The following is a 121,896-nucleotide window of genomic DNA, read 5'->3' as shown; positions in this document are numbered from 1 at the left end:
CAGGATAAATGCAGAATGGACGCCCCAAGTATAAAGCCACATCATTTTCACTCATTATATTTCTTTGATATTCAATCTTGGCATGACGTCTTGGAGAAAATTATCAACTGAATCAAACTATTTGGGACTACGTAGATCTGCTCAGGACCTTGAGGTGCTGGTTAAAAGAGAAACTGAGATTAATAAAATTGAAGGGGAGATTACTGGCAAAGTTCCTCCTTGAGAAAAATCTTCATAATTCACTGAATGTCTTTAATATAAAAAGAAGTCAAATGATTAAAACAATATTACTGCCATTTAAAAAAAAAAAAAAAAAAAAAAAGTCAAAAATCTTTAAAGATGACTGCAAGTAGCCAGAATGAGATGACAGTAAAGCAGTACGTGAGATCTGAAGATGTGTTAAAGAGATATTTGGTAGCTATTAGGAAGAATTAAAATTTTTTTTGCATCCATAATTTCATGCAAAATACTATTTACAATTCTGGTTGCTTAAGTAAGAGAAGGGCGAGGGCTTGGGCATAGCATGGGACTGCAAGCAGTTAGTGGAGTAGATATACATAACAGTAGACTAGAAAAAGATTACCGTTTGTCCAGTAGAAAGAGAGCTAAGAGGAAATACAGTACCTTAACAGAGATGGGATTGAAAAGAGCCACTTACGTGGTAGAAAGTATTTGGAAGAGGATAAATGGATATTAATTGGTTTTATGGAAGCAGGAATTAGAGGAAACTCCTAACCACTGGATAGGCTAATGAACAGCTTCACAATGATAGTGATAGAGGTAAAATCCTAAACCCTAAATCTCCTCATCAATAAGGATCTTGGTGTATTCGTGACAAGAGATGTACAAGGTAGTATCACTGATAACAGGGCACTTTCCTCACAAAATCTTGCTTTCTTGCTTCTTGTCCTCCAGTAACAATCACACATGTCTTGCTTCACATTCTGCTACAGTAATTGGGAACTCAAGAATCACTGTCTTGGATCAGACCTTCAGTTCACTTCTTTTAATAATATGATTTTGTGAAGAGCAAGCCAAAGCTTCAGTGAAAGTGCAAAACTACTGAATAGAGCATTTGTTCTAGTACACCACAAGGGGATTTTCTTCCTACTCATCACATCTTTATAAAATAGCACTCTTCTGGATTCTGCAGAAATCTTTACCTCAAGATAATCTGAAGAAACTGACTGCAATGCACAAATTTTTGTGGACTACTGTTGTTAAAGACAACACAAAAGGCACATTCACTTTCCACTTAATAGAGATCTTGTCTTTCTTTGTAGAACTTCAATTAATTCTACTCCTTCTATGCTACTTTTGTCTGGAAGGTTTTTCATGCTGCTAATACAGACAGTAGCTTCACCTTTCCTGGAATGTCCCGTTGCTATTGCATAGTTTTTGAAATTATGTGGCCAAACATGAAGAGGAAGAAACTGCTATTCAGTCCATTAGAAAACAAAACAGAACAACAATAACAACAAAAAACAGAAGTATTTTCTTATTTTATTAATTCTCATTTGACATTGTTTTTTGAAAGGTATGAAAGTTATAGCTGAAAGAGATATTAAATCCTAACATTAGAATGATGAAAAATGAAGAGCAATATGCGTAAAATCTGAGCTGAATTTCTATGCACCACTCCTACTGGGCACCACGTCTGAAGGTAACATTACTCTAGAAAATCTGTGACGTGACTCTTTTGTGTTGTTTGTTTTTTTGTTTTGTTTAGTTTTTGTTTATGTTTAAAATAGATGTATTGCATATTATAGGACAGTTATTTCATCTCTTATGCATCAAAGCTGTTCTGCTTTTACATTATGTACATGCATAATCAAAGCTGATTCTCCTGAATATTGATTGAGACTTATACACTTTTAATGAATTATTTTGCTCCATTTGAAATATAATTACACACATCAAAGTCCAAATTTAAATCATTTTCAAGGAAAAATGCAAGAAATGGATTAGAATGGATAATCCAAGAAGTCTTTTCCAATCTTAATGACTCTATAATTCTATGATTCTAAAGGATTGCATGCCCTCAGTCTGAAATAGTAGTTTCATAGTGTGTGTAGGTGATGGAAATGAGAGCCAAGGAGTAAGTCTTTGTTGTTCAAAATGCTTCTATTCAGGGCCACTAGATGTCAGGCTGAACAAACAATTAAAACTGTGATTTGGAGTGAATCTCATCCTCTTTTAATGGTCTATTTGTAAAGCTTTTTCTGTATAAAGAGACATGCTATTATGAAGGTTGTAATTAACGTAGGGACAGGACATCTTCTGGACTAAAACACTCTGCTGGAAGGGTGTGAAACTTCATCAAATTATTACAGCTTTCAAATGCAAAATTTTCACTATATGAGAGCTAGCAAATTCTGTGTTGCTTCTTGTTCCAACCAATTCTATTACATGAGGATAAATGGCCAGAGGCAAATGACTGAGACAAATTCAGGAAGGCCCCTTGCTGAACATGCCTTCCATACCAACTTATAACTCAATTCCAGAAGGCAGTAGACAAGGGTGAAGCAGTGTGATAAAAAATGATAAAAATTAAATGGACAGTGCTGCCATCCTTTAGGGTTAGCTATAAATCATAGTCATAGAATCACAGAATGGCTTGGGCTGGAAGGGACCTTAAAACCCACGCAGTTCCAACCCCCTGCCTTGGGCAGGTTTGCCACCCATTAGATCAGACTGCACAGGAAACATCTGATTTTTTTTTCTGTGATCTCAGCTGAACGAATGTTTAGTGCTAATCAGGCTAATGGCTCTGTGATGAGCTTGTAACTGTTTGCAGCCCCAAGCTGTTAAGGGAAAGAAATCACAGGTCTATCATTGCATCATGCTTGGCACAGTTGTGTAAATGGAATTGTTAGAATAGAGATGTCACATCACATTTGAAGCTTTCATAATACTTGTAATATATGTGTCTATCACAAATTCTCCCAAATGAAAATATTAGAGAGGTTCAGAATTAACTTACTTTTGACTTGCCATATGACATATGACCTTTAACACAGTTTTTGTCAGAACTTCTTTTCAGCACAAAAGAAACGTAAAATGCCTCTCAAGAGAGAGAAAAAATAGCAACTTCACAGTATGTCATTTCTGAATTTCATTCTGCTGAGTTTTCTAAGTAACTTACTTTTAATAAAATGCCTTCACAGATGTGCCAGCTCCCCTACTAGGGCACTGTCAGAGCTCCAGAAGGCCAGCAATGCTGTACTTCCCTTTGCAAACACTGTGTCAGCTCCTTCACAAGGTTGTGTTTATCCATGTGCTGAGTGGATTTATCATCTTATAATGGAAGGAAGTGAGAACTGCTGCTCTGTATCTGTACCTTTTCTTTTGCAATGCTCTATCTCTTGTGTTCAGGGATCTGTGCTTGTTTCTGAGGAGGCCTTTACTTACCAGGCTGAAGTAGTGGCTATGTAAAGCCATGGCAAGTCTGGGCAATCACCAACAGCATGAATTTTAACTCATGCAAGTGCACCTGGTAAAGGGCAACTGTGGGTATACATACAGGAGATGAGACATTGGAGACCAACTCTGAGCGCTGAACTCTGCTCTCTGTGACAGCGACAGGGCCTGAGGAAATGGTATGGAGCTGTGCCAGAGGAGGAGGCGCAAGGCTGAGGGAAAGGCTGTGCCCAAGAGGGCAGTGGGCATGGAACAGGCTGCCCAGGGCAGCAGGCATGGCCCCAAGCTGCTGGAGCTCAAGGGACTTCTTCAATGCTCTCACACGCAGAGTTAGAATTTTGCGTGGCGCTGTGTGGATCTGGGAGTTGGACTCAGTAATCCTTGTGGGTCTCTTCCAACTTGTGATATTCTATGACTCTGTGAATGAAAGGAAAGAAGGAACAAGCAAAGCTTGATTCTATTGTTTGTTGTTAGGGCTGTCATAGAGACACTGTTCCAGGCTGGCAGTAAAGTCAAGTCCTGCCTGTGCCTATGGTGGTAAAGTTCTGCCTGCCACATGTGGTATCAGAGAATCATGGAATCATAGAATGGCCTGTGTTAAAAAGGACCACAGTGACCATCGAGTTTCAACCCCCCTGCTATGTGCAGGGTCACCAACCACCAGACCAGGCTGCCCAGAGCCACATGCAGCCTGGCCTTGAATGCCTCCAGGGATGGGGCATCCACAGCCTCCTTGGGCAACCTCTTCCAGTGCCTCACCACCCTCTGTGTGAAAAAATTCCATCGAAGCCGTCACTCCATCATAGAAGGCCACCAAATTGGTGAGGCACAATCTGCCCTTGGTGAAGCCATGCTGACTATCTCAAATCACCTCTTTATCTCGTATGTGCCTTAACATGGCTTCTAGGAGGATCTGCTCCTTGATCTTCCCAGGCACAGAGGTGAAGCTCACCAGCATGTAGTTCCCCAAGTCTCCCTTTCTCCCTTTCTTAAAAATGAGAGTAACGTTTCCCTTTTTCCAGTCACCAGGGACTTCACCCGACCTGGTCTTGCATTTATTTTCACAATCCCGTAAATCTTATCCATGTTTTTAGCAGATCATGCACTTTCTGATGTTGGTGGAGCTGTGAAAATTCTTGTGCAGTTTCATGAAGGCATTCACTGAAAGGTCAGTATTTGCTATAGTAGGTTTTGAAGGATGTTATTTCAGTATCATTCAGTATTACAGACCTCATCAGTTGAAGCATTTTGACACTAACAAAAAATATTATTGGAGGCTCTTTTTGTCACAGGTGAAACTGGCCTGGCAAGATCATGGAGCAGATCATCCTGAAGGCCCTAATAAGGCACATGGAAAATAAAGATGAAGTGATTGATGGTAAACAACATGGCTTCAGCAAGGGCAAGTAATGTCTAATAAAATTGATGGCCTTTTATGAAGGAGTTGCAGTGTCAGTGGAAAAGGGAAGAGCAATTAATGTCATCTACCTGAACTTCTGCAAAGCATTTGACATTGTTCTGCATGACAAGAGTTGCAGTCAGTGACCCAATGGCCAAGTTGAGACTGGTGATGAATGGCTTTCCTCAGGGATCGGTGCCGGGACTGGTGCTATTTAATATCTTTGTATCTTTGGACAGTGGGACTGAGTGCAATCTCAGCAGGTTTGCAGATGACACCAAGCTGAGTGGTGCAGCTGAGAGGAAAGGGATGCTATCCAGAGGGACCTGGATAGGCTTGAGAGATGGGCCCATGCCAACCTCATGAAATTCAACAAGGCTGAGTACAAGGTCCTGCAACTGGGTCATGGCAATCCCAAGCATAGATACAGGTTGGGTGGATAAAGGCTTTAAAGCAGCCCTGACGAGAAGGATTTGAGGGTGTCAGCTGATGAAAGACTCACCATGTGCTGGCAGTGTGCCCTCAAAGCCCAGAAGCTCAAGCATGTCCTGGATTGCATCAAGAGAGGCATTACCAGCAGGTCAAGGGAGATGATTCTTCCTCTCTACACTGCTCTTGTGAGACCCCACCTGGAATACTGCATCCAGTTCTGGGGCCTCCAGCACAAGAAGGTTATGGAGTGGTTGGATGGGGTCCAGAGAAGTGCCACAAAGCTGATCATAGGATTGGAACACATCCCCTGTGAGGGCAGGCTGAGAGCTGGGGCTTCTCAGCCCGGGGGAGAGAAGGCTCCAGTGGAGACATTAACAGCCTTCCAGTTCCTGAAAGGGGCCTACAGAAGAGCCAGGGAGGGATGTTTTGTAAGGGGAAGTAGTGACAGGATGAGGGGAAATTGCTTTAAATTGGAAGAGGGTAGATTTAGATTAGATATTAGAAAGAAATCTTTGTTGTGAGAGTGGTGAGACACTGGAACAGGTAGCCCAATGAAGTTGTGAATGCTCCCTTCCTGGAGGCATTCAAGGCCAGTCTGTATGAGGCTGTGAGCAAACTGGTCTAGTTAGAGATGTCCCTGCCTATATCAGTGAGTTGGAACTAGCTGATCTTAAGGGTACTTTCCAACATGATTTTATGATTATGTCACAGTGGAATTGTATTTGTAGACTGCTATGAGGGATGAAAAGTTATTTTAAGATAGTGTTATCAATCTTCTTATTCTTACTCTATGAGAGTGCAATACAACATGTAGTACTACTAGAGTTGGCAACACTGCAGTTTTGAGAAGGAAAAGCTCAGGCCCTGGCCAGATGCCACACAGACTCTTTTTTTTTTTTTTTTTTTCCTTTTGTGCCAGCAGAGAGCAACCCTGTGGCTGAAAGATCTCACCTGAATTCTGACATTGTTCATGGGGCAGACCATCAGCCACAGAGCTGGAAGAGCATTGAAGACAACGCTTGACCTATAGTGGGGCTCTATCAGTTTAGAGAGCTGAGTTGAGGAGCTGGCATGGGCCAGGAAAAAAGGAACTCAATTTTTTTTAATGTTTCTTCATCCGGATCATCAGCTGTGGTCAAAAAGCAACCTGGATGAAACCTTTTCAGAGTTTCTTGTGGAAAGGCTATCATTTGGTAAAGTCCTTTCAAAATGCAGTATATTTACTGTCTGTATGCGTCAACAGGGACAAGTTTCCAAGTACAGTTTCCAAGTGTAGAAATCTAGCATTCCACAAAGGAGAACTGGAAATTTGGGTGGGGAGGAACTTGATGAGGTTCCACAAGAGCAAGTATAGAGTCCTACTCCTGAGAGATATAACTTCACATGCAGATTATGGGCTGACCTGCTGGAAACAAACTCTGTGGAGAAGGACCTCGGTGACCCAGTGACTGGCCATAAGATAGCAATATGCCCTTTGGCCAAGGAGGACAATGATATTCTGGGGTGCATTAAAAAGAATGCAGCCAGCATGTCAAGGGAGGGGATCTTCTCCCTCTACTCTGCCCTGGTGAGGTCACATCTGGAGTACCATGTCCAGTTCTATGCTCTCAAGTTCAAGACGGGGAACTTCTGGAGAGAGTCCAACAGAGAGCCACAAAGATGATGAGGGGCCTGGAGCATCTTCCTTCTAAGGAAACACTGAGGGACTCATGGCTGCTCAGCCCTGAGAAGAGAAGGCTGATGGGGGATCCTTATAAACGCTTCTAAATATGTGAAGTGTGGGAGTCAAGTGGAGAGGGCCAGGCTCTTTTTAGGTGTACAGCAGTACAGCAGTAGGACAAGGTGCAGAGGGAACAAACTGGAACAGGGGAAGTTAAATAATAACACAAGAAAGAACTTCTTTATTTTGAAGGTAACGGATCACTGGAATTGGCTGCCCACAGTGATTGTGAAGTCTGCTTCTCTGGAGATATTCAAGACCCGACCTTGAAGTTTTCCTGTGCAATCTACTCCAAGGAATTTGCTTTAGCAGAGAGTTGAACTAGATGATCTCAAAAGGTCCCTCCTCGCCTCCACAATTCTGTGATTATGTTATTCTCACAGTGCATTGGAAGATACCAGATCACCAAGATCACCAAGACAGTGGAAGAGAGATCAGCAATTGTGCTAAACTCCATCCTGTTAGCAACCAGAGTTACTAAATAATAAGCCTATACACCAGCCCTGTCCCAATAATTAAAAGAGTGTTTCAGGCACAGCATCAGACATTTACTCTAAGAAAATTTATCTTGCCAGCGATGCTCAGACAAAGCACAGACAAATGAGCAAAAACACACGTAAAAGAATCCATTAACAAGAATTAAGTTGTTCACAGTTAACCTCTTAATGGCTGTGCTGAACGAACAAGATGAATGAATCTATTATTCATGTGAATAAACTGGATTACAGTAACATTCTGCAGCTGGAGTCTGCTTGTGAAGTTTTGTGCTGAATTGTTCACTAGTTGGTTTCACTTTTTAATTGGAGAGAAAACTTTTCTTGTAAAAAACATTTGCCACATGATGGCAGCACAATCCAATGGGACTATGGCTGTCACTGCTGGGAAACATTTTGCAGTTTGTAGGTGGCTGATTGTTACAGAGCCACAGAACAGCTAAAAATGAAGTGTTGGCAGCATCTGAATAGCTCTTTTGCATGTGGATGCTAAGTGGCACACTGGGTTAGTATCGTAGTCCTTTTCTCCCAGAGACTCAGCCTTACATCCTGGCTTAGCCTGCAAGTGGAAGCAAGCTGGGTGGTCCCATCCCAGCCTCCTTTTGTGTGTATCACAAAACCACCCTACAGCTTGGCATGGCCAGGCACTGCTGCCTGGTGGAGGAGTGGGATTCAAATAGGTGTGAGGCCAAGGGGCAAGGAGAAGCAGCAACTCTGTGAGGGGCGATTTTTTGTGGAACCTGCTAAGACCCAATGACTGTCACCATCTGGCATCAATGCTGATTTTATTCTGAGTATATTTGCACTGTAGTTTACTCTCTGTGCGTGAAATATGAGTAAAATCTTTATTCTATTCTTCTTCCTACTGCAGTTAGTGGGAGTTTTCCCAGTTGGAGGAGTAATCAAGACCAAAGAATTTGGCCTGTCTTTGTGCACAATTACAGTGACCAAATTGATTTAAGTTTTGTTTGAGGCAAAGATTGCATGAGTTCCCAAATGCACCTCAAATATCTACAGCACGGAAGCATTCAAAGGTCCAGGTCAGTAAGGGCAGATCTTCTGAGTCTGGAAGGTGCACAAGGCATTACTCAGCTTTGTATTGGCTTCACTGTATGGGCTCTCCACAATCTTTATCACGGAATCATAAAATCATACAATTTTTTGAGTTAAGTCACTCTCTGGGTGACCTGTTTCAGTGCCTCACCACTCTAATTGCAAAAAGTTTCTTATATCTAATCTATGTCTCCTCTCCGTTAGTTTGAAACCATTTCCCTTTGTTTTATCACCACAGGCCCTGCCAGACAGTCTGTCCCCTTCTTTCTTACAGCCCCCCTTTAGATACTGACAAGCTCCTCTCTTGTCTTCCCACAGCCTTCTCTCCTACAGACTGAGCAACCCCAGCTCTATCAGGCCATCCTCAAAGGAGAGATGTTCCATCCTTTGGATCACTCTTTGTGGCCCTCCTCTGATAGTACCTTGTTTTCTGTCAACAATGAAGAAAAAATTCTGAGCAATAAGGAAAAGCAGAAAAATATACAATGTGTGGGGAAAGAAAGTTGTAAAGAGCAAAGAAAAAGTGTTCATTTAAAAATATGTTGCTGAAAAATGCAGCGCTGAGGTGCTTATGAAGCTGTGCCAGCTTTTGTGAATACAACTGGCTTTAAAGTGAGGAGAGGTAGAAAAGTTGAGCTATTTCTTTTTGACATTTGCCTTGAAAAATTGTTCAGTGTTTTATTTGAGAAAGGCAATTCACTTAAAAGCTGATTCATTTCATTTTAAATAAACTAAAATCAATCCAGAAATGAGATTAAAATGAGATGTTTCAAGAAGAGGAGAATGAAACATTTAGCTATACCTGAAACAGACTGCTCTGTAATAAAAAATTAGCAATAAAAAATTGTTTCATGATGCCACGGAAAAATTTTATTCTCCCATGTTTTTCAGTTCTCTCACTGAAGTGAAAAATCAATTATTTGTGCAGCCCTAGTTGTGTAATGAGGCATGCTAATGAAAAACTTTGGTTGGAGATGAAAATGTTCCTGTTCTAAAATTTTGGCATTTTAGATACCTCTGTGTATGTGGGAGCCAGAAGGGAGGAAAAAAGGACAGGAAAAGGACAGAAAAGTCTCACCATGCAGAATGTTATCTTCCAGCTAATGTTCTCTTTACTGTCAGAGAGAATTTTGCTGCCGAGAGATGATGTTGCAACTCTGGATTTTCAGATTGGTGTGGAGGTGTAGACATCTCTCCCCATCTTTCTATTGCTCCACACTTCCAGTGTAAGCCAATCTCTTAATAAAAAAAATGACAGAAAACCAGACAGGGAGTGATCTGTCAGCTCACCTCAATTTTTTATCCTGTTCTGGGAAACAGCTGATCATGCTAGAAGCAAGTTGATGACACTGTGTTGATTACAACAAGAACAGCTAGCACATTTGATCATGTCAGAAGCAAGTTATACTCTTCTGGATCATTTTTATTCTTTATTAAACCAAATACATGTTATATTATTGCTTGAAAACAGTGCCCTCAATTTCTCATCAATTGTGCTTGCGTTGGAACACAAATGTCCCTAGTGCAAACTAGTCCTTCAGAAAGGAAGGCAGAAGCACTCGCTTGTGCCAGTAGTTCATTTTCCACATGCATGATCCCTTTGCTTTGTATGGGCCACACACTGTTACAGAGACATAAATTGTTGTCTAAGAATGGCATGCCTGTTTTGTACCTCAGCTTCCAAATGAAACCACCACTGAAAAATTATAGAACACCAGAGATCTTTATTCTGTATGGAGCCATAGAACTTTGAGGTCACTGTGCCAGTAACACCTCCAAGTAATGCACTAACTCTCTTTTCTTTAGCTCTTCATGCTGTGATAGTAATTATAGAAACACAAAGATACCAAATTGAATTGAATCAAAGAATGAACGTGTAGGCAACATAAAAAAATGGGAAAAACTATGCTTATGCATTTGGTAATACCATTACTTTTTTGTTTGTTTGCTTGCTTTTTAAAGCTGATTGCATTTATGTATCGTTTTTGCTCAAAACACTGCAGATGAATCAGTGAAGGTCATTGTCCAGTTTTGTTGCCATGTTCAGGAAGGCAAGACTTCTCACTGCTGTCTCCATCTGCTCCAATTAAGACAGATTTCCAAATGCAAGTGATTCAGCTCGCATACCTTCCCACTCCTTCTGACAAGATATTCACTTCCATTAGATAGTATCTCTGCTAGCTGAAGTTGTTGCCAAATGAACCCTGACACCATAACAAACTACTTCTGTGAGAAAAACAGTGGATTGTCTAGGATGGCCATAACATTACAGTGCTGTAATACCCCAGTCAAAGGACTTCTATTGCTTCCCATGGCACAGTGACCTTACTGCGTTTGGACCATGTATTACACATTCAAAATGAACTGGCAGCTTTTCAGTTACGGAATCAATTAAAATATAAATGCTTACCTTTTTAAGATTTTGCAGAGATGTATTTATGTACCTAAATGTGAATGAACTTCATTCAGTTGGACGTTTTTTTCTTATAATTTTAATGTTCCTTTCTGCCTTCACTTCCTTGCCTTCTTTTGTCAGTGGTGTTTCACTTATCTATTTTCTTTGATCTTGGAACTCTAAGCAGATATTTGAAGTGAGGAACCCCTGCTGTATAAAGAGCCTGGAATTCCCGAAGTCCCATATTATGAGTTTGTTTGCTTTGAGTTTGCGTAGAACTTCGGTTAGAGAGCCTTTGAAAGAAATCCCCCCAAAAAGCAGTAATGTAAAACTATTTTTATTGAAAATACATCTACAAAGTAATGTTTATGAATCCACTCTGTGTGCATACCAATGCAGAACCAATGAGGACTGAGCAAGGGAATCTTTCTGTAATACCTGATTTCCATAAGAAACAAAGTTAGTATAAAAAGGATAGCATGTCTTGTGAAACAACTCATTTTTCTCAATAGATATCATAGAAAGACAGCCATTTGCATTATGTCTTTGCAATGTATTTCCAAACAGAATCTTAACAAAAATTAAATTGTTATGCTGTACATTCTACAGTTAAAATTTATGCACACATTTTGAATACAGTATCTATATAAAAATATCTCTAATTACACGTATCAGAAAATGTCTATCTGTCCTAGATTTGCATTTTGTTAGCAAAAACATAAAAGTCACACTTGATTTCTTTCAGTGAGAGATTAATTTAAGAGCTTTGTAGGTTTGACCACTCAATGCTCTGAGTTAAACCCTGCTCACTTCAATCACTGAAGAGTTCCTGCTCCTATCGTCTGGACTAAACAACTGGAGAAGATGGGCAGGAGTTTTCAGTCCTAAACAAAACAGTCTTGCCTTGTTGCTCTAACATGGGAAAAAATTTACCTTCAGTCAGGATGTTGACATTTTCATTACAGTGAAATACACTGCATTTATTTTCTCCTAAAGACAAAAGCAGCATACTGCATATGTTTTGTGTTACACTTGGGGAATTGCAAGGGAATTACAAGGGAATCCTTCATTCGTATAGTCAGATTTTATTTTGTTGGGCAAGGAAGAAAGAAAAAAAATAAACATTTAAATAAAAACAATCACTCAATATTATTCTGCCTTCTGATTGGCATTTCTTAATTCCCCTAACTGTAGCTGTGTTATAAAACTTTCCAGTTTAACCTCTACGATGATACAAGTTAAAAGGAGAGCATATATAATTATTATTTCTAAGAAGGGGCTTCACTGGGGAATAATGCTGGAATGAACAAAAAAAGCAACAGGATTACAAGTGCATTGTCTCTCTTTTTTCATTCTTTCCCCACTGATTCCCTGAAAGAAGCCCACAATATTGCGCTTTAAAATCCTTTCTAATCATTTTTTATATATTTATTATAATATTTACTATTTTGTATTTTAGATTAGATTTATATATTTTTCCTAGTAAAAAGTCAAAAAGCACCCATAAGTTTTACTTTCTAGAGGGTTTTTTTTTGTTTTTGGGATGCTGCTCATAAATGCATAAGGATTTTGGAATTTCGCATTGAAATAGGGAGCCTTCTTCTCCAGGTGGAAAAACATAAGTCTGGCTAACAGCTTTATTACTTATCAGTGGAGGACCAAGGGTTTCGGAGCTCTACAATCAGAAGATCTCTTGTTAGCCCTAAGGATTCAGATTTAGAATCCAGTCCTGTTAGGATCTGAACAACTCACCCTTCTGCACTCTCTGCAGAGGGCTGGCACTGCCTCCTATTTATATTATTGCTTATTAAGTAGATTAATTGGTGCACCTAAAGCATATTTTTTTATATCCCCAAAAGTAGAAGATGCATTTCCAGTCCCAGAGTCAGTACAGCCTAGGGCCTTGCCCCTACAAACATTTACAGACATTGATTGTTCAGCTGTGTTGTGGAGTTGAAATTAAAGGTCAAATCCGTGCGGAGGTACATATATATACATACACAAATGTCTGCAAATCCATGGGAACTGACTAGGCTGAGTTTTTGTCAAGATCAGCTGAGAATAGCATAAAAAATAGTGTCTAGATAAAATCACTTTCTCAGAAGTATTTCAGCTTAGCTGACAAAGTGCTGATTGTGGGAATTGTTTCTGTATCTATACACCTCCTTTTTTATTCTTTCAATTAATGTCCTTTTGTTGTCTAGTAATTGAAAAAGGCTGTAATGCTAGAAAAAAAAGAACATCAAGTGAAAAAAATCATCCAGCTGGATGCAGTTATCAAGGTGGAAGCATTGATTTTGTGCTTACAGATGTTAAATTTTTCCAACAGGTATTTAAAGAATAAAAACATTTTCAAGCTTTGTTATCTGTTGTTACTTTCCAGTTCATTAAAAATATCACATTTAAGGACTGAGTAACATATATACTTTTTTTTCCTTTTAATTTAATTGTTGATACCTCTTTTTTTATCCTCACTTAGCACATGTCTAGCAGGACCAGTGTTGTTGTCTGTTAATTGTTTTTATTTTTATGTGGGAAGCCACTCGATCACTGCTACTTTGGAATATATTTCCATTAATTCTTTTCAGTGCTAGCATAAAGGGAAAAGACAAGGGATAAGTGAATGTCGTGAATTCAAGATACAGAAGGCTGGGAAAAGTGTGTGTTTTCCGCACTTGTAGTGTTAGGCTCATGCCTTCTTTACCCTACATCTTGGTTTCACTGTCTAAAGGTTTCTCACTCTCATTTTCTTGCGAGATCAGCTGGTATGGTTTCTTCATTTCATTCTCCTCTATCACAGAATTTCCCATCTCAGCATCCCTGTTCTTCAGCTCATGCCGTGACAAGTGTTCAACAATCCCTGCTCCAATGGAGTCTCCCAAGACATTGGTGGTGGTACGGAGACGATCCCTAAGGAGAAATATTAAATTAACTTTGAGTTTATCACTGGTATGATATAGTACGCAGACAAGATATTAAAATTGCCATTACTTATCTACTACACGATTCAGCAGTTTTATGTAAATAATGTATATTTGTCGAATTCATTAATGTTATTATTCCTTCTAGAAAGTTGCAATGTACTGGGATTTGGAGAAATTAAGTCTGTTAATACTGTTGGCAACTCCACACTAAAAAACAGTTTGTGATGTGGAGAACAAAGGGAGCATATGGCAAGTGTTTATCAGAAGCATTTTTATACTTGTTTGAGTTTATACCCTCTGAACGTATAAGCCAATGAGAATCTGCCTTATTTTCATTTCCCTCCTGACCAGAGTTTCCTCCAACTTCTTGCAAGGATCACTTGGTTGATCCTTGAGTTGAAGGGTAAAAGCCGCTGGAAACTAGGTCAGAGAAATTGATTGGAAGAAACATGCCTGTGATTTACTTCTTGGATCTAGGAGATTTCCCTGCATACCTATGGATGTGGCTGTACTGTCTTCTGCAGACAAAGGAACAGAACAACTGATGATGTTTTTTGCTGATATTACAGGTTGCTGGATAAGAAGTAAACAACTTTTCAATTCTGTGTCTATGTGGAAGACATTAACCTTTCCTGGATTAAATAACCAGACAGGCTACAATATTCTAAATCTGATTGATGGAAAGAATTTCATTAACAGCCTCCAAAATAAATAAATAAGTAAATAAATAAGTTGAAACACTAAAGAAATTATTTTCTAGTTGCGTTACAGTGTATATGAAAATTTTCTTAGTATTCTAAGGATCCAGGTTTATAAATCATCCTTTTGCACACAAGAAGAATCATCACTAGGCTAAACCATCTGCTTTAAATACATATACTAATTGCAAGAAATTGTGGTTCAAGACTTCTGCAGCAAAAGCACACTGCAGACTGCAGTATTGTCAAATTGTGCCTGCTACTGCTACCTCCAAATATGGTCTAAGTTCTTAATTCAGCCATAGAAATACTTACAAGAACCAGTCCACTGCAATGATAAGAGTGATATCATCCGTAGGCAAACCTACTGATGTAAGCACAATGACCATGGTGACCAGTCCGGCTTGAGGAATGCCTGCAGCTCCAATACTGGCAGCTGTAGCTGTGATGCTGTGCAAAGAGACAGCAAGAACAATTAATTCACTTCCATAGTAAACACTTTAGCAGCTGATAAACATTAAAAACAAATACGAAGCAGAAAGTCATTTGGTCTTTAGTAAAGAAAACTGTGAACGAGACCCTAATCTGAACACTGCACAGGTGGAGGGGTATGTGGATTTTAGTCCAAAATGTATACACTGAACTTTTATCCTGAACTCTGATAACGTGATTTTGTGACATGGTAAATCCCCTCCTTTGTGCTTACGGCCTGTCAAAAACATTATAGGCACATGCCATAACTCACTGAACAAACCAATTCCAACACCCCAAACGTGTTAAGGTTGTGGAAGTAATTTTGTTCTGGCAGATCTGATACAAAAAGTTTAATTCTCTGTCCATCTCACTATAACCTTATGCTAGATGAATTACCAACTCCTGCACCATTTTGAATTCAGTCAACATGAAACAGAAAACTGGCAAACCCCCTGAATCATACACTCTAGTAGCTTGACATAAATATGCTTGTTCACATTCAGTTTAGCAAGAATTTTGTTTTGCCAGATGATTTGTCAGGGAGCAGCTCTAGTATGAATGAATATTGAATTTCTGCCCTGGAGTGTGAAGGCAGTTTTACCTGTGTTTATCCTGTGTTTCCAGGTCACCATTATCTGAATGTACAGTGTTGCTGAGTAATAAGTACTTGTTTGTCTGCCCACATTTTCCCACTTTCCCTTTGCTGACATTTATCAATAATGCACATGTATCCATCACTTTTTTCTCTTAAGCCATTTTAGTCACATAATAAAATTAATGCCAATCAATAATCAAGTGCTACTTACGCTTTTTTTTTTTTTTTGCTGTTATATTTCAAACATAAAGGCTTGTTGCTTTAAAACATGCTCATTTTCTTCACCTCTATGAGCTGATTTAACAAAATGTACTGCTTCTCCTTACACAGATTGCTCTACTTGAGACCAAGACTAGGAAAATAGCACCCTGCCATCCGTAGCACTGTACCATGCCGCTGTGCTGCTCTTATGCTACAGCTTGGTGCGTGCACTCTAAACTATCTGGTGCAAATCCCGACATCTGTGTGTATACTTCAAGAAAATTTTAATGACAAAAGAAATTTAAAACTTCTTGTTGACCCTACTAAGTACAGTGATACGTATGTCATGCAGCAGTTTTTCAAATGTTTACCTAATGAAGAGTATGTGCTGGGGCCTCTTCTGTGCAGAAGGTGTAAATAATTACAGTTATTTAGCTACTTTAGTAGTTCTTGTTTTTAGCTCTAGATGTTTTTGTTTAATCCCTTATTTAATGGCATAGAGTCATCACAAAGATGCTTTGATTAGATGTAGGTAATAATGATGTCTGTACCTGATTGTGATAATCTGCCCAAAGTTCAGATCAAAGTTGTTAACCTGTGCAATGAAAATTGCAGCCAAAGCCTCATATAAGGCAGTGCCATCCATATTAATTGTAGCACCAACTGGCAGTACAAATCTTGTAACTCGTTTGTCCACTCCATTTATTTCTTCTAGACACTTAAATGTAACAGGCAGTGTTGCAGAACTGAAACAAAAAGAAGATAATGCATGATATGAGTTTTACACAGTGGAATGTACCCTGTCATTCACTGCGATGACTTGAAAGATTTTTCTAATTGTCTTAAATTTTTGTGATCTACCAGAATATTATATATATATATCTGCCAAGGCATATATAATACTGTAGGTTCTCCTGATCCTCTGGGACTAGTTGGCTATTCTGTAAGAGTGGACTTGGCTTCTGTTCTTAAAGATACATCTCTCCAATCTCTCCATCTGATCACATTGTAGAGATTTTTCAGCAACCCATGTTGCTGTGTGTCAGTGACCTTTTCATTGCTAACTACTTCACAGACTTGGAAAACTTGATAAATACTGATAAAATAAAAATACTGATAAAGTGTAAAGAAGGGCAGTAAAGATTGTGCTAGAAAATCCCTTTGGTGACAACGTACAATTGAATTTTGAATAGTTTTTAAATCTACTTGCATTATGCTGTCTTAATCCAGCAACTGTTTAGGTTCTTACTAAGAATCTTCAGCAGCTAAAAGTTGGAAAAATACACTTTTAACGCTATTACTCTTACACACCAAATTTAAGTTTTGATAAAATTAGATTTTTTGTGCAATTGCCACCATTTATTTTCTCTTGGACTATGTTGTACTATTTTCCTTTTAAAATTGTTGATAAAATTCCCTTTTAGACATTCCATAGACATTCCACACATTGCAAGGACTGACACCAAGATGTCAATCAAGGAAGAGTCAGTTTCAACAGTAGTTGTCTTTCTTTAACTGAAAATATGATGACATAGTCTTTTCTAAGTCCTCAAGAGCCTCAAGAGCAATACAAAATTTACTCAGATTCTTTTCTAATAGTCCTAATAGCTTATCATCTGGATATGGTATAGGAAATACATGTTTGATTTCAACAACATTTTCTTTCATCACAGATGAAGAGAGATATTTGTTCACATTAAGTCCCTTTGACATGGAACAACAGGGGCCTTTCTGTTGCAGATCCAGGATCTTTAGAATAGGAAATCACCTGCCAAGACTCTTGAGCTCTCTCATAATTGCCTCTGAGTCTTTGTGCTTGCTTCTTTGTTTTGATACACGTAAGATTTCTTTTGCCAGCTTCGTCCTTTACCAACAGTTACAAACTACCTATACAACTCCAAGACATAGGCTAACCAATGTCACAAGGGGTTCAGCCATACAGTCTGCATCACCAAACACATCAATTTCATGTCTGTTCAGGAGTTCTTAATAAAAATAAGAGCCTGAGTCAAAATAATGATAATAATAATCTCTCAGAGGGAAGTCAACCAGTTGCATTAGGCAAAAGTGTTTCTTAAACCAATAATATTAAAAAACACATATTTGACCTTAAAATATTGTTTTCTACCTGGAAGATGTTCCCAAAGCTGTGACTAGTGCCTGGATTAGGCCTCCAATAAATACCCAGGGATTCTTACGAGTGATTAGGAAGTACAGAAGAGGTAGGACTATGACAGCATGGATAAGCAAACCGATTATTACTGTTACAGTATACATGGCAAGCTGACCACCAATTACACCCATATCTTCCATCTCAACAATTTTTCCAGCAATCAAAAAAAGGATTCCAAGTGGAGCATACCTGCAAATAAGAAATCAAATTAGTATAGTAATGAACAATATAAAACATTCCCCTGTTCATATCTTTTACATGTTTGTGTACGTGCATGAAGGTAGGATATTACTAATGGGACGATTGTAGTTCAGAAGCAGTTCTAGAGTTTGTTTGACTATTGAGAATTCAACTTGGATGAAGCACAGTGTGAAAATTTTTGATAGGCTCTGCTAGATTCAGAATCTGATAAGATGAATGTGAGAGGAGTATAGTATGCCTTTCAGACATAAAGCCTTGAAGAATAACTTAAAAATGCATGTAAATCACTTAAGAAAACTGGATTGGCCAGACATGTGGACTGACACCGCATGTAAAGGAAGAATCATTAGAAGAACAGTTTCAGCTCAAAATTTTCCAGCATTAGGCTTTCATATGTAAGGAGATGAGCTTCCTTTGTAATTCAATTATTATTTAAAAGCTGGTTTAGCAAATTCTGTTAAAATTCTGCCTGCTAGAATGAAGTCTTATTCAACACAGTTGGAGATTATGCCAAGTGCCCATCTCTGTTCTCTCTCCACTGTTGTTTCTTATGTCACAGAGGAAGAACTCACTCTTCCAGTGATTTCAAGATGCTTCTGTCCATTCCTAGTGGAGCACTCCATAAATACTTTAGCATGAAGCTGTCTGTATGGCAGAGGTCATGGCACTGTGGGGTAGCAACATGAGTGGTCTTATATATTTCTTCCTATCAGTAAGCGCAGCTACAAATAAAGGAGTTAGCACTCAGCATGAAACTCTACAGATCTACAGAAACACAGTTCTATTGTTACAGCAGAATTTTTGGAGAGCCCTATTTCCATTTCCATAAATGCACATTTGTCTTATTACACTTGGTCATCAGTGAGCATAATTATCTAGAACATCTTAATTGTACTTTGAAACATAAAATCCATGTTGAAGTCTACCAGAAGTAACATTTTCTATCCTTTGCTTTGTTATCTCAAGTGTGCTTATAAATAATGAGAAAAGATTTTTGATTTGCACAGAAGTTTTCTGGATGTTTTAGGAGAATTTTACAATATACTCATTTTTAGTTTTGCAGATAGTACTACAAAAGTATGTGTAGGTTTTGAGGTTTTGGGGATTGTGAAGAAGGTAACAAGATATTTCAGCTTTTTATTTTTTTCAAAATCAACCTTCTACATGACAGAAAATAAGACTTCATTTTTGAAAAGGATTTCTACATGTTTGAGGGAAAATGTATAGGTTTTATTTATCTATTGAACATAGGAAATGAAGTAGCAAAAAATATGTATATCTTTGTGCAGCTGCAATGCAAGGACATACTACATAATTGCAGAGCTGCTTGTTTTGGAAACTAATTGATAGCAAGGTCTTGCTGTGTAGAAATAAGATTATAGGAGAGGTTTGCCAGTTTCCTCTAGTGAAGTCTGAGTAGATGATAAGGAAATTTTGATAGCATGTTATTTTGACTTCTCACATTATGAAGACATAGAATGAGTACTAAGCTTGGTGTATTGTGCCAAAGATCCTGATTCTTCTCAGGGTAAAAAGCCAAACACATTGTAAGACTAAATATACAGAACTACAACTTAGGAGCTCATTTAGCAGAAAGGTACAATTCAGTTAAGTTCTTATTGTACTACTTCCTGCCAAACAGACTATCCACCATAGCGAAAGAATAAAGTTAGCAACTTAATACATAATTTATCAGAGGCACTTACCACATGATTAGAGCTACCAGTCTCATGATAGCCTCATTAAGGCTATCAAAGAAGTCTTTTAAGGCCTGACCTTGCTCCTTCATGCTTCCAATCACCAGGCCAAAGCTTATTGAGAAAACCACCAAGCCAAGGGCATTCACTCCATTTACAGAACCTGGAACAGGAACCATTTCCTCTTTCATTTGTGTGAGGGTTTCCATTGCTGCTGATACATTACTTATTATGGAAGCCACTGTGGATGTGTCATTGGATGGGATATCTACTTTAAACATTCTCTTTTCATAGTTAGTTTTGAACTGGTAAAACGAGAAGAACAGAAAAATGGAAATCATGTGAATTGTCCAAACAAAGGTAAAAATCGCATATCATTACATTATTAATTTCCATTGTAGAACACATAAATTTTTGTGTAATGCTTGTTGCTAAGGTAAGCTGCGATGAAAACAGGCTTTCCTGAAAGCAACATGAAAACATATTGACCTCAAGAGCTAAATCTTTCCCCTTTGGATTTAAGGACTTGTTCTCTCAGAATTTGAAATTGAAGACACATTTGTCATGCTTGTGAATTTATTATAAATCTACTGATATTTAATTAGCCTTTTAATAAATAATTATTATTCCCAAAAACATATTTCCAACTGTTTTTGAATTAGAAAAAAATAGACTGAAATTAATCTAAATGTAGCATACCTACCCTTCTCAATTCTTTAGTCTGAAATTAGAAATTTGCTATGAAAGAAGCCATTAGTTTTCTCTACTATGCAATAAAAAGGTACCACTTTTGTTTATATAGAAGTTTCTAGTTTAAATAATTCCTCTAGTGAATGGGAAAATCATTTTAAAAATCTCAGTGCTCTACTAAACCTCTACTTTGACAACCAGTCTTCCACCACCTACTACTTTTCCAAAAAGAAATGTGTATGTACCCTAAATATTTGTTTCAGCACTCAAATAAAACCCTCAGTGCTATCCTTATTAAACTCTTTTGAGCACAAGAAATACTAAATAACACTCCTAAAATGTTTCTAGTTTATCTTGGGATGCTAAATATCACATTAAAGCAATGGGATACAGGTGTCAAGACTATTCAGTATCTTTGAATTTTTATTCCTTTGGATGTGATTCCTTTTTCTTTCTTTCTTTCTTTCTTTTTTTTTTTTTTTTTATAGGTTATGGAGGTTAATCAAGTTAATCAGGTCAAGAAACTGAATTCCACAAGTGGAGCAACATTGAAACTGGGACTATTGTCCAAAGTTGTACATGAAATATTTCTAGTTGCTTTTTTTTTTTTTTTTTTTTTTTTTAAGGTTTAATGGGGGTGTAAAGGCTTCATCATACATATATTTTTATTTCTCTTAGTTATTGTATATAATAAAACAAAACCAACTAGGTAGACGTTTCTTATTTTGGACGTCTGAAGGGTCTAATTATGCTGGACTTACAGACATGCAGTTTAGACAAACATAAAAAAGTAATCTCTTAATGAGAACTGAAGTTAAAGACTAATTTCCTACTGAATTTCCTTTCATTTCTTGCTCTACCTAGGTACACAATTACTGACTTTTCCTTGATTCTCCTAAATCATCCCCGGGTTCTTCTCTTATTCTTGCCTATTCAAGTAAGTCAAAAGCAATACATAGTAGGGCTGCTAGACAGTATTAGATGTGTGCTGTCTGCTGCCTGTTGCAACAGGTTATTTACTAATCCATAAACTACTTTTATTTCAATGGTAACACAGGCTTGTTTATGTAAGACATCCACTCCAGTGTCAATTACATTGGAGATACTGGGTTCCAAAGTCATTAGGGGGAACTGATAAAGAGTTGGGCAATGGAGGAGAAAGCACAATCACATGAAGTTTCTAACCTCTTTGGAAAGGCAGTTAGAAATCATCTTAGGTTACAGTAATTTTTTCTTTTTCTTTTTTCTTTTTCTTTTTCTTTTTCTTTTTCTTTTTCTTTTTCTTTTTCTTTTTCTTTTTCTTTTTCTTTTTCTTTTTCTTTTTCTTTTTCTTTTTCTTTTTCTTTTTCTTTTTCTTTTTCTTTTTCTTTTTCTTTTTCTTTTCCTTTTCCTTTTCCTTTTCCTTTTCCTTTTCCTTCTCTCTCTCTCTCTCTCTCTCTCTCTCTTTTTTTTTTTTCTTTTTTTTTTCTTCCTTCTTTTTGCTGCTTCTGGAATTCTGTCCAAATGGGAAGGTGCCATTGTACTGGTGTTTTTTAGGGGCTATTATACAGATTTTAGAACTTCTCTCAGCAAGGTTTTCCCTTTTCTACTACTACTATGTACTGTGTACTACTGGTACACATAGCTATTGATCTTTTCTGTTGACTCACACTGTTAGTAAAAATGAAGTATTCAAACATGTTGGCTTTACCCTAGGGAGATCAGTCTTTCTAGAATTCTTCCCAGGCTGGAGAGCAGTGGAAAAACAGTTTTTTTAGAGTTGAATTCAAAACGGGAATTTGAGCACACAACTCAGAGAGCAACCTTTATTTGCTCTAAAACAGTCACTTGCATTTGCCATTCATTATTCATTAGTGATAAATGAGGTTATGGATAACTTCACTGATGTGTCTGTTTTACTATGCACAAAGCTGTCTATCAAAAAATCGTGAGAAACTTCCTGGTGAATCAAAGGAAATTAGGGAAAAATAAATACAGTAACTGCAAAGGAAAAAGTATAGGTTGAAGTTTATTCTTCTTAGTACTTTTTCCAGATGATGCTGAAAGCAAAACAGAATATTGTTTAACCAGCATTGAAAAAAAAATAAAATAAAAGGAATAAAAATCTCGATGTGGAATGGTGAAAAAGCCAACAGTTTGTAGAAAGCAACTACTACTACAAGTCTACTACTTGTAGAAAGGATAAAAAAAAATCTCAAAAATGATAGAAAATATCAAAGATTGTGAATTAGATAAGGTAATAGCTGAGACTATCATTGCTTTGCAAAGAGACTATTGATAGAGATCATTTTGTGAGTTTTTATGAAAGTTTTGTTTTCAGGCAGATCCTTACTGTACTGTATACTTACTGCTGGGAATAAGGTTTGTCAGCTGTTTTTGAAAATCTAAATAAAAGCACGTACCTCAAATTGACATTTTAATATAATGCTACACTTCTGTGAATTCTCATTCTTTTGTATTATTCATTACTGGAAGAAAGGATGAAGAACTGCTCCTATAAAACCTACAGATAGGCTTAGGATTTTCAGGAGAGATGGCTGTGTTTTACTAGGAATCTGCACACCTACACTGATACTCTGTGATAGGCTAAACAACATCACTGTGGTTCTGTCATTTTGAAGAGTCTTTTATACATTGTCACCAGGCAAAAAGAATTTTAATCAGATTTTAGATTCAGAATAGTCATATATTTTTTTCCTTAGTTCATGTGCAGAAAGCAAACAGGTAGCAAGGAAAATGCTATCTGATACACAATAATGCTAATACCCTTCTTCTAACAACTTTATATGCAAGAAAATTCTATAATGTAGTTTCTGGAATTAGTTGCAAGATGCTATAAATCTTTTAAATTATTTTAAATTAAGCTATCTCATTATAAAATAGGCAATAGATTTAATTACTCATTGTAATATAATAAATTGCATAAATGAATGTTTGCACTTTAACTATTTTTTTTTCACTAGTGGTACAAGATACTCATAGCCATCTCATTTGGATTCACTGCATGACTTTAAGAAGCAGCAGTATATTCCATGGAAGTAGCACATGCTACCATTTAGCATGTGAAAAATGTAATTGCATGGGTAAATGCTCTGAAAACTCATGGTTTACTATTAGTACTCCTACTGCGGTGTTAAAGATCTACGATACTGGCCATGAACAGCAAAATGGCATTTATTACAAGTGAACTCTAGCTTATATACCCTATGTGCTTCGTCTGTGCCCCTAAAGCATGTGTCATACATCCATCACAGAGCAGGGGAAGTCCTAGTGTCACATCCCGACATCGCCTCGTTAACGCCTACTCCTGGCACGTCACATCCCGATCTCGACGCCAGATGCCTAATACAGTATCTGCAACATCCGACAATTAGTGTTATCTGTTCTAGGTCAATGTGGTGATGTAGTTATTAGTGAGTGATGATTTTGAAACAAACAGGTTTGCTAGCCCTTAAATGCAAGGCTAAATAGAGATAAATGAGCATAATACAGAAATACCCTGTCTTCCTGATTGTTTTTTTCCTGTCCTTTTGGACATTTGTGAAACTATTTGAGATTTTCTACAGAAGAGTTGATGACACAGGTTAAAATGCATCTCAAACAGCCAATACTATCATGAGGAATAGACAGTATGTATTAGTAGTCTTGTCTTAAAGTGTAATTAACACTTCCAGTCCCCTTGATAAGAATGAGTTCTGGGAAGAACATTAATTAAAAACAGCTCAGATGAAATGTAGTTATCAGATACACCTTTCCAGATCTTTAAGCTTCAGCTGGCATCAAATTCCACCTATTCACAATGACCTCCTCCCCCAGATTATTAGACTGATTCTGTTTCTCCTGATGTCCCAAGTTCACTCTTTGTTTCTTTTGTCTTTTGATATATCCTCAGAGCGCAACACAAAGAGTAGTCAGATAGAAAGCACTTTCTGCCCATCAAGCAGGCTTCTTACAAGTAATAGATAGCAACTTTAAATTTAGCATGGTAACAGAAATGAAAAGCTGTAGCCAGAGATGAAAGATGAATCTTAAGGTTTCTTTGCATATCCTCAAATTGGGAGTGAATACTGAACTATAGAGAATATTTTGAACAAAAGTATCTGATTTTAGACAAGCATGGAATATTTCCACCAGTCTTTTCAGATTCTTGTTGCTGAAAAAAGACGCAATGCCTCACATAGGAAAAGTAGCATCATATGTTGTATGGAAATAGCCAGCATAGGTTTTAATATTCTACTGTCTCCAATGATCCCTGCCTGCCACTGATTTACTTGGAGTGGGCACTGATAGAGACAGGGTGCAAACAGATCTTTCATGAGCAGAAAGGGGTTAACTTGTGAAGAATGAAATAAACCCAAAGCCTGACATTTTCCAAGTTATTATTCTTAATGAGGCATGCTAGGAAAAGATGTGCCCATAGGCCTTCCTGGTGTGTAGTGCTGAACTGCATCAGCTAGGCCTGAAATGGATCTTGTGATTTCCAGCTGAACAATCTGAACAAGGATTTCCTTTGCTATTCTTCCTGTTTCCTGGAATGAACATTTTCAGAAGAAAGAGGAGGAAGTGCAGGAGGAGGAGAAACAAGAGGAGCTAGTTTTGTTTGCTTCACAGATTTGCTGGGAAAATACAGTAAAAGGAAGTCAAAGGACAAGCAGACCGTATAGAGATTACATCTTTGGTGCATCAGTAGAACTGGTTTGGAATGTACTTGCTATTGATACAGTATATAGTGTCCAAAACTTGCTGTGAGTCTTAACAATCATTAGAGGTTGTATATGGTGGTAATAGTGAGAAAGAAGGAAAATCCTTCCACTGCATTTCAGTGCAGATCTCTGTCAGGAAAGAAACATGTTGGAGAATGCTATAAGACACAATGTGTGCACCTGATGCATCAAAATATCTGGTTTAAATGTGGGGTGTATATGCCAGTAACATCTGCTGATGGAAGTCAGAAAAAACTTCTATTAAACATTTCCTATTTATTGAACTGTAACTGGGAAAATCCCTTAAACTGTGAAGCATGTGAGAAATACAACATACATAATAGAATCTACAGGACATCTTTAATTAACAACTTAGATTTAGGACTGCTTTTCACTGAGTTGAATTTCCTGTTGTGGTAGGAATCTTCATTAAAAATAGATGAGCTATTTTATTCCCATTAACTGAAGATTTTTTCAAGACTTCACCATGATAAACCTTCTAATTAAAAAACCTTATACTAACTCCCAGTTTATATTCAGTCATAGTAATTTCCATGTCAACTTTTGCAAGGGTAAATTTACTCATTATTATGCTTATACTTTCTCTAGGTGTACACTGTGCTGAACCATACCACCTTCTTAGGTATTTGTTAATTAACTCAAAACAAAGTATTTCAATTTTTATGCAATTTGTAAATTTTACAGTGTATTTCTTGGGCAGTGTTGTTCATAAAAACACCTGTTGATATGCACCCAGTATCTCAGTTCAGCACCTTCCATAAGCTATCTCCAGAGGGTCATCCTCACCCCAAGTCTCAAAGTTCTTAAAATAACCAAATAAACATACCCTCTGTTCAACTTCTTCATTTCCCACACAATATTAAAAACTCTGCTTAACAGAAATCCAATAAGCCATTGCACATCTGTGACGCACACACACACACACACACAGAGTAAAATAAAATTAAAAAAAAAAAAAAAGACACAGCAAAACCCAGCACAATTAGAATGGGAGGATATAGGTAATTCAGGTTTGATCCATGCTTCAGACCCTTCTGTTACTCTTTACCTTCTTAAATGTATTTTTCTTTTGTTTTGTTATAAAAATTTTCTCTTTCCTTCAAGGTACTTGTAGCCTTCTGCAGAACCAAGAGCAAGCTAATAATTATTAGCTACTTAAAACTTATTCCCAAATCTTTTTGAAATTATAGTTCAACAGGCAGTATGATTGCTTCCACCCGTTACAGGTAATAACTTCCCAATTTGACAGACTTATTAAAAATGCTTGCAACCAGCTATGTAACTTCAAGCCCTAACTTTTTCATTATTTTGAGATGAAAACGAAGTCATTTCCTGACTTAATTGCATAAAGTTCTTTGAATTATTTTCTAGTTTAGCTTAGGATTTTCCATTTCCACACTGCCTTTTTGCATCACTGTTCTGAGTTCAACATAATCTGTTAAAAACAAGGAGATAGTATTTGTTGGTTTTGGACCTGTGTCTAATTTATCTTTAATCTTAAACAAATCTTTAATGTAGAAAGTCACTGCCCTTTGGTGGTCACACATTATGTGACTAAAGAAAATGTCACTGTTTATTTTAAATTCTCTTCTGCTGTAACTCAACTCGTCAGTTTTTACTTTGTACTCTTGCTTTTTTACCTCAACATTCCAGCTCATTTGGTTGCTACAGTACCAATTGGTAAATTGTCATTTAGAGATTTCTTATGGGTTCTGTATGAAGTAATTAAGTTATGACAAGGCACATTAAAAATTTCACTGGATCCATGATGTCTTGTTTTTAAAAGAGGTATGAAACCAGTTACTATTATTTTCTCTGTTGAATAGTTTATGTTAGGACTAGGCTAATGAGTGAGGAATTCGGGAAGCAATGAAGTAAGAACATTCCTATGCAATCTTATCACAGGTAATGGAAGGTCCCCTTATTTAATTCTATTGTTGATATTAAAAAGAACCATTGCCTCAGTTTCTAACCTATGCACATTTTCCATTTTTTAGCATCTTCCAGTCAGTTAAGAGTTTTCATATCCCCGTATCTTCAGACTTAATATGATTTGGAAATAACATACCTGTTTAAAGCAAGCTTCCACCAAATTTGGAGGGAACATATTTCTGTGAAAGAAAAGTAAAATTATATGAGAAATAAGATGACTCTAATAACATCTTAAGTAGTGGCACAGCCAATTAAATAGTTGACCAGATAATTTTCAAAGGAACCCTAAGATGAATATATATTAATGCATAGTTACATACAACAAGGAGAGCATTGCGTACAGAATTGGCCTGGTCAGCTTTATCAGGACAAAATGCAGTAGGGTTAGATAGATCACCTCAGTTAATATTTTTTGATCCAGTATTGTATAGCAGGTCTTGCAGTGGAGCAGAACATGAGCTAATTTATCACATGAACAAAGCTCTGTGTATTCATACCAACTTTAAAGTTTACATTTATTTATTTTGTCAGAACCTAGATTAATAAAGAAATTATTAATAGTGCATTTCTATTTCTCAAAAACATTTGCAGTCACATAGCCTTGTTAATAATGACTTTCATAACTCAATTTAGTGCCTTATGATTAAAAAAATAAATATTTCGGAAGTCAAAGCATTCTTTAATAATAACACAGACACACATAATAATATATGTGTTTGCATGCTTGCTATATATGGGAGTTTATTTCCTTTTCAAAATGGTGATATTTCTGAGGGGATTAGAGGCAGCATAACTGAGCAAATCTTGAGGAATCTGAGTGCAAACCTCTTCATGGATCTTTCTGAAGTCCCCCTTCCTGGCAGCATGACTCTTGGAGGCCTTTCTCCATGTCTCTGGCTTCTCCAAATGGGTTAGTGGAACACAAAATTTTGATGGCTTTACCTGTGGAAAAGCTCCTGAGTTCAAAACCTCAGTTTCCCTACTTCCTGGAATACATCTATGACATATTAACTCTAGAAAAGAGGTATTGCAGAGTCTCTGAGCAATGAAACAAGATTTTCTATTTGTGCCCCTCTATTTCAAACATTCATTTTGCGTGTTCCTGGAATTTATTTCCCATCCATACAATTTAAAAAGGTTGAGTAGACAAACCCAGATTGGCATTGAAGAATAGCTAAATCAGGGCTCCAAGTGAAATGTGAAAATTCTTGAAGGTTGGAAGTAAAGAAAGCAGAGGAATTTGGTAATAAGGATTCTTGGATATGGAAGGAGAGGAAAAGACCCATGCAGATAGCAGAACAGAAATCTTTATTTTGTATGTCAAAGAATCTTTCTTTCTTTGAGTATTAGAAGCAGCTTCTTCCCTTGAAACAGCCTGATTGAAATATAGAACTATGCATTGTAGCATTGTAAGTGTTAGAGATATCAGTACGGCATAGTTGAAAGAAATGTAGCTAGTTTATATAGTCACTATCTAAGTTTATTCACTATACATCTCCTGTGAATCCAGATATCACTATTGTCATTGGAACAGAAAATATGCAATATCATAGCCATACCTGATTAAATCAAGAAAGGCATCTGCTGCTGTCACTTGCACAATTTTGCCTTCTCTGTGCATGTTTTCTTTTGTACCTTTCCCGGGGTGGATGATGACCACAATGATTATACCAATCAGTACAGCAATGATTGTAGTACTCATGTAGTAGACTACTGCTCGGACTCCCATCTTTCCTGATGCTTTACTGTCCAGGGCAGCAATTCCTAGTAGATTTAAGCACAAGCACATTCACCTCATGAGTAATGACTATATATTCAGCATAATGCACATAGGTTTGTGGGAAGAGTTTTGTGGACCAGTACAAAGAAAGCTATCCAATGGAAGTTGGCCTTTTTTTGTAGCTCACACTACCAATGTTTTCATTTATCATACCTTGCTTGCTATCACAGTTTCTATCATAAGAGTTACAGTTTTATGTGCTTATCACCTGTTGAAGGCAAATATTATCATTGTGAAGCAGTATGGCACTCCCTTATTCCAATGAGCCGATACTTAAATTTTCATCAGTGCAGTGACCATAATTTGAAAAATGTGCCTTAGAAATGTTCTGCACCTAACATGTAATGGTAAGAAATAAGAAAGTACTCAAGGAATGTTGATAATGTTGCTACAACTAATGTGAGTTTTCTCCAATTGTTAGTGAATGACCTGAGTTTACCTCTGTTCCAAGCCCTGGGAATTTAAAATAGCTCGAATGCTGTTAGCTTGCTTCAGAAAATCCTCACTATTTTATGAATAAGCAGTTAGAGTCCTTTATAAGCTTTTCAAAACTTTCAACATTAATCCTAATTCTTGGCTTGTCTTAATGTGTCTGATCTATAGTCAATGCTAGAGTGCTCAGTATGGCATCTGTTGAAGTATTTGTTCTCCAGACTGCACCAACAGGGCTGCACTGTGGCTGTTAAACGAATGTGCTCACAACCTCTGAAAAGTGTCTCATGACCATTGTCAGAAAAAAGATCTTTCTCTTTCCTAATGGGTGCAGGTACTGTTTTTGTCCCTTAAATGTCTCTTGGTGCTTTCTCTTTAAAATTTCAAGTAGTCAGTAACTTTCCCAAACTCCATCTGCATGGTTCCACCACCTGTTCCACAACAGTGCTAATGGTTTTTGGAATAGTGCTTTGATACTGCAGGATGAAGAAAGACATTATGAAAGAATCTTCTTCAACAGACTCCTATAAAGCATTATCGGATTCAAACTTTGCTGACTGTCCACCTGCAGATTTAGGTGCCATTCTTGAACATTTAGAATACAATGTAAGTTACCTATACAAGAGGAGAAAACATTTAAAAAGACAAAAGGACTCTGAATATAAATAGTGCAGAAACATGAAATCAGAATCATGAACTGGCAAAACCAAACATTTTCTCATAGCATCACTAGATATATTATATTACTTCTCTATACCTCTTAAATGAGGAAATATGTGCTACCAGAGTTGCAGTGAGATCCCTTCCGAGAGTCAATGTTTTAAGTGAAGTCAAGACTGCATTATAGGCTCTGGTCAAATCTTCAGACTATAAAACTATAAAACACATATTTCATTCCTTTTCATATCAGACAGAGCTTGCCATGTAATAGCAGAAGCCATTACGCCCAGTAAGATTCATACTGACAAAATGATTTGCACCCATAATTGCTTGATTTATATCTCCCATTGACAATCTAGTAGAAGACTGAAAGGTACAAACACAGTAAGAAACTGGTAACAGAAATTCAGCTTCTGAAGTCCTCAGTCCTTTATTTCTCTGCTCAGCTTCCCTGTCAGCAAAAGTGGATGATAGTATTTGTGGTAACTTTACATTTGTAAGTTTTGAAATTTGGTGAGGAAAATGGCAAATGCTGATAGTCCTCTTATTTTGGTGAACAGGAAATAAATTCTATAGCTAGGCTTACTGATGGGTCAGTAAGATCAAGTGGTGAACCATGTGAACCTGATATGTCAGGGAGCAAGAGTTGCGCTCTTTCCTTTGTAAGCTGCTTTCCATCTTGGCTTCCTACTGTGCACTCTGGCTGTGACTACATGGCCCCTTATTTTAGGTTACTTAGTCTCATTTCTGCTGTTGCTTATCATATGAATGACTTAGCCTGAAAGTAGGGGACAGTAATTCCTCTCTTCTTAGGCTCTAACTGCTGATGGTGTGTATAGCAGGAAGCATTCACAGCAGAGGGATGGCAGGCACACGTGTGAAGAAAAGCTATATGAGGAGGAAGCAAGCACATGTCTCAGAGAACCCTTACTGTGTGCTGCTGGGCAGCTTTCCCTCAGGCTGGAGTTAATGGGAACCTGAAGAGGAACACCCAGTACCTGCCAGGGCTAAAGCTTCAAAAGCTTCCAGGACACCAACATCTAAAAAAATATTGAAAATCTGTTTTGGAACATGAGAAAATGAAGGTTTTTGTTTTCTTTATATTTTAAGATGTTGACAAGATTTCTTAGAGCTGAATGGGTCTCTGGAAGTGTTCTTAATGGAGAAGCAATAAAGTTTGCTCCAAAGCTTTCATGTGTCACAGACCATTGTACCCTCAGTGTGTCCTTTCATAGCCAGCCAGAAAAACTCCCATTGTGTCACTGGAGATGTATGTGCCCCTTTCATCCTGCTGCTGCTCCCCTCCCCGTGGCTGCTGGCTCCTGCACCCTGCAACCTCCTCTCTTTTCCTCCTTCCCCTTCCCCAAGGGGCCTGGGAAACTCTGCTGGGCTGCTGGTCCCCACGCACAGGGATGCCTTGAAGTTGTCAGGGCAACCTCAAGCACTGTGCCCGTAATTCCTCCTAGCGTGCGCGCGCGCAGAGTGTGAATAGGAACAATTTTTTAAGTGTTGGTGGAGATGAAGGGTGAGCAAGAGAGAAGGGGGCTGGAGTATGTCTACAGAACTGCAAACAAACCCAAACCCCTGCCTGTCCTCTCTCTTCACTCACTTTTTTCCCCTCTTGAGAAATAAGGTGCAAATCAGTCACACTGTGAGTGAAATAAAAATGTTGCAGAGTTCTCCGGAGTGTCAGGACAAAAAGCAAAGCACTGTGCTGTTATTTAACAAAGGTATTAGGGGATGTAGGAAACGCAATGAAAGCAAGTAAGTGGGGTAACTTCAAAAGAAGGAAAAAGAGAGAAACAGTGGAGGAAAAAGGAAGAAAAATCTAGTTAGGACAATTTGTTAAATTTAACTTGTTAATCTGACTGCTCTGATTGTTTGCCTAACTGAATTGTGGTTCTCCAAATTAGCATGAGCTGATCATGTAGCAATTTTCTTGAATAGCTACTCTACTACTACTACTTTTCTTTCAATTCAATATTCATTATACTTGTGAGTTTAAATTAAAAAGAGTTCTAAAATTTATGGATCTGGAGGTTCTTCAATTGATATCAATTTTCTCTACATTGCAAGCAAACTGTTTGTAGTCTATCTGTACTCTTGTAATTTACTAGGGCACACTAACACAGTCAAAATACTGTATCCCTCAGGAAAATCAAAGATAAAACATGCTGATCATATTCTCTATAGATAATATTTAAATCAGTTACTTTGGAGCTGCTTACTGAAAGGAATTCCAAGAAATTGTTCTACACGCCAAAAATCAGAGCCTGTGCTAAGAAGTCCAACTTCAGAGCACTTCCTCCCTGTAACTGGTGCAACCCTAACCCTAATCCTAGCCCTAACTCTAACCCTAAAATCATAAGTTTGTGCTATGTAACTGAGAATTGAGTTTAAGCCCATACCTACTTTTCTTGTTACAGTACTTTAGAGTTTCTACCTGATTTGTTTTGTTGTTGCTGTTTGTTGGTTACTTGGTGCTGGTTTTTATTGTTGTTTTGGGTTTGGTTTTGTCTGTCTTGTTTAATAAAGAGTATTTATATTCACCTCAATGATAACTGGTCAGCAGCTGGTATGACTGAGGTCTTATTTCTGCACATAAATCCCCAATCAGCAAAGTATACTTGAATTTAAATTTGTCCCTAATGTTAATTACTATATTTGTTGAAACAAAGCCCCAATTAACAGTTTCAAATGGGATATTTTTGTTTTTACGCATACTGATCCCAAGATGTTCCAAGAGTAAGCAGTGCACCACTGAAGAACAGGGCAGCTAACAAGACCCATTTTGCTTCTCTTAAAAAAACAGTCACTGCATAGGAGTGGCCCTAAAGCCTTCAGTGATTTTATCATTTGTTAGATGTACACTTGTATGCATATGTATATCCTTAGTATGAAAAAAATAAAATGAACAGCTACTACTTTTCATACAAAAAGTCTCTGTTTCTGAAAGCCTTTTGTTGTCCTTTAGAACTTTTGGAAAAAATAGATTTTGTGTATTTGCTTTCCTACATCATAATTCTCGTGTTTTGTATAATAGAATCTATCACGTTGCCCAGAATAGATTTAAATTTTGGTTACTTTAAAAATATTTGTCACTCAGTATGATAAAGATTTTAAACATAAAATAATCAACTCTGAATGGACGTGTACAGGCAACTGTACTGCCTGGTCCTCATAAATATTCACCAAGGCAAATAAAAAAGGGAGATTTCTAAGATTGTTTCAATTTTTTTTCTTAATATCAATTATTGGAACTGAATTAATAGCACTTTCTTGCTAATGTAGATTTTTATATAAATATCCCTTGCATGTTTCAAACTGAGTTTTTAAATACAGAACATTATGAACAGAACATCTTTTCACTGTTAATTATTTTCCTGTTTATTTTTTAGAGTCTCTTCATTAGGAAATCGCAGTTGCTTATTAAAGACTCTTATGGTGGAACAGCAATAATGGCAACTGTTGATTCAGGAGTGTTGCCCTAATTTTGTTTCTTTTAGGTTGCCTTTCACTCTCCTAATGAAGCAGTCTTAAAAGGACTACTCCCGACCCCCTACATCTACTAAGCACTATGTGATGAGTAAACTCTCAGTGTGAGACCATGAGAACAATCCCTTTTGTGTATGTTGATGAGGATTTGTGGAAATGAATAAGGCTGTGTAAGCTCATGGTGAAATATTCTAACAGAAAAATTCTAAGAAAAAGGAAGAGCATTAGTTGGGTAAAGACAGTGGGAGTATTGCCTGACTTTAATTAACAAGATTAAGTTTGAAGCTTTATTCTGATAACTGCCAAGTGTTCCCAGGTAAGGAAAATCAATATTTGACACCTGAGTCCTGTGCAAGATCAGGCCCCACATTAGTCCAAGCTCCAGGTTATTTCTTCTGGTAAGAAAATAAAATTGAAAAGAAAAAAAAGTGATGTAACACTTTCAAGGAATTATAAGCAGTGGTAAAATTAATTAATATTAAATTAATACAACTAATTTCCTCCTGAAGACACATAAAATTCAAGTCTGAAATACAGCTGTGTCTGCCTTTTTTAGAAGAACCAACAGAGCAAACTGCCCCCAGATCTCAGTATAGTTTATTCTTACATGAATATGGAAATTGAAATAAGAAAATTGTATGCTTTTATATTTTTGCCTTGTCCATTAAGACAGTTTGACAAATCTCTCAGGAAAGTCAGCAATTATGCTTGATCCAAAGTTACGTGACTGTGATTAAGCCAAAATGAATAAAGAAAACCATGGCAGGGATGCAGTAATGCAATTTAATGAGCCAATTAAGTGGCCAACAGGGGCCCCTGAAGGACCAAACATGCCCCACAGCTTTGTAATTCAGCCCCATTCCTTGCCACCAGAAAGCTATTTACTTTGTTCTTTGTAGAATTAGTTTTTCTGTCAATTTGTTGTTCTGAATCATCTCAGGATGGTATCAGACAAACACCAGACCTGGTACAAAGGAAGCAGAAGGACGGCATGTCTGGGAGAAGACAGCCTATTTGGCAGCAGTTTTCCTTTGCTTTGTGTTGGCTGTACTATTGGACTGCATCTTTTGCTTGTGGTGGCAGTGCTGCTGAAGCACATTCAGAGTTCCTCACTTTGCCCTGCTTATCTTTCAGCTGGCTCTGCTCTCACCACTTTGCAGAACACAACTGACACCAGTTGGATGAGGTCAAGCGAACAAAGGTGTGGAAAAGAACACCTGGGCTCAGCACAGCTCTGGAGAGCCTGGCCTACATGATATAGTTCTATAGTACTATAGAAAAAATCAACATCAAAATAAGCCATTCTGAAGATATAAAAATATTCTTGCTACATTCAATAAGAAATACCACTGCATGAATGAATCAGAGAAATCATGGACCTTAACAGGAAGGTGGATTTTGAAAGCATGATGAGTCCACATAAGCATTAACGTAAAACAGTGTGCCTTTTTCTGTGGATTCTTCATCACCGCAGCAAGGAGAAATGTTGTATACAATGCAAACCTAACCACACCATGCATACTTATTGCTGGTATTCATACAACAGTTGCTTTGAATTATATCTGAATGTGGGCACTGGATACCAATCAGTGACCACTGATTCCCCATGATTCTGGAAGCTCTTGCACAGGCAGTAACACAGTGATGCAAATCAAACATCTCTTCCTGTTAGTCCAATGCCCCTTGACAGAGACAGTACAAAAATATTCTAGCAAATAGGTATAACGTGTTGCAAGCTGCAAATGTCCTCCTTACCTTTCTAACATTTGTCAAGGGAAAATGGTTACTAACTGACCATGGTTTATTGGCCTTCGTCCTCCTTGCTCTTCTAGCAACAGTTACATCATTACTAGGAGTATGCTTGAGAAACCACAATGAGAAACTGACAGAACATAACTTGCTGTGCATTATAGAAGCTCAAGCAAACTCCAGTGGCTTTGCAGGATCTGTACCTTTCACTTAACCATGAATAATGAAAAATTTTTGTTGTCAATTGTTAATGTCAATTTTGTTGATAATGCTGCTTCTGTGTAATACATTCATTTTAACAGAATGACACAATGCTTAATTTCACTGCAGCTGCTTAAATTGTTATCTTGTCTTTTCGAAAAATGACAGTAAACTGTCATTGGTGAAAACTATTTCCTGGGACATCAAGCATAGTGCTCTGATATAGCTGGCAAATACACTGTAATGTCTTGGTCAGAATTTAATTTAGTTTAAAGTTCAGATCAGTTGCTATTTTTACTTTAGCTGTCTTCATGGCAGGTTATTCCAGTCTTTCACTGCTCTTACTGAGGTGGTTTTCACAGAATTTTTTCACAAATACTACACAAATAACTTCATTTTCCTTCTTTAAAAGTCTTCAGACAGTGCTAGTCATTGAAGGCAGGGAAATCAAGGTCCTCCCAAGACTTGTTTAGCAAGGTTGTTGCTAAATGATACATAGACATCAATGTATCACAGCCTCCACTAAAACAAAATACATAACTAGTACTGAAATACTGCATTTACTGTACATCAGTGGTATGTGTATTAGTGAAGAAAACCTCTTGTGGGAATATTCTGTACTATCCTGAAGACTGCCACTGATTTACCGTCCGGGGTTTCAAGATATCAGAATTTGTTTAGAGAAGGACATTTCCTGAAACTCACATCTGCCTCAGAAGAAGCCTGCTGTGGGCCTGTTTAGATGCCCATTTAACTCTTCACATTATTCCATCTTTTGCTCACAGTATTGGAATGTGCCAAACAATATGCTTTTTGAAGGGAAACTAGGGAGTAATTTATCTTCTTTATGTGTGCTAAGCAGAGCAGGAGGGAGAAGTAAGCAGGGATTCACAGCAAGCCATGGAGCAGTGATTAGTAACAGCTGACAGTCTCAAACCAAGACTCTCTTTCTTTGGTTACCTCATTGTAATAACACAGTACAAAGGACTGACTGTATTCAAGCCAAGAATCAGAGACTCAGGAACACAGAAAATAGTAGTTCACATTTTTTTGGTAACAAAACACTGCTACTACCTGCACAGTGCGATTCTAAAAAGACATAATTTCAGGTCCAGATATTTTGACCAAATTTCCCTGAAAATTAGATTTTTCTGTTGTGCATGAAGCTGCTCATTTTCTGTATCATGAGTAAAACAATAAGCACATAGAATTTGCTTGAGGAAAAACATAATGTAATATGGTAAGTTATGTCAGGTTGATCAGGACGTATTGTTACAAGACTGAAGTAAATACACCAGTAACTACCACCTTTATAGCAACAGACCTCTACTCTGTTCCCCAAGGATGAAAATACCACTTCTCACTTAATCTGATCATGTTGCCAAAAAATATCTACTTTAAATACAAACTGTGATGTGTTCTGGCAAAATGCCACTTACAAGGATGCCTTTCCCTTCTGAATGATGCTAAGCACATTACTTAGTGATCCATAAAAACTGTATCTCAAAATACATGTGGAAGCATTTAATCTGCTAAAATGCAGGTCTGAGTTTTGGCAAACTGTGCCTGGAGCCCTTCAAAGACAAGTTTTTATTACGTACAGAACTTATTAAGCAATATCCTACAAATGTACGGTTGCTGCATACCACATGATGAAGCTGTAAACAATTTACTGTTACTAATGCACTCCTGATCAACTTTAGCTGCTACTGAGAATTTTTCTCAGTATGACATACTTCAGCACAGAGGTACAAGACTGAAGATACACCTAAAGGAACAGTAAATAGTGTTGCAGTCTTACAAAAATACATTTGCTTTTCCATCTTCAATATGTAATAGATATCTGTAGAGACACTTCTGTTGAATTGCTGAAAAAATGAAATGAACTTTAGTGAGAGGGGCAAGATATTAAATACATGTATGTTTTCGTACAAAATGGGGCTGGATTTGGTGTATAGGATTCTACCAATTTGTGATTGGTAATAGCTCTATGCTAGAGGCATCATCTACTCACCGAAGATGTGATCCAGCATTATTGGCCAAAACCAACTCTTGGCTTCTTTACTCAAATATTCAACAATACTCCATTGCATTGGTACTGTCTTTTATTTGAATGATTGTCCACTGGGGTCTGAAACTGGCTAAGTTCATGCTGCAGCCATGATTTAGAAAGGAGTTTTGCTAAGATGGATGGTATTAACTGAGATTTGAACTATCAGCAGTGTGTTTCTAAGGCATATGGTACTGACCCGGCCACTGGGTTTCTCCTTCTATTTAATTTTAGCACAGTTTTTAAAACCATAAGGTATCTTTGCTAATTCAGCAATGTTGAGGTAACTTTCATAATTATGTGACATTGCCTGTAGATGTGTAAATAAGACTTGATATTTTGGAGTAATCTGAGGTTACTGCAGCAACAGCCCACTCATTAAAGAATCCTGCATATTTTTTTGTTGTTGCAGTAGCTACTATTTACCCGTTTCTTAATAATCAAGCCACACTGTATTATTCTTAAGAAATCTTATCAAAGAAAATAACACCAATTAGTTCATCTCTGTCCAGCCTGAAAGTGATACGTTTTCTGTTTGCTTTCAAGCTAGCAATTCATTTATTTGCAGTTTTACCTATTTATCTTCCATTTCTCTGAGTTGCTCACGGAGCTGTTGCTTTCTTTTTTGTTCATGTTACACAGATCCTGCTGGTGTTTACATGTTCTTGTAATCTTTTTCATTTATTACATTCCTTTCTGTTTGCCAGGCATGTTTTTTTTTTCTGTTTTTGCTGTTGTGTTGGGTTTTTTTCTTTCCAATATTATGTATGTTTTCTTCAGCCATTCTTGACGGGCCTTCACTTTGCTCCCTGATTCTTCTCTTCTCACACCTCATTTATAATTTTAATCTCTTCCAAGTTGTAGCATTATCTGCATTCACTTGAAGTACCATAACTCAACTTAAATGGTGCTCCATGCTGCTGTTGCTACCCCATTCTCTGAACCAGTAGAAAAATATCTTAATTGTTAATCTACAGTATTCAAGTCAGCAGCTTAGATAAAACCCCTTCTCAGCTTGGGGAACTTTGTCCTGAAAGACATTGCCACCAAAACCATAGTGACTTTGAGGCAGTACCTATGCAGTGGGGGATCTATCCGTTTTGTAATACAAATAATGTGCACTATTAAATAGTGTTATCTATCCATGTTAAAAAGAAATACATATTTGGTCCTTGCTGTCTCTTCCATTAATCTACAGCATGTTTTGCATTAGAAACTGCAGAACAGAAACTAATTAGACAATCTAGAGTATTTTTAGCTCATCTTTTTCCAAAGAATCAAAGTAACTTGGATTAGTTAATAAAAATTCTGCATATAACATTTTAAAAATGTGTGAACTAGAATCATCTATTAATAATGAATCTACAAAACATCCTGAGAGTTCTCTAATCATGTATAACAGAGTTAGGAATTCCTAACGTAAACGTATTGGAAAAAAAATGGTGTAACATTTTCAAATTTATGAGATAGCAGGCATTTAAAATATCATCTCTAATCCGTCAGGTAATCTCTTAATAATAAATAAGAACATTCTAATTCATGAGATCATGAGCATTTTGCCTTTCTTTTCACAGACTATGGGACTGTAGGACAATAATAACTAATGATTTAATTTAAATCTACCCCAAGAATTTAATGGGTAAAAGACAGAGAGAAAACTAGCATCTTATTTGTGAATTTAACAGTTCAATTACGCTTCAAATTGCCTTTATACTTTGGACTTTTTTTCATAGTTCAGTAATGATGTTAAGGCTGTTCTGAGAACTTGTTATGAAAGTGTGGAGTTGGAGTTTCATGTGAACAGAGTTTTGTTTTCCTTCTCTTCTCTCCTTTGTTTCACTGACCTCTTGAACTCTGGGTCACTGATTCAGTTACAGCCTTGCAACATCAAAGCTGTACATATTTTGCTTTGTCTTTCTCCACCTTACAGACTTGTAGGAGGCACTGGAAAGAAGTGGAGACTTCCTCTGGAATGCCTGACAGTACCAATGAGTACTTTTTAATAGTATTATTCATCTCTTTTCTGGGATCTTATAGTACTAAATAGGGCTGAAAAAGGGTTCTGGCTTCTATGAATCAAGTGCTGTACAGTTGCCATCTGGGCATCATCTGTTTGCAGGCAGAACTAAGAATATGAATTTCTATGAGAGGCTTAGGGTACCAGAGAAACTATCAGCTGTTTTAAAACTAAACAGATGAAAGAGAAGGGTTTTTGTTTGTTTGTTTGTTTGTTTGTTTCTTTTAGCTTACTGTTATTTTTGGACTGTGATGCTCTACAGGATCCTGTTTACTTTTAAGGAACTATTAAACATCCTATCTTGAATTTGAAAACTTTATTTTCTTTATGGATGCAGGTTCTTTGCACAAATTCATTAGTCTTGAGGCATCAGCAGGCTTAGTAAGCTAACATTCTTGAGCTTTTTTGTTTTTTTTTTAAACTAGATTTTGAGAGTTAAAATGTACTGTGGTTGTAAATACAGGACAAGGCTGATTTTCAGTGCAAGAATGTATTCACTGATGAAACAGCCATTCATAAAGTGAATTCTTGATCAAAACTTGTGTTTCTAGCTCTAAAAAGGAACTATTTTCACTGAAGAATCTCTGATATTATCAAATATTCAAATCTAAGTTAGAAGTGGGTGGTGAATGTCAGAATAAAGTAAGCATTTAGCTTAGCATACAAGTAGTGAGAGTTGTTTATGAAGGGAGCATATTAATTCTAGTGCAATTACAGTACTTACAGTACTATGCTGTATTTTTTCTTTTCCTTATCAACCAGCAGTAAAGAGCTATTGACACAATTATCTGAAGACAAAAAGGCGCAGTTATCTGATGAAATGTAAATTCTGGGTTACTGAAAACCTGATCCTGAAAACACACTGATCTGAGGCAAATTCACAACTAATGATCCATGAGGTCATTCAAACACTTCAATGAAGTAGTGTACATTAATACTGGCTAAAGAACTATACTAGAATCAGTAACTCTTAACTACACAGGAGTTACAACTCATGCTCCCCAAATACTGGAATAACTTAAAAATGGACATTTTATAAATCAAGTGCTTTTGTTGTCTGAGTGCTGAGTTTTTGAAATATGGTCAGAATATACTTTTGAGTTTTTCTTCACATATAGATTAATTTGCTTAGATATTTCATTTCCATAAAAGATGAGTTTTTAAAAATGACATTAAGACCTGAATGCTTCTAGGGATGCTGGAGTTGAATGCTCTATAGTTTTCTTTATTCCCATATTCATACTCAGAATTAAAATTGAATTGCTATTCAATTGTTCAAAACTGTAAGAGATTTTATCTTCTGACTTCCCATATGGCAACATAAATAAACTTCTTTTGTTTTTCTTCACAAATCTTTCTGTGCCCTAATAATTTTTACTTCCCTTTGTAGGCCATCATTTGTATAGCTAGTTTTGACAGACTCCTGTGGAGTAAAAAGTCTCTTCAAGAAAATATCTACAGAAGAAATACATTGGACATTTTTATCTGGTTTGCCGAGTAATCAAGATTTAAGAGTTTACAGTCCCAGCAGCTTCTCTTACCATTTTGCAAAACACAAGTGTTTTCTCAGCAGAAGCAAGTGAGAGTTAAATACAAATCTTCCCTGTTCCAATACTTGTACCAAACTTGGAGGGGTCCATGTTTGCATGAACTGTACATGTCCTCCTTCCAGAGGGCAGGACTATGTCTTGCACTGACAAACTCTCTGCTGAGAAGAGAAAAGCTAAACGTACCACCAGTGCTAACCTGGGAAGCTCTGAGAAAAGCTAGCTAGCTATGAGAACTATCAATGGCCTACAAGAATTTCTTTTTCTCCACTTCTGGAATTCAAATGGTACTTGCTACCTTCCAGAGGCAGGCCGATGAGGCTTTAAGGTGAATGTAATTGACACTGCTGTATCACTGTGTATCAGTGATCTCACTGTACTTAGTCAAACCTGGGCAAGATCCGAGACATCTAGAGAATAAAAGGAGAAAGACACTGTGTGAATGGGGAAAAGTGTCATCAGAGTGGTTCCTGACTGATGCAGTGCAGAGAAGTTGCAGAATATGGCCAGAACTACCCAAATCTAACACTACCTAGAAAGAACTGTGACCAAAATTAAACCAACTAACAAACCAAACCAAATCAAACCAAAATAGTGATTTCTGGGATTGATGGAATGATGTGTGAGTTCTGCATAAAGCTTGAGCAGTGCAACAACACTGAGTTGCACACTGGATTGACTGATGTGAAGAAAACCAGATCAGTCTGTGAGCCTGAAAAATTGACGTCACGAGACCTTCCACCCAATTAAAACAGGCTGACAGTTCTGTAAGGAGACTCCATGTTTAAGAAAACATTTAACTGTGTTCATGCCTGCCTCAGTCACATCTGGTGACAACATTTCAACAGATGAATAAGGAAAAAATATCACACTCTGTTTCACATATCTGCAAAAAGTTATCTGCTATGAAAAGGAGCTATGAGGCAACTGGAAAGATATTCCTAGCAACAATAGCAATAAAAAATAGCAAGTTCTTAGATACTTGGCAGTGCTATCTTCTGTGATGATCTTAATTCCATATGCAACAGTACCGTTTATGTTTTGTTGCTTTCATTTCTAAAGAGCTGAATTGCAGACTGCAGAATATACACATTGCAGCAATAAAGAAAAAGTAAAGAAAAAATGTGCAGAAATAGGAGCACCTGGGTGGAAGGAATTGAAGAGGACACATAATCTGCTCCACAAGGCTCAAATCCCAGATGTTGCTGTCTGTTTAATCTCAAAAAATATTTCCTCAGTTAGAAATTTCTGTTCTGAGTTTCTCTGTTTTTTCCTTACTCACTCTCCAACACCAGTGAATGATAAACTACTAACAGAGCAATCATCCTCATCTTCCAGAAAATCAAATACTTTACTGGAAGCCAGACCCATGGTTTGAGTCTTGTAGTTCCTATGGTAAATAGTGATATCCAGAGTTCGCAGTTGCTCAGAATTCAGGTGGGACATCCAGCAGTGCTATCAAAAGACAATAACTGCCTCCAGTAAAGATCATCCTCTCTTAGAGAATTTTATAACAGATAGATATGCTTGAAGATCACCATATAACAGATCCAGAAATTACATTTGAGAATTTAATCAAAATAATTCATTAAAGATCAAGAATTGCTCACTATCAATGCACTGAAAAAGAAAAATAAGGAGTGAAAACAATGGTAGAAAGCATGATGATTGCATTACAGTTTCCTGAGAGCTGAAAACCTTCTGCTAATGCACAAAGGACTTAGCTTGCAGTGGGTCTTTCTGCAATGATCTGAGCAGCTAATGCAGTGATTCAGGAAGTAATTTGTGTCTGTCAGATTTTATAACTCTGGTGAAAGGATGATATATGTTACTCGTCCTGGTGTGCAAGTACTCCCAGTAGTGTTCCTGTGTCCCCAAAATGCACCCCCAGAAACATTATTGATTAAAGGAACGTTCTTGACTGTTTAAATGTTTCTGGTCTTCATGAGTGGTTGTAGCAATCATCTTTGTTAATCTCTGTTATCTCTGTTAAAGAAGAGGCAAACTAACAAGGAAGTAAACATGTTGGAGCTGTGTTATATTCATGCATAAGAACTGGGGATTCAGATCACAGTGTTCAAGCCACAGGTAATGAGGTGAAAGAAGTAGGAAAACAAAAGCTGCAGGGTTAATAGTCAACAATGACTACATCTCTGAGCTCTCCAGCTTTGTTTCAAAATGGTTGAATGGCTTGTGTCAGTGTGGAGCACAATTTAATTCTGCATGGTATGAAAAAGAGCATTATTATAATGTGCTCCCAATCGATTTAATTAAACACCTCACTTTTCCTTTATTATGAAAAGTCATTATAAGATATAATAAGTACTCCTTTTAAGCCTCTGAAAATGATTATAATTTCTGTAGAGTTTTATGGCAATCGTCCACCCGTTTTATCTTTTCCAAGCCAAAAAGTTGTAGTCTGTTTAATCCCTGCTTGTATTTCACTGAACTGTATACCACTGGTAAGCATTGTCATTTGCTTCATACTGTTCATGGCAAGTTTGAAAATTCTTTCCTGTATACTAATGGCCAATTAAGAACAAATGATTAGGTGTAGTATAGCTGTAGTATGGTTGCCTTTCCCAGGTGTATTACATTGCACTCGGCACCATTCATCTGCAATTTTATCGCAGTAATTCACTACTGAAAACAGTGTTCTTTACAGCTTCAGTCTTCACTATCATGAATAAAATGCTAGCTCTAAGTGTCCTAATGCCTAAACTGTTTAGGAGACTTGTTTATAATCTGGTGCAGCTACTTTTACATTTAATGATATTGTTGTGGTTTTTACTTTTCAAGTATAGTGTGTTTTTATTTCTGTAACCAGTATAAATCTGTTTGTATAAAAGTAAAAAAAAAAGTTATTATAATTTGTCCCCAATGTATTTTCAGTCCTTGTACCTTTGATGGAAATAGGAAATAAATGGACATAGAAATATTAATAAAGAGTCAGTGTGGTTTTGACACAGTCCATCAATGCTCAAGCAACGTGTTTTAATTGTTACAAGTTCTTTCAAATTGTTTTTGCTTTTTATTCTGCAGCAACTTGCCTTTCAGCAAGATAACTCCTGTTGTTATGCATTTGAAGTAAGATAAAAAATCAAAACAGAGCCTTTATGGATGGGAGGTTATTACCTATCATCAGCTCAACTGGAAATCCATGGAGAATGCAAAATGAATGGCAGCATGTAATGACTGGTTATACAGTATTTTGTGAAACAACTGGAAATAATGATCCATTGAGAAAATCTGTATTTTCAGTGAAATTTAAATCATCCTCTAGGTAAGCGCTATTAGCAAAGTTAAATTATTTTAGAGGTTCGTTTTAATTTAACTTTCTTTAAGTGTTACAGACTTTAATTTTGAAGACTTTTCCTGTTTGTGCATACTGCTTGCAGAAAATAATACTTCCAAAACTTCCCTTCTTATTACTTTCCAGTGTTGGATGCTGTTTACCATGCTTGAATTTTATTTTTAAGATATAAGCAAATTTTACTGTAGGTAGCAACATTATATGCAGTAATTTCATTTCTGCTCTCATTGACTTCTCTTTTTTAATGGCATCAGAGTTCACTTGGATTTTCTCCCTCAGGCTTTTGTGAAGATTGATTCAGGATAATTCCTATTGCAAAAGTGTTGAGAAGTGAGATCATCATCACAAGTGTCAGTCTTACGAATATTATGTATTGCTGCTTCTAGGTTTTGAGTAGTTTGCAACTTTTTTTCTGATTTTCCAAAACATAACTACCTTGCTACTTTTGTAACTGCTGAGAGCTTTTGTCCAAATTTTTTTAGAATTACATGACATAATAATTAAATTCGTGCTGCCCCTGTTCCCTGTGTACAAGAGGGTTCTAGCTTTTTTACTTCTTACTGCCTGTCGAATGATCATGAGAAGCTATAGATAACAACTGATAAACAGTTGGTTTAAACAGTAACACAGACACTGAAAATACGATGTTATAGGTTGTTCCTTTTACATCTATGAAAAATGGGAAAAAATGCTTTTTTTAGCAAATCAATTGTAGATTTTTAGCTGCTGTTGGCCCTAATATATTACAGATATATCAGTCTGAGGCAAAATTTTTACAGAACTTGGAGCTGTACAGAACACAAATGTAATATTTCTTCAGTTGTTTCTTTATTCTTACAAGGGATCCTGTTTAAAAGATGAATGGGTCTTCATAAATTTAATAACTCGTATGACCATATTTTAAGTCAGTCTTGACTTTGGAGATACACAAATCAAAGTGAGAGTTTTCTTTCTTTTGTTGGAAAAAAAACTAAGATCAACTAAGATCAGTACAAAATTTCCAATTGATTGTTCTGATTTCTGAAATAATTTCTCTAGGACATACAAAAATGAGCAAATTCTGGAATAATTAAGAAAAAATAAATTAGATTTTGGAAAATAGATTTATTGTTCTAGTAAATTGAACAAACACTGCCTAATTTTCTAAGTGCCATGTATGAACTATTAGATCTGAATCAGGAATACATTTCTCAAACTGAGACACGGAAGTGGGAGATTGATTTTTGCTAATACTTTTGGCTTTCATCTTTTCTGTGAGTACCTGAGATGTTTATAGGTCTGCTCTGCTAGAATGAATTACTCTTAGCATCTCCTTTTTCTCCCTGGAAAAAAGACAATGCTGGCTTGATTGCATTTGTTCTCTCTGTGGAAACCTTCTGATGCTGTGCTAAAACTCAGTAGAATTAGTATGAATTAAATCAATTTTTCTACATACAGAAATCAAGGAGAAACTCCTCGTACTGATATATTTGTTGCTGAGAGCAGACAACACTTGGAACCTTACAGTAAATGACAGTACTTATTCCATAGTAGACTTGTCACTGAATTGACAGGAGATCACCAGGACTAATTGGAGTCTTCATGCAATATATCTTCCTCTTCCACAAAACTACGCAAGAGTGGATTCCCAGCCTTGTCCTTTATGTTCACTGCTATTAATTTAATATGTTCATAAAGAACTTTGTGAATATCAAAATGAGACAGTGCTAGTGCTTTTCCAGGAGAAGGGTATATTGGTGAAATTTTGGTAGAACTTGCATCCAGTTGCATTTGATAGGTCATTTACTGCCTCATGCTAAACACTGGAAAAGTAAACCCCAACTTCATAAATTTTCTAACTCAGGACTGTAGTATTTTCTGGAATGATGTATTTAATAGGGACAAAGTACAGCTGCTCTCGGTGGAAGGTTATGCTAATGTACTGCAGCTCTATGCATTGCAACCAACTGTAGGTCCATCATACCACATGCTAACTTCAGGAGAATTTATTTTTAACTTCATGAGTAATACATTCTTGTTGGATCAAGTAAAAGAAGTGTGTTCCTTGATCCATTTATGCCTGTCTGATTTTTGGTGATAACATCATGGCTGGCTTAAAACAATTACCAGGTAACTATGGGTATTGTATTTCCATAGCAACTGTCTCATGGATGGCCCCATACCATTCTTGCTGTACTTATTTGCTCAAGTTTATTTCCATCTCCACAGTGATACAATTAGAATTGCTATATGCTTTGTGCCTGCTGAGCCAGAACAAATATATATCTTCCCTAAAATGTTCAGTATATGCAGTCTTCTACTTAGCAGAACTATTAAAAATCTTTGCCAACACTACATCTGAAAGGATAAAGCAGAGGTACAAAAAAGTAACATGGTTTGCCTAAGGTTGCACAATGTTTCACAGCATTAATTTTCCACAGTTTACATCCATAAATTTCTTTGGGCAAAACCTGGCATTGCAACAATTGAATATGTATTCAATTGTTTCACCGAATATTATCTTTGCTCCTTTATAGATAAAGCACCTTGACTGTTAAATGTGGTATCTACTTATGTTTGATTAATTATTTGAGTCACTTTGTGTCTGTTCGGATTTTTATTTCATTTTTCATTTTTATGATATTCCTTACTACTTGTCTTTAGCATTATCATCATTTGTTGCACTCCAATGAGAACTGAAATTAAGAGCATCACATGTATGTCTGAGGTAAGCAGGCATCCACATATAGAAATTACAGGTCTCTGCACTTTGTCAGCTCTTTTCATAGCGTGTGATGGTAAATGCTATCAACAGCTGTGCTTGCTTATACTATTGCTCTTTCTACATTCCCTTCCTTCTTGCCCAGCTTGACTTAAGCTAGTGTATTTTTCAGGGGAGGATGTTTTTTTATTTTGTTTGTGCAATATGCAGCTTGATTGGGCTTTTTGTGCTCCTCTATATTTTAAAGACAAATACATCTGAAATAAATGCATTTGGTTTAATTTGGTTACTTGCATTTAAAAGTAGTGGTCCAAGCTTCCAAAATTTCAGGACAGAATTGTAACCAGAATTGCACAAAATATTTGCAAATAGGCATTAGAAAATTTCTCTAGTTTGGTTATAAAATAATAGAAATTTTCTCTATTTCTCTATGTATGCTACATCTCATGTTTTATGCCTTAATTTGGCTTTGTAAGAAATACTGATTGAGAATGCTGATTTAGGTGTTCTGACATTTGTAAAACTGTAAAGAATAAAAACTGGCATAGAGTATGGATAGGATTTTTGCCTAAACCATAAAAGATGAAGAATACAGATATTCATATAATCCTATTTTCCTTTAAACAATAAAAGATGGTGAAAGGTATGCAAATACCTAAATTTTCTCCCAAGCAAACGTTGGTACATGCCTGGTAACACATAGATCAGAAGATAAAATCTCATGGAGAAAACTGCTAGAGCAAATACAGTAATGGTAAGGCAGAAGTCAAATGTGAGTAAACATCTCTGAATGGGATTCTCTATTGTTTCTTCTGTGAAAATGCTGAAACGGTCTGTAAAGAAACATGACTGAGTTGACTTCACTATTTATAGTCCTGTTTTAACTATGAGAGTCTGTGCATGACTGTCAGAGCTGCTGACTTGGAGCATAGAACTCTTCACTTTCAACATATATCTGTCACTTACGTAACAGCCTACACTTTCTATAGTTATTACTTCCCCTTTCTCCTAATTTCTTCACCTTTCAAAAAATTAACAGAGGAATGTAATTATGTTGAACCTGTTTCCAACACTTCTAGTATCTTACATTCTGATGCCATCCTCAAAACCAATTACACTGCACACACATAAATATGAATGGAAACCAAGAACATCATCTCTGGGAGACACTGTCATGCCTGCAAACAGCAAAAATATTTATTCAGATAATTTGAAGTGTGAAGAAATATTATTATATTATAATACTATGTAATATTATGCTGTCAGCATGTAGGACTCTGGAGGAAACTTACGCTTACGCTTTTGCCAAATGAAATACAGGAAATAAGAAATTTGGCCCATGGATGATTCACAGAGTGGCGTAAAAGTGATTTGAGAAGGATAAGACTTTTCTCCAGTGAATTAGCTTATAACATATTAAAAAAAAAAAAAAAAAAAAAAAAAGGCCAACAGTGTTTATGCTATTGCATAGTAGTATAGCTATAAATGTTATAGTTTGTTATTTAGTTATTGAAGAATACCTTTGTATTTACATGACTGTGAGAGTTCTGCATCAAATATATAAGAGCATCTTTATGTTTTAAAACTATTTTTGCACTAAACGAAGTACTGTTCATTGTAGAAAAGAGTTTTTCTGGAGTTTTTAGCAACAAGCTGAGAAATTTCTGGTAGTACAACAAAAAAGAACATAATAATGTTGTCTTTAAGAATTCTTTTAGCAGAATGAAATCTACCCTTTCAAAATGCATTGAGTTTTCTGTGATTATTCCCTTCCACTCTAAAGAAATTTGACTGTAGTTCACAGTACACTAAAATTTTAGTACACTACTACTGTAGTTCACCACTACTGTAGTTCACCCTAATAATAATAAATGTTCTCGCTTTAAAGGGAAACTCTAAGACCATTCCACTGAGCACTGTAAGGCATTTGCACGATAATTAGGTGAATTTCCTATATAGACAACAATTCTTTTTGTCAAAAATATAAATATAAAAATCTAAATGATTTTTACAATAAATAAATAGATAAACAAACAAACAAACAAACCAACAAACAAACAAACAAGGTATTGCTTGAATATAGGGATGGAAGATTCTTTCCAGACTAGAATTAGCTGGAAGCTTTGACAAATCCCTATGGAGACCTGGAGATACTCAAAATGAGCTTGTTTTAATGCAAGATGACTCCCTCTGACATCTGTGACTCTGCATCTGAAGATCTGTACCTGAACGAAGTACTTCTATGGAATTTTGCACGTGAGTGAATTCTACCAAATTTCTTGTCTTACTGGATCAACAAAAGCAGCAGCATGAATCTCAACTAATATTGAGGAAGGGTAAATCTCTCTCCCTTTTCACTTTTAATAGTTCTTCTGTAAATGCTTGTGCAACCTAAAGAGATTTGCAGGCGAAAGGGACAAGAGAATAAGCAGATTTGAGCAACAGAATATACACTGTCTGGGACTAAAAATTGTCATAGTTTCCAATACAAGATCCATACATTTATCTCTAGTTTCAGCATGCATTAAGTTTTCAGTCTCCTTATGAACTGTGTGTACACTGGGTTTGTGGGCCCAAAGGCTGAACAATATGTGGTATTTTTTTTCCATGCTGCATCACTGAGTCTTTGTTTTTCTTTCTTTAGATTATTACCAGAATATATATCTGGAGTACTGAGTCCAGGCCTAGGACACCCAGTACAGGAAGGATGTGTGTCCTGTGGAGAGGGTCCAGAGGAAGACCACTGAGATGATCAGAGGGCTGGAGCACCTCTCCTATGAGGAAAGGTTGAGGGAACTGGGCTTGTTTAGCTTGGAGAAGAGAAAGCTCCAGGGAGACCTCATTGTGGCCTTCCAGTACTTGAAGGGAGCCTATAAAACAGGAGGGGAAAGGATGTTTACGAGGGTGGATAGTGATAGGGCAAGGGGGAATAGTTTTAAGCTGAGGCGGGGGATGTTTAAGTTAGATATTAGGAGAAAGTTTTTCACACAGAAGGTGTTGATATAGTGGAAGATGTTGCCCAAGGAGGGCATGTGTGCCCTCCAGGATGTGAACATCCCTGGAGGCATTCAAGGCTGGCTGGATGTGGCTCTGGGCAGCCTAGTCAGGTGGTTGGCGACTCTGCACCTAGCAGGGGGGTTGAAACTAGATGATCTCTGTGGTCCTTTTCAAACCAGACCATTCTATAACTATGATTCTATAAACATATCACAGGTGCATCATCAACATTTCTTGAGAAATGTTACATCTTCCATGAAACGGGTAGAATGATAAGGTGTACATGATTCTATTAAATAAATTATTACATCTCTAGCTGAGGGAGCAACTTAGTAAAGAAGATTAAGAAGAAAACCAGAACTGATGGAAAGAAGTTTCTTCCAAATAATCTATATATCACCTATTGTTTTTTTTTTAATCTGTTAAAGGAAATAAATTTTTTTACGTATAAATCTCACAGGTTATTGACCTCAATCAATAGTTGGAATTTTCTTGCGTCTTGGAAACATTTTTCTGAGACTTATTCTCTTTTGAATAATAGGACATTTTGGAAGAAAACACTTCTTCAAAACGTAGGAGAAAAAGACTCAACTTCACAGCAGCTGAGTATAGTAACATACAGTTATGTTGTCTTGGAACTGGAGAAAACATCTTCAAAACTTTTGCTACAAGATCTCTAGAATAGACTCATTTTTTTGTTATTTGGTGTGTGGTGCATCTTTATAAAATTAATAACAACAAATTATTTTTACCTGTAACTAAACTGGATACAATTAGTGGCAGGACCAGCATTTGCAGCATTCTCATGAGTAGTTCTCCTGGAAATGAAAAGTATTTGACTTCCCGATAGCTCATCTTATATGATCGGAGAGAAAATCCAAGGATTACACCTGTAGAGAGAGAAAAGCTGTCATGATTTACTCTTCTGAAGCAGTAGTAACATCTGAGTATAAGTAGTTGTACAGTAATTGACAAATCTGAAAATTATAAAACATGCAGCTTTTGTGCTCTAGACTACAATCCAATCTCAAGTATCAACCATCTGTATGAGTAGTTCTACTGGAGGCAGTGAATTACATTTTACAGATTCAGAACGTTATTTTCATTACTATTTTATATAATCTGGGTTTATGTAAAAGGTAATCTTGAATGTTAATGAAAAGGAAACTGTCGTTACTACTGTTCCTTGACTTCAGGGATTCTGAATGTAATCGTGTGCATGCTAGCCACAAGCCTTCAGAAGTCTTGTCCATGCCTGTCTTCTCTGTAGGACCTGATCCTGTACACATGCTTCAGATGGGATGAGATAACCAGGAGATGAGCTGAGAATCCCCTTGTGGTTAGGCCTTCAAACAGCAAAGCAGCACCAGGATGTGAGTAACTTTATAGTGCCTGCCTTCAGACATATAGGCACTTGCAAAGCAGCAGCTAATCAAGTGGGAGGGCCTTTCTGGATGACTAAGTGGCAGGTTTTAATACCTGAGGCTGTAGGGTGAGGGAGTGTCTGAATTCATTCATCTTGCTGGGAGTAGATAAGTAATGCTTGAGGTATATTTACAAATGGAAGCCATGGGTAGTCCCATGTTCACAGCTGGAATTTCTAAGATTTCATCCTCCACCTGGCATCAGCACTTATTTGGTTAACTATTTGGTTAATCGACGTTACTCATTACAATTTACTGAGCATTAAATGGCTTAGTACCTATCTGATGTAGGCTTTCTATATCCAGCCAAGCAGCACACTTCTGTATCTAGTACACTCCTTATTCATACGGATGATGAAACTCAGCTATCCTTTCCCACTCCTGACTCCATGTTTATAGTTTGAATTGGAAGGGACCCTTAAAGGTCACCTGTTTCAAACTCCCTGCAGTGAACAGGGACTTCTTCAACCAGATGAGGTTGGTCAAAGCCCAGTACAGTTTGACCATGGATGGCTCAAAGACAAGGCGCAGAGTGCAGAGGGCCATTGTTGGTGGTGCAGAGTCCAGTTGGAGGCCTGTAACTAGTGGTGTTCCTCAGGGATCGGTGCTGGGTCCGGTCTTGTTCAACATCTTCATCAATGACCTTGATGAGGGGATAGTGGCCACCCTCAGCAAGTTTGCTGATGATACAAAGTTGGGAGGATTGGCTGACACGCCTGAAGGCTGTGCTGCCATTCAGCAAGACCTGGACAGGCTGGAGAGCTGGGCAAAAAAAAACCGGATGAGGTTTAACAACAGCAAGTGTAGAGTCTTGCATCTGGGGAGGAATAATTGCATGCACCAGTACAGGTTGGGGGATGAGCTGCTGGAGGGGAGCTCTGCGGGGAGGGACCTGGGTGTCCTGGTGGACAACAGGTTGGCCATGAGCCAGCAGTGTGCCTTTGTGGCCAAGAGGGCCAATGGCATCCTGGGGTGCATTAAAAAGAGCGTGGCCAGCAGGTCGAGGGAGGTGATCCTCCCCCTCTACTCTGCCCTGGTAAGGCCTCATCTGGAGTACTGCGTCCAGTTCTGGGCTCCCCAGTACAAAAAAGACAGGGATCTCTTGGAAAGAGTCCAGCGGAGGGCCACAAAGATGGTGAAGGGCCTGGTGTATTGCCCCTATGAAGAAAGGCTGAGTGAACTGGGTCTGTTCAGCCTTGAGAAAAGGAGACTGAGAGGAGACCTGATCCAGGTCTATAAATATCTGAGGTGTGGGGGGCAGAATGGTGAGGCCAGACTCTTTTCAGTGGTGAGTGGAGACAGGACAAGGGGAAACAGCCGGAAACTGCAGCATAGGAAGTTCTGCACAAATGTGTGCAAGAACTTCTTTACAGTGAGGTGACGGAGCACTGGAACAGGCTGCCCAGGGAGGTGGTGGAGTCTCCTTCTCTGGAGATGTTCAAGACCTGCCTGGATGCCGACCTGTGCAACCTGCTGTAGGGAACCTGCTTTGGCAAGGGGGTTGGACTCGATGATCTCTGGAGGTCCCTTCCAACCCCTACAATTCTGTGATTCTGTGATTCTGTGAAGGCATCCACCACATCTCTGCACAACCTGTTCTTGCCCACTGTACATTACTAGCATTTGGGCTAATTGTGGCTGTATAGAAAGTTGAATCAGATCGTTAATTCAACTTGCAGAAATTATTTATTTTACCCTCTTCCAGATCTATTCACTGAGGTAATATTTTTGCATGGCTGCACAAATGTTGGTAGCTCCAGAAGGAAACAGGTAGGAATGTGCCTTGAAGAAGAGTGGTACTGAAGTTTTTTGGCAGCCAAGCATACTCAGACATCCTGATACTTTTCATGGAACTGCATCCTCAGATAAAGGGCAGCAGAGCGTTCTAGTTCCTCCATGAAACTTCCTAGAACTTGGATAGGTACTGCAGATGCCAGAGCATAGCATCTAGTTGCAGTTCCTGATCACTTTCTGCTTATTTTTGTATTTTAAATAAGATTTTAGATTTGTAAATTCATGCAGCAGATATCTTCATCCCAAAATTTTATCAGCTAAAATATTTTGCTATGCCTCCTACACTAGCTTATTGCCATCTTTTGGCATGAGAAAACAACTATAACTCCCATGTTAGTAACCTGTATCTGTCTGACCATCCTGCTGGGAAACGTGGAAGACTGGGAAAGTTACAAGTGTCTGGAAATGTGTAGGACAGAAAATCCCAGTGTTAAGGGGTAAGAGAAAAGTGTTAAGAATACAAGTGGAACAAAGCATGGAGATCACACAGTGGAATAGAGTGGTGGGACTGAAAGACATTCATTTTAGCCTCATTCATTTTTGTGGACTCAGGAAGCCAAAGTGCATTTTGTACAAATGATTTTATAAATGAAAGTGAACCATAAAGTGCAGAAGGGCCCCAGAAGACCTGCATTAAAATTTCCTTCTTTTAAGATTTTAAATTCCTCTGCGGTGCTACTAATTATTTTCTTTTTATATGGGAAACACATTTCTCAGACATAAAGAATCCATCTGGACCCTTTGTTTCTTCACTTAATGAGCACTACATTTTGACAACTGGATAACAAGCAAATAGAGCTAAACCAGTCTCTTACTTAGGCTCCAGTCCTGCAATTAGTTCTACATGGATTAATCTCTGCACTAATACAAAGACTTACTGAAGTTAGTGAGGGATTCTGAGGCTGCTATAAGAACTAGTCCTTCTGCTATACTATAAGGGCTTGATTATCTCAAACACTACTGTCCAAGCAGTACAATGCTGGCTCAGAGAGAACCAGGACCCAAGTGGATGGCTGCTTCAATGAATATTATTGGTGGTATTCCTTTTTTTTTTTTTTTTTTTTTTTTTTTTTTTGTCCTAATGTGTTTTGTGCATAATTACACTATTGCCCAACACTGTAATTTACAAGAAAATAATTCTGCAACATGGAAAATATGTGCCCTGGTGACCTGGGCTGACATCTGATATTTACTAATTCTTCTGCCTTAATCTTAGCACTACAGTTGATTTATGTTAAGTCATGCCTAGGCCATAAAAACCTTTCTCTAACTCAGTTTCCCCACTGATAAAATAGAGTAGTAATTGCTTTACAGATCTCTCTGAATATTGTGTTAACATAGTGATCTTAGCAGCAGAAAAAGGAATTTAACCAAATGATTTTCTCATTGTAGTCTGAAAATTAAAGCAGAACAGCATGATTTTATTAGCCTCTCTTGATTTTAGAAAAAATGAAGATGAAATATCATTTTATGTTCTGAGTTTAACACTTAGATACTGGATATTTTTTCCTGTCTGTTAAAATTTTGTAAACAAATATTATGGTCATGAAAACAAAAAATGAAAGTAGTTAAGATAACTTTGACTTGTTTTAATTCATTTTTCAGAGCCAACGTTTTGGGTTCAGGTTTTAAATTATCAGATAACACCATAAAACCATAATTTAAGTCAGGCACTATAATAAGGTATTAAAATGAATGCAGTACGAGCCATTAAACCTTTGGAAAATGTGCAGTATTTCAACAGCCATCCACATCAGTTTCTGGTAAGAGTTGTATGGATTAGCAGCCTCCACAGTCAAGACTGAGAAGGGTAAATAATGGAGCAGGCTTTTCTCAGCAAAAGTTTCAAGTTTCCGATTAATTCTGAAAATTGTAACAAAACAAAGCTTTGTGTGAAACATGCTGCAACAACCTGTAGGGCAGGTTTCTGTCTACCCTTTGTAACAGAAAAGAACACCTAATCTACAATATCAGAGCCTGACCTCTCGAACAGTAAATGGTGCACCATTTCTACACAGCTAGAAAGAGTAGATTTCTCAGCAGAATCTGTTTTGTTTTTCTGGACAAAAATCAACAGTGTTTGTTTAAATTGAGGAGCTGTATTCCCTACATCTGTAAAATAGTACAAAAGCGCGATTTAAGCATAACAAAGCAAATCAGATTACAGTTATAAAAACATGGCTTTTGAGGTCTACTTGTCAGTGATACTCTCATATTTATGGAAAATCTTTTTGCAGATAAACCTGATGACAATCAGAATAAACATTTAACTGAACTATTTTATAGCATTTTTATTCTGGTGTAGTTGTTCAAATTAGAATTTAGCTTACATAAATTCGATCAAGAGAGGATTTAAAACTTGAAAGGGACAGAGAAGAAAAAATAATGTTGCTGTTAATGAGAACAGAACCAAAATGGCAGAAATAGCAGATATTATTTGGGATTGCTTGCTCCTAAAGCAGGAAAATATTGATGAATTGGTCTAGGCTTTTCACTTTCAAATGGCTGCAGGAACAGAAAGGAAACTTTTTCACTATTGTAGACAAATATCCTTTTACTTGAAATTTCTGAAATGGATTAAGTGTGATGAATTGAGTATTAAAATCTGGGTCTGGAGCAGCAATTAAAAATAATATTGTTATACTCAGTTTTTATGAACAGTTTAGTTACAGTTCTTTTTTTTTAATATGCTGTCATTACAAAAATGATGTTGTGATGATCTACCAGAATGTCAGCTTATGTACAGTTCTCTGAACTTAAATTTGAAAACTAATTTTAAATTATTCCATGGAGAAAATGAAGATGTTTTTAATTGTGCTACATAATGCTTTGGTCTCATATTGGTAGAGAAGTGTTTCACACGCTACTTTATGTTGCATAGAAAAAAGAAAGGTTGCACATCTACACATGCATTTAAAACACCGCATAAGTGAAAAAACAAACAAACAAACAAACAAAAACCCATAACCCTTAGAAGATGATAAAAGAGTCTTTACCCAGATCTAGGGGCTTACTCAGGAACCTCAGGGAAGTTAATTCTCCTCTTTGGCCTACCTCAATTAATTGCATATAAAAATTAAATAAAGAGAGAAGCATTAGTTTTTTCTGTACTTCACATAACTGATAACTTTAAAAAACTAAGGAAACTTCCAAGAAATGGCAAGATATTTTTAATTGAACAATAGCAGCAGTTCTGCTGAAGAAGTATTTTCAATTTTAAAATGAGTCTTTAAAACTTCTCTTTTTTACATCAGGAACACATGGGAAATGAAGCCATACAATTTCTTGGAGTTTATATTATTTAAATGTCTATGTTCTGTGGTTTTTTTTTGTACAAAATCTAGCATGTTACCTTTTTAATTGATCAGATTTGTGTCAAGTGTAAATTGTTAGATGGTGTATAAACTACAGTGAAAAAACTGCTCTTTAAGTGAAATCAAAGAGACACAGGGGATGGAAGGACCACTGGAGGTCATCTAGTCCAACTTCTTGCAAAGTGGGTTGCCTAGTGGAGTCTATTCCAGATATTCTGCTTTTTACCAGTAGAACCCAAGTTATTGTTATATGAACTCCTTTTCTTCAAAAGATAAGTACAGACTTACTTTATCTTTTCCAGCAGGAAATAGGAAATATTCATGTAACTGGAAAAGAGTTCCTTAGACTAAGTAGAGTGGTCACTAAAATAATCACTGTTAAGCATGATCTTTCAGAAAACCTTGTAACCAGCAAGCAAATAACATTTTGTTCTGTGACAGAAATTAGGTTAGAACCAGTGAGAGAATCAGGCTCCTACCAGACTAATGGGACATTGTATATTTCTGTTAGCCTCACAACCATTTCATTCTTATGTTCCTGCAGAGCCCTGGAATGAATGTTTCTGTTCTTTGGGTCATTTGTTTTTGCTTAATTTACCATTCTGTTCTGACACCTTTTCTTCTAACAACCATTTTCAGATAAGACATCAACTGTATTTACTTAAGACAAACAGGTAAATAATCCCTCTAAAGATAAGGAATATTTTAAGGTGCCGACAATCATTCTTAACCTCTTAAACTTTTTTTTGTTTGTTTGTTTCATAATTAAATTGTTAAAGAAATAAAACTTCTACCCACACTCTGTATATAAGAATCTATTCCCTCCTTGCTGTCTAGTTTTCCCAGTATGGGTAGGAAGGTATGTTCCCTTTTGTCACCATTCTGATAAACCTAAATGCTAGGTACCTCACCTAAGTATTACATATTTTAATACTGTGGCAATATTCCTGTTAGTAACTTTAAAAAAATGTATAAATTATATTTTAAGTATTAACTCCTATTGTTCCAACTGTTCTTTTGTAGCAAGACAGTTACTTTTTTTTGCTCATTTAATTTCGGTCTACAGCTGAGTTACTGCTGTTAAGCATTTAAAAACTATTTGTTGCCTTGTATAGTCATCAGTGCTATCTTGTTATATCTCTTCAAAAATTTTTATCCCGGAGTTTATGACTCTCCTTAAAGCTCCTTCACAATAAATAAATAAATAAATAAATAAATAAATAAATAAAATAAAATAAAATAAAATAAAATAAAATAAAATAAAATAAAATAAAATTGTATTTGGTGGGATAGCTTTGAGAGTTTTCTATGAGCCTTCATTCCCCAATTCTCCTTGGTTTGGAAGAGATGATTCCAGCTTGTTTACTCCAAATCTTGTAGCAGGGGAATACTGGGCACATACACATTGCACCAAACTGAGGGAGATAATGTAGTGATGAGCACCGAATTGCTACAGCCATGGAGGAGCTACAGTTTAAGCTGATCTAAGTTTTAATTGCTTCTGTGCATGAGTACTTGTCAAACACTGAGGATTTAAATTGAGGTTAATTTTCTGTTATCTACTTTCTTGATTTAGTTTATCATAAGAGCATGCCCTTGAGCAACTTCATCAGCTACTCTTCCTCATCTATAGCAATCTGGAAATAGAGCATATAGTTAGCTCAAAATTCCTTCAACTTTCTTCTTTTGTGGATGAATTATTTTCAATATACACTTACTTCTCTGTTTCATACTTATTAAACCAGCTGATTTCTCTCTACAGCTCTCAACTGGAAGAGACCTGACAGAGGATCTCCCACCTACAGCAGTATATATATGAGTTATGTTATATGTTTTTGCACTTTTAACTGCATGATGTTGATACAACAGAGAGCTTAAGGAGCAGTGCTCCAAGGAGGTCTCGAAGGTGGATATGGTAAAGCAGAGTACGAGTTAATTTGGATACAAACAACTCTCTCCTTTGCTTGAGAGACGATGATGGAGGGAACCAGGGAGAACTTGTTTAAAAGAGCTGAATATCCTAGACATGATTGGGACAGAGGAGCCTATGATACTGTGCTATGGGACAGTTCTAGTAACAAGAATGGATTACCTGGCTTGTCCACATATAAAATAAATCTATTTCAGTCAGGATGCACTGTGCTTATTGTGCATGAGTGGATGTCTCTGGTACACAGTGATTGTGGCAGGCTTGGCATTTCAAACATGTGAAATCTTTGCCTATGTGCTACTGAGCCCACTGCTCACAAACACACAACCCAGGGGCTCTCTGAGGCTGCCAGACATCAAGCAATGCAGCTGAAACTCCTGCAATGGAGGATCAGAAAACAGACAAAAAATCTGCAAATTCTATCTGAATAGAACTTTAAGACTTTAAAGAGAGGTTTTCCAGCACACATTTGATTTTCTCTGGACTGATGTCAGACTTGTACCATGGGAGAAGTTGTTGTGTTACTGCTGCTCAGGCTCTGCAGGAGTGCCATGGTGCTGGCTGCTATGCTCAGCATAAAGGCTGTGCTGCTGTCTTTTTCTGAACCTGGCCCTGAAGAATTACTTCATCCAGTGAGAGCTGTCACCTTCCAAAAATCACTCTGAACTACTTGCATTAATCTTTAGTTACAATCTGCAAATATCCAGAGGCATTTTGTAATTTGTGATTTATTTTATAGACATTTATTAAAATACATAGTGTACCCAATTTGCAGCTCAAAATTAAGAGACTCAAATCTTCTTGTTACTGCAGAGGGGCCTGGATTTGATAGTCTTTGTTGGGCCTTTGCACAGCTGCAAGCACAGCAGCTTCTCCTTGAATACTGTGGACAGAAAGACTAGAGTGGAAATGAGGAGTCTGAAGCTGTAAGAACTGATAGGCTGAAGGAACTGGGCTTGATCAGACTGTAAAAGAGAAGGATACAGGAAGACTTCATTGTGGCCTTCCAACATTTAAAGAGTTTTTGGAAACATGAGGGAAATCAACTTTTTACATATAGATAGGTAGATAGTGATAGAACAAGGGGAAGAGTTATAAACTGAAGAAAGGGAGATTTAAGTTGGATGTCAATGGGACAATTCTTACATAGAGAGTGGTGAGGTGCTGGAACAGTTTGCCCAGAGAAGTTTCCCTGTCCCTGGAGGTGTTTAAGGCCAGGTTGGATGGGCCCTGGGCAGACTGAGCTTGATCTAGCAGCTGGGAGATCTACCTGCAACAGGGAATTGGAACCTGATGATCCTTGAGGTCTCTTCCAACCTAAGCCATTGTATAATCCTATGATTCTAATTAAGCAATGAGTAGAATCACTGCTTTGTGAAATGCAGCATATACTAGAATGATTTGTATACAAAATCCAAAGAAATAACAGCATTGAGTGCTGTCTTAAATATTTAAAAAACAAAAGGTTGAAATTGAAGTTTGTCCTCCGCTCTTTTTTGATTCCGGATTTACTCAAGTAGTGCCTTCATTCACCTTTCTTCCTTAGTCAGGGGGTAATTTTTTTCTATGATAACACATTCAAAAGTGTTTTTGCTCAACTTAGGTTTCTCAGTTTTCAAATTTTTTCGTAACTATTTGCCTTGTCTTTCTTGGACTGTTTCTATGTTTACTTTTTATCTTTGATTTCTTTTCAGCTGTTAAAAATGGGACAAGTAGTTGCAAAGCTTTTCTAGAGATTTTGAAAAGAAGAGTTTTCTGTGCTACACAAAATACAACACATACCCAATATGTGTTGGTCAGATAGATTGTATTTTGTGAAGTATTGTTTAGAATTAAGGTATTATTCAGTGCTCTACAGTGTTGCTGTAATAACTTTTTCATGCCTGGTTTTACTTTGCTGCTCCAACCTTCTTGACAAATGTTCATGTTTTCACTCCCATACAGAGTAATTCCCAATAGATAAGAGAACTGGTGTCTTGTAAAGTTTACATAGTTCTTTTCTTTACTTTACATTTCTTTCTTGCCTGTTTTTCATCATTTGAAAGTTGACATAGCCCTAAACATCACCAAATGTTGCTCTTCTCTTAACAGATTCATCTGCCCATCAGTAATCTTTTGTCTTTTTTTACAGTGCAGTAACACTCAGGAATTGCAGTCAGTGAGACTGAGATCCTTCCATGCCAAGAACTTTATGTAAACAAAATCAAAAAACAGGGCTCTACTCTGAAGAATGTCTGGCGTAGTTTAATGGAGAGCCTGAGGTTAGACCTTGATGGTTGCTTTTTCTTTGTGCATTTTAATTCCACCTTAGACATACATTACAAAACATTCCTTTGCAGTCTTGACTTCCTTGATGTGTAGCTTTATATGATCATTTGTGGGACGCTTGAATTATGCATTTGTATCTCTATGGAGCTAGCCCAACTTCTCATTCCTACAAAACCACCTGTTAATTCAACTCAGCACTGATAGTCTAAACCTGTAATTAAGGTATTTGCCACCAAGGATTAAGTTTTTTGTTGAATCAAGATATGCCTGTGCCAGACCTGTTTGGGTCATGGAACATAACTCACATGGCAGACTTTGTTAGAAGATTTAAAAGATTTCTTATCCTGTATTCCACTGGTACATGCAAATAGCCTGGACAGAATTGAAAGAAAGGATTTCCAGATGTGGAATAGAAGACTGCTGCTGTATCAGGTTTAAGGATTGAAAGAAATTGTATTCTATCAACAAGGAATTTAAGTTCATGAATGAAATTTGTGGGATCATGTTATCATCTTTTCAAAAGATGGTTAGGATGCTTTCAGTCAGTTGGATTTGTTCAGCTGAGCCTCCTAAAAATCTTATTATGACTTTGATGAAACTACCTATATCTAGAATCTTCCATCCATTCTATTCACTGGTCAACAGTCTCTTCCAGTGTATGAATTTCAAAAAGTTCTTCATTTAATTTGATTCTGATGAGGACAAATTTGGGCCTCTTAATTGACTGACTTCTTATGAATTGTAATTTGAAGGATACAGTGAGTGGTTTCTGATTCTGAAAGTGTTGTACCAAAGGGGATTGATTTGAATGTAACTTCCACATAAATTCTGATACCTCTCCTCTAACTTCTAAGTATTCAAAATGGAAGGTCAGAAAAACAGCAAAGGAAAACTGGCACCTGGAACAGCACTTAATCACAATCTGTCCAAATTTTGACCTTCAAAGTCCCTCTAGATAAAAAAGCTTAACTGTGGGACTCCGTAAAGTTACTGGTCACTTCTCTTTATTATGTATGTATGTACGTGTGTATGTATGCATGTATTTACTTATTTATTTACTTACATACTTACTTATTAAGTTTCCTAGCTTTTCACAGTTCTGCCTGTGCTTTTTTTTTCAGAATTGCTATAATCTGAGAACCAACACATATATACAGAGAGTCAGCTGGATTTGGAATGCCTTATGTTACTGTTCTTTTCCCATTTCCTCACTATCTGGGACTCCGTGGTGTAGATCAGTGTTTTAGCCATTAGGATTAGGATTAGGGCCAGGTTACTGAAATGGTAAAAAACCAAGTATGCAGTGTGCAACAGCTAACCTGATATCCATTTATGATTTTACAGCAGTACTAATAGGAAGTAGGTGGCCATGTCAAACTTAAAGGAAGGAAATGTGTTTCTTCAGTTTATGGAATTGAACAATATTCAAAATTTGAATATAACAACTGCTAAGAGAAGAAACACGGATGTACATCTAGAGATGATAAGAATAACACTTTTCTGATTCTCATGTTATCCTTCTGACTTTGCCTCCCTTCCTGCTTTTAATTGCTATCCTTTTTACTGATGTACACTTCAACTGATCTATTACCGAAGTTTTGCATGGCTTCTAAAAGTTAAATACTCTGGGATTTCATAGTGTTAGTCAAAAGTACACATGTTGTCAGTACAGTTCCAACTCTACAGTGTTGATGTAATGAAAAAAGTAATCAAGCACCTACAAAAATATATCTGGAATTATTTCCATTTTCTCCTGCTCCATGTTTCACAGTGTCTTCCATAAACAGTAGCCTAGCTGCTTCCTAGTACACAATATCGATATCGAGTATACACTGTGAGAAGCTCATTCAGAGAAATTAGCATAAAAAGAAGAAATCTCTAAGCTCCTTTTCTGTTATTTATCACTTACTTTGTCTTATTGCTCCAAAGGTCAAGGTCAAACTGGCTGGGCAAAAAATATGTGTCAAAATATAGAAAATGCAAAGGATAATGGGTGAGTTCTAATCTGAAATTTAATGAAGTACAAAATGTGAATGTAATGAACAGGAAAAGAAAGAATTGGGAAAATGAACAGGATATACACACAGCTAATGTAATTGTGTGGACTCTTTTATGCACCTAACCTTGTAAAGAAGGAGTGAAATAATCAATAAGTTAATATTTCCGAGCTTCCACTTATCTTAATCTAAATGTCAATGTTATAGTACAAACGATGAGAATATTTGCATTTGTATCTTCTATTTTTTAGCAGCCTTATTAAAATTTAGAAGATTGAATTTCTTTATTTATCTCTTTCATATTAGGTTGTTTTGTGTACTTTTTCAAATATTTTCATATCATAAATCTCACAAACTTCTAGATACCTGATTATTTCAAGAATATTCAACAACAACAACAACAACAACAACAACAAAGCTTCAGGGATTAATAAATGACTGAATATGAAATCTTGGACTACACTTTCATTTTGGACATCCGAGAGGCATTCCAGTGCAGATGGCTGGTCATTAAAGCATTTCAGTAGCTAGGGTGCTAGTAAGAATCTAACAATGTTGAACACTTATCCAGCATACAAGTCTCTGGCACTTTGCTTATGACTTTGTATTGCTTTGCAGTCACCACAGTAATTACAGCACACATAAAGAGATTGGAAAGAACTGGGCCTGACAATAGTTCTTTTGCCACTGAAATATCAGTTTAGATCTCTCTAGTGCTCACAGAACTACAAATTGTTTCTTGACGGTCCTTAATACAGCCACTGTTCCTTTTCTACATTATCCTTTGATGGCATGATTGCCATGTTCTACGAGTACTGCAATAAATTTATCAGTAAACCTCTTAGAAATCACATAAACACACTAAATATCTCTGTTAATGACCTGAGCTCCACCCTAGAGAGCCTTTAAATCCATTTTATACAAGGCAGTATTAAATAAAACAATTTAAATTGAATTTCTAGAGCAAGTTTTGAAAAAGTTAGCATTTTCACAAGCTGTATGAAGAAAACAGTGAATAGATGTATCTCTGGATTGATCTGTGATCTCCTAGAAACATTACATTTCAGCACCACTTTGCAAGTCCACTCATTGGCCTAATAAAAGCATGTAAGGTATTAAGGTAACATTGGGCATATTTTGCACCTTTGCTAACGTCTGCACTGTAGTGCTGGGTTGTTTCATTAACACCAAAGAGCACGATAAGAAATTAAGATTCTGTTAATAAATGTACAAAATTTTATTTTACAAGTAACTTCTTAACCTGTGTGCTGTTCATATTTCACTGTCTGACATTTGTTACTGGCTGCTAAACAGCAAAATGACAGGTCCTTGTATTTCCATGCTTCTTTTGGAAAAGAATAATCTTTGTATTTTTAAGTGTTGCTCTGTACAAAGAACAACATGGTGTTTGGTTCTTCTTTGTTTGTTATTGTCTTTTTGTTTGTTTGTTTCCCTCCCCCCCTCCCCCCCAAATGTATAAATATTTTCAAACTTCAAATAGAATTAAAGCTTTACTTAGAGATATATTGCTATATGTATGTTTTAAATACATTGCTAGGAGGGTTCACATGGTGAGAAAGATCCTTTGTGTAGCACAGGTTCTTTAGGAAAATGCTGGGACAAAGCCTGTGACTTCATAAAAGACAGCATTAATTTCTTTCCAGCTGACCCTAAGCTATCTTGATTCACTTCTATATGTTTTATCCTTTTGCTGGTATCACATTTTTCTCTTTACGTTTACCATATTATCTCATCTAGGACTCATCTTCCACAGCAGTTTCTCCTACAGTGATAGATCTCTGCTTTGTTCTCATGCAAATTTTACCAAGGCTGTTGTCAGCCCTGTCACCGTGCACATGGTCAGCATGCAACAGGGTCAAATAACCCTCTCTTCAGTGGATACAGGAGATCTACCTGTAGCAGAAAGCATATTGCTTCAAAGTACAAGATTGTCTTATTTTTATTTTTCATTTTTTAAAAATCCATTTCTAACCATGTATCACTTGCATCCTTTTGTGAATAATTAAAAAATTATTATTATTATTATTATTATTATTATTATTATTATTATTATTATTATTAAAACTGTTTGTTTGTTTGTTTAAAAGGACATTAGATAGTTTTGGGATCCTATGGAAGGCACACACTTGTTGTATTAGCCTATCAGCAATTCACGTTTTTTTTGTGAGATTCCCTGTAATTACAGAGGACTGCATGTCACAATGCAGCCAGCCCTGTGCTCCCTATGGTGGGTGGATAGCCAGAAACACAAATTGGCTCCCAGAATTATCTCCATCTCCATCCCTCTTGAATGGTGCCATAGTGGTTTCATCTCTATTCAGAAAGTGCTTTTTATTGTACTTTCTCCACAAGTTCCTTCTTCACTGAGCCCTTTGATTATAATAGTATTTGTTCTGTGAACAGCTTCCCAGGATCTCTGTGAGCTTGGATCTTTCCTCTAATACAAGTTCAGAACCTACAAGATATTTTTGGGTACTCAGAAGTTCTGCCAGATCAAAATCTGGACTTGTATGCAGTTCTGGAAAATGGGAGCATTGGGTTGGTAGCAGAGAATCAAGTGTCCTCTGGAGGAAGAACTCCTGAAAGGAAGGCATTTTGGGGACAGAATGATGAAGTGAAATAGCGTGGGAGAGAGGGCAGCCCCTGAGATTCTGCCAGTAATTTGGCTAAAACTTCAAAGCTTGCAAGACTTCCTGCAGATTTTCCATGAGCCACCCTGACATCTATCCTACCTTAAACTGCTCCAGGTCATCACAACACTGAATTCATCAGTGGTCAGCTTCCTAAATTCACACATCTACTGGCTTTGGTCTAAACCCACTGCTAAAAAACTTACTTTAATATTTCTGGCTGAGCCAGCAGAATCTGAAAAATATAATTGTAAGTCACTTTGCTGACCATGTTTTTCTCAGTCTCTCAAAGGTCTTGTAAATAGCTTGAATTTCTCTAAAAATGGCAATAGTGGCGATAATGAGAATGATGTACTAGACAGACTATCTATGCAAAATGAGAAGTCAGAGGAAACTTTCTTGAGATTTTAAAAAAATTGAGAATAGCGCGCGAGTAATCCTCAGTAAGAATTAGAACTTCTGGAACATTCATATTTCGGTTTTTAAAGAGTGTTTGTTTTTGGCTGCTTTAGAAATCAGTTCAGAATTGGACTATGTGCAGAAGTTAAGGTAATTGATTGTATTTCTCCTTCTCAAGTGAATGCCACAAAATCTCTGCTCTGTCAGTGAAGTATCAGTACTCAAAGTGCCGCATGTTGCAGCCATCTGCTTCACAACGAAGTGCTTGTTACTACAGACACTAACTCACCAGATATGCTCAAATATGTATCAAGCTACAGTCCAGGAAGTGGGCTAGGGTAGATAATCCTTATCCACTTGACCTGTACCTGCGTGGATCCTGCTCAGCAAAGAATTCAGAAAAGTTCTTCTAAGTGGCTTTTTCATCTTACTCCCTAGGCAAAATCAGCCTAAAATAAATGCTTCATGAAAATTTATGGACTGGCGGCCCTAGAAATTGATGTCCTCTACATGTACAGATTACAGAAAGCATTAAAGATCTTTTACCTGAGTATAGTTTGGTCTCTACCTATATTCTCATCTAAACATCTCTGATGAGGTTTAAAATACCCTTACAGTACTGGTATCAAACAACAATAATAGCAGAGCCCTAAAATTTCAACTCTAAGAAAGATGTAAAAATAGAGCAAGCATCATCAAGGACATTAAGGTCTGTGTAGGATTAGGATGTATACCTTTAAGTAAAACATTTGAGTTTTGATGAGCAGTTTCACAGTTTTATATTGCAAGCTAATTAAAAATGAAAACAGAAAGAAAGGGTGGTAAAACCTTAATGTCCTTGCTCACAGTATGAGTACTTAAAGGAGCATATGATGTCATTTAGAAAATCAATCTGCATGTAAAGGAAAATGATCAAAAGTAATTATATGGTTATATAAAGTATTTATTTTTCTTTAAGAATTGCATATTTTGTCAGATGATTCTGTCTCTAATGTAAATATAAAATGTGTAGCTATATTTTAAATTAACATTTTGTTGCTGTGTGCTGTTTGATGTTTGTCTCCATACCCTCTAAAAAGGCATTTAATCAGGTGTTATCTTGCAGTTCTTTGAACAGGTAACATTTCTATTGTTGCCACAATTGCACCTGAAAGATGCATGTGTAAGATTATGGGCAACAGAGAAAGCATAAGCTTGCTCTTACTTCTGATTTGTTTGCATTTGTCATGGGGAAACTAAAAAGACTGATGCTCTGATATAGAAGTATGCTCAGGAGTAAGTTAAAGTTTCATTCCCATTTCATTCATAAATAAGTTCTGTTAGTCTTTGCAGAGTGCAATTCGTTATGAGACTGAGTAAAGAAAAGTTACGTCCTGAGCATTTTGCTGAACCTGCTTTGGGTAGAAGATTTTACTGAAAACATTCTGTTACAGTTATTGAGCCTAATTCTTTAGGAGCAGAACCTATAAAACATCTGATCTCTTCCTCCAATTTTTTTCTTAGAAATACTAGAATAATTTAAATGGCTCTTCCCACAGCTTCAACACGCAGCTGCAAGAGCCCAAACTCTCCAAGCAAGACCATCCTTATCAGTGCAGAAGAATTTGGGATCTTGTTTGTAATGCAAAACGCCTAAGCAAATTGTCATTGTCAAATGCAGTGGAGAACAGAATATTCCTATTGAACAAATGACTCACCAAGAATCACAGCAACAACGGTGAAGAGCACAAAGGCATTCCTCAATAAGTAACTTTTAACATCATCCTTTGTTATGCTCTGCACCTTTTTTTTTGCCAAAAGTGTACGTTTCCGGACTCCTTGATGAAAGCGCTCCATCCTACTTCCATTTTTGGGATCTTCTCCGTTACCTTTAGTCATTTATCTTGCAGAAAGTATTCTCTTATAATAAACTTTTATCAAAATCCTTTCAGAAAAACGGGAGACCCCTTTCTATAAGTGGTGCTGGAGGAGCCTGTAAGACAAGAAATAGCAAAAACTGAAATAAGATTTCAGAGGAATGAATAACTACATATTTACATGGAAGCAGATGTTCTTCCCATTTCAATAAAACTTGTATTTGTTGTAAAACCTAAATTGTTGACTGTAAGAAGAACTCTTGGAAGGATTTTATGCACTCTTCAGACAAGCGTTACGTGTATTAAAAAGTTACAATGAGCTTGCTGTCATTCTGTAAAAACCAGGGGTAACTTTTTGTGATTCCTAGGGATAGAGTAACATGAACTGGTTACTATTCTTGGAAGTGTAAGATGCTATAGGGTCTAAAACTCTATGTCAAGTGTACTTCCCATCTGATTAGGAAATCCTTGCAATCTGAAAAGAAAAAAAAAGAAAAAAAGAGAAAAAAAAAAAAAAAAAGCCAGCTCATCTTCACTATAAACACTGGAGAGAAATATTTTTTTTGAATTGGAACATCTAAAGTGTTCTGCACTTCAGATGTTTTTAACTGGCTGCCTGCATTGTCTGAATTCCTCCTTTTCACATGGCAAAACACAGCAGGAATCATTTATTCATCCCTCAGCCGCTATTTAGAAGGTGTGCCCTTGACAGTTCTGTGTTGATAATATTCATCTTTGAAGTGTATAAATTATTTGGAGTACATCCGTAAAGCAACAGAAGTTATATCCTACTTAGCTTGTGGTTTCTGACCATAATACAAGTTCTCTTTGCATGTAATGTCCAGCAACTACAGGCATACAGTCTGATTTCAAGAAATCATGCCACTGAATCAACCATAAAATATTTTATAATTAAAATATTATTTTCAGTTTAAGAATAAAATATTGACATCTACTTGGCATTGATTTATTTTATAATGTTGTCTGCAAAAGGTGGTTTTCAAGACTGAGAATCTGGTTTTCTGAGGTGTTAATATACCAGAATGTTTTTATGAGGAAATCAGAAATTTGTATCTATGTACAGTCAGTGAAACCTGTCTCTGCATATACACAGCTTAACTGCAACACGTTAGTAAATTGAGTGCCTAAATATATATTTTTTTCTTCTTTGGGAAGCATTTAGAATATAAATACAAAAGTTTTGAAACAATTTGTCCTAGAGGAAATATCATAGTATCATGTAGCAAATTAATTTTATTGAGATTTGATCACTGTTTTTTGAATTACCATATGTTTTCAGAGTGGCACATGAGCACAGTATTCTCTGTGAATTTTAACAGAAGGACACATGCTTTACTTGTTTGGAGTGTGGGAACATTTGCACCAGATATTTACATTATTCCAGCCTGAATATGAGCACTAGGCGCAAGATGGTTTTTTTCAGAGCAATTAATTTTCACTCTTTTGCAAGAAACAGATTCATTCTGCATGCCTTTTCTTCCCTAGATGCTTCATGCAGCTAATCTATGGAGCTCTACAGAGCTAATGTGCTCTGTACCAACTCAGTGCTAAGATCAAGAGAGAACGTGGGTATAGGCAGAAGGATCATTATACTAAGGAACATACAAAGGATAGGACTGAGAAATGAGGGCTCCCGCGCAGCTGAAGAGTCTGCTCACCTTTCCAGACCTGTGTGATTCCGTGCGCTGTTGGCAGACCAGGTTGGGATTTCCCAGCAAATGCAGCAGAGCTGCACAGTTCAGCGAGCGGGAGGCAGCAAACTGACAATCCGCGTGTGCTGGGGAACGCGGCAACTTGCTACCACTGCAACTTAAGGAAAGGGGAGGAGACTGTCAGCCCAGCTCTGAAAAAAATTAAAGACATCAGGGAGAGGGGAAAGCCGAGCTGCTGGAATATTGATGAGCCTCAGCGCAGTGAGAACAGGGTCACTTTCTTTGTTTTTTCTTTTAGACCACTTTCACGCTTTGTCAGTTCAGCTTCATTAGAAATGCAAAATCAGAACCCAGGAAGGACCGAGGATTGCACATGCACTGGAGCTGAGCGCTTCTCCACTCAGCACTGCAGGCTGAAAGCTGCAAAGCCTCCACATAATTATATAACACCATCCCTGTGCTCATTAAAATAAATGATATGATACATTAGCATGACAGCTTGTGCCAAAAAGAAGCAAGGTGTGATGCTATCAGGTATTTTCTAACCCTTAACAACGCCTATTCATGAATACCCTTCTAGGACTGGAACCAGACATATCTTTCAGAAGCAACTGGAGCACTGTCAAGAGTAGAGAAAAATGCAATCAGTTGTAATTCTTTACACATTTCCTGTAGATAATCAAAGGACGTGATGAGACTCGTCTCTCATTTGGCAATTTAAATCCACTGGATGCAAAGCCCCATTCAACCTGTTTCAATAGCATGGGATGAATGGTGAAGTGAAAAGCATAATACATCCACTTTTGGGAAATAACTGGCCTTCATTTTTTTTTTTTTTTTTTTAGTATTTAAAAGTTTGCACTACTGAAAAGACATTTGCAGAGTAGAGCCAGGGGAATTCCCACAGATTTCTCAATTCTTGAAGGAGTATTAACATTATGAATGTTGGTCAAGTCAGTTTAAATTCTTCAATAATCATAATTGAGTGTATCTGTCATTCTCATGACTTCAAGTCATGAGTTTTTAAGTGTATTTTCCAATAAGATTAACAAAATCCATAAATTGACATTTATATAAATATATAATAAAGATTACATTTATGAGATTCATTTACAGATGATGTGACTTTAATAATTTCTTTAAGTGTACAGAATAGTCTCCCACAAAAAACATAATATAGGTAAGAAATAAAACTCAGAACAGTGTAACTTCCACCCAGTCAGACAGCTTTGAAAAGATGTTTTCTGATTTAAAAGGTGCTTCACACAACAATGTACAACATAAACAAAAAAACAATTTTACAGTATAATGCATCCACAATCATGCTTAATGAAGGTTTGTGTTTGGATTGGAATCTTGATCTTACATTTCACAAGAGAGAAAATAAGCATCTGAATGACCTTATTTTGTATTCATTTATTTTAAAAAGCAAGAAAAAATGTTAACAGCTTGTGTTGCAAGGATAGAAACCACATGCTGCATTTTTTAATACCTGGCAGCTTAGATGTCCATCTCATCATTATTTTTCCAGTGCAGTTTTTAAATATTTTCACCCCCTTGCCTGGAGTTGGGACTGACCCCTTACCTGACCCTTGGCCTCTACTGATCAGTTTGTTTGATGTTTCCTTGTGGAGCATGGCGAGATTTTTGTGACACCACCCAGATAAGGACTTCGTTCTGCCCTGTATTCAAATAGGTGGTAATATTCCAGTTGCCTTAAGCTGGAGTGACATCAGGACCCAAATGAGGTGATCCCAAAGTACACCATCTTTTAGCACTTTCATTAATAGCTCAATCTATAAGAAAAGAGAATCTTGTGAGAATTAGCTATTGAATGTGACAAGATGTAAACAGCCATCAAGCAGCCTTACAGCTTAGTTTAACTTCAGCAGCGATATTTTCATTTGCTCTTATGAGCAATGGATACTGTTAAAGACTGCTTAGAAAAATAGAACACTAAGGGATTTTTGGGAGTGTGTCCAAAATTTTCTTTCTTTTTTTTCCCTCTCTCTTTCCTTTCTTAGCATCCATTGCATTCATTCCTTTTATAAATCTATTTATCTCTGATAGTGAAATTAGGAAACTTGTAAAGAATATATAAAGATTACTATCCAATATAGTACTTTATTTATAATATTATAGTACTATAATAATAAACATGTATTTTAGGTATTCCTCAATAACAATAAGTGAGTCAGAGTTAGTAATGCATTGTCTCCTGGCAACATAATTATAACGCACCTAATTACCTTTTAAATATACAGCAAATTTAGCGGATTTAATGTACAATCTTTAATACCAGGACTAGGATGAGATTTAAAGTGTTACTGGCTAAGGGCTTTAATCTGTAATTTTAGCATTATAAGTTTCTAGGGACAACAACCTAAAATATAAAGCTCCTAAGAAGGTTATGGACTTTAGATTGAACCAGACAATACTCAGGATGTGGAAAAGCATCAGTATGTTTGTAGAGTAACAGCAGCATTCCATGTGTTACTATCAATGTCACACTGGTAAAATCATTTCTATGTGCCTTAGGACAAGGAACAATGTAAGGCCCTGTAAGCCTTTCTACAGGGTTATTTTAGCTCAGCACCCTCTTCTGTGCTTTGGGCTTTGGTTTCAGTCCTTTCTTGGGCAAGCAAGAGATGCACAGATAAAGTGAGGACAAATTAATTTGAACCATTTCCTTACAGGCTGTGCGGATCCACATGGTAAACTCAAGCTCTGTTTTGTTGTTGTGAGCAAAATCTGCCAGTAAATATACTTTGCACATTGACAAAATGTCTTTGTAAACTTAGTAAAGATATCAGAGTGGAAGCTGCAGTTCAAACAGAAAGTATTGTTATTTTCGTCTGAATAGAGCTATCAAAAAGAACCTTAGGGAAATTAAAAGTAGCAAATGCAAGATGTGGAAGTGAAGCAACGAATTCCATTTCATTCCACTCTATTTCTCAGATGGCAATAAAACCTAGCTTGAGCATGCATGGATCCCAGTTGAAAAAGGCATCTCAACAACCCAAGCAATCCAGTCTTCACATTAACAAATCAGCACTATCAATTAATGCTGTCAGTGCTTTTAAAGATTCATTGTTTTAGGTAGAAGCTTAGTTAAATATTGTTGAAATTTTATGCAATCTTTGCCATAGTGTTAAAATAAGAATGAAATACTTGTGAAAAAAGTATGTTTATTTATGTAATTTAAATTATATGTTGGTACATAACCAGTCTTCAATTAAGTTGGACAAAATGAGAATATATGTGATTGCCTTGCAAGCTCAAACTCAGCTTAGTACCATTAGATCCTGTTGTGACAATGAAGAAACTGATGCTCTGAAAGGTGAAATTTAAGCCATATAAACTAACGAGTAGTTGGCAGAGCTAAGAAAAAGCCTTATGTTCCTGAATACTTGGACCATGGCATGCTTTTTTTTTTGATACTAGATTGGCTCCTGGGTTTTCCTTTTTACCATGCTGAAATAATTGTGAGAAATTAATTTTTGGTTTTGGTTGCTTTCAGATCTGCTTAGCACAATGGAATTTTACAAATACCTCAGGTTTTGCCAGCAAAATGTGAAAAATATACCTTACTTTTGTTTAAGATACAGTGCAATGAGAGTTAACACTTTCACTGAATAGTGTTCTGTAATGTGTGTACTTGTGTATACTTGGACTCGATGATCTCTGGAGGTCCCTTCCAACCCCTACAATTCTGTAATTCTGTGATTCTGTGTGCACCCTACATGCATCAAAGAAGACATAGGTTATGTTCAGTTAGAAAACATGAATCTGTGCACTGTGAAAACATTAACTTGAATTATTTCCTGTTTGTATTTCCTATTTCCTTTTTGTAGCCTTAATACCTGTTAATGCTTGGACTGCATGATATGGTTTTGTTTTTATCATAAAGGAACACAGATCACATTTTCTAAGACTACTCAAGGACATGAATCACAGCATGCTGCTGTTATTCACTATTAGAAGATAATTCCATCTACTGGTTACTCTGAACTTGAGTTTATCATCACAATTGTAGCATCTGATTACTAGACTACAAATATTTGGTCAAAACCAATTATCAATAATTAAGATGTTGTGAAATGTTCTGTTGATGTTGGAGATTAAACGATTATTGTAAAACGCCACTCTTCTGACAAAAGAACACTTTAAAAGCAAAGTCCAATTACAGTCTTAGCTTTGCTAACTCATGTTGGCCAAGAAATCCTGTTGGCTATTTTAATTCCAACATTTTGAGGTCTTGTGCCATGAAAATAATGGTTGTTTTATGTTTCAGAGCTCTGATGTTTTTCAGTTAGAAGCTGTGCAATAGAAACACAGCATTCCTTTCTGCTCAGTGACAATTCCCAGCAGAGAAAGACAAACTTGCAGTATCTCCACTCAGCATAGCTGGCTGCCTGGGCCTGAACACACAATGCGCGTTGGGATTGACAGCACTGCCTCTTTTCAGTGTCAGGAGAAGGGTGAAGGGAAGATAAGTTTAGCCAGCAGAGAATATGGCTCATGAACTTTTTTCCTGAATATACAACAGAATAATTCTCACCAAAATGTAGGTAGGGCTGTAGAAAGGGATAAGAGATTGGGACAGTGTCATTGTGAGAAATCTAATGGGATCATATTAGCAGCTGGTAGAGATTCAGACCCAAGGTTCTCTATAGGGTCGCTTTGTTGGCTTTCCCATAGCTTGCAAAAACCACACAGACAGGTTCAACTCAAAAGTTCATGTTCACTGTGGCTAGTTAGGAAAGGGCACAGCACTGGAGACAGAGACTCACATCCCTCTTTCTCTTTCTACTACCTCTTTCTGATTTATCTTTCTAAAATCTTTTCTCTGAAGAGATGTAGTTTCCTAACATATGAATTGACTGAGCTACTGCATGTGCTGAAGGGAAGGTCTGCTGAAAGCATGCACTGCCAACGGGTCATGGTAGCAACAGAGCAATGATGTCACATTTATACTATACTGGGAACACAGTGCTGTTGGTAGGTGCCTCACTGTCTAAGCAGTTTTCTGTCTTTATTCACTCTTGTGCTCTATGTTAAAGAAGCCCATTTCTTGCATTCTGTGCTGCTCATTATATGGGATGCTCTTTACACAGGGTACAGGCCTGTGTAAAGCCTGAACAACAGCCTGTACAACAGACATAGTCTTGAACTCCTTTTCCTTTTCACCTTTCTTTATTTTTTTGACAAGATACAATTATTAAATAAAATGAGGGCAGATAGGTGAAAAACAAATCTAAAGAGCTTTACTTCTTTCTAAACTAAAATTTAATAGTATCTGCATGAAACATATTTCATATGAAATATTGCTTTTTATTTGACATCTTTGTTCATAGTTATTTCTATTATGAAACAATGGTTTATCATCTCTTTAATACATCCTGGTGTGTTGCTAGAATAGCAAATAGGATTAATACAAAGAAAACCATTCACGTGCACGAAGTTCAGTTGAGTCAACTTGTTTATTTGGAGCAATAAACTAACATGACTGTTCAAACACACATTTATTACTATAGAACCATAATTACTGCAATCAAGACACATAAAAATCTTTTGTAAAAATAATTATAATTTAAAAGCACATAGCTCAAAGTTGCTATGATAATAATGACTATAATAGCAACTGCTTAGCATTTGGACATTTTTTTGGCAGGAGGGCTTTGCATTGTTTATTGTGAGAAAGAAACAGGCTCTGAGAAAACATGCAAATTTTCACTGAGGGAAAAGCAGCACCAGGTTTGGAAAAACAAATGTCAGAAAGTCTTTTTCCTTCTATTTCACTATATAATCAGTCCACATCAGCTGAGACAAGGTAAGGTCATTAAGTTCTTGCGGATGATCTATGTTACTTATAACATGGTATATCTCAGAATATCTCCACTTCCCAGTAACCCTGGCATCTGGGCATTCAGACTGTCTGGTAGTTAGCATTTATTTTCTTGCTGGGTTTTTCGTTCTGAAATTCCATTCTCCATTGGGATCCCAGGCCCACAGAACTCATTAGTTCTCCATGACTTACTTAAAAGCAAATAGGAACAGTCCTTTAATATTTATTACAAATTGTTCTTGAAGTGTTATCCAATGCCTGCCATCAGATCTATAGAAGAGTTAAGCCTATGAAAGTGTTAGTTATCAGGGTGAACAAGGACGTTTCAAAGGATAGAGGTCATCTCACTCACACTGATATGTTAGCTTAGTTTATTCTGTTCAGTACCATGTTCTTCACTTCTGAGAGGACATGAATATTGCCACTCCATGAAAGAAATTCAGAAAACTATAATAAAAAAAATAACAAAAATCAAAAAAGGAAAATGTGTAGTTCACATTTTAAAACTCCTTTTTTTCTATATCAAAAATTTTCTATATTAATAATTTTTTTTATATTAACAATGCATCAATACATTTACTTGGTGTACGGCTCTTTTGACATACATTATCAATGCATCTGTAGGAAGAACATGAACAGTGATCCTTTTACTCAGATAAGAAATTACTAAAAGAAATAAGCAAAAAAAGTACTTCAACCATGATATGGTATGCTTCACTCATAGACTCACAACTTGGTGAGACTGAAAGTAATGCTTCCTGTTTATTTCCAAAGAAACTACATCAGATACAAAGAGCAAAATAACAATAGTCGATAGAACAAATTCTAAGCTACAAAACACTTTTTTTTTTTAACATAAGTCAATACCATCAGTTGTGCATTTTTGCTATTGATGAGCAAGAGCCTGTATACTGCACTAGTAAAGTTCATGCAGATGAACAAATTGAGATGCTCTTCATTATGTGGTGTAGCAGCTTTGTGTGTCCAGAACGTGGCACGTATATTAAATCACTGTTGCCACTACTGAAATGCACCACTCACAGTCCCACAGCACTTACATCCACAGTTTGGTCTCCATAAATATTAAGCAAGTGTAAATGAATGTCAATGAGTGCCATTTTTTTCCATGTGGAAGAAGTCAGTGACACCCCTTTGTCTTATCCACATCCCCATGTAAGACTGCATTTTGTCAGACTGCCCCTCTGCAGCAATCTGACACAGCAACAAAATTTAATGAAATACTGGTGGGAAGTCTCAGTGTCTATTGCCACACTACCACCATCCACCTTTGATGTCATGGGCCAACATGGTGAAATATGAGGCATTATTCCTGGAGGAGTCCTTGAATTATGCATGGAGATTGTTTTCCATGCAGTCACCCGGTCCACCCCTTCTTCTCCTTTCTGAATTCCAGTTCCACTTAAGTGTTGTCTTCCCGCTTGCCCTCTTTCCTTTGATAGAGCAACTTCTCCTCATGACTGTACATTCAATGTACATTCTATTTCCATTGTAACGAATGCCTCTCTTAGTCCTTATCCCACCCAGATTTCTCTCTGAATCCAAGGAATATTACTCTTTTCATTTGTTTCAGTAAATTCAAGTTTTGAAGGAAGCTTAGGCCTTAGCCTATTTGGTTCCTCAACACCTATGCCAAATCACTCCCTATTTTATGCTCGTCGTTTATGTAGATAATAATACTCTTTTCTCTTTGTTTTCCCATTATTTTCTTTTCTCTACAGGCTTTTTTTTGTATGGTCTTTTTGTCCTTTTTCTTTACTTGACCATCTCCTTTTTCCCTTTTGCCTCTTCCCTGTGCTCTGTTCATATTAGCTCTCAGTTATGCTGGGAAGTGGGATTGAAGGTCTCACTCATACAGACTTGTGATCATGGAGAAGTCTGTATAGCTGGCACTCTATAGATCAGTGAAGATGCACTCAAATAGTTTCATGCTGAGAACTGGTTAGGCAGAAATCTCTCCTTTCTCCAACTAAATAAGGATAGCCTGTCTGAATAGCGGAAGAGATTTCCATTTGCAGCTGCAAGGACATCAACTCTTCTTCAAACAGGGATGTCTCTTCCGCCTACAGACTGGGTGCAAAAAAGGAAATTATTTTAATTAATTTGTTAAACCAAAGGAAATGTCAGTGTGAACACCAAATACGTTTCAAAACAAAAAAGTTTAGGCAAAAATAGGGGGAAATGAGAGACAATACTTTTGAAGTGCTGCTTTATGCAAGTCTTTCACATGGCTCCAAAAATGTCTGTATTTCTTCCAGTTATGTCTACCACCTAGTGTTAACTTCAAAATGGTGATGTATTGAGTGCTTTAGTTAGCTGCTCTGTGAATGGGTCCCATTCACCACGAGTCTCAGCTCACTCCACATGCAGGCAAAACTCCCAGTGAAGACAATGGGAGTCCAGGTCTCCTGACTCACATTTTGCTCAGGCAAAACCCCCATTGTCCAGTGATTGCTTTGCTCAATGAGCAGTGATTCAGAAGTGCTGAATAGGAACCAGTCAGCTGTGCTTTGATATTATTTTCCTGATGATTCATTAATTCTGTAAAATCACTATTGAATTTTTTGCATAATTAGCCAGCAATTTTGGTTTGACCTATAACTGTAAAACTGCATCACCTATGAGGATGTGTCATCTTGTAAAATGTATCCTTAAAGCACTATTTTCTCTGAAATCTGAATACTTGAATAATATATGATACTTTTGATTTTCTGTTAAGTCCAGGAATTTGATAGTATTTAAGCCCAGGACTTTGATTGTATTTAATTATTTGGTCAAGTTTCTGATACATTTCTTGGAAACAGAATGACAGTGACTCAGGAGAACAAAATAAGACATGAATGAAATGAGATGATAGTTTTTAGCAGATTTTGTCGTTCTATACGTGACATAAGATTTGCAAACTGTACAGATCATAATTTCTTCAAGTCCTCAGTGGGTCAGTAACCAACTCAAAATTCTTACATCTATTATCTTGTTCAAAGGCTTATAGTAATATTTTACTGTGATAGATGTAGGGGAAAAGCATGAAAATAAAACATCCTTTACCTCAATTTAAATGTTTATAACCTGTATTTCCCTTATTTTATTGATTATGTGTTTAATCATTTCATTTCATTCCAGTTTTTCCCCTGAAATCTAAAGGATGTTTAGAGGGTACAAAAGAAATACAAGATGCGTCTAATCCCCCATGCAACTAATTTCACTAATCCCACTAATGTGAATGTCTTTGTAGCTTGTGTATATTTAATATTTTGTTCTGTAAACATTTTGATAAGAAAGTGCTGTTAATACATTTGCAGTATTCTTCAATACTGCAATATTGTTCTCTAAACAGATATTATTTATTTGTGTGACTGGAAATAGGAGTCATCTGCAAAACCACTCTCTGCTCTATAAAATGTGTAACTAATATTCTAAAAAATGAAAAGTATCACAGAGCTTCCTCTGGATTACACTAAAATTGTAGATCTATAGTACAAGCTTCTCAAAGCCTCACAAATGATTATAGGATAACGTGAGAAACACAAAACATGCTGTGAGTGTGTCACATGAGTTTTGATTTCCGTAGGATTCTCATGTGCACTATCATAGTGCCTCAAAATCAAAGATTGGTTTGGCTTGGAAGGAGCCTTTGAAAACTATCCAGTTCCACTTCTCCATCACCATCCTCTTGTGTAAGGTCATTTGCAGACAGAATATTCATAGATAATATTCATGAGATTTTCCTCCTTCAGGATAAAAATCTCCACTGATTCTTCCATTTATTTTAGAAACTTACTTTTAATGACACTACGAGATGCATATCTTTTTATAGAGTTAAATTATTCCTTTCTAATATTTCCTGTTGCTTGTAACATCAAATTCATTGTTGATACAGGGTTATCACAGGTTTCTTCTCATCCCAAATATACATATATAAAGATTATATCATATGCAATCTTCCCTTCCCTTCCCTTCCCTTCCCTTCCCTTCCCTTCCCTTCCCTTCCCTTCCCTTCCCTTCCCTTCCCTTCCCTTCCCTTCCCTTCCCTTCCCTTCCCTTCCCTTCCCTTCCCTTCCCTTCCCTTCCCTTCCCTTCCCTTCCCTTCCCTTCCCTTCCCTTCCCTTCCCTTCCCTTCCCTTCCCTTCCCTTCCCTTCCCTTCCCTTCCCTTCCCTTCCCTTCCCTTCCCTTCCCTTCCCTTCCCTTCCCTTCCCTTCTTTCATTTTTATCCCCCTTTTTGTGTGCCTGTGTTCTCTGTGTGGTTATGTAGATAATAAGAAAGCTGTCAGAATAAGCTTACTAAAGGACTCTTCTAGCTTCCTATTGATTTTTTTTTTTTTTAATATTTTATTACTGAGGAAGGTTTCATCTCTGGACTTCAGAGCACTTTCAGAGCAATTTACAATTTTATTCATTTTCTGAGTACTGCAGATAAAAGCCCTGGAGAAGAAACATATTCAGTTCACACAGTAGGGTATTTGTACATGATAATAACCTCTCCAAGCTCAACTATTCTTTTCATTCTGATACTTTCAACACAGTAGAATACAACAAGATTTTCAGACTCCTAATACATCACTTCCAACTGAGGTACCAGCCCTCACGATGTGTAGCAATCTTCATGGAACAAGATAATTTCTATTTCAGTTCTCTCTCTCTCTCTCTTTAAATTAAATTACACACTTCAGTTCCCATTCAATTCTGTAACTTTTTTTCATGGCGTGGTATCTTTATTGTGTACCTTTCAGAGAATCATGGAATTTTGGAGTGGCTTATGTTGGAAGAGACATAAAAAATCATTCAGTTCCAACCCTGCTGTCGTGAGCAGGATTGCCCCCACCAAATCAGACTGCTCCAAGATCCATCCAACCTTCCCTTGGATGCCTCCAGGGAGAGAATGTTCACAGCTTCTCTGGGCAATTTATGCCAGTGCCTCACCACCATCTGAGAGAATTTCCTTCTAATACCTAAACTAAATCTTCCTGCTTTTAGTTTATTCTCCATTGTCCATTCTCCCTTGTTCTACCACTAGTAGACCATGTAAAAAAATTGCTTCCCTTCCTGGTTATAAGTTCCCTTCTATTACTGGAAGGCTGCAATGAAGCTTCCCCAGAATCTTCTTGGCTGAACAAACCCAACTCCCAGAGCCTTTCTTCATAGGAAAGGCATTCCAGCTCTTCAGTCATCTGTGTGGCCCTCCTCTGGACCCACTCCAACATCTTCATATCCTTATTCTGGGGCACCCAGACCTGGGGGCAGTACAGAAGTTGGGGACTGATGAGGGCAGAGTAGAACGGGTCAATCCATTCCCTCTCCCTGCTGCTCCCCCTCTTTTTGATGCAGCCTAGAATTCTGCTGGCCTTCCAGGCTGCAAGTAAACACTGCTGGCTTTTGTCTAGCCTTTCATCCACCAGAACCACCCCAGGTCCTTCTCTAGAGGGCTGCTCTTAATGAGTTCTTCTCCCAGCCTACATGTCATACTTCGTATTTGACTTTGTTGAACTCATTATTTCAAGTGGGCTTACCTTCACACCTGTCTTGATCCCTCTGGATGGCATCCCTTTCTTTTTTTTTGTTAACTGGTATCATCAGCAAACTTGCTGAGGATACATTCAATATCACTGTCTATGTCGGTAAAGATATAGAAAAGTACCAGTGCCAGGACAGATCTCTCGGGGACACCGCTCGTGATTGGCAGCATACTCTTGGACATAGAACAGTTGACAACAGCCCTCTGACTATGACCACCCAAGCAATTCTTTCTCTACTGACCATCTTCAAATCTATTTCTCTCCAACTTAGCTGTAGGGATGTGGTACGGGACTGTGTCAAAGGCCATGCACAAATCAAAGTATACAATGTCAGTTGCCCTTCCGTTGTCCACCAGTGCTGTCATTCTATCAAAAAAGGCCGCTTCATTTGTGTGGCACAGTATACCATTAGCGAAGCTGTGCTGGCTGACTTGGACCACCTCCTTCTTTGGCATATTTTTCATTCATTCATATTGAAGTTGTACATAAAAGAGAGAGGTGCATTTATCCACGGTAGATCCTTCTTGAAGAAAGAGTAACACACAGTATATTTTTGGTGTCATTGTATATTAAGATAAATACTGTGGCCACAAAAGGAGATGAAATGGAAAAATGTGGGTTTGGTTGGTATTTTTTTTTTTTAATTGATATTTGTGAAACAGAACTGTAACATCACTATCCAATTCATAGTGAACTGTGTTTCCTGATGTCCTGATTTTCCAGATTTTAACCTTAAGCTTGTAGTTTATGTAGTAAAAGTCAGTATAAATTTTCTGTATTAGTTGATTAAAATCAAACAGTAGGACAAAATCTCAATTTACTGTGGAATATTGGAAATGATATTCTATGTATGATGCAGCTTTTGTTCTTTATACTTTAGATGTTGTATGAACCAACTACACAGGTATAATTCTGTCTGGATAATCACGTTCAATCCGAAAATTCAACATAAATTATCTATAGATGTCACTATTTTGACAGTCATGCCACATATCCAGTCAAAGGGTAGTTCTTGAAACTATACAGATATTATTCAACACTTAAAGGACACGAGTATTTCCTCTTTAAATGTAAAATGAGTGGCAATTTCTCATGAAAAGTTTAGTATGAAAATTATTTAAGAAAGATCATTTTGCTCATGAATATTCTGTAGGCAGCCATTTGATCATGTTCCTTGTTAGGAACTATGCATAGAAGAGAAGATTTTTCTGACACCTGGATTTGCCTGGTATGAGCCTACAAAATTAGCAAGTTTGTGTCAAAAGATATATACAGCTTTTGAAAGAATCCCTTGACCAGCAAGTGAGATTACTAGACCACAAACTAAACTGCAAGTCACTTTGTAACTTTTCTCTTCCCAATCTCCTTATTCCCTTATAACTTCAATCAACTCAGAAAAGGATTCAAAAATGAGCCGAGACAGGTGAGAATAAAAGACAGGGTAACACAACAGGGGATAGCAATGTGGGCAGTCAAGAGAGGACAGTCCTCTAGGTCCTTGATTGTCTCACACATCTTAATGAAATTAACTGTCACAGCAAGTGCAAAATATTTCTAGGGAAGCAAATGAGCATGTTTAAGCATATGTTACAATTACTGACACACATAGCACTTTTTTTCTATTGTTCATTCATTGTTTATTTGTGTGTAAACCCTTGACTACAGTACTATTTTCCTGTCAAAGTCTTAATCTTAACCACTCACAAATGTAATTTGTGTAATTTTTGAAATACCTTTTGAATAAATTTCATTTTGTGAATAGCTTTGTTAGCATGCACAAAGGAAATTGAGTATACATTTCAGATGGCCATACAAAATCTATTAGAAATATAAATCTGCACATTCATTATTTAATATCCTTATCTATAACAGGTTTTCATAATTTGAAACTAGAATATTGTATGGTAGTTTCACCATGAAACTACAGTATTTGTAAATGCAAATTCATAAATTCATCTGTTTTTTGTGGATTTTATTTTTTTTTTTCTTAAGTGAAGATAATACCTACATTTGCTATGAAAATAAAAGTAAGTTGTAATTTCATGGGTTCTGTTTTTTAGATACAGATTAAATTTAGGAATAGCCATATTTATCTTTGTGAAAGGGCAGGAATTGTGGCCCAATTGTAACAGGAGCAAGTGAGCAGCTATGTCAAGTGTCCTATGCATGACAAACACCAGGCTGAAGGGCTGTTGGGCTGCTGGTGTGAATACCTCACACAAGCAGAATGCAAAAACAGGAGGAGGAGCAATGGTGAACACCATCCTGCTAGGCAGAAGAGTCAGAGATTCTTAGGCAAATGATTACCACTGGAAATTCATACTTTTCTGAACTTAGAAGTCAATTACCAGCTTATACACTTAGTACACTGTGGAAAAGGGTCTAGTGTGCTTTTTTGAAAATGTAGAGGTAGATGGCTATCACCTTGCTAGTCACCAATCTGCCCACACTGCAGAATCTGATTAAAAGGACTGTACATCTTTACATTACTCTCTATCTTTATTAGCAGATTAAATAGCTCTTGAGTGAGAGAAATGCTAGTGAAATCTGGATACTGTCACAGTGGGAGTACAGATGTTATTCTAAACATCTGACTTTAATATATAAATGTTATATGTGTTAATCTTAAAACTATTCTTTTCATGCTAAGGACTTTGAAGTCTTTTATTCTCTGGTCAGGAATGTAAGTTCTACCACAGAGCAGAGAACATAGATGCATGTTTGCTTGGAATTAATGAAAACAGCCAGACCAGAGCAGTTTGCATTCTACTTACCTTGCTATCCTAATAAAATTCTTCTCCTCCTTCATTTGATCACACAGCATGAATTTCCTAAACAAACAAGCAAAAAGAGTGCTCTCCACACCAATTATGCTTTCTCTTTTGATAACAGTCTAACATTTTCTTACTCCCAGGCTTTCTTCTGTGCTTGTACATACGGAAGTCAGTACATGTACTTACATTTATATCACAGCAATTTAGTGCAAATAGTGCAAATGATCAGCAGATACGCTGATAAAAGCTGGAATTGAAATTATTGGGATTGAGAAATCTTGAAAGAAAATCCTCAAATAATAAATTAATTAGAACTTTTTAATATACTTCTTCTTTTGTTGTATATTTTATGTTATCTGCTAAACTAACTAGATCATGTCATTTGGAAAATATTTTTATAGCATGTTTGGGCTATCAATATAGCATTCTGTAGTACATATGAGTAAAAGTCTTCTTGCAGATAGGAAAACATCTCCCGTTAGATACTCCTGCATTTTTCTATTTGTGAATTCTGTCAAGATTAAAACAAGGATATTATGGTAGAAGTTCAATATAGCAAATTTTTTTGCCATAGGTGCTCTCAGAAAACTTTCTGGAAAAGACTGTTCTCATTAGCTAGCATACCACTTTTACACCAGACATTCTTCTGGGCTCAGAACAGCTTCCAGATCTCCCACTTGTATATTAAACCACCACTGACTACATTACAGACATGTGAAACTTGGAAGACAAACCTCTCAGCTACATTTTTGCAGCCTCATTAACATCAGTCTGACTTTCCTCTTCATGCCTGGATCTCCTTTTCGTTCACGAATATGCTAATGAGCGAAATCTTCCTGATATGAATGTACAATGGCTCTGTCTAGTTAAAGTGGTTTTGTTTTCCCATTCTTTATTGTTTTCTTGATAAATCTGCATTTTGATCTTGAGGCCACCTTCCTCCTGGCACAGCTCTCGTTCCAGTAGTGCCTGTGGATTCTTTGTGAATGGAGAGTGAAAAGCAGAGTCTCAGAGCATATGAGGATGTGAGAACTCTAATTCAGACAAAGTATAAAAATTTCCTGTTTTGTTTCAGAAAAATGTGCATTCTGAGCAAACTCAGAGAAAAAATGACAGTCTCTTACAACTTGCAGTAACAGCTGTTATTTCCTTCCCAAGGTCACTATGACAAAATTTCAAATAAAAATTAGATGTAAGTTTAAGTGAAGGACTGAATAATGCTGACTGTCCCATTATATCCTGATCATTTCATTGTTTTCTACTAAAATTCAAAAATAGAACAATCAAAACAACTTAGAAAATATTTTTTCCTCAAATCTGTTTTGAATTAAGGTTCTAATTAAATTGGAAGTGTGAAAAGAAAAAATTCAAATGATTAAGATTTCCTTTTCATAGATAGTTTGTGTGAAATTCTGTTCCTACAGTATGCACCTTCTGTGCAACCCTCTTAGCAGGAACTTGATACCTAGAGAGGCTGGGAGAGCTATTGTCCTTAAACACTGTGGGGACAAGGGTCCCCTTTTTATACAACTCAATGACTGACCATGATTCAAGGTACAACATAGTGAGAAAATAAAAACTGGAAAGGCAATAGGAAAAAAGTGTCATTCTTAAACTGGATTTCTCCTCATATTATCTTTTTTTAACTTGAAAAGCAATCTCATCAGCTGTTGTGCATTTAGAAATGCCTAATTTTGAAGAATAGCAGCGGAACCCCCGCAATGATATTTTTATTCAGAGCATATGCACTAGAATAATAAATACAGCATGTACTGCTGGCATGAGACATTTGCCTCTTCTTATTTTACATTTCATGATTGTGTTTACAAAGGTTGATATGTTGACACAGTGGGAATCTTATGTTTGCCCTCAAGACATATACAGCCCTGTGATAGAGGCAGCTATGCTGGGAGCTTCCTGGTACCCTGCCAAATCCCGCAGCCCTGCAAAGAGAAGCAATTATTTTGTCCATGGACAAGAGGTAATTCAATCTCTGTGCTTGTTCAATCTGGATGGAGGGTGATGAGTAGCTTAGAAGACATCTTTCGTGTTTGGATGATGATTTGGTGATTCCATGTGGATACAAAATTCAAAACTGTCTCAGGAAAATCTATTCCATCTATTTAATACTATGATGGTCTACATTTTTTTGCATGTTAAGTAATCCAGGTTTCATAAGATATGGATTTGAATGCCTGTATTGAGAGGTTTGGTTTCTCACTACCAGGCCAGCTCACATCAGGCAGCATTGTAACTACCAATTTAACAAACATCTGTTTGTTAAACTGTGAACACAGACTGAGATGTGCTTAAGGAATGGACTTGTTGTGCTTTAGCAGATGTACAGAGGGAAGAAGAGGGTGTTCTTAAAAGAATAAGAGGAAAAGCATACACATCCTCCACATACAGATTTAATGTATGATGCCAAATGTAGAAGAGCCTCAGCAGCTTGATGACCCGTAGGGATGGCCTGATAATGGAGGGAGATCAAAGCATCTGTAAGAACCCAGATAGCATCCACTGCTCCCAGCAAGGGCTGGGTCTTTTGTGTAGCTTAAGCACAGAAAACAGACAGTCGGTGCCCTGAAGGGCTTTCTGTCTTAAGATCTGTTTGTACCAAACAGATGAATCTGATGGGGAGTGGACCCTACAGTCAGTATCCTGTGGAACTTATTTCTTTTGTTTTTCTTCTGAGATTGGAGATCAAGAAGGAGCATTAAAAGGAATACAGGGTGGGAAACAGGCACATAATCTTGATAGCTGGAAATATGCCAGGAGCATGGGGCCTTATGGAGGCATTTGGTGAAAGATAAAAGTATCTTCTAATTAGTTACTGGAATTTTAAGCGGAAGGCTTTAAAAAGCACAGTGTCATCCTAGAGGAATTTTAATCATGCTTAGGATTCTGGTGCTGAAAAGGAAAAAGAAGAGTGTAAGGTTCTTAAAATAATATGTAATGTTTATAGTGTCATGGCTTGGCATATTTAATAAAATATTAGCCTGGACCCATAATGCTTTGAATTTCAAAGATTTAATTTTAAGTTAAGTTACTTGACATATATGTCAAGATTTCCACTAATTCCTGTGAACTTGACTGGGTTTGACTGAAGTATTTTGGAGATGCTTGCAGAGTTGCTCTGCTGGCAGGACAGGCAACATGGTAAGCACTGCAAGGCATGCAACAGCAAGCGGCCAGGGATGAAGAGGAGTTGTACCTGCCTGTGTATGCCTGGCTAATATGTGTCCTGAAATATCCATATGCTGCTGTTTTGCTTAGTAGTTATCTCTGGTATGGAATATGAGGGATAAGCAAAGGCAGAAGAGCAGAACAATTTCAACTGCCCAGAAGTACGAATTATGTAATTCAGATTAGCTGAAAACTAGTCCTCCTAGTCCAGCTAGTTCCAGACAGGGCTCAACATCTACATATACTGATACTGACTAGCAAGCTAAGGATCTGGCAGGCATTAGGGCTGATATTTTAAAACCATGTGACTGTGCTGTATAGATACTTTACGATCATGTGGCTCAAAATTGAACGGTTTTCTGCATTAGGCAAGTGACAGTCAGAATAATGACCCCTCCCCCCTGTTTTGTGGAGTGACACATTTCAAACAGAGGTATTTATTTATGCTTGTATAAGAGATTCTATAGACTTGGACAGAAATTGAGTGATCATAATTTTCTGAATTCTCTGAAATCTTTATATATTTTCCTACAATGCTTTAATTGTGCATTTCAATTGCTAATGAAAAAATTACTTTTCTACAGTTGCTTGTACTAAAGATAATTTACACTTACTTTTATTTTGTCTTCCGCTGTACCATCACAATAACTTGACTTAATGGCAATGACTCTAACGAGTATAAGCTGTCTTCAGCTCTGTTAAGCAGTTACAGTTGAACATCATGATTGTTGTTTTTTTTTTCTTTCATACTACATGACTTCTGGATAACTGTAGAGCATTTTCTGGTTCCACTGATGGGTTCACACAGCAGCACCAACTGCATTAGTCTCTAGGGATGACCATAAAATACTTAGATATAGCATCCAAGCAGTCAGGGCATGCAAAAGCCTTGGTATATAAACTTTGCAGACATTCATGGACAGTGCAACTTTGATCATTTTATCATCCCTTTCTCAATGGCTCTTTTTGTTGGAGTTCTTTCTTAGCTCTTCCCTTGGCAGAACAGCTGCTTCTCTCTGGCCACTGGGTACAGCCTTACTTTATTTATTCTTGTCTTCAACTTTTGTAGTGAAGCCAGATACATGGGGATGGGTGTTATATAACAAATACAATAAGTAAATAAAGCCCTATTTGCAACGTTCTTGCTGTTCAAAGTGAAAGCTGTGGTCATGGAGAAAGGAATTCATTACACAAAAATGCCCTGTTTGATCCTGTTGGGGCAAATGGCTAAAAAATAGGAGGGGTAGTTTGAAAGCTGAAAAGTGAAATTAACAAAAACCAGCCAGTTTAGGGACAACTGGTCAATATGTTGAGTGACTTGGTTAAAACAAAATATTGAAGCAGAGAGTGTTCCTCTATACAAAACAAGCCACTGGATTTACATTTGAATTCTTAATCCTTCCAAATTTAAAATAGTTGAAATTCAGGTTGCTGCTGGCACTGGCCTCTGAGAAGCAATGCCAGAGTCTCACTTTACTGTGGAAATTTGATTGTGTGGAGCCAAAGACTGATCAAGAATTCATGCATTGCAAACAGTCGCTGAGTTGACTTGAAGCACTAAGATAGATTTTATATCATTTAGAACTTTAAAAGGGATTGAAAAAGGGGGTCAGCAGGGTCATTTTTGCGATAGGATCTAGAACTTCAGAAGATGTCTTTACTTGTGTTGTCCAGCTCTCAAAATACTTATGAAGATTTAAGAATACTTCTTCTCAATCTTTTAATTCTGTAATTACTTACTTGCCGTTTCACTTAAGATTTCCCATTTTGACCTTTTGTTAGTCCTTTTCCCCTCTTCCAATGCCATTAGTCCTTCTCCCGGTCTCTCCAAGCTTCTCTCCCCTCGAACCATTTCTTCCTGTGGTATTCTCTAATCATTGGAATTAGAGACTGTTGGTGTTATTCTTCCTTTGGCTGTGGAGGAGTAACGTTATCATGACTGAAGTTCTTTCATGCTTGACAGTCAAAAAGAAGAGATACAAAATTATTTTGTTTGCAGTTTGATTAAGAAAAGCCTGATGAAACTTTTAAGCCTTTCATTAAATTAGAATCATTGTTTTGTTCCTAGCCTGGAACTATATTAGTCCCTGCATGTCACCTCAACACTGATGAAGTATTTTCATGGGTATGCTACTGTGCCCTCGTAGAAGGTCATTCATATTAGCAAAGTGATTTTCACTAATGAAAGTGCAGCCAATAGCTTGAGGAACTAATTTTTCCCCTCAACATGGCACTTGTCATGCCTCATCGCACTACTGCATCAAGTCTTCTCCTCCCTGATACAGGAATGACATTGACTTGTTGGGGCAAGTCCAGTAGAGAATGATGAAGATGGTCATGGTACAGCAGAGTGTGTTCTGTGAGAAGACACCCAGAGTTACTCTGCCTCTAGAAGAGAAGAAAAACTTGGAGGAACTTATTACTGTCTTCAAATATCTAATGGGAATATGTGGAGAAAACGAATAGAGATTCTTATCAGAGATGCACAGTGGAAGAAGAGAGCAATTGGAATTAAGTTTCATCTTATTACAATTACATATATATATTAATTTGAAGTTGTTTTGATTTTGACATAGAAGACCATAGAGGCTGTGGACTCTTTCTAAGTGGAGACATTCAGAACCTAAGTGGACAAGACCCTAAGTAGCAAGACCCTAAAGCATACAATTCTCTGTAATTTAGGCAGCAGCATAGTATAGCCAAAGATCATAAACCAGCTCGAAAGAGTCAGAGATCAAAATTTTCTTATGTTAATGATCTTATTTATGTTTTTCAGGAGTAGATTGTAATACTGTTTAAACTTGACCTGAGTCCATTTCTTACTGCTCATAGCTCTCTGTCACCCAAAATGTCAAGAATTTTTTTCCTTATTTTCATATGAATCTTCCTCATTCTGGACGTCACTGGAAAGAGCCTGGCCCCATCCACTTGATTTATGCCCTTCAGATATTTAGAAGAGCTAATCAGATTCCCTTTCAGTCTTCTCCAAGCTGATCCCAGACCTCTCAGACTTTCTCAGGTGCTCCAGGACCCTCATAATTTTTGTGGGCCTCTGTTGGACTTTCTCAAGCAGTTCCTTGTATTTCTTGAACTGAGGAGCCCGGAACTGGGCACAGTATTTCAGATGCAGCCCCACTAGGGTAGAATAGAGGAGAAGGAGAACTTCTCTTGACCTGCTGGTAGTGATCTTTTTAATGCACCCCAGGATACCACTGGACTTTTTGATTGCAAGGACACACTGCTGGCTCATGGCCAATCTGCTGTCCACCAGAACACCCTTCTCCACAGAGACCCTTTCTAGCAAATCAGCTCCTTAGCTGTATTAATGCATGCAGTTATTTCTCCTCAGGTGTAGGACGCTATACTTGCCTTTGTTGAACCTCATAATATTCCTCTCCATCTAACTCTCCAGCCTGTCTATGTCTTCCTCAATAGTGGCACAGCCTTCTAGTGTGTCAGTCAGTCCTATCAGATTTGTATCACTAGCAAGCTTGCTGAGGGTGCATTCTATTCCTTCATCCAAGTCACTGATGAAGATGTTGAACAAGCGTGACCCTCAGGAATGTTGCTAGCTGCAGGCCTCCAACTAGGCTCTATGCCACCACAGAGTCAAGGACATCCCTCTGAGCTCTGCCAGTCATCCAGTTCTCAATCCACCTATTTGTCCACTCATCTATCCCTCACTTCCCAAGCTTACCAACAAGTTTGTGGTAGAAGGCAGTATCAAAATATTTCCTGAAGTCAAGGTACACAACATTCACTGATTTTCTCTCATTTAAGCATCCAGACATGACTTAATAGAAGGCTGCAGGATTCATCAGGTATGATTTCCCCTTGGTGAATTCATATTGACTGCTACTGATAACCTTCTTTTCTTCCACTTGCATGGAGTTAACATCCAGAATTAGTTGCTCCATCACCTACCAAGGAACAGAGGTGAAGCTGAATGGCATGTAGTTTCCCATGTCTTCTTCCTTGCCATTTTTGAAGACTGGAGTGACACTGCTTTTCTTCAGCCTTTATGCACCTCTCGCATTCTCTGGCAGCTTTCAAAGATGATGGAGAGTGGTTCATCAATCACTTTTGCCGCATGGATTTGTGTGCATCAAGTTTGCATAGATGACCTCTGGACAGATCCTCCTTGACCAAGGAGAAATAGTCTTTTCCCCAGACTCTTTCTCTTGTGTGCAGAGTCCAGGATTCCCAAGGGGCAGATTTAGCAATAATGACTGAAGAAAAGAGGGTGCTCAGTAACTCTGCTTTCTCAGTGTCTTCTGTTGCCAGGGTATCCACCTCATTCAACAGCAGGCCCACATTTTCCCTAGTCTTCCTTTTGCTACTGACATACTTACAGAAGGCCATGTTGTAGTCTTTGATCTTTCTCACCACAGTTAATTCCAAGTGGGCCTTCATCTTCTTTTAGTTTATTATTTGGAGGCTTTATACACTTGGAACAAGCACAAGGCAGTAACACCGGGAGAGCACAAGGCGAAGTAGCTGCATGCTTGCTTGGTTCTTAGATGTTTGTTTTGTTTCTTTACTAAGGATTCCCTAAGGATACTCTCTGTGACCACTGCTGGCAGTAAAATACTGGGACAGAAAGATCCTCAATCTGATGCAGTGCAACCAGTGTCACACTCTAACAATGAATTAGAAGTCACTATTCTTCTTTTTGTTGTTGACTTTTTGTGTTTTTTATTGTTGTTGTTGTTGTTTGTTGTTTTTTTAGCTGACTTTTTTAACACAGAAAAACTGTGTAATAAATGAAACATCCATATACAATTCTGTGTCTCTGTTTCTGCACCACTTTTGAGCAATTTGACAGCTTTGGGAAAATGTCCATTCATGAAGACTTCACCCTGTGCTTGAAGTGTCTTATTATAACTATTAAATGCAAACGGCTCCTTTAGTTATTGGCAATTTCTTTATCTGTGTTAGGTGCATAGCTCCTTTCCAGCCATTTGTGCATGTGGGCTTGGAGTAATACATACAGTGTATGAGCATCTGAATGTAACCTGCACAATAAATAATAAAATAAAAATAAAAATCAATGTTAAAAATCTATAGAGAGACAACTCAACAAAATTAATCTTCTGCACAAGCCAAGTTTCATCAGGACTTAATTAGAAAACTTTTGTCACCATATTTTGCTAAAAGTTTTTGAAGAATATTGGTTTTCAGAAGACAGAATTAGAGAGTGTTCTCTTTTGTCTTTTATCATGGTTCATATAAGGAAAAGTCTGAACTTGTGAACAAAAGACTCAGGGAAACAAATCACATCAGTTAAAGGAACAATTTAGTGCTCAGATAACTTAATTCACTGATATAGAAGAAACTCAAATTACTGGGTCAAATTTAGAGAAGATAAGAAAGAGATAATTTACACCATCTTCTGTGATGCATAAGACTTTGGGATACATCCTTCCATTCACTTTGAGTTTCAAGCACAAGGCAAATATTCTGCTTTTTCTTTCTACTGCATAGCACATCTTTTTCTAAGTATTGTCCCTAGTTTAACTGCCTTAGCATTCTTTTCCTGGAATTTTCTGCATAGTAACCACTGACTTATGATCATCTCTCATTGGGTTCTCTGTTGAAACTTGTGCCAGGTCAACCACAGTTTTCAGTTTCTCCATTCTGCTTCCCCAAGTTCTCTGCTCTCTGAATTCCTTATACAACTTGTCTTGTGCAGCCATTAATAATACAGTAAAATTCAATGAGTTGAACTCACAGTAGTCAAAAGTATGTTTGGATTTCTTTTTTTCTATTCTCATCCTTCTTCTTTTGTGCATGGGCACAAGGACGTTTGCCTTTGGTTTCCAGGTGAATTCAGGTGTGAGTTGGAAAGCTGACAGTGCATCTGGAAGACAGAGTACATCTAGTTTAGACAGGTAAAGAACTTTGGCTCAAAATGCTTGATGCTCAGATGTGCTTTTCACAGCCAAGCTTTTAAATTCTGCAGAAATTACAACTTCAGTCCATAATTTTTCCTTATGACCTTGCTGAAAATGAGGACTAAGAAGTGAAGAGGTTTAAAAAGTCCACACCAATATTAGTAAGACTGAAGGATTTTTTCCTCTAACCACAGTTAGAGTCACAAGAGAGGCAAAGAGGCATGCAAATATTTAATTAATATTTGAAATATTTCAAATCTGCTTTTTTCAAAATGGCAGAATGATGAACTATAGAAGCTGTGACTTTGGTATCCATGTAACATGCTTAAAGAATTTGCAGTAACTACATACTATAATTTTACTTACATATAAATTGTTTCAGTTAAAGGATGCTTGTGAAAATGCAGGAAATACCATCACTAGAACTCAATTACCTGAAATCACGTTCTCAGTGGAGGTTAGAAAATCTTGAACAAATATTTCTTTTTCTGTTTTTACTTTGGTTTGAAGTTTTCCTCTGGCAACATGAAAAACAGGTTCTTTTATTTCGCATTTGTTAGCACTTGGATGTCTATAAAGACTTCTAACAATAAGAATGCAGTGGGCTGAATGCCATAAAACCTGGAGAAACGTTTTTAAGGGCTAACTAATGTTGCATATTAAGTTGCAAAACTGAGGGAAAGTGAAGAAAGGGACACTATTTTGTACTCACTATTCAGGGATTAGGGTATCCAAAATAAAGCAAGAGCCCAAAGAACAGGAAGATAAGGTCATAGCTGCACTGAATGAAGTGGATAGGATCCAACAAAAATCTGTTTAAATTTATCTGTTCTTCTATTGGAACAGAATGTACTTCTAGATAGAATAAACATTAAAACATAGAAAGTGCAACACAATGTGAATTTATTTTATAGAGGGGGATTTGATTTTTACATGATTAACTGATACACATTTTAAAAAATCTTATTTCTGATTCTCATAGGATTCTGTAGTTGTCTCATTTACATTTACAACAGAAAGTTTTACACAAATATCTTTATTGACTCTAAAATGCACAAAAATAAATATTTCATGTTTCACATTTGTCTTTCAAATGTGAGATAAGACAAGAATGAATTAAAAAAGTGGTCACTGAAAATCTCACAGAGGGTGATTCAACATAACCTACCATGATCTCATGATTAGGAAAATGTTCCAAACACTGGAGTACCATGTTAAAGGTAAAACTGTGAGTCTCCAGTTACTTTTCCATGTTTGTAAGAGAAAACAGTGATCTGTGTGCCAGCACTCAAATGCATGTCTTTGCTTTATGATGCTCAGAGATGAGAGTAATATCTGGGAAGTAACATTTGGATCATGCTCTTCCAGGCATTCCAGCAGTTAGTCCGGCTCTTTCTTTTGCTTCCATATGTTCTACCGTCACCTCTCAGTTGCCCATTGCACTCCTCAATATTTTTCCCTCCGATGCTAGTTTTAATCCAGACTTCCTTTCTGACCCACATCACTGATGTGTCAAATCAGCCCCACTGTTAGAGCAAGGAAGGGGTGGGCACAGTCCAGCAGAGACCATGGGAAGTACACAGCTGCTAGATGCACTCAACCAGTACACTGCATCCTTAAGCTGCAGTTTCTTGATTTCTCTGAGCCATTGCTCAAGCTGCTGCCAGAAATCTCAGTTGCCAGTATGAACTTCAGCCAAACTAAACAGTTGGACAGTTTGAAGGACTGATCTGGCTTAGAATTGACTTTGTGGCATCAACAAGAAAATTACAAGTTTTCAGTTCTGTTACTTTCCTGACTTGGAAGTGGTGCCTCGGGCAAATGTGTAAGTGCCAGAAGTAACATGTGTCCAAGGACACCCTGCTCTTAACTCTGGTTTCACAAAGGTGATTGCTTGCAGCTTCCAGGCAAGCAAGGGAAGTGCTCCAGATCAATTTTTTCCTCTCATTTAATATCACCTGGATTAGATATCGTCTCCACACTGTGTGCTTCTCAATAGGTAGCTCTCTCCTACTCACTATAAAGGGAACTTTCCTGCACCCTAGATTTTAATTTTTAGGCAGTAAAGCAATAAGCATCTCAATCTCAAATTCATTTTGTTTTTGGCTGTTGCCCAATGACTGAAAGAAGAAGAAAAATCAGGAAAGATTACAGAATGTATTCCAAAGATTTGTTAACTCGTTATGTGAAGGGAATGGAATACCTCTATGTTACTATTCCTCTCTGTATAGAATTTTAGGTAATTTGTGACAAGCCAGTTCAGGCTTAATTATAATTTAAAGATATTTTCAGGGAATAATTCTTGAGGAAAGCCTATAGTTTGCAGCAGTGCTAATATCCTGTGGAAATATGTAGATATCAGGTAATGTTTACATATATTTATACAAAATGTGACATATGCTATATGCTTTTGGAATAAGTGAATTCTCTGCATTTTATAAATAAACACTGAGTTCAGCCTTCTATTTACAGAGATAAGAATATAAAATTTACCATCTTAATGACAATGCTTTTTTTTTTTTTTTTTTTTCTTCAAATTTTAAACAACTAATTAATTTACACACGCATTTTACTGAATTTAAACATGTTGAAAATGTAGATACAAAAAGCTGAGTTTTTCATCTCATATAAATACCTGGACTTCCCCCTGGGAAGATCTCTTCCTGATGTACAGATAAAAGTTTGCCGCTGTGTTTGGCACTGATATTGACTGATACGAAATGATACAAGTTTAACAACCATTCGGAGGCAAAAGTTGCAGAGTAACAATTCTCAATTTGCCTCACGCACTCTCTGGGAATGAATTCTGCCAAACAAATACCTTACCACTTCCTGTAACTTCTTTAACCTCTGATGTACTTTCTTCCTAAACTTAAAGTATTACCTTAAAGCTTGTACTCCTGTTTTACTCAAGCACCCTCGGTAAGATTGAAGACAACACCAATCTGAGTGGTGCAGTTGATATAATAGAAAGAAGGGAAGACATTCAGAGCGACTTAGGTAAGTTTGAAAAGTGATTCCCAATAACATAATGAAATTCATCAAGGCCATGTGCAAGGTCTGTGGCAACCCCAGAGTAGGAGAGGAGCTCACTGAGAGCAACCCAGAGAAGAAGGACTTGGGATTCTGAGGGACTAAAAGCTGGACATGAGCTGGCAGTGTTCTCGCAGCTTAGAAGGCCAGCTGTGTCCTGGGCTGCATCAATAGAAGAATAGAAGCAGGGAGAGAGAGGGGATTGTGGTGAATGGCGCAATGTCCAGGTGGAGACTGGTGACAAACGGTGCCCTCAGGGGTCTGTCTTGAGGCTGGAGTTCTTCAGTATCTTCATCAGTGATGTCAGTGATGGGCTCAAGTGCATCCTCTACAAGTCTGCCAATGGCATCAAGCTGAGAGGATTGCTTGATGTCAGAAAGAAAGGATGCCATCCAGAGGGACCTTGACAAATGCGAAAGGTGGGCCCATGCCAACCTAATGAGATTCAACATAGAAAAGTGCAAGGTTTTGCATTTGTTTCATAGTAATCCCAGATATGTATACAGACTGGGAGAAGAACTTCTTGAGAGTAGCCCTGTAGAGAAGGTCTGTGAGGTCCTATGACACTGGGGGTTGGAATTTGATGATCCTTGGGGTTCCTTCCAACCCAAGCCATTCTATGATTCTATGATTGTCCTCCTCTGCTCTGCCTTCATGAGGAGTCACTTGGAGTACTTTGCCATCCAAGAATAGATGGAGGACGCAAGGTGGATAGCACAGGTCTGTGCCCCAAACAACTTCATGCTGGTTCCATAAAAAATCCCCCACTTTTATGACTTCAGAAATTCTCTAGAAGATGGAAAGAGATTACGTAGATTTCATGTATTTCTCTCTTTAGCTTCATCTTTTACAGCAGCTTTCTTATATATGCTAAGCAGGCAGGTGGAAGGATCTATCTCAACTTACTTCATATTTTGTTTCAGATATTTTCAAATGTTTTCTGCAAGAGACTGTAACCATAGCAAAATTACTCTCAGGAAGATTTTTCACTGTGTTATCCTTTTATCTCCACGAAACAATGTATCTCCTTCACAGTTCCATGCCTTAAAACTATTCTATATCTGCCATTCAGCAATACTTAGCCATCTTACACTAGGGCATAGATTTCATCTCTGCTCCCGCAATAACTTCTTAATTCTTCTGTTGATCTTGTCTAACTAGAGCTCACTGGCTTCTGAGCATTAAGTAGGTACTAGAGACAACAAAACTGTTTCATGTTCACACAGGTTCTAATTTACATTATGTCTAATGATAAGCTACATTCATGAAAAGATGAATGGGAATTCAGAGGGATCACTCAGACAATTCTGTGACTCCCTATTTTGTAATTCCTTTACTGACTGCTAGTTCCAGTGGTGAGTTGCAGAATTGCATTCCTTCTTTTGTCTCTAATTGTATCTTCTTTCCAAGACTGATGACTCAAACCCACCAAAAAATACTCTAACAAAGAAGGTATTACTAACAGATGCATAGAATGCTTCTAGAAGTAGCTTTGTATGACACTCATGTGCTGCTGTTTCTCCAAGCCAGTGGAAATAAATTCAAACATCTTGAAAATGTTTATGAGAAGAAAAGAAATTGCTCAAGGAAGCTATGGGTATACCATCCCTGGAGTTGTTCAAGGCTGAGTTGCATGGGGCCCAGGGAGTTGGACCTGCATGATCTTTGTGGTCCCTTCAAACACAATCTATTCTATGATTCCATGATTTCTTGCTTTTCTGTTGGGTAGATAAAACAAAAAACAAACAAACAAACAAATAAAAAAACAAAAACAAAGCAAAACAGTGTTTCTGCATACAGGAGAGATGACAAATTACACTCTAAGGAACATTTGAAGTTTAAATGCTTTTTCCACTCCAGGCTGATGTCAAAGGACTCTAATCTGCTCACCTAAAAATCTTTTTTTTTCGCATACCGTAGCCTACATAGCTGCCTGTGCAAGCAACTGAAGTTCATCCTGAGATTTTCAATGAGTTGTTGAGTGCCCTCAGAGTGGCCCAGCCTTCCACTTTTCAAAGATCATAGAGTGTGGTACCCTGGCCTCACACTGCTTTCTTACTCAGATTTAATCATCATTCTTCTTTTCATCTATTAGGATTTCTGTGAGCATAACAAGGATACTGAGGTTTTTTTTTTGGAGGGTTTATCACTTTTACCTAGTTTCTTAAAGCCTATAACCAGTCAACACTATTTACATCAAAGTCTTCTGTTCAAGCAACAGTCAGTCTGCTATGAATTTTTTAATTAGGAAAGCAGTCTTTTCTGCCTTATGTTTTGAAGTTGAATTGAACACTTAAAATTTAAATTCCAACTTAGGAATTTGATAAATATAGCTATACTTCTAGATGACTATTAGATGATGAAAAATAACATACACTTATTCTAAAGCTTATTCTAAAGCTTCTGGGGATAAATACAGTAGTTACAAAGCTTTCCTGTAATAGATTTTACTTCCATGATTTTTAATTTAAGCTTTAATTTAGACAGCATTATATCTCTTGTACATTATGGAAGTATGAGGAAATGCATTTAATTCATGTTTGCCTGTCTACTGTGATGCTTCTGTTAATTGCATTTCATTACACTTCACAGTCAGCCACGAGTCTATTGTTTTACTTTTCTGCATCTGAATCTCTTCCAAAAAATGCTTGCTCCACTCACTGAAATGTTTCACAAGAAATCTTTTGAAACTAACACTCTAAAAATTGTCTGGTGCATATGTACTCCTGTGACTCACGCAACTCATAAAACATTAATAGTGGCTGACTTTTAAGTGAGGTCTAGTAAGAAAAGTTTAATTCAACTCAAGCTTGTGAGGAAATTTCTGATTCTCTTTACTGTTGTTTTTTTTTTTTTTCACCTTGATTTGTCCTGCATCTCTGCTTGCTGTTTGAGAAAGGGGCATCTGGCTGTACAGAGAGTGAGCTGGTGATTAAAATGTTTTGTCTTTTTGCAGCTTGGTGCAAAATGTGTTTTCTTTGATTTCTTTTTCTTTTCTTTTCTTTTCTGAACTAGTGGCAGCTTATTAATAGTTACCATAGCAGTCATCGTTGCCATAGCAATTGTAAACAAATGAAGGATGTGACCGAAAGTTGGAAGTGGTAGAGCACACAAACAGCAGCCCTGTGGGCAGTTCCTGTCCCCACGGGAGAGCAAAGGAAGCTTTTCTTAAAACAAGTGACTACTCACCATCATTAAGTGGAACATAAAAATGAATGGAGATCTCCTTGGGCATTACAAGTAATTAGTTACAGGTGATGACTCTTACTTTAATGCAGGATACTTAAAACTGCAATGGTTATACATACACACAAAAACATAGCAACACAATTTCTGCTGCTGTGTTTTCCTAAGGATTGTTTGCAATATACCAATGCAGTGTAAAATAATAGTGATGAGAATCTCCTCTAACATTCTTTTCTTCATCTTCTCTGAGTGATAGAGGAGCACTGACCTATGTATTTCCATGGATGATTCTTCCATTTTTTTGCTTGTCCTAGGGGTTCTCAAGTTTGCATTCAGAAGCTGTAGTTTTTATCAGTATAAAAACCAACTAAAAAGGTGTTCTAGAATTTTCTTGGTAATGTAGCTACATGTCATGCTCAAGTTTTTATTATAATGATGATGTGTGGTGTAATAGTATGCAATGTTCAGTATTCACTTGGATCTGAAACAAACGAAAGAATCATTTCCTAGGGATCACAGCTGCACCTGAAGAGATTCAGACACCTCAGCTTCCTCACTTGCTGGGGCAAGAAGTCAGCTGCATGGATGGTTGGTTTGGATAGCAAGCACAGAACTTACGATATTTGCAATCCAAGTACCTATGCACTTTGTGTATCTCAGTGTTCCCTTCACCAGTAAAATGTAGACAACTACATCTGCACAGAAGTGCATTTTAAATGAAAGAACAAGCAACTATATTATGTCAAGAACAAAAACTGCCACTCTCAGACTGAACTCCATCAAAAAAGGGGATGCTTGCCTCACCTGTTCTGCTAATCTAAATGACGATATGAGTATCCCAGGATTTTTTCCTGCTTTTGAGATAAGAATCTTATGTAGAAAATTATTAAAGAAATCAATCACAAGACTGACACAGTATAGAGCTCTACAGAATACTGCGATGAAATTACAGTTGAAGAAGTCAGAGCACAAACAGGGAACGTGCTCTAACTTGCCAGTAGTAATGGCTCTATAAAGAGAAATCTGGCAGATTCAAACAAGGCAAAAACTTTCCACAAGTCTTCTTTAATCTGAGAAGTTGTTGGAAACTTAAAGAATCTAATTTTGGAACAGACACCTCGGAAAAAGACCAATTATTTAAAAAGGAATTATCATCAGGTTTTTAAGGTGAAACAGTTACAGTTCCATAAAAACTGTTTCAGAATAAGTAACTACAAGGTAACAAAGGCTGAAACTTGTCTGTTTTTTTCCAATTTTATTGTTTGGTCTAATGACAACCATTTTCCTTTTCCTGGAAATCTTGCTTCTTCATTTCTGCTTTTACTTGTATCCATGTTTTCACGGTTTCTACAAGAATATTAAATTCTGTTAAGTTTTTCCATCAGAGAGGTGTGCTAACTCCATATAGTTATATGGAGTTATATATGTCTGATTTTTAATGAATATAATGCTTAAAAATATAGTCTCTAACAATTTGAATAACTGATCAGTTATGATTAGTTATTTGTGCTGCTGGAGGATAAGAATTCTGCTGTAATTTCTGTCACTATTTCTCCTTTCCTAAAACACAAATGGAGCAAAGTTTACTGGAGGCCATCTCCACCCTTCTGTTGGTATGTATTGCACCTCAGCACAGAAAGAAGTTACATACCAGACTCATTTTCTTCTTTAATTGTGCCCACGTTTTATGGGTTTTCAGTCATGTTTAGAAGCTGCAGGCAACCAAACGTCACTGGCTGAATTCCTGCAGTAGTTTTGGGTAATGTGCTGGTCTGCCACAGGGAAGCTCAGTGCGTTGCTGTGCTGTATTTAATAGGTTTGCTTCCATCCTTTAATAGTACCATCTATTAGAAAAATATACAGTAGGGAAATGCTGTCTTTCTATGAAGACTAACATGCAAATATAATAAAATATGTAGTAGATGATATATTGAACGCAGTTTTTGGCAACTGTCTCAAACTATTGCTTGCTTGATTATGTACATTAAATACATTTTTGCTTTGTTCATCAGAAAAATTCTGAAAAAAAAAAGACTGTAATAAGAATATTAATGCCAGTTTAATTTTTCCTAGGTAGATGTACCACAATTCCATGAATCATGCTAGAGTCAATTCTTCAGAACAAACATTCATCCAGAAATGATGCATGATCCTGTGTACCAGTCAGTAATAAAAATTGTTCTAGTAAAGAAATTAGAAAAATACATAGAAAATCACTATTGAAATCAGTGTTTTTAAACACTTCACAAATAATTGAGAGGTCAGTGTCAGGAAAAAAAAACAAAAACAAAAACAAAAACAAAAAAAAACAAAAAACAAAACAACAAAAAAAAAACAGATCTGCTAAGATCATTCGTGGGTAATTCTTAGTAAGAAATGCTTTAAATAACTTCCTGTGCATGTTGCTGTAAGTTGTAGCTAGTCAGAAAGCAATACCCCCTTCTCAAATGAAAAAATACATTTGTAATATTTAAAAAAAACTGTGCGTGAACTATTATTTTAATCAATGATGAATTAGATCTAAATTGAATTACAATCCCAAACTGTTATTAAGAAGGTGTATTTTATAGTTCCTTACTGAATTTAGAGGGAAGAGTATGTGTGTATTAAGGAAAAGTATGTTCAGTGAAGTTACAGAATGGTACAAAAAATGCTCAAGGCAAGGGTAGTGTTTTGACATCTTAGAAGATATGAAATAGAATATACCTAGCAATCTAACTAAAATATTCTGATTTATATTTTGTTTTTGAGAGTGCTCTTGAAGAAACATACCTGCATAGTAGCCAACTACTTGTAACTTTTGACTATGTTACAGCTGAATCTTCACAAAATTTATTGCTTCCAAGAAACAGTATGGATTGTTTTCTATTTTATTCACAAACTCATTGATAGGCTGTGTTTATATGTGCCCTGTCTATGGTCCTGTGAAGAGAACTGGGCAAGGGAATGGACTGCAAATTACTTACAACCAAAGTGATTAATTCATCTTTTTTTTTTTTTTTTGTCCAAATATGTAAAAACAATTTATCAAAGAAAAAGAAAGGAAAAAGGAAAACAAACAAACAAACAAAAAAAAAAACAATCAACCCCAACATCAAAAGTACTAAGAAAATATATTATACAAGATATTCTCAGCTTTAAGATCATCAAGTCCAACCATCAGCCTGAACTACTAAGTCCCACCAATAACATATGCCTGTTACTGCTATGACCCTATTCCTTTTAAATACCAGCTGGGGAGGGGACTCCACAATTTCCCTGGGTAGTCAGTTCCAATTCTGTATCACTCTTTCCATGAAGAAGTTGTTCCTGATATTCACTGTAAATCTTTCTGTCACAGCCTGAAGCCGTTTCTTCATATCCTATTTGCACTGCAACCTCTATTGAGGTATTTGTAGAGAGCAGAGAGGTCTCCCCTGGCCTTCTTCTTTTGCAGACTAAACAATCCCAGTTGCCTCAGTCATTCCTCATGTATTTTGTTTTCCAGCCCCCTCCACCAGCTTCCTTCTTGTTCTCTGCAAAACCTCAAGTAACTCAATGTGTTTGTAGAGAGCAGCCCCAGACAGAACATAGCAGGGTATCTAATTTAGCAAACCAATGCATGTAAGCTATTCTCCAGAATGTAGATTTTCCTTAATATTACTAGCATTAGCCATCATAAAAATGAATACCAGGTTTTCATCCAGTGTTTCCCATCTGCAGATTTGAAAATACATAAAATATTCAGTATATCTTACTCATTTTATAGATGGAGAAATTGCACTGAAGGGAAAAGAAAGGTTTTGGAGATTATTCTTCCACAGCATTTCTTTGTTATTTAGCATTTGTGGCTTGACTTAATGTCACATGGATTGCTTTTGTTGCATAAGCTGAAGAACAAGTTTCAACTTAGCAAATGCTGTATCACACAATGTATTTACACTGAGGGAAGAATCAAAGAAATAAGGCATTCCCCATTTAAAATGCTGACTTCAGTAAACAGAGATTAACAGGGAATTCAAACTTACAATGCTGGTAAACTCACTTTGGTGCTAAATAAAGCAAAAAGTTGGATGTATGGATAAGTTTGAGAATGGGCGAGACTGACATATGAGATTTCCAGAGGGCTATCTCTCTTTTTGCTTCCTTGTGAACGATGAACATAAAGAGATTCAACATGCCCAAGCGCTGCACTTCGGTTGGGGCAATCCCAGATATGTGTACAAACTGGGAGGAGAACTCGTTGAGGGCAGCCCTGCACAGAAGGACGTGGGGTTCTGGTGCTCTAAGTCTTCAATCTAAGCAGATATCTTCAATATTTGTATGTAGTAGTTTGAAAAAAGTACTGGTGCTGTTGTTACTGGGTATGCAGATCATCAGTGAGTGAGTTGGCTCAAGGAAATTACAGAGACCTTTGGGGAGGATTTCAGTTTTGGAAGTTAAAAAACTGAGTATGCTTGAACTTACATATTTTCCACAGAATTTGAAGTCTACTTTTTATCACCTATTAAAACGCATCATGTATTTCAAGGCAAGTTTAGTGCTTTTATGAATTCCATGAAAATACTATTCTAAATACTTTGAAACAAATTTAGAACTTTACAAGTACATTTGCAACAAAGATTTAGTTTTCACAATTTGAGCTCGAGATGCAATTTGGCACTATTTTTTTCCTTTTTCTTCTTATATTTTATATTCTCATGGGTTTTTTTTGTTTGTTTGCTTTTTTTTTTTTTTTTTTTTTTTTTTGTGTGTGTGTGTGTGTGTGTGTGATTGATTTTTTAAATTCCAACTGCTTTAAACTGCCTCAGAGCATCAGAGGCTATTCTACATCTGACATCATGAAGACATCAGGACTATGGGTCTACGTTTCACAGGTTGGAAACACAACTCTTTGATGTTTGTCCTGAGAAGAGAAGAACTCAAACCTCCTTAGCATTGCTGAATTCAGAGCACACCAGGTAACTACTCATACATGAACAAGAGTTGATTACACGGCTGCCGTAGTTCACGAGAGTTTCTTTGACATTGTAGTCCTGTAATACAAGAAGTTATACATTCATCACGGGCAATTCAGTGAACCCAGAAAAACACAAAAACTTCATCTACTCAGCCTGGACAGTATTTTGAACAGAAAAAATGAAAAAAGACCATGGAAGTGCAGGTACTTAGCCTATCAATCTGCAGATTGTATCTCATTTCTGAATTATGCTGCAATCCCAGTATTTTGTGAAGATCAAGATCGTCTGTGAAAATGATCTCTTTTACTGGAAAACAATGGTTGAGTTTCTACCACAGGACATTGATGAAGAGTTGAGAATTTGTCTCCAGCTTTGCAAGAGGTTCCAAATGTAACTGAGGATAAGTCATTTACACTCTTTAAACCTGAGGTTTGTTTCTACTATTAAAACAGGCTTAAAAGAGATAACCCCTATTAGATTATTAGATCAGTTAAATCTTCTGACCTCACTGGAGACAACCTAAGTGTTATTTGAAAGTCACATGGTGACTTTAAGCAACGCAGATTCCTAAACATTTGTCAAGACCTGTACTTTAAATCCATGTCATCAAAGTAACAATTACTTTTTCATACAATCATAGAATGGCTTGTGCTGGAAAGAATGTTAAAGATCATCTACCTCTGACTCTCTGGCCTTGGGTTTGTTGTCCCCCACCAGACCAGGCTGCCCAGAACCCCATCCAAACCAGCCCTGAGTGCCTCCAGGGATGGGACACTCACAGATCTGTAGGCAGCCTGTGACACTGCCTCATCATCCTCTGAAGAGTTTCTTCCTAACATTATCTAAATCTACCCTCTATAGTTTAAAGACATTTTCCCTTGTGATAATCACAGCCCATATAAAAAGTCATTTTCCCTCCTGTTTATAAATTCCCCTCAAGTACTGGAAAGCCATGATGAGGTCTCCCTGCAGCATTCTCTTCTACAAATTGAACTAAGCAAGCTCCCACCCTGTCTTTGTAAGAGAGGTGCTTCAGCCCTCTGATCATCTTTGTGCCCCTCCTCTGGACCTGGCCCAACAGCTCCACATCTTTCTTGTGTTCTGGGCTCCAGGCCTGGATGCAGTACTGCAGGTGGGGCCTCACAGCGGCAGAGTAGAGGGAGACAATCACCTCCTTTAACCTGCTGGCTTCCAGGCAGCAAGCTCTCTCATTTGGCTTGAAGAACCACCAAGTCACTCTCCTGTGGCCTGCTATCAATGTACCACTCTGTACACACGTATGTGGTTGATCCAACCTAAGTGCAGCTCCTTTCTACTGGCCTTGTTGAATATCATTTGGTCAATGCAAGCCCATTTTCAAGTTTGTATTTTCTTAAAAGATAAAGGCTGGGCTATACCAGTAGAACATCCAGACCCATAGCCACACATAGTGAACTTCTCATTGCAGACCAACCCTCATCTCTATTCCACAACTATCAGGACAAACATGCTTTAAATTACAAACTGAAGCCATGCTGTGACTTTTGGGAGATAAAGCAGATTTTCAAAATGGAATTTGTCAGAACATTTCTGTCTCTTTTAACAAGAAAGAAGAGGGACAATTCTTGAAAGCACCAGGCTTCCTTTTTTAAAGATATATGTATGCCTTTGAGTCAACGATTTCAACTTTTGAAAACAGTCTGTTGTGCTGTCATCTTATTTCTAGAACATCTTTAAGAATGTAGATATAATTATAAGCTTATTTGATTAACATAACAAAAATACCAAAGCATAATTTTCTGTGAGAAAAATGAGCATAACTTTTTTGTTAGAATAAACAGTTGAGAATTAAAATTTTTTTTAAATAATTGTACTTCATGAAAGTGCATGTTTAGAGTCCCAATTGCTGTTTGATTTTGTACTAGCAATTTAAAGTACAATTAGCAGTAAAATAGCCAGTTGTTAAGGCCATCAATAAATTAAAGCTGGAAAACAATGGTGACTGGTGCTTAGTATGCAGATCATACAAACCTAAACTGAAAAGACGAGCATTAGAATTCTGGACACCTGGTCTACTCTGATGGTGAATAAAGAAGACAGCTCAATGTTGGACTCCAGTCATACAATTCTAACAGTTAATCGTCTTTGTAACGGTTCATTTACATGTTAGTAGATCTAAAAGACAGGAAGTACAGTGTCTGGCTTTGAATCTTAGTCTTACAGCTTTCTGTTAACTTCCTAAGGCAGGAATTGCTATTTATTACCCACTGTTTTGTAGGGTTTTTTACTGTTCTGAGTAAGGTTTTCGTAAATTACACAACAATATACAAGCTAAAAGCACGAGTACAATTTGGACTCTGAATGTCACAGTTTTTGTAGTTTTTGTAAAAATAAGACTTCATAATTTATATAAAATGCCAAATATTTTGGTTATTTCAAAGTGTAACAACATTATCATCTTAGGCCATCTCATCTATAATACACTGCACACCTTAATATATTTATTCTATTTTAAAATTTGTGATGAGCATCACTAAATGACTTAGAAAACTCTTTGAAGGTTTACTACTTATGGCCATGGTCTGGGTATGTATGGTGACCACGACCATGGTATGGCCATGGTCATGCAGTAATTTGCTGAGGTAATATAAAAGCTCTCTGACACTGTGGGTCTTCAGACTTGAAATGAGTTTCTGAGCAAACATGTCCCCCTAGCCAAAGGGGTGACATAAGCATTGATTCTGGTGTTCCTCTACAAAACAGGTGTCAGGCATGTTATTTGTTTTCAGAGACATTATTCACAAGTCCACAAGCAGACAGATACACCTTGACTGTAAAGTTCTGCCTTCCCTACAGGAAGGATAATTGTACATTTGTTTTCTTTTCTTGCACTTGAAGGTACTATCTAATATGAAGAACAGTTCTACATTAAGCATGGAAAATTTAAACAGTCTTCCAACTCACATCATGCTTAATCTGAAGGTATCATAACTAGAGTTTAGTTGGCATCAATAGAATGCCATGGAAATGATCAGAATGGTGATCTTCTGTTAGCAATTTATCAAGATGCAAACTGTCTCTGTACAGAAGAGCTTGGTTGCTATTGGTGGTAGAAAATATTCTTTGTGTTAAGAGGTGGATAGACTATGAAGAGATGCTTCTGAGGTACAGCCAGTTGAAAATTTCTGGGTTAACATTAGGGACCAGACCAATTGGTGGACAGGATCTACTACAGGCCACCTGACCAAGAGGATCCTTTGGATGAGGTCTTCTTGTCTCTGCTATAAGAGTAATCACACTCACAGACTCTGATCCTGATTGGGGATTTCAACTACACACATGCCTGTTGGGAAAACAGCACAGTGTTCTGCAAGCAATCCAAAAAACTCCTGGAGTCACTAGAGAATAACTTCCTGGTCCAGGTACTGGATAGACCAACCAGAGGTGAAGCTTTACTGGGCCTGAATCTCACCAGTGCAAAAGAGCTTAATGAAGAGAATAACATTGGAGGCAGTCTCGGCTGTAACAATCATGCTCGGATTGAGTTTGTGATGCCAAGGAACATGGTCTTGACAAAGAACAGAGTCAGGATGCTGAATTTCAAGAGGATGGTCTTTAAGATCTCTTCCAACTGAAGCCATTCTATGATTTGTGTGGTTATTCCAACCCAGGCGCAGGACTCTATGCTTGCACTTGTTGAATTTCACAAGGTTCCTCTCCACCTAACTCTCCAGCCTGTCTAGGTCTCATTGAATAGATGCACTGCCTTCTGGTGAGTCAGCCACTCCTATTAGATTTGTATCATCAGCAAACCTGCCGAGGGTGCATCCTATTCCTTCGTCCAAGTCATTGATAAAGACATTAAACAAGACAAGAACCAGTATATACCACCGGGAAACACTGCTAGCTGCAGGCCTCCAACTGTACTCTGTGCCACTAATGACAATTCTCTGAGCTCTGCCAGTCGGCCAGTTCTCAATCCACCTTGCTGTTCACTCATTTGTTCCATGTTTCCTAAGCTTACCTTACATGATAAGGTTTCAAAAGCCTTGCTGAAGTCAACGAAGACTACATCCATTGTTCTTCCCTCACCTAACCAGCCAGCCACGATACCACAGAAGGCTACTAGAATGGTTAAGTACAGTTTTCCCTTGGTTAATCCATACTAATAATCTTTTCTTCCACTTGCATGGAAATGGCATCCAGAACAAGTTGTTCTATCACCTTCTCAGGGCCACAGGGAGGCTGGCTGGCCTGTAGTTTCTCAGGTCCTCATTCTTGCCTTTTTCAAATACTGTAGAGACAATGGCTTTCCTTCAGTCCTCAGTACCTTTCTCATTCTCTAGGACTTGATAGAGTCCTAGAGATGTCCTAGAGTGCTAGAGTCCTAAGATGATAGAGGAGAGTTTGGCAATCAGCTCTTTCAGCTCCATTAGCTCTCGAGTGCATCATACTGGAGTCCATGGATCCTGGGTTGCATTAAGAGAAGAGTGACCAACAGGTCAAGAGAGATGATTCTGCCCTTCTACTCTTATCTCATGAGACCCCATCTGGAGTACTGCATCCAGTTCTGGAGTCCACAGTTGCAGTGGGTCAAAATGAAGGCCACAAAGATGATCAGAGGGACACAGCATCTCCCTTGTGAGGTCAGGCTGAGAAAGCTAGCGTTGACCAGCTCTGGGGGGACCTTAATAGCAGCCTTCCAGTTCCTGAAGTGGGCCTACAGGAAAGCTAGGGAGGGAAGTTTATAAGGGCATGTAGAGATAGGATGAGGGGGTAATGGTTATAAAAATGGAGAGGTTTGATTTAGACTAGATATCAGGAAGAAGTTCTTACTGTGAGGGTGGTGAGACACTGGAACAAATTATCCAGTGAGGTTGTGGATGCCCCCTCCATGGAAGGATTCAAGACCAGGACGGATGGGGCTTTGAGCAACCTGGTCTGGTGGGAATTGTCCTTGAGCACGACTGAGAGCTTGGAAGAAGACAATCTCTACAGTCTTTTGCAACCCAAATTGTTCTTGACTCTATGATTCTATGATTTGTGTGTGTTGAGTTTGCCTAGGTGATCTCTAACCAGATTCTCCTCAATCAAGTGGAATTGTTCCTCTCTCCAGACTTCCTTATCTCCTTAGTCTGAGATTCTTGAAATACACGTTTCAAGAATTTGTGAAAAATTAAACAGATGCCTGCAAAATGATACTAAATTGTTTAGCAATTTATGGGACAGACAAAGGAGAATGATTGTGTGTTCTTTTAGTGTCTTAGATTAAGTTACTTGTCCAATGTCTGAGATTTTGAACACTTTCGGTGTTTTAAAATACATGCGAAAAAGAAGGTGAGGACAAAAGAGTATGTGTGTAGGTGTGTGTGCATTGAAAGAATCCAAGGAGAGAAATGGGATAATGGAAGCAGAAAGTCAGGAAACATGCATGTGCTGTGATACAAACCACTGGAGAGTGTAAGAGTTTGTTTTTTGCATGCTACTTGGAAAGAGACTTGTTAGCAAGTAATCTCTTGATCTCATCTCAGTTAACTACAAGAGATTTATCAGAAATTCTGTTTTTAAAGAGCAACTAGTTGATACAAGAAGTGTCTCATTTCGTCACAGTTGATTGTATTGTTTTGATTTGTTTTGTTTTGTTTTCCCCAAAAGGAATTCAAAAGACCATAGATAGTATTTTTTTCTGGCCACACTGGACAATATCTTCTCTCTTAATAGAGGATATATATTGCATGTGAGTACTTCTGTCAATTTCACAAGAAAAATCTGGACAAGTTTATTTTATTTACTTTTCGTTCATGTTCATGACCCATAGCATTGCAAGGATACATCTTCTCTTTATTTCAACCACAAAGGGCTGGGTACTTTTAAGAATCAATACTTGCTTTTACTGATCTTTCGTTATCTTTATTTAACAGATTTTTAGAGTGATAAATTGGAAACAGCCATAAACCGGAGCAGTGAGGATGATAGAGCACTGGAAGAGGCTGCCCAGGAAGGTTGTGGGTGCTCCTTCTCCAGAGACATTCAAGACCCACCTGGACACCTACCTGTGCAACCTGCTGCAGGGAGCCTGCTTTGCTGGTGGTTGGGCTTGATGATTTCTAGAGGTCCCTTCCATCCCCTACTGTGGGGCTGTGATTCTGTGATGCTGTGATTCTGTGTGCAGAACCAAGGTAGTCAAAGTAAGAAAAGTTGTAATGTTATATAATGTATTTAGGAATTTTCTTGCATTGCTTTATGGTTTTAAAGCAAAGAATAGCACTGTATTTTTAGTCAACAAATTATTTTCATTTGTACAAAATGGTTTCCTTTCTGTCTTCCAGTGAACCAAAGGATCCATTATTCAGTCAGTTCCACAGTTTGGCTTTATGCCATGCAGGTGTGATGCTCTGCCAGATTAGTGAAGGAAAAAAATCTAATTTTGAAAACAGTTTGGCAGAGATTGTCAAAATCAGTCAATATTGGCCTTGTCTTATCTTGCTACCACTGATGTCATCCAAAGCTTTAGAGATCTATCAGTGGAATCTTCATTTCTTTTATGCATGTACTACTACTGTCAGCGGTGTCTAGATTGCTTGCCACTGCTGGCTTCTGAGAATAAAATCTATAGGGATGAACAAACTTTATTAATGGAAAGGGAAAAAAAAGAGGTTATCTTTTACATAGTGATGCTGGTTTTACTTATCATGTTGAAGGTTGGCTAGTAAAAATTGTAGCAAAATCTGACTTAAAAGTCTAATCTTTTTCTTGAAATATCATGGTAGGTTTTTTGTGCATGTAAATACCTAGCCTAAACTAATTCATATGTAATTAGTTTATCCTATCAGATAATTTTCAAACCCATTTCTCTAAACTTGCAAGGCAAAGGGTATAACTTCTGTAAAGTTGTAGGAAAACACACAATCACAGAATCACACAGAATCACACAGAATCACAGAATGGCCTGGTTGGAAAGGACTTCAAGGATCATGAATCTCCAATCTCCCCTGCCACATGCAGGGCCACCAACCTCCACATTTAATACTAGACCAGGCTGCCCAGGGCCCCATCCAGTCTGGCCTTGAACACCTCTGTTCATTGGACAGGGCATCCACAATCTCTCTGGGCAGCCTGTTCCAGTACCTCACCACTCTCATAGTAAAGAACTTCCCATGAGCTTCAACCTAAATCTTCCCTCCTTCAACTTAAAACCATTTCCCCATGTCCTGCCATTATCTACCCTTTCAAAAAGTTGCATAGCTGTATTGTACTGTCATGGTTTTGTGATTTTTGGTTTTCGGTACTCCACATCATAACATCATGTGGGGCACTGGGACTTTAACTGTCAGTGCTCAAGTCCTGGGTACCCGCCCTGAAGAGAAAAACTACATTCCCCAGGGGACCTTGCGGTCAGGGAGAGGAGATTTAACTCCTGGCAAGGTTACCTGATGTGCGCTTTCTCGCCTGCCCTTTGTCGTGGGTGCTGCTCCCGTCTCCCTTCTGCTCAACTGGACTGCGCATCTCACCTCAGCATTGTGGTGAGGCCTATCCACCTTTCAGACATTCTCTCTCTCTCATTATATTTGATTTATTAGCTTCAATTCTGATTATATTGTATTATAGTGTGTTATCTTGCATTCCGATAATATACTTGGTAAATTAGTTTGTTTCTCCTCAGATCGGTGCCGCTGTTTTAATTATTTTGGGGTCCCCTGTTTCCTTTTTTTCCGGAGGCGCGGATCTGTGGATTCCTCTGCCCCGCTCGTCATGGAACCGGGCCGAACCAGCCCATAAACCGTTGACATGTACATACAATCCTGTAGCTGTAACATACACAACAATAATGCAGGTAGGACTGTTTGCAATTTCTCCTATGAATGTTAACTGACATTTTTATTAAGAATATATCTTCAATTACCTATAACTTTATCAAGCATTAACTCACTTTTTCAGACTGAACATCTGTCATAAGTTGAATGCTTGGAGGAATTTTTTTTGTATACATTTCTTCCATGCAGAAAGCATGGAAGAAAGCTTTTCACTTTCAAATTAAAACAAGATATCTGTCAACCACCTCTCTGAAAAGTCTAACAGCTCTTTACTATGGTATTCACAGTTTGACAGTGTGCTTATAGCTATTTCTCTGGAGTTCCACCCTCACATAACCAAGTTATGCTTTGAATCATCTTACTTGGAATGTGCTCCAAGACTTGTTAAGAGTTCAGCAACTAAATCTGAAGATTGATGGAGACAGCCTCTCACAGTTCTTGGCCAGCCTGAGCACATCACTCTAAAAACACAGCTGTGCGTTCTACAGAGCCCAGGCACAAAACCTCACTCTGGTGTAGTTACTTCAGCTGCTTGTGGGCTAGCTTAATTGTAGGCAAACAAATGCCAGGAGCAGCAGGGTGTCTCCTGTACTCAAATGTGCTATGGAGTGCAGTAGAGATAAGAGTTGAATCAGGAGAACTATGGGGAGCTGAGCTTTAGCTTGCCAAGGCCAGATGAGCAGGGGGAGTGGATCAGTGAATTTGGTGTAGGGGAGCACTATGGTCTGGGAACTGATTAGAAATAAGATTGAAAAATTCTAAAGTAAACAGATTCAAGCAAGATTTAGGCTGCAGCTCCTCAGGAAAGTGAACCAAGTAAGATGAGATCATCTGGGCCACATCCTATAAATTTCCACTTTCTTCCTGATTGTCCACCTTACCCTTCTTGTGTAAGATATACTACCCTATCCCTTGCCTAGACACAGGTGATGCTTCCCTTCGCTGTCTTAATGCACTAAATTTCAGCAGAAACTTAAACATTAGTGTGTTATCAACAACACCCTGAGTAAATTAGTGGATGTCCAAAAATGGATGATCAAAGATAACAGGTAGTGATGAGGTTGAGAGCTGCAGGTGAAAAGAGAGAAATCTGGCAATGTTTAGAATGAAAGCCAGGGGTAAGGTCTGAAAAGAGGATGGGATTTTTCTGATACTTAGGAATTTAGTTGGTTATAATGAAGAGGATGTAAACAAATGAGTTAATTTCTTTTTATCAGATCTTTCTTAGGGGCCGTAAGTCCAAACATGGAAAAAAGAAAAAAGGACAACAAAAGATTACCCCATTCCTTTCATGCTAGCACATTTTAGCATAACAAAGTATGGAGAGAACAGATGTGGAAAAGAATGCATTGAAGAATATTCACACCCAGATGTTGTGTGCTTGACCAGTCTTGTCTCAAAAACTCTTTGTGCATCTGGTCAAGCAGCAGCAGATCTTGGCTCCTCAAAGGTCTTATTAAGTATAGCAGCTGATGATGATGATAGTTACTCTTCTAGTGTAATTGCTGTGCCATAAGTCAAAAATCTTGTTCTCATGTTTAAAAAAAACGAAAAAATGAAGCCCCATGACGAAGCTTAGGGGCTCTTTGTAGGTTTGTTATTTTTTCTCGTTTGTTTTCATGAAAACTCCAGAAAAAAATGCATGCCTCAGAGAAATTGCCATAATTATAAATAATTATAAATAATCTTTCTGCTCAACAACTTTATTGTATCCATAAAGTAATACCTTCCCCACTCATCTCACCAGTGCTTTAAAACTTTTATTAACATTCATGAACAACTCAGATACTATATTCAGTTGTCCAAAACAATCCCTATAGGCCTGTGGCACAGTGGCTGGAAGACCGTGTGGAAGAAATGGACCTGGGGATGCTGGTTGACTCTTGGCTGAACACAGGCCAGCAGTGTGCCCACGTGGCCAAGAAGACTGATGGCATGCTGGCTTGTATCAGAAATACTGCAGCCTGCAGGAGCAGGGAAGTGATTGCCCCCCTGTATTCAGATCTGGTGAGGCCACATCTTGAGTTCTGTGCTCAGTTTTGGGCCTCTCACTGCAAGAAAGACACTGAGGACCTGGAGGAAGGCAGTGAAGCTGATGAGGGGTCTAGTGCACAAGTCTTATGGGGAGGAGCTGAGGGAACTGAGACTGTTTAGCCTGGAGAAGAGAAGGTTTATGAGAGATCTTATAGCTAGCTCTCTACGGCTACCAGGAGGTTGTCACAAAGCGGGAGTTAAGCTCTTCTCCCATGTAACAAGCAAGAGAATGAGAGTGTAAGCTTCAAGTTGTGCCAGGGGAGATTCAGGTTGGATATTTGGAAAAATTTGTTCTCCGAGAGAGCGGTCAAGTTCTGGAATGGGCTGCCCAGGGAGGTGGTGGAGTCGCTGTCCCTGGAGGTGTTTAAGAAATATTTAGATGAGGTACTAAGGAACATGGTTTTGTGGGGTAATACTGTGATAGGTGGATGGTTGGAGTGGTCCAAGATCTTGGAGGTCTTTTCTAACCTTGGTGATTCTATAATTCTATGATTCTATAAATACCAGAGAAAAGCAAAGCACAAATTTTTCTTGTCAATCAGAATTTGATTAATATGTGTTAAATAAGTCCTGTAACTATCACTAAATGAGCAAAATTATCATTGTTCAGTAAATGAGCAGAAAAAGTATTCTGTAATATCTAAAGAATGAGAACATTTCCATGTTTGTTCTGTGTTATTGTATATTAAATGCTTCTTACAAAGAAAATTGCGACTGTTGATGTCATTAAGAGGTAGAAAAAAAAAATTGTCGCACTGATAATGCTAGGAACTGGCTTGCTTAGCATTTCTCTCACTCACAAAGCACTCTCCTGCAATTTAGACATTGCCCTGAGATGCTGGTGATCTGAGATCATGTCTTGTCTTAATTTCTGGCATGGTATATGCCACAAGTTAATTCATGTAGACTCTATGGTCTTAGTTTTCATCTACTTTGATTACAATTTTCATTTCATTTCATCAAAACTCATTTGATTTCTACTTTACATTATAGTTTAAGATAATAGATTAAAGAAAAGAACCTCTATAATGCTTGTATGCACTGCCTGAAACTAGCAGTCATGTAAAGTTAATTCAAATCCTACAGAAAGGTTTGAGTGGCCTTGAGACAAAAGTAGTAAAAATTTAAGAGTATGAAATATAAGGTCACATATTTCTATATCCTTAAAAATATTTCTAAAAACTTAATAGTTGAAAAAAGTTGTTTCTAACAGGTGTTTTCGCATAGCTACATCTCCTTTTACAGTCATAGCTTATTTCTTATCTGTTAGCAGATATTTCTGTCTCGTTACTTTTTCTCATTTCTCTCTTCCATAGGTATGTCCTGCTGTGCTTTGTGTGTATTCAACTTTGTTTACATGTGTTATGATAATTTGCATATGAAGTAATATATTAATATATTTGTATGTTCTGCTGAGTCACTTCCACAGGAGTAGCAACCTCTTCTCCAAATAAATCTTGCTAATTTCAGTTCATACTTCTGTCTTATTGGAGTCTACCACTGTTTTTCCTTCCTGTCTTTGTATTTGTACTTTTCCCAGAATGTAGTCTCCCCTTTGGTTCTCTTCCTCTGTAAATTGGTAGCATTTGGTAAGAGGCAATGTGCACCTCTCTTGACATGAGACTGGCTGGGGCATTTGAGCTTCAAAATGTCTCTTTCACAGTGCAGGGACCACTTATTGTTGTATGCAAACATCCATGTTGCTACTGATCAGTAAAAACACTAATAAATATATATATTAGCAAGTTGTTTGATGAGTATACTGTACTGGAAAATGTGGAAATTAGATACTTGTTTTTGGATCAGTTACTGATCCAAAACTTTGGCACAAGTGAAATATGCACGCTTCTGTTGCCCAGACACAAGCATTTTCTTTTCATTATGTTAGTTTAGTTTCATGTTATTTAGCAGAAAGGGAATGAGCTGAAATACCAGTCAATGAATTAAGCAAAATTCCCTCACAAACAAACTTACTACTTTGTTGTTTAGTCATCATGTTTTATACCTCGATTTTTCATTCTACAGTTTTGTAACAGGCGAGTACTTTCATTACTATAGCAACCACTGAAATGTGTGATACTGTATGTATGAGCATCTTCTAAGGAAGTACAGAGCACCAGGGGAACTGAACTGTTGAGTGGAGGCAGTAAAAGCTTGCAATAGAAGCATTTCAAACACATAATTCGAAGAAGTGATGTAAGTTTCATACTCATGATGCTAGACAAAGAATGAAAAGAATCAGTGTGATTGTAGAGTTCTTCAGATATTTCGTCTTATTGCTTGTAGGCTGGAAGTTTTAGGCATTTTAATCAAGAAATGGAGCGTTATACTTCCTTTGCACTGGAAAATATTTTCCTAAATACAACATTCATTCAGGCTATGTGATGCTGTTCTTTTGCAATAATTATCTTTCCAGTGCTTCCCATTGCCTATTTCTAGTCTATACTTTTCCATTTACTTCTGTTAAACATGTCTGATTCAGATAATGTATATTATTGCAGATAACTGTGTGTCTAAATATGTTGACTAGTATCTTGTATCTTGAATTTGTTCCTTTGAGAATGCTTCTCTTTAGAAAAAGGTCATGTGAACTATATATGTAGGAGTTTAATAGATCTTTTTAATTTGGAAAAATTTTTAATTCTTCGTTTTTATTCAGCTGTTTGGCAAAAGTACATTGCAATAATTTACACAACAAGGAGTAAGTACAACCAGTCAACACCCCTCTATGTAGTGTAGCCTTCATTTCTTCTAAGGTGTGCTGACACATACAAACTTTATTTCCCAAAGCGACTTAGGGTTGGCACCTGCAATTGCAGTAGAGGCCACCGCTAGTGGGACTAATGATTGCTCTTACACAACAGATGGATTGATTCATGGATTGATGTAAGCCTCCCAGATATATAACCTGCATTTTTACAGACCAGCATTGGAGTGTATTGTAAATGACACAGCAAAGGCAACACCCATTGTCTGATCTGAATCTAAGATCAGCAGCCTGCAGTGCAGTTTTGTGTTGGCTGAGCTGTGCTTAATCACATCAGCCATTGTTTGTTCCTGAGTAACAGGCACCACTTGAGAGCATGAGAGTGACGATCCCAGGTCACAGCAAAGCTGTTCATCAAACACCAAACTCTTGTCTCCACAAGTGGTCATAAATGAAAACTAGGAAGATGGAAAGAGCAGGCAAACATGCCCTCTGTGAACATTCTGTTCTTTTTGGCTCAGTCTCATGCAGCTGTAGTGTTCTGAGTGCAGCTGAAGCAAAATGCCTACAATTCTGTTGATAAAAAATTTAGTTTCCTTAAAAATGTGCTTAGTGAGTAAAGTGATTAAAGACTCGAGGTCTAAAGGAGTAGTCTGAGTATTCACTCACAAGAAGGGGAGATAAAGGATAATGAAAAAGGCTTTTTTAAGTACATTAACAGTAAAAGGAAGACTATGGAGAATGTGGCTCCCCTGCTAAGTGACGGGGGTGTTCTGGTAACAGGGGATGCTGAGAAGGCGGAGATACTGAATGCCTTCTTTGCTTCTGTCTTTAGTGAAAAAGCTCCCCCTTGGGAATCTGAGACCCTGGAGGTTAGTGAGAGGATCTGGGGAATGGAAGACCTCCCTTCAGTCAGGGAAGAGGTGGTCTGAGAGTACCTAGGCAACATCAATGTTCACAAATCCATGGGACCTGATGGGATGCATCCATGGGAGCTGATGGAGCTGGCAGAGGTGATTGCTGAACCGCTTTCTGTCATCTTTGAGAGGTCTTGGAGGATGGGGGAGGTGCCTGAAGACTGGAGGATAGCCAATGTCACACCGGTCTTCAAAAAGGGCAAGAAGGAAGATCCAGGCAATTATAGGCCAGTCAGCCTCACCTCTGTCCCTGGAAAGGCGATGGAACAGCTTGTGCTGGATGCCATCTCCAGACAACTGGAAGAAGAGGAGGTTATCAGGAGTAGTCAGCATGGGTTCACAAGGGGGAGGTCATGCTTGACCAACCTGGTGGCCTTCTATGATGTTGTCTCTGGCTGGGTGGATGAGGGTCGAGCAGAGGATGTAGTCTACCTTGATTTCAGCAAGGCTTTTGATACTGTCCCCCACGACTTCCTTATAACAAAGCTGAGGAAATCTGGGATAGATGAGTGGACAGTGAGGTGAGTTGAGAATTGGCTGACTGGCAGAGCACAGAGGGTCGTTGTTGGTGGTGCAGAGTCTGGATGGAGACCTGTAACTAGTGGTGTTCCTCAGGGGTCGGTGCTGGGTCCGGTCTTGTTCAACATCTTCATCAATGACCTTGATGAGGGGATAGTGGCCACCCTCAGCAAGGTTGCTGATGGTACGAAGTTGGGAGGATTGGCTGACACGCCTGAAGGCCGTGCTGCCATTCAGCAAGACCTGGATAGGCTGGAGAGCTGGGCAAAAAAAAACCGGATGAGGTTTAACAACAGCAAGTGTAGAGTCTTGCATCTGGGGAGGAATAATTGCATGCACCAGTACAGGTTGGGGGATGAGCTGCTGGAGGGGAGCTCTGCGGGGAGGGACCTGGGTGTCCTGGTGGACAACAGGTTGGCCATGAGCCAGCAGTGTGCCCTTGTGGCCAAGAGGGCCAATGGCATCCTGGGGTGCATTAAAAAGAGCGTGGCCAGCAGGTCGAGGGAGGTGATCCTCCCCCTCTACTCTGCCCTGGTAAGACCTCATCTGGAGTACTGCGTCCAGTTCTGGGCTCCCCAGTACAAAAAAGACAGGGATCTCTTGGAAAGAGTCCAGCGGAGGGCCACAAAGATGGTGAAGGGCCTGGTGTATTGCCCCTATGAAGAAAGGCTGAGTGAACTGGGTCTGTTCAGCCTTGAGAAAAGGAGACTGAGAGGAGACCTGATCCAGGTCTATAAATATCTGAGGTGTGGGGGGCAGAATGGCGAGGCCGGACTCTTTTCAGTGGTGAGTGGAGACAGGACAAGGGGAAATGGCCGGAAACTGCAGCATAGGAAGTTCTGCACAAATGTGTGCAAGAACTTCTTTACAGTGAGGTGACGGAGCACTGGAACAGGCTGCCCAGGGAGGTGGTGGAGTCTCCTTCTCTGGAGATGTTCCAGACCTGCCTGGATGCCTACCTGTGCGACCTGCTGTAGGGAACCTGCTTTGGCAGGGGGGTTGGACTCGATGATCTCTGGAGGTCCCTTCCAACCCCTACAATTCTGTGATTCTGTGATTCTGTGTGATTCTGTGAAATTCTAAGTAATAGAATATGAACTTCAATTGTACTTCTTCAGCCTGTGAGAGTGCCTTCACAAGCAAGCAAAGTTACCTTACCAGCATGAATAGCTTCACTAACGCAATTGACTTCACAGGAACTGTGATTCATCCTAAAAAAAAAACACAACTGATTTCCTCCCTTTTCTGATAGATTTCTTAAATTACCTCCTTTTGTTGCCAGCTTTGTCGCCTGGTATTTCTAAGACCTTTTGAACTGTGTCGTACAGAAAGGTAACACTGTAGCATCACAGTTACCTGTAAATAAATCTTACATCTATTATTTAATCCTCCTAGCCTCCTGAAGGCGGATTAGGGAGCATCTGTCCTCAGGGACAGCCTGCATTGATGCTAAGATGGGGAACAGGACAGGGTCACGCTATGGACAGGAACACTATCAGCACTAGCAGCTAGTGCTGTTATGGTGATCCTCTTGAATTACACTTCAAATGAGCCTTGTATTCTATTCAATTACTGTTGACTAGAAATGGCTGCAGCCTGTTCTCACATCTGAGGAACAAGGCCATGTTTTGCTAGAACCTGATTAGTAGCAAGTATGTGATTTTAGCCTTTACCTAGGGAAGCAGCAAATGAGGTCCTTAAAAAATCTATTAGAGCAAACAGAGAAACTGCCATCGCTTTTGCACCAGGTGTAAGTTAGAAAGCTCCCAAAATAAGACAGAAAGCATAAGCCTTCAGCTTATCAGCAATATGCAGCATTTCTGGGGTACTTACAAGTGATCACCATGAAAGAGCAGCACTGCACAGAAATGAAGAAGAGAGGTTAGCAGATCCTCACAAAAAAATAAAAAAAAGAAATCTCAGCAGTGCATTAAGCAGATCATATAAATGTACCACTGCTTCAAAGTGGAAAGAAACATTATATCCTTTTCAACCAAAATTAAAGTGTCATCATAAAAAATGAAATTGTCCAGATGTTGCAGAATATGTTAAAGACAATTTACAAAGAATTTTTAAAATTGTAAATTATACTTCATACATCTTTTAAAACTATAAAAACTCCTCTTCTTCACTGCTCAGAATTTTTCCCAATTTTAGATATCTTGGAATTTCTTGTGGGAGTTCTCAGCTGTTTCCAAAATGTCACCAGAAGTAAACACCTTTTCCTCACATCATATCAGAAAAACTCAAAAATGCAGTTGTTCTTTGTCAGGAACATTCCATTTGTTGGAGAAGGTTATTTGCAAGGACATCCAGCATGGAAACACTGTGGACTAGTAAAAGGTGAGTTTACAGAGGAAATATCTTAATTCTTCAGTCCTTGATTTTGCAGCGTCAATCAGATTCTCATGGCTGTTTCCCAAATAGAGCATTACAGCATGTATCATATTTCTTGGTCATTGAGGCATTGTCTGCAAGTATTTCATGATCCTTATCATCAGTGATAACATAAGAATACACACTCATCATGTTCTTTTACCTGTATGTGTGCTCTTGCAGTCATACACATTAAGGGAAACTGAATTTTGTCTGCCCGCTGGTGACGCCAGAAAAAGTAATACTCAATGCAGAATTTAAAATCTCATTTTTTTTCTATAGCATCTGATTGGATATGTGTTAAAAAACACTGGATTCAATAGGATTTGCATGCGATAGAAAGGGGATTTGGCCTTCAGCCTTCAGATGTGTTTTGTTTTACACAGACCGCATACTTTACCAGGCGTTTTGTTGGAGTGATTTTAATACTTTGTAAAACACTGTGAAACACTTTACAGAAGTCTTATAAAAGTAGCTCATCTGGTACCATGAAGTACTTTATATTTGCGTGAAACCTGAGTATTTAGCAATTTTGTTTGGCTAATGGGTAAGATAGACTTGAAAAAGCTGCACAGTGAGATCGCCATCAAGGTTCCATTATCACAGTTTGTTATGATCCAAGGTGAAATTTGAGCCTGAGAATTTTCACAGTTCATCAGCTGTGAATTTTTGCTGTATTTCAGTTCTGTTTCAGTTGTACAAGTTTAATTGTGAAAATTAACCTCCTGGAGTATTCAGAAACCAGATGGAGAAATATTGTTTCCTTTCAAGATAGTGCAAGAGGGCTTACCAAATATATGGGAAATGGGAAGATGTTATTGAAGGTGCCTACCTGGCACCTAAACACCTAGCTGGTGGCTGCCATGAGGAAGAGAGAAACATGAGAGAAAGATAGGATGAAAACCATTGCTAAGCTTTGTGTGTTACCTGTCTTGATTGTCAAGAAGCACTAGATAAATTTGAAAACCTTTTGATTTATACTTGTATATGTTGTACACTTTGCTTGAGCTTTGTATTATGACAGTTTTGAGCTGCAGCTGAGTATGAAGATATAGAGTCACCAAATTATAGAATGTCTTGGATGGAGGAGACCTTAAAGATCACTGAATTCCAGCTCCCCTACTGTGGGCAGGATTTCCACTCACTAAATCAAGTTACATATATAAATCATATAAAGCATAAACACAACATCAGTTTGTTTACCACAACACTTGATTCTTGCTTTTTATTCATGATGAGAACCACAAATCTCATCCCTATTAGGAGTTGGGATTTATTGCGCATATGCACAAAGGAAAATGAGTCTGTCCAGTGTCAGACGCTAATGCTCAAACCAACAGCAGCAGCACAAATTTATGGAGAAGAGACTTTGCCCTTCTTACGTTTGCATATCCTAGAATACATTTGCCTCTAGCAGTGCAACCTAATTTCCACTTTCTCTGTTGCCTCTTCCTGTGCTTGATAAGCTCATGATTTAGCCAGAGTGTTCTCATTCTATATTTTCCATCATTATTCTTCACTGGACTAGATTAGTCTATCTATCACTAGACAGATGGTAGTTGTGCCTTAATACCATCTCTTTGAGGAACTGCCGGGTCATTTTAACTTCTCTTCATGAACCTGTCTTCTGTAAATTCATAAGTGACATTTTCCTGAGTTTACTGGAACCTACTGAAATTTACTGCCT

General features: G+C 37.6%; 1 protein-coding gene across 1 annotated transcript; it reads right to left on the bottom strand.

The window, feature by feature from the left end:
- Positions 1-11,234: 11,234 nt before the first annotated feature.
- SLC1A3 (solute carrier family 1 member 3) lies at positions 11,235-69,636 on the bottom strand. Its single transcript, XM_048931731.1, has 10 exons — positions 69,477-69,636; positions 67,639-67,913; positions 50,917-51,054; positions 28,782-28,986; positions 27,359-27,401; positions 19,886-20,181; positions 17,934-18,167; positions 16,357-16,551; positions 14,851-14,985; positions 11,235-13,823 (listed from the first exon to the last, which is right to left on the bottom strand). The coding sequence occupies exons 2-10, from the start codon at positions 67,817-67,819 to the stop codon at positions 13,619-13,621; spliced, it is 1,632 nt and encodes a 543-aa protein (XP_048787688.1). The 5' UTR covers positions 67,820-67,913; positions 69,477-69,636; the 3' UTR covers positions 11,235-13,618.
- Between the last annotated feature and the right edge of the window lie 52,260 nt (positions 69,637-121,896).

This window comes from Lagopus muta, chromosome Z (genome assembly GCF_023343835.1).
Source record: "Lagopus muta isolate bLagMut1 chromosome Z, bLagMut1 primary, whole genome shotgun sequence".
Taxonomy (NCBI): domain Eukaryota; kingdom Metazoa; phylum Chordata; class Aves; order Galliformes; family Phasianidae; genus Lagopus; species Lagopus muta.
The sequence above is the reverse complement of the archived record's forward strand: the minus strand, read 5'-3'. Positions and strand labels throughout refer to the sequence as shown.

Coding starts and splice junctions, on each gene's coding strand:
- SLC1A3 (XM_048931731.1), bottom strand. CDS start 67,819: ATGACTAAAGGTAACGGAGAAGATCCCAAAAATGGAAGTAGGATGGAG. Junction 51,055..67,638: donor CGTTGTTGCTGTGATTCTTG/GTGAGTCATTTG, acceptor CTCTCTCTACAG/GTGTAATCCTTGGATTTTCT. Junction 28,987..50,916: donor TGTATCCAGTTTAGTTACAG/GTAAAAATAATT, acceptor TAAATCTACTAG/GAATTGCTGCCCTGGACAGT.